General features: G+C 49.2%; 2 protein-coding genes, 1 long non-coding RNA gene and 1 pseudogene across 3 annotated transcripts; 3 read left to right on the forward strand and 1 right to left on the reverse strand.

Moving 5' to 3' along the window:
- Nucleotides 1-10,362: 10,362 nt before the first annotated feature.
- Nucleotides 10,363-11,066, reverse strand: LOC124090847 (chromobox protein homolog 3-like; annotated as a pseudogene).
- A 3,217-nt stretch (nt 11,067-14,283) lies between these two features.
- On the forward strand, nt 14,284-26,934 carry Allc (allantoicase). Its single transcript, XM_058578473.1, is given in 9 exon segments — nt 14,284-14,296; nt 15,436-15,440; nt 18,241-18,373; nt 21,508-21,663; nt 22,031-22,104; nt 23,057-23,165; nt 25,143-25,267; nt 26,076-26,223; nt 26,226-26,934. Coding segments are annotated over 9 exon segments (819 nt in total). The 3' UTR covers nt 26,282-26,934.
- A 260-nt stretch (nt 26,935-27,194) lies between these two features.
- Nucleotides 27,195-94,303, forward strand: Dcdc2c (doublecortin domain containing 2C). Its single transcript, XM_046441686.1, has 11 exons — nt 27,195-27,481; nt 29,413-29,464; nt 44,704-44,780; nt 58,530-58,658; nt 64,743-64,880; nt 65,691-65,733; nt 72,432-72,558; nt 74,401-74,498; nt 78,358-78,423; nt 83,136-83,177; nt 94,085-94,303. The coding sequence occupies exons 1-11, from the start codon at nt 27,195-27,197 to the stop codon at nt 94,301-94,303; spliced, it is 1,278 nt and encodes a 425-aa protein (XP_046297642.1).
- An 18,369-nt stretch (nt 94,304-112,672) lies between these two features.
- Nucleotides 112,673-117,545, forward strand: LOC131424067 (uncharacterized). Its single transcript, XR_009226512.1, has 2 exons — nt 112,673-113,016; nt 115,650-117,545. It is a non-coding gene; the product is annotated as an uncharacterized LOC131424067 (long non-coding RNA).
- The last annotated feature ends 24,744 nt before the right edge of the window (nt 117,546-142,289 follow it).

Consider the following 142,289-nt stretch of genomic DNA (forward strand, 5'->3'; position numbering starts at 1 on the left):
TGGAAATCAGAAAGACCAGTATGGGTTCCTCAGTGGCCCCTGACTAAAGAAAAGATACAAGCAGCCCATGACCTGGTCAAACAACAATTAGCAGAAGGACATATACAACCTTCTGTATCTCCCCATAATACTCCCATTTTTGTCATCAAAAAGAAATCTGGTAAATGGAGATTATTGCAAGATTTAAGAGCCATTAATAATGAGATGGTTATTATGGGACCTGCTCAATCAGGGATTCCTCAGTTGTCTGCTTTGCCAAAAACCTGGTATGTTTTAGTTATAGATATTAAAGATTGTTTTTTTTCAATTCCAATTCATCCTGAGGATAGTCCACGTTTTGCATTTACTATCCCTGCACTGAATCATGAAGGTCCTGATCAGAGATATGAATGGAAAGTACTCCCTCAAGGGATGGCTAACAGCCCAACTATGTGTCAAATTTATGTTAACAAAGTAATCCAGCCACTTAGAAATCAAAATCCTGAACTACAAATATTTCACTCTATGGATGATGTATTATTAGCACACAAAGATAAAAACACATTGCTAGAATGTTATGCCACACTTACAAACTTATTAAAAAATTATAATCTAGAGATAGCAATAGATAAAGTACAATTAAATTTTCCAATTAATTATTTAGGAGTTCTATTATCCTCAACCATGGTCCGTCCACCAAAAATTCAAATACGAGTAGATCAACTCAAATCACTTAATGACTTTCAAAAGTTATTAGGAGACATAAATTGGATAAGGCCTTATTTAGGTATACCAACAGGAGAGTTGGGACCTTTATTTGATATCCTAAAAGGTCCATCAGATCCAAATTCACCCCGAATGTTAACGCCTGAAGCAAGAAAGGCCTTAAAAATCATTGAAACATATATGGAAAATATGCATTTGGATAGAATTGATATAAGTTTGCCTTTATTATTTATTGTACTACCAACAAAAAATATTCCTACAGGAGTATTTTGGCAAGAAGGTCCATTATTATGGATACATTTATCTTATTCTCCTAACACTATTCTTACTAGGTATCCTGAGGCTGTAGGACAATTAATACTCAAAGGAATAAAAGCAGCAAAGGGAGTGTTTGGAATTTCTCCCAATAAAATTATTACTCCATATACTATGAATCAAATTGATGAGTTAGCTAATGAGTTAAATACTTGGGCAATAATCATGTGTAAATCTAATGTTTCATTTGATAACCACTTACCATCTAATCCTTTATTGTCTTTTTGGTCATTGCATCCTGTAATTTTTCCAAAAATGACAAGAAAAACACCTATCATGAATGCTCCAAATATATTCACTGATGGGTCAAATAATGGTACAGCAGCAGTAGTTACCCCTGATCAAACTTTTACATTTTTAGTACCCAAACAATCAGCTCAAAAGGTAGAGCTTAATGCAGTTTTACAAGCTTTTGTGATGTTTAAAGATTCTGTATTTAATTTATTTTCTGATAGTCAGTATGTAGTTAATGCTATAGTATCTCTTGAAGATGCTGGTAGGATTTCCCCTTCTTCTACTGTTTTCTCTTTGCTTTCCACTATACAAAGTCTAATCTGGGACAGAAAAGATCCATTCTTTATAGGACATATCAGGGCACATACAGGATTGCCTGGAGCCCTTAGTTTGGGCAATGATTTAGCAGATAAAACTACACATGACATACATATTTTCTCTACACTAGAAGAAGCTATAAATTTTCATAAAAAGTTCCATGTCAATGCTAATACTTTACAAAAGCGTTTTAAAATAACTAAGGAACAAGCTAGACAAATAATAAAACAATGTCAAAATTGTGTGACCTTTTTACCACAAGTTAATCTTGGAGTCAATCCTAGAGGATTGATACCTAACCATATTTGGCAGATGGACGTCACACACTTGCCAGAATTTGGAAAATTAAAATATTTGCATGTTACAGTTGATACTTCTTCTGGATTTTTGATGGGCTCCCTTCATGCCGGAGAAAAAACTAAAGATGTTATAGCTCATTGCTTACAAAATTTTGCCACTGTGGGTGTTCCAAAACAGTTAAAAACAGATAATGCCCCTGGTTATTCTTCTACCTCTTTTAAACAATTTTGCTCAACATTTGGCATTACTCATATAACAGGAATCCCATACAATCCACAGGGACAAGGCATAGTTGAAAGAGCTCATCAAACTATTAAAATGTACTTATTAAAGCAAAAAGAAGGAATTGGGAAGGGGTATATATTCCCCAAAGATAAACTTAAAATAACCCTTTTTACTCTAAACTTTTTAAATTTGGATTCATCAGGACTTAGTGCTGCGGAAAGGCATATGTGTCCAAAAAATGTACATAAGCCCAAGGTACTTTGGAAGGATATTCTAACAGGACAATGGAAAGGTCCTGACCCAGTAATTGTCTGGAGTCGGGGGTCTGTTTGTGTGTTTCCACAGGGAGAACAGCAGCCGATATGGATTCCAGAGAGATTAACCAAGGTCCTGACCCAGTGATTGTCTGGAGTCGGGGGTCTGTTTATGTGTTTCCACAGGGAGAACAGCAGCCGATTTGGATTCCAGAAAGATTAACTAAAGCGATTTCTACAGACCAAAAAGAAGATGATTTGACTCAAATCCATAACAACTGATATCCAAAACTCCAGTTTGGCTATTCTTCCATCTGCAACAGAACCAGGATGCTTTTTTCAATATCTATTTTATTATTGCCCTTTGCCATATCATGAAGTTCTATTTTGTTTTTTGAGCTCATACAGACCTAGGTTAATGTTTTGCTGATCAGTTCTATTTTTTGACTATAGAGTTTTTAAGCATTGCAATGGAGATTTCACCTGTAAAAAGTTATAAGGCCTTTACTATAATGTTATGTGTTGTATGTATTATATTATGTGTGCACACTTGTGTTTTGTGTTATATGTTTGAATGTACGTATGTCCATATATCATATATGATGAGCGCTCATGATAAAATGGATCCAAATATTTTTTTTTTCACGTGATTTATATGGTTTAATTTAAATTGGGTAAACAACTGTTGAGGATTGTTTTAATATGTAAACAAAAAAGAAGGTTAACAGATCTGTTTGTTTACTTTCACCTTTCCTTTTCATTATATTTAATAATTCTCTTAAAGATAATGTAAATTGTTAAGAAAATTGTTTTCTTTTAGTCTCTTCTGGAATGTTACATAATTTTTTCTTTAGCCATTATTGCCAGAATTCCTATCTTCATCCCAGTGCTGGTGAAGTCAAAGATAAAACCAATCTACAGCTTCTACAATAGCCATCACTGAACTGCTTGCAGAACTTGCCTGGACACATTGTGAGCTCACCTGTATGCATTGTGAACTATCTGTTGGTGCAGCGACTTGTGGTAGTGTTGGGGTATTTTTGCTGATGATGTCACTGGTGGTACAATTTTTCAAAGGAGCCCTCAATTGGCTTAATGTCATGGCATTTTGCATCCTCCTCTACTAGTGATGGTCTAAAATTTGGGGGCCAACAGAGGTGAGGCAAAGAACCTCACCCCCCCACAGGTGCAAAGGCCTATCCACAAGTATGGCTGTATGCTGGACCGGTAGTCAGTGACGGGTATGATCCAATTGCAGTGGTACCAACCTAAGACAGGAGGCTGACGCCTAGAGGTCAGTTCATCTGATGACGGGTAAGGACCATATGTTGAATTGGACTGCCTAACAGGCATGGTCCCTAAGCCACATGCTTGTTGTTTAAACAGAGAGGGGGAGATGTTGAGAGCCACAGCCAAAGGGGCCCCAGCAAACTTCCAGCTGCCAGCAAACTTCCAGCTGCCGGCTGATGATTGGCTCACAGCGGCCCCAGCAACATCTAGCTGATTGGCTCCTCGGCCCCAGCAACATCTAGCTGATTGGCTCCTCTGCGGTGATGCTCATTGGGCTGTTTCCCTGCCCTTTCAGACCACGGAGCTGCTCATTGGGGGACTTTTTTGGCTCCGCCCACGTGACCCAGCCAATCGGCCTCAAGAGCAGGAGGATTGTGGGAGGTGGAGAGAAGCTTGTGTGGGAGAGAGAGGCTTGGGGAAAGCCGGTGGTGGCAGTTGAGGCTCTGAGGGTTTTTCCTGAGAGACTATTTTGTTTGGCGTGTGTGGTTCTAAAAATAAAGTTAGTTTCTTTTGACAAGTGGCTCCTGATTGTGCCCAGCCAGACTGCGGCAGGGGCTCACAGCATGACATTCACGGAGCTGTGACCACTTTGTAGAACAGAGTAGCCGCAGGGTGATTTCAGGGATCTCCAGGGTGCTTCCTTGGCACCAGGGTGTGCACGAGGGCAGGGACTGTGTTCCTGGGGCTCTTCCCTGGGGTTCAGGCTCGGGGGCCCAGGACACTGGCTCCTGCAGGTGTAAAATGAGCGGGAAAGGTGCCGCCAGTCTGGAGGGAAGCTGACCGGCTTTGTCTCTCCAGCAGCCTGAAGCTTTTTGTCTCTCTCAGTGCTCTTGGGTTACGGTGGCTCTCCTGGCTTGCGTCTGGGTGGACAAGTATGGGTGTGTGTCTTCCGTTGCGTTGCCCAAGGCATCAGTGTCTTAACCAGATTAATAATCTTCCAGTCTTAGGTTGGGGATTCAGGAGGCTCCGCCGGGTTCTCTGCTTTGGGTTTCACAAGGCTGAGATCAAGGTCAGGCTGGCTGGGCTCTGACTAGGAGGTCCTGGGGTGTGGGCCTGAGGCTCTATCTCCTTGCTGACCATCAGCAGGGGCTGCCCTGGTCTCCCCAGGCCTCTCCTGGGCTCCTGCATGGAGCCCCACGCCTCACAGCCAGCCACCACCTGCCGGGTGCTTCTCTTTTCAGTGTGATTCCAGCTGGTTTTGATTCTTCTGTCTGCTGCTCTGGTACCGCAGCCAGGGGAAATCCTCTGCTGCCAAGGTCAGACTGCCCCTCTCCTGGGGTGACCCAGGTCCTGCCTACTCGTGGTCAGTGGCCTTAATTACATGTGCAGGTTCCCCTTGCCATGCGTGGGGACACAGGTGGCAGGGAGTCTGCCCAGCATATGTGCCGTGTGCGGTCAACCCAGGCCTCATCGTGCTATGCCATGAGGTCTTGGTGGTGTGCTCCTGGTTTCTCCTCCCTGGCTGTGAACTCCGAGGCAGGTAACTGAGTGTGTGGGTCCGATTCATTTAACATCACACCCACTCGAGTAGGAAACATACACACAGGAGAAGTGTGATGGACAGAGGCACAGCCTGTCTGTCTCTGGCTGTCCTGCCCCTGCCCCTGCCCCTGGTTCGGTCTCAGGAGCCAGGCAGCACTGTGCTTCTGCTGGGTCCTCGTGCAGTTCATTGTTGCACCTCCTCCCTGGGCCGAAGCCCCAGTGCACACAGGCCCCTCGGAGCCTCCCCAGTGCCCCCGCCACGCTTCCTCAATTCTCTGAAGGCAGGGTGAGTTTAATTTATTTTTGCATCCTCCTCAGTTTTCAGCATAGGCTCCTAGCAGACTCGGCCATCAGTGGATCTTGCCTTTAGGGCAGGGGCGCTTAGAGACTAACCCCCTGGCCTGTCTGCAGAAGCACTTGTGGTTGGCAGGAAGGACCGTGGAGAGAGTGGCCTGGAAAAAGTGCTGCTGTGTCTAAGGGTGGGCTCCTTGGCAGGCAGTGACTCTCTGCTCTAGTCTTGTGTCAATATGAGCTCTTTAAAAGGAAACCTTGGAACCATGGCTCCAAGGAGGCAGGGCTCTCTAGGATTGTGGCTCCGGTGCTTTGAGGTCCAGCCAGCTGGGTTGAATCGTGCTGCGGCCGGCTGCGCCCCCCTGGTGGCTGCTCGGGGAAGGCGGCTCCGTGGAGATGCTTTTCAGAACCGCCTTCACTTCTAGGGCTGCTGGGCCCTTTTCATCTGGCCCGACGCTCTGTTCTGTGGTGACACCAGGTGGGGAGAAGGCCACACCTGGTTCTGCCACCCGGAAGAGTGTGAAATGGGCACCTCACCAATTGGAGCCTCTGTTTTCTCATCTGGGCAAATTACAGATTCTCAGATTTTTCATTTTCTGGGGCTGCGGGGGCTGACATCAGGCCCGGGACCAACTGTGGGCGAACTTGCAGAAACCTCCCGCTCCGTTTTCCTGGCTCTTGGGAGGATGGTCTCTAAAGTGTGTGTGGAAGAGGATCCAGAGTGCAGCTAGACATCGACGGACCATGTGCTTTCATTTTGACTTAACAAATACCAGACACACTGCACATCCCGCTGAGCTGGTGGGATGTTGAGTTTTCCCCGTGCAGGTCAGGGCCCGGGACCTTGACTCTGGACACAGGTCCATTAGGCCCTTGTGTGAAGCTCCGGCAAAGCCAGTTTTCTTCTCACGGAACTGCCAACAGCATGGGGGCTGCACTTCCTGGTCCCCCACCTGGAAGGTGCACCGGGCATCCTGGGGCACTTCCTGGGGAGGAAGGGACAGTGATGCTCCCGTGTCTTGAGCTAGGCTTTTCCAGGACACCAGGTGGCTGCCATGGCCAGGGTGGGATGCTGACCATGCATTGGGCAGTGGAGCAGGGCCTGACTCTGCCTTGCTCCTTGCCCCTCTGGAGGCCATGGCCCAGGGTGCAGGCTGGGCTTTCAGGTGTTCAGGCCACAGCGGGGCAGCAGTGGAACCGCAGGGTGACCGGGCAGCGGCTGGAGAGAGGAAGCTAGAGCAAAGAGCTCAGCAACTCGAGTGGAGGGGTCACAGGGCAGAGAGGGCAGGGTGACAGGGGAGAGGGATGTCCCTTCTTGCTCAGGCCAGGAGCCTTCGGATGACAGCTGGCTAGTTGCCTCTTTTCCTCCTCCTGGCCTGGTGGTCACCTAGCCGTGAGCTGTGACTCGCTCACCCATGAGACACTACCCCCTGCAGCACCTGGAGCTGCACAATGGTCCAGGAGGTGACCCTGCTCTGACTGCATGTCCATCACCCCCCACCTTCTCCTCTTGGGCTGCTCCCCACTGTAGCTCTCACTGTGCTTGGAAGAGCCGGCAGAGGCTGCCCCGCTGCCTGTGATGCAGACCCTCCTCAGGGACATCGCGGGAAACCTGTTGTGTAACCCGGGAACCTCATGTGGTGGGACTGGACCGAGACCCAGGGCATCGGTTCCACTTTTTCTGCAGGAACGGCTTGAATGGCAGTTCTGGCAAAGCCCAGGATCAGGTCACATTCTCCTCCAAACTCTCCTTCCCCTGAGTGGTGGAGTGTCCCTCCCTCTCCTGGGGCGTGGCCACTCTGATGGTCTCTGGTTGATCTCAGGGTTGGCCTGGCCTTTCTATGCCCACCTTCTCTCAGGGCGACCTCACCGACTCCCGGCCTCAGTTGCTCCCTCAGGTAGGCCTCTGACTTCCAACTGTGCCTCCTGCCCAGACTCCAGTCTCTGCCATCCTTAGTGCCCAGAGTGCCTCTCCTCCTCCGTGTGCCCAGTGCACCACGAGGCACCAGCCCAAGGGCTGGACATCACCCAGCTCCTCCCTGTTTCCCCTCCGTCCTCCTCCTAGTGGCTTGGAGCGGCTCCTCCTCACCCTCCTCCTTATTTCTTGACTGGATCCCCACATCGTCTACCAAACTGCTCTCCTGCTCCTGATCTTGTCTCTGTCTGCTCCGCCCTGTCCTGGGTGGCCCGGTGGTCTGCAGGGAACACCTGGCAGTCCCTCCCTGACTGCAGTGTGTGCTGCCCCTCCTCTGGGGCCCACCTGGCTCCTACTGCCCCTTCTGTCTGGATAGCAGGCTCCCTCCCGCAGGGCAGCTGACCCCTCTCCAGCCTCCCAACGTGTCACCTTCTCCAGGAGTCCCAGGCCTCAGCGGGTGAACTGGTGTGGTGGTGCCCCCGTGGAGCTTGGTGGCCCTGCCCGGCCCTGTGCCTGCCGTCGGGCTCCCTGGGCACCCTTCCCCTGAGGCCGTGCCTGAATCTCACTGACCTTTGCTCCTTGCACCTGGCAGAGTTCTCTGCACACAGGAGACCACAGTAATGTTGGAAGATGGGCAGAAGTGGACGCCGAGGGGCATCTTGTGTGTCTTAAGGTTTGGTACAGAGTAGAGTGGTGTCTGGCCAACTGTGGTCTATGGATCAAATTCAGCCTGCTGACTTTTGGACAGGGCAGAAGCTGAAAATAGCTTTTTGCACAGTTTAAATGGTTGAGTGGCTAAAATTTGAATGTCGGTGTCCATAAGCCAAGGCCACCAGAATACACAGCACTCACAGCTGCCTGTGCTGCAGTGACAGTGGCCGTCAGAGCCGTGAGGTGGGTGTTAGCGGACTCTGAACAGCCCAGGGTGGCGACCCAGGGCCCAGGAAAGCACCAGTGCTGCACTCAGAGGGGCCCCTGAGTTCCCCTTCACGGGAGCGTAGGACAGTGACACAGACCGAGCACAGACCTGTGACAATTAGATACCTGTGCCTCAGGTGCCTAACAGGTCTCCAGTGCAGGAGGCGGTAGTGAAGTAGGCGATTTTGTAGTGTCGTTGAGGGCTTCCTACATCAGTGAGAGGATGTCGAAGTCTTCTGGGACCACTACTAAATTCTGGTACTATTTCAAGGTCATTAGTGAAATGGGTGTTAAAAGAATGGGTGCTGTCCTATAATGCAAAGAGAACTCGAGCGGCCGCCCGCACTGCCTAGGGGAGCTCTCTGCAGCCATGGAGTGCCCCCCTGGGCCGTTTAGCTTGGCAGCTACCAGCCACCAGGAGCTCTGGGCACACACCTAGGAGAATGGCCTGGATTTTGGAAGTCACTGGATTTAAATTTAAGTGGCACACGTGGAACTAGATGCCATGGCCAGCGCTGAGCCTGTCTGTGTGCCTGGTGGGTCCTGGCAGCAGAGGGACTCTTCTTTAGAGGCCTTCTTTCTTGCCTGAAGACCGCAGTGGAGAGGGAGAGGAGGCCAGGGAGGAGCAGACCCCGCTGTCTCTGTGAAGCTGGGCTGGGAGTGGGGCCCGCCTTGGGACTTCCTCCACTGGGGCTCCTCTGCGGCAGGTCACAGGGGCTGTTTATTTTTCTTTATCTCAGTGTAACACAGTTTAAACACACTCGAGCAGCAGAGTCTTCTCTGCAGGTGGAGCTTTGCCAAGAGAATGAGAAAGAGCATAAGGAAATAGTTCCTGGAAGTGGCCGTAAAGGGCCTCATGGCTCTGTGTCCCTGGAGAAGCTCGCAGGTCTGGTGAGGTGAGGGACAGGGACTCCAGAGAGGCGGAGGAGAGAGTGGATGGCGAGTTTTTCTCCCCAAATTAAATTCATTTCTTCCAATTAAAAGAGATGTTTCCAAGTGAATATCAGCCTTGAAAATGTGCCAATGGCTTTGAGGTTGTCTCTATAAATATCCACACACACACTGGAGAGCTTGCAGACAGGTGCATCCAGTTGGGAAACAGGCCACATGCAGTCGAGCTCTGGTGACCAGGGACGATGTCTGTGCCAAGTTTGGAAAGGTCTGTCTGCTTGGTGGCCTGGGCCAAGGGAGCCCCCGGCACTGGGCAGTGTGGGGCAGAGCTCGTCACGCATTTCCAGGGGAAGCCGTCCTCGCCCAGGGGACGTGTCCTCTCTTTCCCTCCCTCCCTCCCTTCTTCCCATCCTTCCTCTTCCGTCCTCCTTCCTTCCTTCCACCCTCTCTTCCCCGATCAGAAATGTTTCACTGAGTGAGGTTTTGGGTGGAGACCGAAGTGGGCAGCGTTGAGACGGCCTGTGGTGTGGACGTCTTCCACCTCCCTGTTTAGACTTGGCACTAGGTGTTTTATTTTATTGGAGGCTATTGTGAATGGAGTTGTTTTCTTAATTTGTTTTTCTCAGCAGATTCATTATTGGCATATAGGAAAGCTATTGATTAAAAAAAAATTCAGTTGTAGATGGACACAATACCTTTATTTATTTATTTATTTATTTTTATCTGGTGCTGAGGATTGAACCCAGTGCCTCCCGCATGCCTGGCGAGCGCTCTGCCACTGAGCCACGACCCCAGCCCCAAGCTTTGATTTTCGTATGTTGATTTGGTAACCTGCTAACTTTGCCCAATTTGTTTATGAGCTCTAGCAATCTTTTGGTGGAGTTTTATTTGATTGTCTGGATATAGCATCAGATCATCTGCAAACAGTGATAATTTGACTTCTTCCTTTCCTGTTCTTTTTTTTTTTGCTAAAGGAAGCAACTACAGAAAGCTTTTATTTGTTCAAAATAACTAGTGCTACTGATGCAAAACAAAGAAATAAAACCCAACAACTCCCCAATACTACTTTCAAAACCAACATATCAAACTTGATTTTCATTAGAATGTACTTATTTTTTCAAACTAGTAAATCAAAAACCAAGAGTCAGATTTTATATATATTATTTACACACACACACACACACACACACACGTATATATATATATATACATCAATGCAAATAGTTATTGAGCTTCATCTTCTGGACAAGAATGCCAAGGTAGCCTCTCTTCATCAAAAGCAATTATAGTCTGAGGACACTTCATATTTGCTTCTTTTGCCAGCACCCAGTCGACCTCCTCTGAGTCTTTTCATTTTTTTTTTAAATTTTTAATGTTTATTTTTTTTTAGTTTTCGGCGGACACAACATCTTTGTTTGTATGTGGTGCTGAGGATCGAACCCGGGCTGCACGCATGCCAGGCGAGCGCGCTACCGCTTGAGCCACATCCCCAGCCCTGAGTCTTTTCATTTTAAAAGAACATCAATTCTCCACTGCTGTCTGTGGCACCAATCACTCGTGCAGGAACAAGTCTCTGGCAGAGCCTCCTGGTTGGTCAGCAGCATCTCTTTTCTTCTTTGACTTGCTATCATCAGATTCACTGTCAGACAAAGATTTTCTTTTGGTTCCATCTTTTTCTTTACCAGCTTTTTGAGAATTAAGACATGTTTCAATCAACTCTGGACAATCTAGATCTTCTTCAGTTCCCAAGTATTGTCAGCACCTGTTAAGTCCCTTCCACTTCAGAACGTATTCCACCTTTCCATTTACTACACGCCAGTCTAGAGCTTTTTCTACCACAAATCCTTCAGGCTCTGCCTCTTCAGCTTTTTTACTCTTTCCATCCTGTTTCGTTCCCATTTTTGCAATGTAGTCTGATAGGAGGCCATTTTTTTAAGTTGCGGACTTGAGGAGCTGTGATCACCACCTCCGACGCTCCGGGTCACCATCTGCAGCGTCTGCAGCCCTGCGTGCCTCAAGCTCCCTCTCCTGTTCTTATTCCTCCCATTTCTTTCTCTTGTCCAGTTGTCCTTGCTAGCATTTCTACACTGTATTAGATAGGAGTGGCGAGAGTGGACATCCTCGTCCTGTCCCAGATTTTAAAGGAAATGTTTTTAGTTTTTCCTCATTTACTGTGAGGTTGGCCTTGGTTTTTCATACACAGTCTTCATGATGTTGAGGTGGATTCCTTCTATGCCTAGTTTTTCAGTGTTTTTGTTATGAGTGGGTGTTGAATTTTGTTGAAGGCCTTCTCTGCATCTATTGAGATGACTAAGTGGTTTTTGTCCTTAGTCCGGTTACTGTGATGGATTACATTAATTGATGTGTGTGTACTGAACCATCCGTGCATCTCTGGAATAAGACCAACTTGGTTGTGGTGTATAGTCTTAATATGTTGTTGAATACTATTTGCTAATGTTTTACTAAGTATCTTTTTTTTTGCATCTGAGTCATCAGGGATATTGGTCTGTAGTTCTCTTTCCTTGATGTACTTATCTGGTTTGGACATGAGTGTGATATGGGCTTCATAGGGTGAATTTGGAAGTGTTCCATTTGTTTCTATTTCATGGACTACTTTAAGGAGTATTGGCATAAGTTCTTCTTTAAAGATTTGGTAGCATTCAGCTTAGAATCCGTCTGGTCCTGGGCATTTCTTTGTTGGAATGCCTTTTATTATTGCTTGTATATCTCATGACAAGTTATTGGTCTACTTTGGTTTCCTGCATTCTCTTGATTCAGTTTTAGCAGATCATATTTGTCTAGAAAATATCCATTTCTTCTAGGTTTTCCAATTTATTGCAGTATAAGTTCTCAAAATTGCCCCTAATGATCTGCTGGATTTCTAAGATGTTCATGGTGTTTTTTCCTTTTTCATCTATAATTTCACTTTGTCTTTCTTTTTCTTTTGTCAGTTTGGCCAAGGGCTTATCAATCTTGTTGATCTTTTCAACAAACCAATTCTTTGTTTTTTTGAATTTTCAAGTTGATTGATTTCGCTCTGTCTGCTGTTGATTATTTCCTTCCTTCTACTGGTCTTGGAATTGGTTTGTTCTTCTTTTTCAAGGGGCTTGAAAAGCACCATTCGATGTTTATTTGGGATCTTTCTGATTTTCTTATGTAGGCGCTCATAGCTATAAACTTTCCTCTTAGAACTGCCTTCAGAGGTTCTGGTAGGTGTCACTATTTTTATTTGAGCCCAAGAATTTTAAATTTCTCCCTTGATTTCTTGTATCACTCATTGATCATTCAAAAGAGTATTGTTCAATTTCCATGTGTTTTTATAGTTTCTGTAGGGTTCTAATTTCATTCCATTATGATCTGATAAGATGCAAGGAATTATATCTTGTTTATTGTGTTTCTAAGAGTTGCCTTGTGGGCTAAAATATGGTGTATTTTGGAGAAGGCTCATTGAGCTGCTGAGAAGAAGGTATATTTAGCTATTATTGGATGAAATATCTATAGATGTCTGCTAGGTCCATTTGATTTATAATATTTTTTAGGTCCAAGGAGTCTTCACTGAGTTTATGTCTGATGACTTAAAATCTAATGGTGAGAGTTGTGTTGAAATCATCCAATATGGTTGTACTGGGCCTATCAGGGGCTTTAATTTGAGTTGTCTCTTTTATGTAATTTCTTGAGGCATTTGAGGCATAAATATTTCTTATTGTTGTATCTTTTTTACTGGATTGCTCCCTTTGCCAATATGAAGTGACCTTCTTTGTCTCTTCTGATTAAATCTGCTTTATCAGTATGAGTAGCTACTCCTGCTTGTTTTTGAACTCCATTCACATAGTATATAAATTTCCATCCTTTCACTTTCAGCCGGGGGCTGTCTTTGCCTGTAAGGTAAGCCTCTTGCAAACAATATATAGTTGAGTCTGGTTTTTAAATCCACTCTGCCAGCCTATGTATTTTAATTGGAGAGTTGAGATCATTTACATTTAATGTTCTTATAGACAGATGTTTATTAATTCCTGACATTTTGATTTACTTCCCATGTTTAATTTGGTCCTATTTCTCATTTGCTTAGCTATTTTTCAAATGACATTTGTTATTTTGTGAGCTCTGAGGTTTTTGATTTCTTTTGTATGCAGTGTTTCTTTAAGTAGTTCTGTAGTGCTAGTTTAGTAGTCATGAATTCTTTTAGTTTCTGCTTATCCTGGAAGATTTTTATTTCATTGTTGATTTTGAATGATAGCTTTGCTGGATATAGCAGTCTTGGTTGACAGTTATTTTCTTTCAGGACTTGAAAAGTTTGTGCTAAGACATCAGAAGTGATTCTGATTGGTTTATCTCTAAATGTGATCTTACAGTTTTCTCTTGAGGCTTCTAAAATTCTATCCTCATTCTAGATGCATCTTGTATCTGGATGTCCATCTCATTCTGAAGGTTTGGGAATTTTTCTGTTATTATTTCCTTGAAGAGTTTATCCATTCCATTAGCCCAGATCTCACAGTCCTCGTCAATTCCAATGATTCTTAAATTTGGTATCTTCATGTTGTCCTAGGGTTCTTGTATATTCTGATAATGGTTGCTTATTTTTTTTCTTTAATACTGTATATATGTTCAAGACTCACCACTTTGTCTTCCAGTTCTGAGAATCTGTCTTCAACATGTTCTACTCTATTAGAGATTCTTTCAACTGAACATTTTATTTGATGTATTGTGTCTTTAATCTAATCTATAAGATTTGTTTCTTTTAAAACTTTTCTATCTCCTTATTAAATTTCTCATTCATATTATACTGACTTTCTTAATTCATTCAGTTGTTTTTATGTGTTTTCTTGGAATTCATTGATCATTTTTATAATGATTCTTTTGAATTCCTTTTCTGATATTTCATCCCTTTAGTGTTTTGGGGGTCTTTTGATGATGATTTATGACATCTGTGAGGTATAGTGTTAGCTTGCTTTTTCATGTTTCTTGTATTCATTTGTTGGGTTTTATGCATTTCTTGGAAGGGATTTATTTTTCACTCATATGTGTGGGCCATTTTAGGGCACAGTCTTCACCTGCCAAAGTGTCCTAGAGTGATATGGAGTGAGACCCCCTTGTAGGGTGATGTCCACAGACTTTGTGTTATCTCTCTCTGTTTTTCCTATAGCAATGGGTGTCATAGGTGAGACCTGGTGTCCTACCCCTAGCTGTTTCTATTTGGGGCCTGATTAATAATTTTTTTCTCTTTTAATCTTTTAATTAAAGTATAGCACAAGGTAGAGTGTCCTTGATTTGTGTGGAGTAAGGTGTGGCTGTCTTTTGATTGAGTTTTGTTCAGTGGAAGAGTTTCTACCCTGTGAACTTGCAGTGTCTCGGCACCTCAAAGAACGGGGGAAACAAACAGTAGCAACAACTAATGCAAACAATATATAGCATTAAACTACATATCTGGTTCCTATTATGACATCTAGAATGTCAATTGCCTCAAATAACCAGAAATGGTAGTGTCAGCATTTGCCAACAGCAAAAACAGGAAGTAACCGTGAACTATGTCTGGCATTGAAACAAACAATAGGTGTCAGCTATGTCATCCACAGCAGTAATAATTGCAATAGCATCAATGGTGGTGGCAGGAGTTACATAAATGAATTAGCGCTAAAAGATGGTAAGAATACAGTTAATCAGGAGAAATTCAGAAAATGTGATAAGACAATAGAAAAGAGTTTACAAATTTCAAAAGTGAGCAGAGAGAATGCAGAAGAGTTGTTCCATGGGGAAGGATAAAAAATAGAAGTAATGAAGTGAAGGGAGAGTGGGTCAGGGGAGCCAATCCTTCACCCTCTCTGCTGCCGCAATCACAAGAGGCTTGGCTGTTGGCAGGAGAGAGACAAATGAGAAACAACACAAAGCAAAGCCAAATGCACTAATCAAAACCCTAACCCTCAAAAGACAAGGCAAGGAAAAGTCACTACAGTTCAAAAATGCTAAAAATGAGAAAAAAGAAACAAATATGTTTATGTATGTGTAAACTAGTCAGCACAACAAAGACACACACAAAAACAAACTAACCCCACCAAACGATTCTTAATGAAAAATGAAGGAATTATCTGCCCCGAGGTGGTCAAAATAGTCGATGAGAATAGATGGTCACTGCCCACGCCTGACTGTCATTCCATTTCTTCTTGAGCTCTGTACTGTGAGCAAGAGCAAGGGCTGGGGTCATTAACCCCTTTCTCTTTTTGTGTCACTCACCAAGCTTCCAGTTAGAGTGGCCTAAGATTGACGCTGTTTCATATAATTCTCAGCTTCTCTTCTCCCCAGATGAGGTAGGATGGGATGGGATGTGCTGGCAGGTGGAGTTCTGTCCACACAGACGAGGTCAGTGTGCACTCCCAGGGAGGGGCTGCTGCAGGGTCTATGAGCCGAGTCCCAGCAGCTGGGGCTTAGGCCTAATCAGCCTCACAGTCTTTGCTGGGTGGTTTCTGCTCTGGAGAGATTAGATCAACACACCTCCAGGGCCTGGAAGTTCTAGTCTCTGCTGGGAGTCTGGACCTCCGGAGTCTCCCTAGGATTCTGCTAGTGGGTCAGGAGAGCCAATCCTTCACCCTCTCTGCCACGGCAATCACAGCCTTGCCAGGCTTCCCAGGCTCAGCCCTCGAGTGTACTCACACCCACACCTGTCTGACCCTAGGTGTGGGTCTAGATCTGCCTTCCAGGTGTGGGTCTAGTGTGAGTCTAGGTATGACCCACAGGTGTGGGTCTGTTACTACCCAGGTGTGGATCTGTGTCTGCCTCCAGGTGTGTGTCTAGGTCTGCCCTCCAGGTATGGGTCTGTGTTTGCCCCGCAGGTGTGGATCTGTTTCTGCCCCAGGTGTGTGTCTAGGTCTGCCCCACAGGTGTGGGTCTGTGTCTGCCCCGCAGGTGTGGATCTGTGTCTGCCCTCCAAGTGTAGATCTGTGTCTGCCCCCAGGTGTGTGTCTAGGCCTGCCCCACAGGTGTGGGTCTGTGTCTGCCCCCAGGTGTGTGTCTAGGCCTGCCCCACAGGTGTGGGTCTGTATCTGCCCCCCAGGTGTGGATCTGTTTCTGCCCCCAGGTGTGTGTCTAGGTCTGCCCCACAGGTGTGGGTCTGTGTCTGCCCCGCAGGTGTGGATCTGTTTCTGCCCCAGGTGTGTGTCTAGGTCTGCCCCACAGGTGTTTGTCTGTTTCTGCCCCCAGGTGTGTTTCTAGGGCTGCCCCACAGGTGTGGGTCTGTGTCTGCCCTCCAGGTGTGGATCTGTGTCTGCCCCCAGGTGTGTGTCTAGGTCTGCCCCACAGGTGTGGGTCTGTATCTGCCCCCCAGGTGTGGATCTGTTTCTGCCCCCAGGTGTGTGTCTAGGTCTGCCCCACAGGTGTGGGTCTGTGTCTGCCTCCCAGGTGTGGATCTGTGTCTGCCCCCAGGTGTGTGTCTGTTTCTGCCCCCAGGTGTGTGTCTAGGTCTGCCCCACAGGTGTGGGTCTGTGTCTGCCCTCCAGGTGTGTATCTGTGTCTGCCCCCAGGTGTGTGTCTAGGTCTGCCCCACAGGTGTGGGTCTGTGTCTGCCCCCCAGGTATGGATCTGTGTCTGCCCTCCAGGTGTAGATCTGTGTCTGCCCCCAGGTGTGTGTCTAGGCCTGCCCCACAGGTGTGGGTCTGTATCTGCCCCCAGGTGTGGATCTGTTTCTGCCCCCAGGTGTGTGTCTAGGTCTGCCCCACAGGTGTGGGTCTGTTTCTGCCCCCAGGTGTGTGTCTAGGTCTGCCCCACAGGTGTGGGTCTGTGTCTGCCCTCCCGGTGTGGATCTTTCTCTGCCCCCAGGTGTGTGTCTATGTCTGCCCTCCAGGTGTGGATCTGTGTCTGCCCCCAGGTGTGTGTCTAGGTCTGCCCCACAGGTGTGGGTCTGTTTCTGCCCCCAGGTGTGTGTCTAGGTCTGCCCCACAGGTGTGGGTCTGTGTCTGCCCTCCACGTGTAGATCTCTGTCTGCCCCCAGGTGTGTGTCTAGGCCTGCCCCACAGGTGTGGGTCTGTGTCTGCCCTCCAGGTGTGGATCTGTGTCTGCCCCCAGGTGTGTGTCTAGGTCTTCCCCACAGGTGTGGGTCTGTGTCTGCCCCGCAGGTGTGGATCTGTGTCTGCCCTCCAGGTGTAGATCTGTGTCTGCCCCCAGGTGTGTGTCTAGGCCTGCCCCACAGGTGTGGGTCTGTATCTGCCCCCCAGGTGTGGATCTGTTTCTGCCCCCAGGTGTGTGTCTAGGTCTGCCCCACAGGTGTGGGTCTGTGTCTGCCCTCCAGGTGTAGGTCTGATATCAGGACTGCAGATCTGCCCTGCAGGTTCTTCAAAAGGCCATCATTGGGACATGCGACCCTGGGACCCTTTCCTTTCCCCTTCACCCTGTGGCCTTGCACATGCTTGGCTGCAGGTTCATTCCAGTCTGTATGAGGGAGCAGATGACCTGAAGAGCCTTGGGAATGGTCTAGCCCTGTCCACACACTTCTGCTGGCCTTGGCCAGATAAGGTAGAAAGTGGCAGGAAAAATTCTCCCTTTCCAGCAATTCAACATGGAAATTTTGTTAGTTGAACTTAAAAAAATAAACAATTGGGGCTTGTGGTTTAGCACATTCTGGTTTCTTGAAGTTTATTTGTCTAATAATTTGTATTGTGTTTTATGAAAGTGATGATCCTTAGCAGGGAAATTAGTAGTGGCAGAGACATCAAAGGGACCTCCAGCTGGAGGTCCCATCTAGGAGAGTCGTCACCAGGCTCCTGGACCTCCCCAGGTCAGGGGGGGCAGCCCTGACCCTTTATCTGAAGGGCCACACTAAAATCCTCTGGCGATCAAGACGAGGACGTTGGAGCAAGCAGAGAGCTTCATTCAGACTCCCTCCACTCAGAGCCGCTCTTCGGATCAGTGTGGGAAGGGAAGGTTCCCAGGCAGGCCCTGGTGTTCATGGTCACGCCCTGGGCTTGACCTTCTTGGTGATGATGTCAGAGTTCTCCTTCAGGCACCCATCACTACTCTATTCCAAAGCACCTCTGCCCCTGAAGAGCCCTGGGCACTTGGATGAGAAAATCTGCTCTTCCGAAAAGCCACTGCTAGCATTTATGTGTCTCTTGCCAGCTAAAATCTGACGACTGGAATTCCCTGGTTCCTATGACGGAGCTTAAGCCAGGAAGCACTGCTTCCAGCCACAACTACTTCCTGGTCAACTCCCAGCAGAGGTGGACTCACGTGAGACTCAACATCTTCCCAGGTAAGTGCTACGTGGCCCCTGCAGCCCTGCCCTTCTTTATTCTGCACCTCATGTTTGTAAAATGACACGGATCGGGAACGGAGCTGCCCAGCGTTTAGGTCGTCATTCGCCCTCTTGGTGCCCCAGGAAATTCTTACCTTACTCTAGGGATCAATAGGTAGCTAATGAGAAATCACCAAGTTGACCAGGGTGTGGCAGAATCCGTGGATCAGGTTACATGTCTCCTAGCAACATCCATGTCCCAGGTACATTTTCCTATTTATAAAGAAATCCTGTGCCCTTTATCTGACATCCTCCTCACCAGCCCTAAGCAACTAAAGTTACTGTCTATCTTGATAGGTTTGACTATTTTGAAACTTTCATGTAAAACAACCACATTTTTTGACATTTCGTCTCTTTTTTCACTTCATATAATGTTCCAAGATTCTGTAGCATATACGGGAACTCCATACCTCTTCTTGACCAAAAAATCTCCACCAGTACACGCACAGCATTCTAGTTACCCGTTCACCAGCTGATGGACATTTGTTTCCACCTGTTGGCTCCTAGGATCTATGTTGCTGTAAACACTCACTAACTTTTGTGTGGATATAGGTTTTCATTTGTGTTGAGTATATACCCAAGATTGGCATTTCTGGGTCATATGGTCGCTGTGTTTAACTGTGTTTGAGAAACTGCTGGACTTTCCCAAAATGGCTGCAACATTCACATTCCTACTGGGAATTTTGATTTCTTCGCTTCCTTCCCAGCACTTGTTATCTTTCTGATTGTAGCCATCTTAGTGCATGCAAAATAGCACCTCATTGTGGTTTTGGTTGATTGGCATTTCCTTGATGCCTAATGATGGTGAGAGCATATTTTCATGTGCTTATTTGCCATCTGTATATTTTCTTAGAAAAATTTCCTTCCAGAATTATTGCTTATTTAAAAATTGGGTTTTTATTTTTAATTATCGAGTCATATATAAGTTCTTTATATATTATAGATACAAATCCCTTATCAGATACAAGATGTGCAAACAATTTCTCCCACTCTGTGAGGTGCCTTTTCACTTTCTTTGCAGGGTCATTTGAAGCACAAGAGCTTTTAATGTTGATGAAATTCAGCATATCTGTTCTATTCTTGTGTGTGTGTGTGTGTGTGTGTGTGTGTGTGGTTCTGGGGATTGAACGGGGCCTTGTGCAGGCAAGACAAGCACTCTACCAACCGAGCTGTATCCCCAGCCCATTCTATTCTTTTGTTGCTTATACTTTCAGAGTTATATCTAGAAAATCAGCACCAAATCAGGGATATGAATGAATATTCCTGTGTTTTTGTGTGTTTTATAGATTACATGTTTGCTCAAAGAAATAGATCATTTTAATCTTTGAGTTACATCTTTGGTTAATTTTGAGTTAAATTTTGTAGGTGGTATGAGGAAATTATTCAGCTGCATTCTCTTGTATCATATGAGTTGTCTAAAGAGCATTTGTTGAAAACACTCTTCTTTCCCGATGGAATGACTTGGGAACTCTTGTTGAAAATTAGTTGACCATAAACACATGAGTTTATTTCTGGACTCTCAATTTTGTCTTTGATCTATTTTTCTGTTCTTACACCATTAATGAACTATCTTGATTAGTAAAGTAAGTTTTAAAATTACAAATTGAGTCCTTTGGACTTTTTTCAAGAATTATTTTGGTGGTTTAGAGTCTTTTGCAATTCCATATTTTAGAATCAACTTGTAAATTTCTACAGAGAAACCAGCTGGAATTTAAAAAATTATTTGTTTACTCTAATTTATTATATATGACACCAGTTGGGATTTTGACAGAGGTTGCATTAAATCTGTAGCTCAATTTGGGAATTATTGGCACCTTAATAATATAAAGTTTCCCACTCCATGAACATGGGATAGTCTCCCATTTGTTTAGGTGTCCTCTAATTTCTTTAAAAAATGATTTGTAGTTTTCAGATTATAATTTCTGCACTACTTTTGCTAATTTTTATCTTGTACCTGCAACACTACTGAACTCCTTTGTGAGTAGTAATGGGTTTTGAGTGGAATATTTACAATGTTCTGTATACAAGATCACACTGAGAATAGAAATAGTTTACTTCTTCCTTTCTAACTGGGATTCACCCTCTGTCTCTCCCTTTCCAATCAGAATCTCTCAGTCTGTTTCCCACCCCCTTCTAATTGCCCTGGCTAAAATCTCTAATGCAGAATTGAACAGAAGTGGCAAGGGATGAAGTCTGCATATGATTCTCAGCAAAGATTCAATTTTGCAAATATGATCTTTTGTAGTCTCAACCAAATCGCTGAGCAGTGCAGTGCTGTAAGAATAAACACATGAGAGTCTTTCATGAGTTGAGGGGTGGAGGCGATGCTCATTGCTGACACCAGTGCCCAGGTGTGTGGGGTCTGTAATTTACCTATGATGCACTCCCAAGTGACTTTCCACCTCCATGGAGTTGACTTGCTACAGGTAGACACAGTGCAGAAGTGGACAGCTTGGCAAGTGGCCTGGCCCCAGGGATGCTACCTTCTAAATCTGGAGACAGATAACAGAGGGGACTTAAAAAGTGGGAAAATAACAAAGGTAACTTCAGCTGGGCATGGTGGCACACAGCTATAATCCCAGCAGCTCGAGAGGCTGTGGCAGCAGGATCTCAAGTTCAAAGCCAGCCTCAGCAACTTAGCGAGGTCCTAAGCAACTTAGTGGGATCCTGTGTCAAAATAAAAAAATAAAAAGGGCTGGGGATGTGGCTCAACGGTAAAGCATCCCTGGGTTCCATCCCCAATACCAAAAAACAAAAAGTAAGGTAACTTCCTACTGCAATCAGAGCTATAGAGTAGCTGAGCAGGCAGACGGAATAAAACTCATCTGGGAAATCAGGCAGCGGCAGGTGGACCTCCAAAGAGAGAAAGAACCTTCCTGGGGCCAGACGTGTAAATTGAGACTCAAGAATGACCATTTCCTGGAGAGCTGGGGAGGTGTCATAATAAGGTACTGTCACGTGCCAGGGCCCTGGGGTGATGGGACTGAAGTGGACAGGTGTGGCAGAGCCTAGCAGGAGGTGAGCCTGGAGAAGACGCAAGGACCCTGCCGGTCATGCCACCCGCAGTTACCTCTCTGACCTTTCCTTTTCAGATGGGGGGATTGCACGCCTTAGAGTATATGGTACTGGACAGAAGGACTGGACTGCAACCGATCCCAAAGATCCGGTAGACCTGGTGGCCATTGCCTTTGAGGGTGTCTGTGTAGGATTCAGCAATGCACATTTTGGGCACCCAAACAATATGATAGGTGAGAGAACATTCTAGGAGCCGGCTTTATGGAGAAGTGTGGGCACTAGCATCAAATACCCCATAGGCCAGAGGACGGGCCCTTGAAGCATGGGGTGGAGGAGATTAGTGAGGGTGTGGGATTCAAAGCCTCCGTGCCATGGGGCAAGTCATCATTAGTCGTGGTCCCTCCTTGTTTGGGCCTACAGAGTTGCCATAAAAGGAAAACAGTTTACCAACTCTGTGAATGGACTGAAACGTCACTGCAATGAAAGTCATCTGGGTGGCCACGCTCAGGGACGTGGGATCTGAGATGTAATGGTGTGGGCATTCATTCTCCCATCTGAGATCAAACCACGGTGGCACCATTAACAGAATTTTTCTGGTAGGAGTTGGTGGGCCCAAGTCCATGGCAGATGGCTGGGAGACTGCGAGACGGCTGGACAGGCCCCCGGTGTTAGAAGTAAGAAGTTCTTTTCAAAAAGCTTTTCATTTTACATCAAAGAAAAACTGTTTTTTTTTAAGAATCCTCTTGAGCTTTTTTAAATGCTCGTCACTACTCTCCTTCTGTTCTGAGTTTCCAGTTCCACCTGGCTCTGTACAGCTCCACACTGTCCTCCACCAGGACAGACATGCTGGACATTGCCATGGCTCTGGTCCATCTTGCTATATTCCTCTGTTTCTTCAGTAAAGGAATCAAAGGATCTATGATCTAATGACCCAGAAGCCATGGGTGCATTTGTTCCTAGAACTGGAGGGAAAAACAAGAGTTTAGTATTTGTAGTCTCTGTGCTTCCTAGGATCAGACACCTATGCGAGCCTGTGGTGATAAGGAACTAGAGTCAGATTAGCTGCTCCATCTGGCCAGTAACTTAGCTGACGCAAAGAAACCAAATGCGGGCAAAGCCAAGCCAAGTGTTCAGCTTTGAATCCCACTGAAAACTCAGCCATGCCCCCGCCCCTGGATGGTCCTCCCATCACACCAGAACTTCCCGAGGTAGACGCATGAACTCGGCTTTCGGGGTATGAAGGGTTAGAGCCAATCAGGCATCCGAAGAGACAGTGGCAACCAGGAGAATATCCTCTTTGCAAGGGCAAAACAAATTATTGGCCCTGAGGGTTGGATTAATTAAGATACCTCTGTGTATGATGTTCTGTCTGAACCTACAGTTAGCACAGAAAACCATCAGGAATTAACAGAAATGAACTCTCAAGTCAGTAAGAGGTATTTAAGGAGTGACGGCAATTTATACACAACGTGGTTTGCACATTAGGTCATAGGAAACACCCCCCTTTTTTTTTTAGTGAGAAATAAAAGAAAGCACAAATATAAGATGTTAACATTTTCCACCTGCTGATTTTCAGGTTGGTTTAATGATGCCGACTGAGCTGACCTTTCTCTCCTTGGATTCCAGAATGACAAGAATGGCCTTCTCCAGGTTCAGGGTTGTGAGTGGGCAGTTTTCCGGCTGGCACATCCTGGAGTGATAACTCAAATTGAAATCGACACCAAGTATTTTAAAGGTAAATGTCACGTAAGGAAGGGCCTTGTAGTCGGTGGGCTGACTCTCCAGGTAACGTGTCCCCTGGAGGGCAGGGGAGCTGCTCTCCGCATGGCCTCCCCTCCCAGTGCTGTGTGGTCTTGGCTCCGCAGCCGCACCTCCCCCCACAGCTCAGAGTTGGCCTGGACGACTCTGTGGTCGCCCACGATGCCCCATGCTGTGGGGCTCTGAGCTGCATGTGCAGTGAGCCCGGGGGAGCAGCAGGGAGGACAGGCCTCTGGTTGAGGGGCAGTGGTCCCGGCAGATTCTGGGGGTGACCATGTCTCTCCAGGTGTGACATCTTACTGTTATTTTTGTGGTGCTGGGGATCGAGCCCAAGGCCCTGCACCTGCTGAGCGTGTGCTCTACCACCAAGCGCACCTGGCTGCAGGCAGATGTGGAGGAGTGACCCTCACAGATTTAAAACTGCGCAGTTCTGATACTAGGAGAAATTGGTAACAAGAGAAATCTTACATTTACTTTCTTATGAGATGTACACATGGGTCATTGTATCAAGAAAGTTCCAAAGAGGTTACTGAGCTTCTACAATTGCTAGGTGACGTCGTGTTAGTATGGACGGGGCGTCTTGGGATTGCTTAGTTCTTTATGACAAATGGTGGCAGCCTGTCTTCACATTTTGTAGGGCTGATTTTTAAATGTTTCGAATCATGATGACTTCTGCTGATTTTAGCTTTTCCAGGGAAGCACAATGTACACTGAGGACAGGTCTGTCACCAACAGCGGAGGGTGTGTATTAATTGAGAAGTCTTGGTGTCTGCTGCTTTTGGAAAACCACATTTCAGACCCCATTTCCTGGTTTTTGTTTCCACTTTCCAACGTGGCTGGCATCAGCCTGTGCTCTGGGCAGGGAGGGGCCAGCTCTGCGGTTTTCTTGTGGTTTGTGTTTGTGCTTTGAGTGTCTCTTTACTCCAGTTTTCTACATGAAGGGTTTGGGTAACTTGCTTCCTTTCATAAAGAAAACTCAGGCAATAAACAGCGAATCCACTCAACCAGTTGCCCCCCAAATGCAACAGGTCATGAATATACTGCTGTCATTCCCTTGGGACAGCCCTGGGACACCGTGAGGACAGCTGTGGATGAGGGAGCATGCTAGCATTCATTTACATTATACAAGCAATACAGCAAATGACAACCACATCAAGTACACCATGCTGAATACGCACACTCACACAGGTGTGAATATCAGGGAGCAGAAATAGCAGCTGCAGCCCGTGGGTTTGCACCGTACCCCAGGAGCATGCTCACCTGCCCAGGACCTGTCTCAGGAGATGAGCCACAAAGCGGGCATGTGGACAGTGAGTGTCCTCTTTGCCAAGGTTCTTGGCAAAGCTCCTCCTTGATTGACCTTCAAGTCTCGGAGAACCTCTATTGAGCTGCTTCTCACAAAGAGGGGGTGGGGACCTTTCCCTAAGATCCTGTGACCCTGCTGGGCACACAGTCCTATGAAACTCCAGAGACATAAGAGAGACTCGGGGACCAGGTACCATCACCTGGAGGCCACTGAGAAATCCTGTGTCTCATTGGTGCTCAGCACCAGCTGATGGAGCTCAGGGTTTCTTCTTTTGCTTGTCATGTTTCAAAAGGAAACTCTTTCCCAGCATCACCATAATTCGGATGTGCCTCATGCAGTCTGAACTCCACCCCTGGAGCACGTCCAGCTTTGGCAGTAGGAACCCTGCGGGTGCACTCAGGTGTGCCAGCGCTGATGTGGCAGGCTGCTTGGGGTTCCTGCAGAGCTCAGGCGTCAGTCTCGAGAGGCAGCAACGCCACATGAACTGGCTTGTTCCTTTCCTTCATACGTCACACCTCTGCGTTTGCTTAGAAGGAGCGGTGGCTTGTTCTTTGCCTGGTTTTGATCTGGTTACACGAGCCTGTGCCCTACAAGCTGAGCTGTGCTGAGGGAATGTGCAGGGAAGGGTGCCTCTGTTTGCTCCGATAGGCAATTCTCCCGACAGCTGCAAAGTGGACGGGTGCATCCTGACCACCCAGGAAGAAGAAGACATGGTCAAGAAAAAGTGGATTCTTCCAGCCCATAAATGGAAGCCCCTTCTCCCCATCACCAAGGCATGTGGGGGACAGCGTGGGGATCTGGTCTTCAATCAGAGCTATTTCCCCTAGACTTTTGTGTGCAGATTAGAATACAATTTCAGACCTCTTTTCAGTTCAGGAGTGAAATGAACTGACATGAATGGACTTTAAAAAACTGAATGGTATACTTACCTCAGAGAAAGGCAGAGGCTTGGGAGGCTGAGGTAGGAGGACTGCAACTTCAAGGCCAGCTTCAGAAACTTAGGGAGGCCCCAAGCAACTTAGTGAGACTTAGTGAGAGTCTATCTTAGACAACAAACAGACATGCTGGGGATGTGGCTCAGTGGCTCATTGGCCAATGGCTGTGGGCTCCATCCCCAGTACAAAAAAGGAAGGGAGGACAGACTCTCTTTCCCACTTTTGCATTTCTAACCATCAATTTTGTTAAAACAAAAGTTTGTTGTGTTAAGAAGACATAAATGGAAACACGTTTCTGTGATAGTTAACTTTTTAGAAGGGGTGGGGGTGGTGCACTGGAAGCTACCTGTGGGATAAATGCCCTGAGATGGGCACTGTGGAGGCCAGGGATGCTCCCTTGTGACCACGGAGACAGCAGAGACCTGCTCTTTCACCTTCTCAACAGCTTGTCCCCATCTCTTTAAAGGGACACATGTCGGGGACCTGCCCTCAGGTCAGTGCTCCTTGGCCCTCCCCCTGCTGGCAGGGCCCCTGGAAGCTGAATAACTTAAGCTTAAGCCCCACAAGTCCAGACTGACAGGCTGAGCTGGGTCCTTGGGCCACACAGTCCTGCTCCAACAAGGACCCCCTTCTGACTCTCTTCCAGTTGTCCCCCAACCAAAACCACCTGTTCGACAGCCTGACCCTGGAGCTCCAAGACGTCATCACTCACGCTAGGTTCACCATCTTCCCGGATGGAGGCGTGAGCCGCCTTCGACTCAAGGGCTTCCCCAGCTCCATCTGCCTGCTGTGGCCCCGGGGGATCCCAGGATGAGGTTCTCAGTTAAAACGGGTTTTAAGGCAAACCTTTAACCATGTGCAAAACACTCATTTCTACACAGCAATAACTGCCCACCTGAGGTCTTTCCGAGGTTGTCAACACTTGGTGGCTGAATAAAGAGGTCACCGCACCAAGTAGCCTCTGTGTTTCCTGTTGCCATGAACCGTTTGGTAGCTTAATTATTGATGTGGCTGTGAATATAGGTGGCCTCTTGAGGAATTGCTTTTTTTTTTTAAACCCCACAAGATATTGACATTTATAACATGACTGTGTACCTTCTGGGTGTATATCCAGCAGTGGATGTGTAGCCTACTGTCTTAGAGAATTTAAACCCACCATGACCACTGGGAACAAGTATTTCTGGAATTACTCATGGTTGCAGCTCAAAGGACTGACCACTCTTCACCAGAACACGGAGGGCCTTCCACTCCCACCCCCACCAGAGTGCAGGCATTCTGAACGTCACATTTCTGGGTACCAGGCACCAGCCGCGACGTCACCCAGTTCCTCACGTGCTGCGCAGGTTCCAGACCACTTGCCTACTCCGTGCCAGGGGCCTAGGAGCTTTTTAGGCTGTAAATCTCTTAAAGAAACTGAGGCTCAGAAGGGGGAGGCGTTCCAGCAACGTCCTCTTCTGATTGTCCCGATGGTCCGGATGCTACCCGCCTTGGCCCTTGAGGGCCGCCAGCACAGTGAGTGGGTCGCGGTGGGCGCGCCTGCAGGTCCAAACCCTCTCATTCCCGCCGCTTCTGCAGGCCACCCTCCTCCTCCTCTTTCCAGAGCTGCCCGCCGCCCTCACCTGTCCTGTCCCTGCGGGCCGCGGGTCACAATCGCCGGCGCGTCAGCACACGCAGCCCTCCTGCCCTCTGTGGTGACCCTCGGGCCAGCTCCGCGTGGCCCTGCTGGCGCGGTCCGGCTCTCGCGCGGAGGCGAGCGCGCAGCGCCATGGGCACGCGTGGGCCCTACACGCTGGTGGACACCACGCCGGCCAAGACCATCCTGGTGTACCGCAACGGGGACCAGTTCTACGTGGGCCGCAAGTTCGTGTTCTCGCCGCGCCACGTGGCCAACTTCGAGGTGCTGCTGGAGCAGCTGACGGCGCAGGTGGACGTGCCCTTCGGAGTGCGGCGCCTCTACACGCCCACGCGCGGCCACTTGGTGCACGAGCTGGACGCGCTGCAGACGGGCGGCAAGTACGTGGCGGCGGGCCGCGAGCGCTTCAAGAAGCTCGAGTAAGTGTGCGCCCCGCGGCGCCGCCACCTGCGGCCACCCCGCTGCCCGCTGCCCCGAGTCCCTGCGCCCTGAGCCGCGTCCCGGGAGGACGGGCCTCTGCGCTCCTCAGGGTGCCTGGGTTTAGAGGGTGCTGGGCCCAGGGGAGGGACCCTGGGGCGGGGCTCAGAGTCCACTGGCGGTCCTGCAGGAGCTGGCCTCCTGCCGACACCTCTGCCTGTGGGGTTTGGCCGGCCCGGCCCTGAAGCCTCCTCTGCCTAGTTGTTTGGGCTGGTTTCCCTCGTGGTCCTTATTTCCTTCCACGTTTGCTCATCCTGTCCTACTGCAGACCACGTCTTTTCTACAGTTTTTTTTTTTTTCTTTCTACGGTTTTATGTGTGGAAATTCTTCCAGAGCTGAGAATCCGTGTGATTCTCCAGAGAGAATTTCCATTTCTCCCAGATTCCAGAAACGCTCCCAGTCTGAGGATACTCTTTTTGTTTTTCATTTCATTATTTTAAAAATTTGTTCTAATTAGTCCTACATGACAGGAGAATGCACTTTGACACATCATACATAAACGGAGAATGATTTCTCTGTCTTCTAGGTTGTACCTGATGTAGACTCACACTGGTCCTGTAGTCATATATGAACACAGGGTAAAATGTCTGATTCACTCTACTCTCCCTCCTATCATCTGGCCCCTCCCCTCCCTTCACTTCCCTTTACCTAATCTACGGTGACTCCATTCTGACCTAGCCACCCTCCCTCATTGTGAATTAGCATCCGCATATTAGAGAAAACATTTGGCCTTTGGTTTTTTGGGATTGGCTTACTTCACTTAGCATGATCTTCTGTAGCTCCATCCATTTACCAGCAAATGCCATAATTGCATTTTTCTTTAAGGCTGAGTAATATTCCATTGTGTATATTATACTACATTTTCTTTATTCATTCATCTGTTGAAGGACACCTAGTTTGGTTCCATAGTTTAGCTGTTGTGAGTTGAGTGGCTATAAACATTGTGTGGCTACGTCACTGTAGCATGCTGATTTTAAGTCCTTTGGGTATAAACCGAGGAGTGGGATAGCTGGGTCAAACGGTGGTTCCATTCCAAGATTTCTGAGGAATCTCTATACTTCTATACTGCTTTCCATAGTGGTTGCACCAATGTGTAGTCCCAAATTGTATGAGTGAATCTTTTTCCCCATCCTCACCAATATTTATTGTTGTCTGTATTCTTGATGATCGCCATTCTGACTGGAGTGAGATGAAATCTTAGAGTAGTTTTGATTTGCATTTTTCTAATTGCTAGAGATATTGAATTTTTTCATATATTTGTTGATTGATTGATTATATATCCTTTTGTGAGAGGTGTCTGTTCAGTTTCTTTGCCCATTTAATGATTGGGTCATTTGCTTTTTTTGGTGTTAAAGTTTTTTGAGTTCTTTATATATCCTGGAGATTAGTGCTCTATCTGAGGTGTGTGTGGTAAAGATTTTCTCCCACTCTGTAGGCTCTCTCTTCATATTATTGTTTCCTTTGTGAGGAAGAAGCTTTTTAGTTTGAATCCAACTCATTTATTGATTCTTGATTTTACTTCTTGTGCTTTAGGTGTCTTATTAAGGATCAAAGATACTCCTAATTAAATTAGTGGTGTGAGATTTTAATTTTTTTGAAAAAAAAAAGAATAAAAAAAGGAGTTGGTTTTACTGACAAGTGGTGAGTATCCTAAATTCTTAATGATTTTTGCAAAGATACAAATTTAACATCCTGTTATTTCTAAAGAAAAAAATCATCCTTCTGCAGTCCCCTGGGCCCGCATGTCTGTGTCTGAGAGTGCCTCCGCCTGGTTGTGCATTGCTGTGGCATTGTCTTCTTCAAAGTTGAAGGGGCCACAGCTCTGAATCTGAATATTTACCTTCTAATCCTGTTTCTCCCTCTTCTCTTGCAGCTATATCCATATAGTTCCCAGAAAGCCCTCCAAGAAGAGGAAGTTGAAGGAAGTAAGTGTGCACGGCCGAGGGGAGGAGATGGGCCAGATCATTGGGTAACAATCTAAACTGATAGAGCTCCCGTCCTGACTTCCTGGGGCTAAACCGCAGGGTTTGGCAGGAAGTGCCCCTGGAGTGCGGGAAGGCCCTGGGTGAGCTTGTCAGGTTGTCAAAGCCTCAGTGCCCCAGTGACGGGAGTCATAAAAGTGCCCTGGGCCACACCAAGGGAGATGGGCATCTTTGAGGCACACTATGAAGTTACTGGTTAAAACCTCTCATTTTCCTTTTGTTTTGGGGATTTGGGAAGTGGATGTCAGGAAGAGCTATTTAAAGTCATGCAGGTTGATGCTAATGATAATGCTGGCTTTGCCCATGATAGGCTTCTGAGAGGCATGTGTGTGTGGGGGAGGGGTGCCTGTCATTCCATCCGTGACACTTGATTCCTAACAAAAACAGCACAGCCACTCAGTCACTAGAGACCCACCTTTTTCTGTAACAAAACCCAACAGTTTTGAGTAATGGAGCCTATTGATATTTAGGATTTATCAAGATTTTTACTTTTTTAAACAAACAGAGTCAGCTCTGTGGAGTGTCACCAGGTGGGTGCTGAGGTGCCTCCTCTTCTACAGCACCCTCTCTTTTGCTCTTCTGTGGAGGTGATGGTCTGTACCAGAGGACTGGGGCAGGACTCAGTGACACACTGTGTGGCGCTGTCAGCAGGAGGAGTTGTCAGCTGTCCTCCTCCACACCCTGAGCCTCACGACTGCCCGTCCTTGTGCACCTCCACATCCCAGGAACCTTCGGGTAGCTCCAGAGTGGCGCCCAGGCACCGCCGACAGACCCACAGCTCTCAGGGCAGTGAAAGGAAGTCAAATTCAGTGTGTCCCCAACTTCAATTGTGACCGTCCAGGAGGGCAGGTTTCCCCTGACAATCTGGCCGTCACTGTGGGTCAGGGCTGGGCTGATGGAGCAAGTGGCGCCTGTTCTTCTTGGCATCCAGCCGTTTGTTTACCCCTCTGTCGGGGCTGGGGAGGGATCAGCACATTTCTGAAGTTTAAGTCTGTGCTCATTCGTGCACATTTCAGTGGATTCAATAAAATACAACTTACCGGTAACATCTCAGGATGGGGAGGCTTGCAGACTGTCTTGTGGAACCTTATTTTCTAGCCGAGGGAGCCGTGACCTGCAGAGGTTGTGTGCCCAGTGTTGAAGGGCAGCCTGGGCACACTCAGGGGGAGCTTCCCAGGATGGGGTGGGGCAGCACCTGCCACTGCCCTCGCCCCTGAGGTTGAGGCTGTCCTTGTCAGAAGAGTCGGAAGGTTTTCTCTGGGGACTTCCACTCTGTTAACTTAAAACACACGACTGAAAAGTTCCCGCGAGCTGCTCAGGAAGGCACAAGGAGGACGGTTGAGAACTCACCAACAACCTTCCTTCCAAAGCGACCCCAGGGGCTGCATTCTGTCCTGCCTTCCTAGCTGGTTTCTGTGACCTGTAGCAGGCACACACACACACACACACACAGAGAAATAGAATCTACCCTAGTCAGCTTTGTGTCCCTGGGCCCGAGGGACTGAGGAGGACAAGAGGAGGAAAGGCTCATCTGGTCATGGTTCACAGGTTCAGTCCACAGCCAGCGACTCCACAGCTCTGGGCCCAGGCGAGGCAGAGAACATCGTGCTGCAGGGCACGAGAGGAAGGCAGCTCCAAAACAAAACCCCAAAGGCATGCCCAGGGGCCCACCTCCTCCAGCCACACTGGACCTGCCTACAGTTGCCACCCAGCTAACCCACATCAGTGGATTAACCCGCTGATTAAGTCACGCCTCTCACAGTCTAATCGATTCACCTCTGAACATCCTCGCATTGTGTCACACATGGGCTTTGGGGATACCTCATATCCGAACCACAACAGTATCCATCAACAAAGTCTTTTTTGGTGATACTTGAGGTTGGACCCAGGGCCTTGTGCATGTTAGGCAACTGCTGTGCCCTGGGGCTACATCTCCAACCCTTTTTATTTATTATTTAAACATTTGAGACAGGGTCTTACTAAGTTGTCAAGGCTGACCTTGGACTTGTAGCTGGGAGTATGGGTGTGCACACCACTATGTCCAGTTAATAAAGTCTTTTCGGATCTTTATTTACCATACGTCATGGTTATTTTCTTGTACTGTAAGTACTCTTCTGCAAACCTGATTTTTAATGCCTGAAAAACTCTTTCCTGTGAATTTATCTTTATTATTTAACTCATTCCTTGACAGCAGACTCTTTGATTCATCCTACCTTTTCACAATCTTAAACAGTGACACCGTGGGCCCCTTTCAGAGACACAGTTGCTACATCATGATGGTTTTCACAGAAGTGGAATCACGGCACCATCTTAATCCCTTTGGTGTTTCTCTGGATTGGGTTCCAGAGCTTCTAACCACTTCTGTTGCTCCAGCAGCATCTGAGATGCCCTTCGCTGCTCTTGGGTGTTGCAGGACTTGAACAACATGCCACGTAATGACCTAGAGGTGCTTGATGCTCATCGTCCCTACCCCTCGTTCCTTTTGTGGAGGATGTCATCTGCGGTGACCGGTTGTGATACTGTTGTTTGCTGGGTAGACCCTTGTCTTGGAGCGAGGGTAGTATTTTGCGGAACACACATCAGTGGTGTGGACATCACCAAGTGAGTTGGTCCTCCACTGAGAGCTTTGACCAGTGCACAGAATTTACTCCAAACAATCTGCTGGGTGCAGGAGGGAACCACAGGGGTGGCTTGGGGTGAAGACCAGTTTTGCCCCCCAGGAGGACATGTAAGGACATGAGCTGCCCAGCTGTCAGTCACCCTCACGGGTGCCGTTAGATACCTCTTATCTGAAACGCTCACAGAAGCCTGCACTTTGCCTGCACGGTGTTTTGTGGGGGGCACCCAGGACCCCAAGGAGACACAACGCTCCACGAACCAGAAGACTTGCCTCTGGCTGATCGTTTCCACTGTCCCCGTGTTAATTCGTAGGGTCAGGGTGCTCTGCTGTCAGGTGCTGTACTCTAAAGCCTGGAGGGTCTTTGTGAGTCCTCTGTGCCATTGATTTCATGGATGGCCACACTCCCTTAGCAGCAGGTGCTGTGTCCCCACGTCACATTAGCACTGGAGGGAGAGTCCTCAGTCCTTGGGGCACATCATAGCCATGTTCGATGCCCTCATCTCTCCTCTGTTCTAACGTGGAATGTGTACGGCTCACGTTCTTAGCACATTTTCACATCTACCATGTCAGCTGGGAAAATGGAAAATAGCAATAGTGAGGTAGGGGGTCTTAATATCTGCTGGTGAAAACATGAATAAAGAGTTCATAAAAGTTCAGTGCTGTGTCCAAGGTCAGGGAGCTAGAGGAATAGAGCTTGGACTGACAGCAAGAGCTTTAGAGATGATTCCGAGATTCTGCCCTCCCTTTCCCAGGGACAGACCCATCACTACCGCTGTAGAACCTATCAGTGAGAAATGAGTCTCCTGTGTTCCACGCGCGGGATAAAGTGATTGAATCATCTCTGGTAGCCATTAAACCTTTATAGAGAGAAGCCCTGTGAACCGTGGAGGGAACGCCGCATGGCGTCTTAGTCTGTCTGTCAAGCAGGTCAAGTGTGAAGAAGAGAAGTCCACCTGGTCGCGTTCTGGAGGTTGGGAAATCTGAGAGCGAGGCGCAGCACCTGGCTGGGCCTTCTTGCTGTCTTGAAACACTGTGGAGGGTGTCACGTGGCGAGGCCGTGTGCTAGCGTGGGTTTCTCTTCGCCTACTGATAAAGCCGAGGTCAGGGATGCCACCATAGGGGTCACCTCATGACTTTGTTCAATTCTGATCATCTTCTGAAGACCTCACCTCCAAGTACCATCAAGCTGTGCATTTGGGAATTGCATTTCCAACCCATGAACTTTGGAGGGACACATTCAAGCCACAGCGTGCAGTTTGGGCCACCGTGGAGCAGAGGGTCTGCAGGGGGATTTGTGGCTCTCCACGACCTGTGCTGAGCTGGGGAAGCTGGGCCTGGGGATGGACACCAAGAGGAAATCCTTGTCCTGCTGCCGCTGTGCCTCCTTCCAGGGCTGATGGAGCACAGCTTTGCAAGGGCCAGAAGCTGGGTGGCTTGGCACTAAAAGCTCCTGGAGGCCTTGATGGAAGTGAGGCCATGTGCAGCCCTTCCTGCTCCTGTCCCAGGTGGACAGCCCAGGGTGCACTCCAGGCTGGGTCCAAGGCTGTGCATAGCTGTATCTGTCTATCATCTATCTTTTCTCTATCTCTTTCTATTATCTATCTCTCTATAATTTCTCTATCTTTACACACACATATGTACATACATGTGTACATGTGTGTGTATGTGTGTAAAACATACTTTATGTGTTAACTACATATGTGTCCCTCTGTATATCTACTGATTATAAAACCCTGGGAGCAACATGGATACCACCCAGAGCAGGGTGGTTGAATGTCATGGGTATGTTGTATTATGGTTAAATCTGCAGATGGTTGTCAGGTTAAATGAAGTGATCCCCGTGCAGCGCCTAGCATGGTGGGGGCACTCAGCTGGAGCTCAGTAATTAGTAGACACTAGTCTTGTGCAAATGCCTTTCAGTGGTGTTAGCTCACCTGAGCCAAGTTTGAGATCTGCGAATGCCTGCTGATTTGAATGCCATGTGAACTGTTTCAAATTAAAGGTAGTGCAAGTTAAGTTTTTGCAGTGTCCCCAAGTCCAGGGTTTCCCTGAGGTACCTTGTCTCATTTTGTGACACAGTAATACAGAGTGGAAGTACCAAACTTCTGAAAATTATTCTTTCAAGAAATTTGCTTTGGTCAACTCTATTAATGGGAAACTTGAAGAAGCTTCCCTCCCAAGAGAACATGATTAGAATTAGGATGTCAGTTGGAATACTATAATATGTGCTTAATGCAACCACAGAAATGGCTCATTAATGTGTGTGAAATGACATTTCATTGCTCGGAGGGATGGGGCAGGGAGGCACAAGGCAGAGGCTGGGAGATCCCAGCTTTTGTGGCCTGTGGTGTGTGGGGGCTCTAGTGCAGGACGTGTCCTGGGCCCCCCGGCTGCAGGGCTCGTGGCAGTGACCCAGAGTTCTGGTCTGTAGCCTCAAGTCACATAGCCGTGGCCCCCAGTTCAGATGATGGCTCGGTTCTTTCCCAAGGGTCTCAGAACGGATGAGCCTGACCCAGTGTTCTCCCCAGCGAGGGCTGTGTTCTGGTTCTGCTTTCTCCACGGGCTGCTCCTGGCTGAAAGCAAGTGTCCATGAGATGAGACTACTGAACTCCATCTTGAAAGAGATGTGACAGGCCGAGGGGTTTTCCAGAGCACAGAGGCGACCAGTGACTCTAACAAGGAATGTTTAAAATGAACTTTTTAAATGCCAGTTTCCACGAAGCCCTTCTGGTTCCCTGCCTCACTGAGAAGCTCGGGGAAGGAAACCCATCCTCGTCCAGGAGGCACGAGCTCGGGCTGGGGACCTTGCCGTGCCCCTGTGCTCAGTCCATTTTTCCTGGCCTCTTTACTCTTTGTTGTTGGTCTGTCCTGGACACCTATCTTGGAAACTTGTGTTTCTGCTAAAAGAGTAACGTGTGATTCCTATTTATTATAGAAAATTGAGAAAATATTTGGTTCAAATGAAAACACCCATGATCCTACCATGAAAACACCCATAATCAACCACTGTACCTCCCTGGGTGGTTTTCCGTGTGGGGTCAACATATGAACACGTGCACATCCATGTGCACTCTGAGCTTTATAAATGTGCTTATTTAAACAAAAGGAGAGCATATTCTAATATATTTGCAGAACCCCTTTTACTTCATAATTTATCATGAAACTGCTACGTGTCGGTATATGCTCCCTTAGGATTCTTGGTGGACTTGGAGTTCTCGTTGGCTGGTGTATACCATATGTTTTTAAAACCAACCACCTTGGCTTGGCCCTTGGATATTTTTATTATTAGAATCATCAGGGCACTGAGCATTCTTTTGCATTTTACACCTTACTTGCCACACTACGTTTTCAGGGTTCTCGTAGGTACGGCCAGCTGCTGTCCTGAGAGACTGTCATGCGTGGACTCTGTCCGTCCTGAGAGAGCCCATCCCAACCTCTGGACCCAAGCATCGCGCTCCTTACTCTCCTGACAGATGCCCATGCTCGTGTCAGAGCCTTGTGGAAATGTCACGGGCTCTGTCGTTCGGATACCTTAACTTCTCCGACGCTCGGTTTTCTTATCTGTAAAGTGGGTCTGGTTGGATCTGGGGTAGGGGTTAAATCTAATTATGTATGCGCCCAGGCGCCACGCTCCGTCACCAGGAGGAGTCTGTGTCTCCCTGCCTCCTGCCCTCTTTCCAGCCTTCTCCCTTTCCCGTTTGACACCCGCCTTTGCTGCTGTCACCATGGAGTTTGAGGCCTGTTTCGATGGAGCCTCTGCTGCTTCAGCCTCACCCCTCGCCCCTCACCCGACTCCCTTCAGGTCTGGGATTCTGTCCACAGTGGATTTTGTTTCTCAGAGACGTGTATCCACATCCCCTTCCCCGAGCCAGGCTTGGGCCGTTGCTCCTGCCCCTCCAACTCAGCAGTGGACTCCTCCTCCGTATTCGATGCCCCTTCCTCCAGGAAGCCCCTGCTGCCCTGGGAAGGACTGGGAGAGCCTCCCTCGGGGCCCTGCAGTGCCCCTGCTTGCCTCTGTGAGGCGCTGCACACAGGTCCGTGCAGTTGCCCGGGAGCCAGTCTGTGTCCCCGAGGCCCCAGCTCTCTGGGGCCAGGTGTGCTGTTGGCTTTTCACCCTGGTCCTCTGTGGCAGTGCCTGGCTTCCTGCAGGAGATAGGGATGGGGTCTGAAAGGAAGCCTGGTGGCCGGGTAGGCCTCCAGGGACACACACGCTCTTCGCCTGGGACTTCGTTGGTCAGGGTGCGGCCTTGCTCCCAGGGGAGCTGGGAGGGGCTCCCCTGGACAGCCAGCTGGCGCCAGGCATCACCTGGCTGGCCTTGTCTCTGGCCAGTGCCTCCTCCTTGCCGAGCTAGCAGCTCTGGAGCAGCAGAGCCTCGTTCCCGTCTGTGAACCAGCGTTCAGGGGGAGGGAGTGCCTCTGTGGGAGCTCCATACGGAGTCAGCCAGTGGGCTGCCCCACCATGATGTCCAGGTGTCCGAGCCACAGTGGGCCCAGAGAGGGACCCTTGGCCAAGTCCAGTCTGGGAGGCTCCTGGCTCCCATGCTCCAAAGAGGTCCATGGACTCTGACGGCCCTGGCACCAGTGGGAGCTGTCAGTTGTCCTGGGAGGGGAGCGCTGGGGCAGCGTGGGAAAGAGGAGTAGGTGTTGACCTGGCTCCTGATCATGCTGGCAGCCAGCAGGCCCTGGTGTGGCCGAGGCTCAGCGTCCGGCACCTGTGTGTGTCCCTGATGCCCATGGCACCTGTTGCCCACGGTGGTGCACTGAGTTCTCTCCTCTTTCTGAGTCCAGGCCTCGGTTTCTGTCTCTCCTGCCTTGCCCGTGTGTGGAGGGGTCATAGGGAAGGCAGCCTGGATGCCCTCGAGGTCCTGACGTGGTAGGGGCGCTGTCAGACGTTGCCCTGCTTTGAAAACACATCATTATCTGAGCTGAACGGGCTCTGCTCGTGTTTGGCAGTGTCAGCTGCCATCCCCACATTCTCAAGGGCCACACACAAGGCTTTTCACCCTGTGCAAGGGTGTAGCAGATATTTAGATACCAGACTGGCTGTCCCTGTCCCCTGCGAACCTGACATAAGAAGGACTGGGAGTCAGTGCGTTAGCTAAATAAGGAAAACCGTTGGAGGAGAGAAAGGCTCCGAGTCTCCCCTCGCCTCCCTGTGGGGCTTCTTGCCCCCTCAAACGTGGCTCCAGGGAAACTCTCAAGAGCAGTGGGTGCAGAGCGGGGATGTGGCACAGTGGGATGCCCTGGCTGCATGCCAGTGGGGTCGCAGGAGAGCGTGGGGTGTGCACCTGCACCCTCCCTCACCTCTGAGCTGCCTGAGCCCAGCCTGGGAGAGGCTGCCTGAGGCTGCACCTGCGCCAGGTGGTGGTGGTGTGGAGAAGGGGCGAGTCTTGTCCCTGGGAGGCAGGTACAGTGGCCACTCTGGATCTGTTCAGGTGAGTGCCTGCTCAGGGAAGGTCTGTGGATGCAGCAAAGGAGCAGGGTCAGCCGAGGATGCGTCCTGTGTGAGGCAGTCCTGGAGGGACTCCCTGCGGAGCTGCCCAGGCGCCCACTGAAGCCTCCCCTTTGCCCTAAAGAGCCTCGCTTGAAATCTGTCCTGGGAGAGGTTTGGGAGCTCGGAGGCTGGCGGCTCTGCCCTGTTGCTCTTGTTCTCATGCCCTCCAGCCCCGCCTGAGAGAGCCAGCCTGAGCAGGAGGTGGAGGCAGAGCCAGGCTCGCACAACAGGACAGAACCAAAGCAAGACACACCACGGGCGCCCACTGCAGCTGTGACCCAAGGGGGACCCACAGTGGGAAGTGGGGTTAGGATTGAGATTTCAGTGCACCAGGCAGGACTCCCCTGAACCTGTGAGATGATCGTATCATTTTCAGGTTCAATCTGTGAATGTTTTACATGACGTTAATTGATTTTCAAACCTTAAGCCAATCACATTTGGTTGTGAAGTATCTTTTGTATTTGTTGGATTTTTTAAAATTAAATTATTTATCTGATTTGTTACAAATGGTGGCAGAATGCAATTCATTTCATGTCACACATACAGAGCACAATTTTTCAAGCCACTGATTGTACACAAAGTATTTCACACCATCCGTGTCTTCATATATGAAGATTTTGTTTAGGAGTTTGGCAGCTGTGTTGGTGGAGGGGGCTGGTGGTGGTTACCTTACAGTGTCTCTGGAGGTTCAGGAAGAGCTTGCCAGGGCTGAGTTACTTCTTCACTAGAGGCAGGATAGCATGTGCTGGTAGAGCTGTCTGGGCTTGGAGCCACCACAGAGTTTTAACTGTAACTCCAACCTGATCCCAGGACAGGGCCACCCAGCACATGTCCACCCAGCACAGGGCCACCCAGCACAGGGCCACCCAAGTCAGGGCCATCCAGCACAGGGCCACCCAGGACAGGGCCACCCAGGACAGGTCCACCCAGGACAGGGCCACCCAGGACAGGGCCACCCAGGACAGGGCCACCCAGCACAGGGTCACCCAGCACAGGGCCACCCAGGACAGGGCCACCCAGGACAGGGCCACCCAGCACAGGGCCACCCAGGACAGGGCCACCCAGGACAGGGCCACCCAGCACAGGGCCACCCAGGACAGGGCCACCCAGCACAGGGCCACCCAGCACAGGGCCACCCAGGACAGGGCCACCCAGCACAGGGTCACACAGCACAGGGCCACCCAGGACAGGGCCACCCAGGACAGGGCCACTCAGCACAGGGCCACCCAGGACAGGTCCACCCAGGACAGGGCCACCCAGCACAGGGCCACCCAGGACAGGGCCACCCAGGACAGGGCCACTCAGCACAGGGCCACCCAGGACAGGTCCACCCAGCACAGGGCCACCCAGGACAGGGCCACCCAGCACAGGTCCACCCAGGACAGGGCCACCCAGCACAGGGCCACCCAGGACAGGGCCACCCAGGACAGGGCCACCCAGCACAGGGCCACCCAGGACAGGGCCACCCAGGACAGGTCCACCCAGCACAGGGCCACCCAGGACAGGGCCACCCAGCACAGGGCCACCCAGGACAGGGCCACCCAGGACAGGGCCACCCAGGACAGGGGAGCGTGAAGGTGACCCTGCTTTCTTCCTGGCTGGTTGACACCATGTCAGCTTTGAGAATTGTGGTGGAACTTTACAAAGCACATGAAGTCAGCTCAGTCAATCTTAAAACCTGCTTCTTTCTACACTTTTTATCGGTGCAATACAGTTGTACATAATGGTGGGATTTGTGACTTATTTATACTTGTGCACAATATAACAACATAATTTGACCAATATCCCTCCTTTTTAAATGTAAATTAAATTTTAATTTGTAAAGGAATTGTCCATTTTCCAAAAGATGAAAGATAGAAACCTCTGTCTCCATGGCCTGTAAGCCTGGGAGCCCGCCTGGTTGACACCCAAGGTGTTCGACCACATGGGCCTGTCCTCCCGCTGCGGAGCCCTGTGCTGCTGAGGCCAGGGGAGGGCCCTCAGGGCACCGGCTGCCAGGCGGCCATGCTTCTCCAGGAGGTGGAGCAGGGCTGCTGCGGCGAGCTCTGGCCTCCCCTGCCTGATGTCCCTGCTTGGGCCTGGCTGCCCTGGCAAGACACCTCACCCCAGGAGAGGGTGCGGATGGTCCCCTTGCTCGCGGCATTGTGGACTGAGGGTCTGACCAGACCTTCCTCCTCTAGGAGATGAGCCTAGAGACCCTGCTCTTCCCACAGTGCTCCTGTGAAGGTGTCCTCCGGTCTCAGGCTGACCACCACTGTCCAGCGGCTCCTCCTGAGGGTCCCCCAGATGTGCCTACCACCTGCGGTCTTGGTGCCACAGTCTCCTGAGCCTTTTTTGCTTGATTTTTTTTTCTCTTTTCAGTTTATTTCATGGATGAGTTATGCTAATCCAAGTCAAAAGTGGTTACGTTATACAAGCTGTGAGGCTTTTAAATTTGTGACAAGGGCCAAAAGGGAAATTCTACTTATTGTAAGGAAATCCTCACTTAAGCTTCAGTGAGCCACAAGCACTTAAAACCCATGAACCTTCAGCTGATCGTCCCCAGCCAGTCCCGTCTCTACCAGCATCTGAATTACTAGTTTCTTTTCATCGTAATCATCAGCGATCCCCTGGACAGTGGTGAGGGTCTCTCTGCTGAATTCTCATGTGGATAGAATCCTGAGAGCAGCAGGCAGCAGGTCCTCATCCTTCTTGCATCAGCAGAGGGATGGAAGAGTGGAGGTTCTGGATGGCAGACGTATGATGTGATTCCTTTTCCTTGGGAAACGGCCCGTGGACGGTGGCTGCTGGAAAAGGCAGGCAGGGAGGGGACAGAGCATTGGGAGGCGAGGGGGCTCGAGGGGAAGGTTGCTGAGTCCTTGGTGGTGGCTCAGTGACCGGGGCCTTTGCTTGATATTTTGCATGGAGAGGGCTGAGGGTTTGGAACAGCATGAGGAGGTGACCGGGGACTTGGAGCCTGAGGAGGACAAAGAGCAGTTCTTGTCAGTTGAGCCCTTGGCTGGCGTCCACTTCTACTAAGCTCTGGACAGTGCACTCTCATGTTTGATTACTCGTGTGGAAAGCAGCGGCTGGGAGGTAGTGCTGCTGTTAACTGCACTGCTGCAGGAAGGATGGCTGAGAGGTTGAACAGCTCGGAGGGCGGCCAGTGCTGGGATCGCGGGAGTCAACACAGGCCCGAGCGCTCTGCTGTGTTGTACAATAGGACTCGTCCTAGGAACGGTAATAGAATGTGTTTTGAGGGCTCAGGGCAGCCTGGATGTCTTGGTGTTCTTCGCTGCTACCTGGAGATGTGCACATTTAATGTGGTGCTGGGGCTTGAACTGGGTCACACTGCAATCCTCCTGCCTCGGCCTCCTGGATATGGGGCCTTGCTGTTTTGATGATCAGGCATGAACGTGTGGAAGAGTCTTTTGCAGAGCCTGTTGGCATTCTGCAAGCTGGAGCTGCTACAGGCAGAAGCGTCCGTGGTGATCTCAGTGTCTTCTCTCGTTGCTTAAATTTTAGTGCCTTGGCCAATAGGCCTATAGCTCCTGGTCCTTCGGCCTCTCAGGACAGATGACTGACATGGGAGTGTGGCTCTGACACGTGTGAATGAAACTGTCACCACCATCAGAGAGTAGCAGAAAACCACCTTTACCTGACACTTGATGAGAAGTACAGGGAACAAAAAAATCAGAACGGCGTCCTCAACAGTTGGAGTTATTTAATTAGACAGGTGACATCAGGGTTGATGAATCATTAACACATGGAAAGAGCAATTAGCTCTTTGTTTCTCAATGTTATCAGGCAGAAAGCGGTTCTTAAGGTGGCTCTTCCTTAGTAGAATTTGCAGAGGATAATCCCTGTTGTGGTGCTTTCAAACAAGGTCTGTACAGTTAGGCTAGTTGTCGATACTCGTGGCCTTGATTTTTGATGAGTGTTTGGGCGCAGGTGAGTAGATCTTGTGTGGCACATGGCAGGTGAGAACAGGGGTGGGTGCACTTGCAGTCCCCAGGCTCCTCTCTTTCCCGGGGTCCTGTGCACGGTCTCAGGTGTCCTGCTCTTGTCCTGGCATCTTCCGCTCTTCCTTCCTCCATTTGTGCTTGTGAAAGCCTTGAAGTCCACGCCACTCCTCCTCAGGCGGCGGGCCCCCTGTGGATCTGACCGCTCTCAGGAGGGTCAGTCGGGCTCCACAAGGCGGGTGAGCAAGAAAACCCGAGGCAACGGAAGTGACGTGATGGAAGCAGGCCGAGTGTGTGAGTGGTCAGGGAAGACCCTCGAAGAGGACATGGAGTGGCTGCTCAGTGAGAGAGAAAGCAAGCCACACAGGCCCAGTACTGGGCAGAGACAGCTGTGGCATTTGCGTAGCTGAAAGGATGGGCCCAGGGCCAGAGCACGGGGTGCAGAGGTGGGGGGCGCGGGGAGGAGAGGCAGCAGGTGCCAGCTCGCATGGGCTGGTGGGCGTGGGCGCTGCAGAGAGCAACCTGCAAGGCTGCTCCTTGCTTGCTGCAAAGAAAGCACGGGGGCCGGGCAGCAAGAGCCGTGTTGGGCTGTGGGAGCCTGGAGCCTGGGGCCGCGGGAAGCCAGCAGTCCAAGGGGTGGTGCTGCCGTAGAGTTGCCAAGGGGCTGAGGGCTTAGCAGTGGGCACTAGGGATTTTGAAGTTGGACAAAAGGGTCTTGGTGGCACCATCTTCTGAGAGAGGGAGATCTGGGGACCATCTGTGGGTAAAGCTGGCAATTTTGCTTGGGCCAAAATAAGACTCAGATGCCTACGTGAGCTACGTGAGCTCTCGCCAGGCTGCCCTCCACGTGCGTGCACACGTGTGTGCCTGTGTGGGCTCGTGTTAGTTGCATGGAGTTCTTAGCACTGTGTGATGGGGGTCGCCTTTGCTTTGTGGAAACCCTTCTAATTCTCATGAGCACTTTATAAGGTCATCCTTGTTCTAAAAGCAAACGCGGCTGCCCAGAGAGGAGCACTAGCTCTCCTGGAAACAGGGCTGGGTTTTGACCTCGTCTTCCAGCTCCAGAGCCTGCCAGGCTCTGCCAGGCCTGGCTCTGCCCCCTCGAGGGCTGCAGGTCAGGGTTGCTCTGTCTAATGGTATCTCAGGCTGCAGCCAGGTGCTGGATCAGACTTCCCGGCAGTGGCTCTGTCCTCTTGGATCTCCTCACCCTTCTCCCAGGACCCATAAGACACGCCCAGAGCACCCTCCTTCTGGAACATGGTTCTCAGGAGGCGTGGGGCAGGTGTTGGTTCTTTCTTGTCCCTGCCAGTGTGTGTGGAACCCAGAGCACCTGGGCTGGGGCTTTTGGGGGTGATTTCTCAACCTACAGTGTTCAGGCGAGCTTCCCAAAGGAGTAGACCGTGTGCCCATCTTGCAGGTAAGCTGAGGACCGTCTGGCCAGTGAGGGGACAGGCCCTGGGAGGCCTCGAGGGAATGCTCAGGTGGTGTCTAACTCTGGCAGGCCTCAAAGTGGGCATCTGGGAGGTGGCAGGCTCAGTGGAGACCCGGGGCAGCAGGCAGGTGGCAAAGTCAAGCTGGGGAGTGTGCAGAGAGGTGTTTGGCCACTCAGCTGCAGGGCAGACTACCAGGTACAGAGCAACTGGGGGTCCTGTCTGGTGTTCTAGGTGAGGCCTGGGTTGGGAGCCTGCAAGGGGAGGGGGCTCAGCAGTGTGAGGTGTGGGTGGAGTCCATCTGATCTCCGGGGTGTGGAGAGAGGTGGCTGGGCATGGGGGGCATCTCTGCAGAGTGTGTGTGCAAGAGTAAAGCATGTGGTGTGAGGGGCACTGGGCTTGGTCCTACTCGTGCTACAAGGGAGGGCTGTTGCCATGTCACTTTAGCAATGGCAGTGAGCTTGGTAGGTGGAGGAGGAGACTGGAGCCTCTGGCTGAAGGCCTCAGTGTAGCAGAGGCCAGAGTGTCTGACCAGACCCTGACAGAGCAGTGTGGAGTGGCCAAGAGCAGAGGAAGGTGGCCAGGTGCATGGGACAGTGAGACAGGATGCAGGTGGTGGGGTCTGGGCTTACTTTGTGGATGGAGGGGAACAGCCATGTCCTGCTGGCCAGTGGTTAGGGTGATGTGACATCTCGGGAGGTGACAGTGGGACCCTGGCGGGAACGTCCCATCATCCAAGGAGGAGAGGGGAGGATTTGTATCATGCAGGGTGTGGGGGGGCGGGGTACATGGGTACATTGTCTGCAGAGACAGACAGGAGGGACCTGGGCAATTGGATCTGAAGGGTGGCATGGGAGGGAGAAGGGCCCTGCACCGTTCCACCTGGCAGGCTGGAACCGCAGAGAGCCACGTGGTTAGAGGCAGGGTTGGGGGGAGGCCACAGTGAAGTGGGGGCCTTTCCAGGCAGCCCAGCCTTGTGCAAAATGGGGTGGGGGTGGTGAGTGCTGCTCTTCAGGATTCCCTCTGCTTGCTTTCTGCACGCGCCTGACCACCGGGCAGGGAGAGCAGACTTTGCTCCTCTGTGCAGGACTCAGACATTCCTTCCCACTTGGGGGGTCTCGACCCTGTCTCTCAAGGCTGAAGCTATGACAGGCCAGAGTTGGCTCGGCCTTGTGTTCTCAGGAGAGTCGAGAAGGGTCGTGGAATATGGGGGAGCTGTTCCCACCTGCTGGCCAGGATGTCTGGCTCAAAGCTTGTGGCCTGAGAGTAGAAGCCACCCTGACCATCCTTAGGACCCAAGGGGTTGGCCAGCAGAGCCTCAGGGGTGGCACAGAGGTCATTGGCTCGTGCTTGTTGGGTGAACTGCAGGGTGTGTCTGGTGTGAGCTGCGCAGCCCCCTGGGGGCCCTCTGCCTGTCACCCTGGTCCTTGGCACTCTGCACTTTTATACCTGAGCTTCTCACCACGGGGGTAGGTGGCTTGCAGCCCCAACTACCCCACACTGTCCCTGGGATCCTGTCTGCCCCACATACAAGCACACAACCCCTCTCTGAGTCCTCCAGGGTCCTTCCTGGGGTGTTCTATCAACAAGAGATCCCACCTTCACTTAGGTTTGGGGTGGCACTGTGCATGCTGATGGTGCTTAGCAAGCGTTTGCTAATCTGAACGAACTCTAAGGCCTGCGTTTTCTGTCTCCAGATAAAGCCGGTGCAGCACTGTGACATGAACGTGCCTTCCAGGTGGCAGTCCTATCACCGCCTTTCCCGAAACATTAAGTGAGTACAGTGTCGTGGGTGAGGACTCAGCCCTTGCCGTCGCTCCTCGCTCCTCGGAGAGAAGCCTCCCACGCGGCTGACTCTCCTCTCTCTCCAGCAGGGACTCCCTCCCTGAGCGCCTTCTCTATGCTCCACATTCTTTCTTCTCTTGAACCCTGAATTAGGGAAGCGACCCAGTGGCTGAGCCAGTGTTGACAGCACAGTTTTCCTGGGGATGGAGAAGTAAGGGCTCTTGAGCTGTAGGTGGTGGGTTTGTTTCTTAATCCAGCAGTTCCAGCTGTTGGGTGTCGAGAGGAAACATTTCCACCACCGTGAGCTCTCACTCCCAGGGCCCTTTTGGAGCCAGCTGGTCCCACCAGGTGTCCCTGAGAGGGGACGTGTGAAGCTGCATGCTCGGGACACGTCATACTGAGCAGGAGCTGTGAGGCCCAGCGCCCTGGGTGGGGTCGTGGCTGAACACGCTGGACTGGACACAGGGCTGTCTCCTGCTCTTCCTCTTGGCTCTGGGACTTTCCGTGCTTTGACTCTGGGCTTGCTCCCTGGTTGGTAGAGCAGGACAGAGGCAGCTACCTCGAGGTGGGAGGACGGCCCGAGGTGACCTGTGCAGAACCCACCCGAGCTCATCAGGGATCAGACTTCTGTAGGTGGCCCTAAGCCACCTTAAATCCCTGAGGGGGAGTTCAGGTCGTTCCTCCCTTTTGCCATGTTTTGCCCCTAAAGAAAAAGTCGCGTGTGTCCTGGATCAGGAGCTCAGAGTTGCGGGACCTGGCAGTGGCCGGGCTGGCCCGACTTAGCCCCTGCTCCCTCTCACCTGGGACCAGGGACTGGGCAGGGGGCTGGGGACCATCTGCCTGACCAGCACACCGCAGCTGAGAAGCCAAGAGGAGACCTTGTCAGTCAGCCGCGCTCAGCTCCTCGGGGACCTTGGAGGTCCGGGGAGCGTGCCTGGAAGTACCTTACCCTGGGCTTCTGTGACGAGCCACTTAAACACATGAGGTCTCCCATGGTGCTTCAGGAGTATGAGAGCTGTTTCGAGACAATTAAAGGCCCAGGGTTTCTAAATTCCTGTTCTGTAGAATGGTAGGGTACCCAGTGACTGTGGGTCCTTCCTGATAAGACCTCGTCCCCAAGGCTGCACTCCATGGGCACGGCCCGACATGGCCGACTCTTGCTCGGCAGCTTTTCTCCATATGGACCCCGGCTCCTGTAGCATGTGCTCATCTCTGTATCGTGGACTCCGAGTTCCACTAGATGGAACTAAACAGCCATCGAAGTGAAGGAAAGACCTGAGCACGATTGCTTGGAGACCTCATAACTGCAGACAAATGGCTTAGGAGGGAGTCTTCCCTGTTTCAGAGGGAGAAGGCTCCGACCTGGCCGTGGTGGCCCAGGCCTCTGGACATGTGGCTTGTGGAGTCGGTGTTCTGAGGCTGCCCTGCAGTGGAGAGGCTCTGGGGTCCCTGGCCTGCTGGGTGGGAGTTAGCTGGTGATGCTGGGAAGCCACTGTTTGGAGGCTGAGGTCAGGGTCTGGTCCTGGTCTGGGCACTGGCTGTGTAGCCTGAGGTCCCCCCACCAGTGTTCTCCTCCACCTCCTCTTTCACAAAAGTGACAGGAACTCTGAGACCCTCTCCTGGCTCAACTTAGATTGCCATGAGACATGAAAAGGTCAGGTCAGGGAACCTCGGGAGGACAGGGTTGGGGACCTTTGTTTTGTTGTTCACTTAGAAATGCACTGGTGGAAGGTGACCAAGCCCTAAGGGTGGCCTGGGAGTGAGTCAGGAAGGCCTGTGGCAGGCTTTGCAGCCCATGCTTCCTGAGGCCAGCAGAGCTCTGTCTCTCGGGCCTGGAGAAACGACCAGAGGTTAGGTGATCCTGATGAAGCTCAGGACAGAGCGGAATGGAGAGGAAAGAGGATCACTGTGGAAAGGTTGGGTGTGTTTTAGGGCAAGGACAAGTGGTCTCTGGAATGGGGCATAAAGGAATAAAAGCAGGATTCTAGTCTGGTGGCAAGTACGAGGAGGCAGGCACAGGAAGCACCGTCCATGTCTCGTTCTCAGGCTGGGGGAAGCCCATGTGCAGGGACAGCTCCCTTCATTCCATGGCTGTTGGCTGAAATCTCTAGCTGGAGTGCTCCTCTCCTCTGAGTGGTCTTGGCGGCCACCCAGTGGCCACCTGAGTGGACCAGACACCTTGGCTTCCCATGTGAGTCCTTCCAAGTCCAAGGCTGCTCCTTGGCCATGAGGGTCTTCTCCCCAGCAGCTGTCCCTCTCAAATAATCTCCCCAGGGATGTGGGGCTCCAAGTGGGTCCCAGGGGTGTGGTCCGAGGCTTGGAAACCACTTAGGTTATTTGCATTTGCTAGTTGGGGGTATTTGCCAGATGCTCTGGCTCCCCCGGGTTTCTTGTGTCCATAAGTTTTAAACAGCATAGTGAAGTGCTCTGGAAGCTCTGCCACTTGGCCGTGTCCCCACTGGTGTCACGATTCTTTGTCACATACTGAAATTGTGTCACCCAGTGTGTGTTGACATTGGGAGGGAGAGCAGTGGAGTCTCATGGGAGGGGGCGAGGGGTGTAGGAATGCTGTGTCCCAGCAAGCAGTGGGGTTTGCACAGTGAGGGGCCCCTCTGTGCAGCCATTGGCCAGTACCACGCAGGAGGAGCAGAGTCAGGCAGCTGTGGCTCACAGGCAAGGGTTGTGACTTAGCTATCTGGCCCTATCGTGTCCCTGAGCTCTCTGTTCATTAGGTTTTAGATAACACTCCATGTGGTTCTTACTTCATGCAGAAACAAGGAAAAAGGCAGGGAGCACTTGGGAAGTCGAAGGGTGTGGGTGAAAGTCAAGATCCTTGAAGGTTCTGCAAAGCCTCCTTGGATGGGGGCTCCAGGTGGCAGGTTCTGGAGGTGACTCCCCACCATTGACTAATGAGGCACGTCAGAGAGAACTAGGTCTCCGCAGCCTACAACGTCCCACAGACACCCCAAGCGTTTCTGTAGTTCTCTGGTTCTAGAGGAAGGAAATGAAGAACAGCAGAGGCTGGTATGAGGTTGTCTTTCCTGGGCCCACATCTCCTGGCCCAGATGTTGGACACACAGAGTGCAGATGAGCTTCGTCTGTAGCCACCTGCGCCCCTTTTTGCTGGTTCCTGAAGAGGTATGAGGAATAAGGTCCACAGCCGTCAGAACACAGATCACCCCCATCAGGATTAGAGTGGTGCCGCAGTCTGACTGGGCACAATCAGGAGCCACTTGTCAAAAGAAACTAACTTTATTTTTAGAACCACACACGACAAACAAAATAGTCTCTCAGGAAAAACCCTCAGAGCCTCAACTGCCACCACCGGCTTTCCACAAGCCTCTCTCTCACACACAAGCTTCTCTCTACCTCCCACAATCCTCCTGCTCTTGAGGCCGATTGGCTGGGTCATGTGGGCGGAGCCAAAAAAGTCCCCCAATGAGCAGCTCCGTGGTCTGAAAGGGCAGGGAAACAGTCCAATGAGCATCACCGCAGAGGAGCCAATCAGCTAGATGTTGCTGGGGCCGAGGAGCCAATCATCAGCCGGCAGCTGGAAATTTGCTGGCAGCTGGAAGTTTGCTGGGGCCCCTTCGGCTGTGGCTCTCAACATCTCCCCCTCTCTGTTTAAACAACAAGCATGTGGCTTAGGGACCGTGCCTGTTAGGCAGTCCAATTCAACATATGGTCCTTACCCGTCATCGGATGAACTGACCTCTAGGCGTCAGCCTCCTGTCTTAGGTTGGTACCACTGCAATTGGATCATACCCGTCACTGACTACCGGTCCAGCATACAGCCATACTTGTGGATAGGCCTTTGCACCTGTGGGGGGGTGAGGTTCTTTGCCTCACCTCTGTTGGCCCCCAAATTTTAGACCATCACTAGTAGAGGAGGATGCAAAATGCCATGACATTAAGCCAATTGAGGGCTCCTTTGAAAAATTGTACCACCGGTGACATCATCAGCAAAAATACTCCAGCACTACCACAATTCGCTGTACCAACAGATAGTTCACAATGCATACAGGTGAGCTCACAATGTGTCCAGGCAAGTTCTGCAAGCAGTTCAGTGATGGCTATTGTAGAAGCTGTAGATTGGTTTTATCTTTGACTTCACCAGCACTGGGATGAAGATAGGAATTCTGGCAATAATGGCTAAAGAAAAAATTATGTAACATTACAGAAGGCACTAAAAGAAAACAATTTTCTTAACAATTTACATTGTCTTCACCGGCACTGGGATGAAGATAGGAATTCTGGCAATAATGGCTAAAGAAAAAATTATGTAACATTACAGAAGGCACTAAAAGAAAACAATTTTCTTAACAATTTACATTATCTTTAAGAGAATTATTAAATATAATGAAAAGGAAAGGTGAAAGTAAACAGATCTGTTAACCTTCTTTTTTGTTTACATATTAAAACAATCCTCAACAGTTGTTTACCCAATTTAAATTAAACCATATAAATCACGTGAAAAAAAAATATTTGGATCCATTTTATCATGAGCGCTCATCATATATGATATATGGACATACGTACATTCAAACATATAACACAAAACACAAGTGTGCACACATAATATAATACATACAACACATAACATTATAGTAAAGGCCTTATAACTTTTTACAGGTGAAATCTCCATTGCAATGCTTAAAAACTCTATAGTCAAAAAATAGAACTGATCAGCAAAACATTAACCTAGGTCTGTATGAGCTCAAAAAACAAAATAGAACTTCATGATATGGCAAAGGGCAATAATAAAATAGATATTGAAAAAAGCATCCTGGTTCTGTTGCAGATGTAAGAATAGCCAAACTGGAGTTTTGGATATCAGTTGTTATGGATTTGAGCCAAATCATCTTCTTTTTGGTCTGTAGAAATCGCTTTAGTTAATCTTTCTGGAATCCAAATCGGCTGCTGTTCTCCCTGTGGAAACACATAAACAGACCCCCGACTCCAGACAATCACTGGGTCAGGACCTTGGTTAATCTCTCTGGAATCCAAATCGGCTGCTGTTCTCCCTGTGGAAACACACAAACAGACCCCCGACTCCAGACAATTACTGGGTCAGGACCTTTCCATTGTCCTGTTAGAATATCCTTCCAAAGTACCTTGGGCTTATGTACATTTTTTGGACACATATGCCTTTCCGCAGCACTAAGTCCTGATGAATCCAAATTTAAAAAGTTTAGAGTAAAAAGGGTTATTTTAAGTTTATCTTTGGGGAATATATACCCCTTCCCAATTCCTTCTTTTTGCTTTAATAAGTACATTTTAATAGTTTGATGAGCTCTTTCAACTATGCCTTGTCCCTGTGGATTGTATGGGATTCCTGTTATATGAGTAATGCCAAATGTTGAGCAAAATTGTTTAAAAGAGGTAGAAGTATAACCAGGGGCATTATCTGTTTTTAACTGTTTTGGAACACCCACAGTGGCAAAATTTTGTAAGCAATGAGCTATAACATCTTTAGTTTTTTCTCCGGCATGAAGGGAGCCCATCAAAAATCCAGAAGAAGTATCAACTGTAACATGCAAATATTTTAATTTTCCAAATTCTGGCAAGTGTGTGACGTCCATCTGCCAAATATGGTTAGGTATCAATCCTCTAGGATTGACTCCAAGATTAACTTGTGGTAAAAAGGTCACACAATTTTGACATTGTTTTATTATTTGTCTAGCTTGTTCCTTAGTTATTTTAAAGTGCTTTTGTAAAGTATTAGCATTGACATGGAACTTTTTATGAAAATTTATAGCTTCTTCTAGTGTAGAGAAAATATGTATGTCATGTGTAGTTTTATCTGCTAAATCATTGCCCAAACTAAGGGCTCCAGGCAATCCTGTATGTGCCCTGATATGTCCTATAAAGAATGGATCTTTTCTGTCCCAGATTAGACTTTGTATAGTGGAAAGCAAAGAGAAAACAGTAGAAGAAGGGGAAATCCTACCAGCATCTTCAAGAGATACTATAGCATTAACTACATACTGACTATCAGAAAATAAATTAAATACAGAATCTTTAAACATCACAAAAGCTTGTAAAACTGCATTAAGCTCTACCTTTTGAGCTGATTGTTTGGGTACTAAAAATGTAAAAGTTTGATCAGGGGTAACTACTGCTGCTGTACCATTATTTGACCCATCAGTGAATATATTTGGAGCATTCATGATAGGTGTTTTTCTTGTCATTTTTGGAAAAATTACAGGATGCAATGACCAAAAAGACAATAAAGGATTAGATGGTAAGTGGTTATCAAATGAAACATTAGATTTGCACATGATTATTGCCCAAGTATTTAACTCATTAGCTAACTCATCAATTTGATTCATAGTATATGGAGTAATAATTTTATTGGGAGAAATTCCAAACACTCCCTTTGCTGCTTTTATTCCTTTGAGTATTAATTGTCCTACAGCCTCAGGATACCTAGTAAGAATAGTGTTAGGAGAATAAGATAAATGTATCCATAATAATGGACCTTCTTGCCAAAATACTCCTGTAGGAATATTTTTTGTTGGTAGTACAATAAATAATAAAGGCAAACTTATATCAATTCTATCCAAATGCATATTTTCCATATATGTTTCAATGATTTTTAATGCCTTTCTTGCTTCAGGCGTTAACATTCGGGGTGAATTTGGATCTGATGGACCTTTTAGGATATCAAATAAAGGTCCCAACTCTCCTGTTGGTATACCTAAATAAGGCCTTATCCAATTTATGTCTCCTAATAACTTTTGAAAGTCATTAAGTGATTTGAGTTGATCTACTCGTATTTGAATTTTTGGTGGACGGACCATGGTTGAGGATAATAGAACTCCTAAATAATTAATTGGAAAATTTAATTGTACTTTATCTATTGCTATCTCTAGATTATAATTTTTTAATAAGTTTGTAAGTGTGGCATAACATTCTAGCAATGTGTTTTTATCTTTGTGTGCTAATAATACATCATCCATATAGTGAAATATTTGTAGTTCAGGATTTTGATTTCTAAGTGGCTGGATTACTTTGTTAACATAAATTTGACACATAGTTGGGCTGTTAGCCATCCCTTGAGGGAGTACTTTCCATTCATATCTCTGATCAGGACCTTCATGATTCAGTGCAGGGATAGTAAATGCAAAACGTGGACTATCCTCAGGATGAATTGGAATTGAAAAAAAACAATCTTTAATATCTATAACTAAAACATACCAGGTTTTTGGCAAAGCAGACAACTGAGGAATCCCTGATTGAGCAGGTCCCATAATAACCATCTCATTATTAATGGCTCTTAAATCTTGCAATAATCTCCATTTACCAGATTTCTTTTTGATGACAAAAATGGGAGTATTATGGGGAGATACAGAAGGTTGTATATGTCCTTCTGCTAATTGTTGTTTGACCAGGTCATGGGCTGCTTGTATCTTTTCTTTAGTCAGGGGCCACTGAGGAACCCATACTGGTCTTTCTGATTTCCAAGTAATTTTTATTGTCTCAGTGGCCCTTTCTGAAAATCCAACCCATGTCTGTCTGTTCCTTGATCTATTTGTATTGGTGCTGCTATACCTTGTTCTTGTTTTTCTAATCTTTTTCCTTTCCTAAAACCTTGTCTAGTCATAATAGTGGGTGCATTTTGGTTGATGTTATTTGTTAATGTCAAACCTAATTGATCTAGGACATCTCGTCCCCATAAATTTACGGGAAGATGATCCAATACATATGGCTGTATAGTTCCTTCACATCCTTCAGGATCCTTCCAATCTAATACCATTGCACTTCTATGGGGATTAGTCGCCACTCCTAGGCCTCGAAGCGTTTGAGTGGCTTGTTGTAATGGCCAATGTTTTGGCCATTCTTGACGAGAGATGATGCTAAGGTCTGCACCTGTATCCAGTAGCCCATTAAATTCATGTCCTTGAATATTTAGTTTTAGCATGGGGCGAGAATCTAAATTTAAAGAAAGCATAGCCCAATCTACACCTGTGGAGCCTAATCCCTTGGAACCTCTTTCTACAGTACGACTGGAAAATTTATCATGTAGGCTGGGTATTATTAGTAACTGTGCTATTCTATCTCCTGGTGAAATTACTGATATACCCTTTGGAGAACTGGCTATAATTTTTATTTCACCTTCATAATCGGGATCAATTACCCCAGGACTTATCATAAGTCCTTTTAGAGTAGAAGAGCTGCGTCCCAATAATAAGCCTACTGTTCCTTTGGGAAGAGGTCCTTTCACCCCTGTGGGAATGATTTGAACTCCCATCTCTGGAGTTAGTACTGCTCTGGCGGAGGCGCAGATGTCCAACCCTGCGCTCCCTCTGGTTTGTCTGATGAGGGATCTGATGGACAATGTGTCCTGGGCACTACCCTGATGGGGTTGCTGGGTTCCTCCAGTGCTCCGTATATTTGTGGTTTTGGGCCCCGGAGCATTGGGCCCCCCTGTCCATTTTTTGGCAATGGAGCCCGATGCCTTTCTCCACGATATCGTGGATAAACACCTGGTCCTTGTTCGTTTTTTGATAATGGAGTACCCTCTATGGTGGTTTGAGAACGGCATTCATTAGCCCAATGTCTCCCTCTACGGCATCGTGGGCAAATACCTGGTATTCTACTCCTTTGATACCTAGTTTTGTTAAACCCTCCTCCAATGGGGCAATTCCTTTTAAAATGTCCTGTTTGTTCACAATTGTAGCATGTTCTTGGCCTGGCATCTAAAGCCTGTTTTACTGCAGCTGCCACAATTTGCCCTTGTTCATTAATGTCTCTGGCATCTAAAGCCTGTTTTACTGCAGCTGCCACGACTTGCTCTTGTTCATTAATGTCTCTACATAATTTAATATATGTGTTTAAATCTTCATGTTTCCATGGTCTAATGATATCTCTGCACCAACGATTCGCTTGCTCATAAGCCAGGTGTTTTAGTAATGGCATTGCTTGTTCTGTATTCCCAAAAACTCTGGTAGCTGTTTGAATAAGCCTATCTACAAATTCAGCATAAGGTTCATTAGCTCCTTGTATTACCTTAGATAATTGACCTTGTAAACCTCCATGTCCTTGTAAAGTCTTCCATGCCTTAATTGCATCTGCAGCAATTTGTGCGTATACGCCAGGATCATATGCAATTTGTTGCTGCTGATCCTCATAAGGTCCCTTTCCTAACAACATATCTAGATTTCTCTGAGGATAACCAGCTGCTGCATTTCGCCTAGCCGTCTCCTTGCAAAATTCCTCATTGGCAACCTTCCATAACAGGTATTGTCCTCCATTTAGCACAGCTTTACACATATTAGCCCAATCTGCTGGCGTCATGTTCAAGTTGTTAATGGATTCGACCATGCTTACAGTGAAGGGTGCTTGAGGACCATAGGTTGTTACAGCCTCTTTTAGCTGCTTCACTGTTTTGAAATTTAAAACTTGGTAAAATCGCTGCCCTCCTGCCTCAAATACAGGGCATGTTAATATTTGAGACCTTGTCTCAGGATCCCAACTATCAACTGCGGGGGTTGGGGGCCTCCCAGCATATGGAGGTGGCGCTGTTGGTTGGACACTTACGCCCTCTGGTGATAGAAAGGTGTTAGTAGCAGTCTCCTGTAGAGGTGGTGCTGTTGGTTGGACACTTACACCCTCTGGTGATAGAAAGGTGTTAGTAGCAGTCTCCTGTTGTAACTTTCCCCCTGATGGCTTTTTCTGTTTTACACTTTCTTTCTCTGTCTGACTAGCTTGAGAGGCCTTCTCTTTTACTTGAATCTTTTCCTCTGTCTGACTAACTTGAGAGACCTTCTCTTTTACTTGAATCATTATGTCTTCTCCTTCCTCTACCATTGTCTGAACTGAAGGCTTTGGACTAAGCAAACAAGATACGAATGTCCACAATGGCAATGTGCCAACTGGCAGAGTCCCTGGGCTTTTCTTTTCTATTCTTTTTAAATCTTCACCATGATGGTTCCATTGTGATATATTCAACAACTCCTCCTTAAAAAGCCATGGGCTACATTTTTGTATTGTATCAACGTATGCCCTGACTGCTCTTGATTTTACTGGGATGCCTCCTTCCTCTAACAATTTACTTAACACTCTTTCAGTTTGTTTTTTACTAATTTCTGATCCCATATTTCTACTATAATACAACCCAACAAGATGACGCCAAACAAAACCGAGACAGAATGAAATAAAAAGGGAACAACAAAAAGTCATTATAGCCTTTCTATCCTCCTGACATGTGCATCCGTCCTTTCTCCCTATCTGTTCCTCAGACGTAAATAGTTTTTCCTCAGATGTGAGCGGTTTTTCTTCCGTCTCACTCATCTCCAGGGACAGGCAACTTAAAACAAAAGTGAAGCAAAACAAAAGAGGAATCTTAAAATGGCTACCCATCCTCTCGCCCTGCCCTCAGGGGCGAGCAGTTTCACTTACCCTCAATCACTCCCCGTGCGAGCCACCAAATGCCGCAGTCTGGCTGGGCACAATCAGGAGCCACTTGTCAAAAGAAACTAACTTTATTTTTAGAACCACACACGCCAAACAAAATAGTCTCTCAGGAAAAACCCTCAGAGCCTCAACTGCCACCACCGGCTTTCCACAAGCCTCTCTCTCCCCCACAAGCTTCTCTCCACCTCCCACAATCCTCCTGCTCTTGAGGCCGATTGGCTGGGTCACGTGGGTGGAGCCAAAAAAGTCCCCCAATGAGCAGCTCCGTGGTCTGAAAGGGCAGGGAAACAGTCCAATGAGCATCACCGCAGAGGAGCCAATCAGCTAGATGTTGCTGGGGCTGCTGTGAGCCAATCGTCAGCCGGCAGCTGGAAATTTGCTGGCAGCTGGAAGTTTGCTGGGGCCCCTTCGGCTGTGGCTCTCAACAGAGTGGCGTTTCCTGGGAACTTTGCATCCCTTGAGTTTGACTTTGGTGTGTGAGAAGTGGGTAGGGGCCTCATCAGATCCCGGGAATGCTGTCGGCTTCCCCGGGGTGGTCAGCCAAGTGCTGGGGACTTTCACAAAGGGAGCAGAGAAGGCAGAACATGGATTCCTGGCCGTGAAGGGCGGGTGTTGGAAGGGCCTCACACAGGATGCGCTGGGGCTGGGCACCGTGGGAGGTTGGGTTTGGCCAATTTTTTATGGAACTCAGATCCTGCACTAGAGGGTGTCCCTTCATGGACTGGAAGGACAGGTGTAAAGTTTTCTGATAACCCTCGGGATGTTTGATGGAGCCTGAAAATCCCCCCAGTTTTAAATGCTATTAGGGAATCTTGGGGAGGATCATGAACTGAGTCCTATTTCTACCTTAAGGATAGACTGAGACATTGAGACCTTTCTATCCTTGTTGTTATAAGTGATTGTATGAGGAATATCTCTGCACCGTAAGTCATTGTCCCCATTTCTGTGGGATAAGGTGGCGGAGCTGGTGGCTCCTGGTTTCTTGTGTTGTGTTGGTCTGTATGGCTGGAGTGTCCTTCAGGAAGACCGACTGTGTCCGACTGTGTGAGTGCATCTGTTTCTCAGCACTCAGGATACAATGTATATTAAATGTCTTTGAAGTTTAGGCAAAAATATAATGTGGTCTTTTGTAAATATTTATTTTATTACTATCAGTATTCTATATTTAGACTTTCATTGTAAGCCAATTAGGAAAACATTGTAGCAGATTTTTATTGTGGTAGTAACATTAATAAATTGTGCATTCATGGACTGCATACAACATTTCTTTCTATAGTTTATTTTGGGCAGTTTTAAATATGGAAGAAGTTGCCACAAAGCTTTAGCAGAGAAAATGGATTTTCTTTGTTGTGACAACACATTAAAAATTATATATTCACTCTGAGAAAAAGACATATGTGCCTTAAATTCTAAGTTATTTGCATTTAAGGGAAAAATAGTAAAACCATGGTGATAGTAAATAATGATATGGAAAAATGAAAAGCCATTGTGTATTGCTGAAGGATATTAATTATTGTTGATAGATGTAGAAAAGTAAACCTTGTATTTAGCTGTGTTTTAGTTCCAGCTATGACAGTCTGACACTTGTCAAGGGGTGATTGATGTGGCATGGTGATTGACGTGGGGGTGCCAATCACTTTGCGATGGGTTTTGAGAGGCCACTAGGCCTCCCCTCCAGCCCAACACAGATAATGGAGCAGACCCCTGGGCTCACAGGGAAACCGCCTCAAGACTGCGAGAGGGAGTCAGTTCCTCTTTGACTGCACATGCCTTCTACAGGTCTCTCCTCCGGGAGGGAAGCGGCTGCGTAGTTCAGGCGTGCTTTTCTCCACATGACAGTTTTCCTCCATTTTATCCATCAGGGAGTTGAGGGCATATATGTGCTTTTTAAGGAACAGAGTTTTGTCCAGTTTTTTGGGCTCGTTAGATTATGTAAACAGGTGAAAGAACAAACAAGACTCGTGGTCAGAGAAAATGCCCATTTATTGAGGAACAGCTCTGCATATTTATAGAGCCGGGGGTGGTTTGACAGTTATGACATTTTAACAATTTAAAGGTTTGACAGTTGGCATGGGGTACTTTCTGATTGGTGGGTAAGGATCATGTGAGCCAGCAGGGCTAGTCTGATTGGTGGGTAAGGATCATGTGAGCCAGAAGGGCTAGTCTGATTGGTGGGTAAGGATCATATGAGCCAGCAGGGCTAGTCTGATTGGTGAGTAAGGATCATGTGAGCCAGCAGGGCTCACCATTGGACGGCTCTTCTCTGGGGATGGGGAAGTTAGTCATTGGAGCCGGGGCGACTCCCAACATTCCCCCATCTTTGTTATTAAATGAGAGTGGGCATCGAAGTAGGGAGCCCCCACAGGAGGGTGAGAGGACTGGTATAACTTCAGGAACCAGATCAACGAGGGCTCCTTGCCACCCCAGATCCATGGTGATGTCAGTCCATTCGGCATAGGTCTCGACTGGAGGTATCATCAGTAGCCAGGGGTTGGTAATTCCCGAGGAGAAGCTGGTTAAAAACTTGATTAGAAATGTTTTTACCCACCTGAGTCTGAATGAACTTTAAAGGGAAGGAACAGTCACAGGGAGTTTTTATAGCCCAAATCTAATGGGGTTTCTGGGTCTGCAAGCTGCCTTGTTGGCACAAGGTGGGTTGAGTGTTCAGCCTTGAGCGGGGGCTTGGGCGTTTGGGCTTGAAGCAAACAGGTGACATAGAACCACACAGAGGGTTTGAGAAGCCAGGTCATCCAGCAGCTAACCTTGTTTGGCATGCCCTGCAGACCAGCCTGTCCTGCACCTAACACCCTCAATTCCACTCTTCATTCCGAGTCCAATCTAGCTCCCTCCCCTCTCTATTAAGGCTGCTCTTCAAACTCTCTCCTACCCGGGTGTCTCTGAAACCAGCTTGTTTCTCTCTTTGCCTTTCTCGAAATATCCCAGTTTTCCAAACCTGCTTGCTTCTATCACTTATCACTGTTCCCAGCTTTCCCTAGTCTTGTCTGTCTTCATACCAAGAAAGCACGGGCTTCGTAATAAAGAAGGCAGCTTTTTTTTTAAGGAAGAGAGTTTTGTCCAGTTTTCTGGGCTAGTTAGACTAGGTAAACAGGTATTTTCCTAGCATCTGTGTTCTGCAGCAGGCGTGGAGACCTCTCCGCAGGTGCAGGTGGTGCTCTGCGGGGCATGGGATGTCACCAGGGGCTGCTCAGTCCCCGCGGTGCTTTCTCAGTTCTGTAATTATATACATGTATCTATGTTTCCTTTGATTTTCTTCAACTCAAATTTAAGGCCTTAATGAATGTTTTCCTCTTTATTACAGTGTTTTCACAAATGGAAGAATATTTATTCCACCCGTAAAAATTATTGTACCCAAATTCAGCCTGACAGACTGGAATAGCGTGCTGGCCACGATTGGAGAAAAAGTCTTCCCTTGGGGAGGAGTTCGAAAGTAAGGAGCCGTGCCTATGAGATGGGTGGCAGCGTCTGTTTTCCTACTGAGAGCACTTCCTGCCTGGACCAGCAGGTGTAGGGTGACTCATCTTGACTCCTATTTTGGTCCTCGGAAGCAGGCAGTGTCTCCTGTCTTTGTATCATCCTCATTTTAAACCAGTTTTGTGAATTTATTCTCTAAACAAACTGTTGAGCACTGACCATGAGGTAGTTAGGGTGCACACAGCCCAGAAGGATCAGCCGTGCCCACGTCCTGGGGGTGGCCTCCCCAGGTGGCCAGGAGCTACTGCTGGGCCAGATGCTACAGATGGGATCAGGCGGCAGCACAGCCCGTGGCTTCTGGGGGTCAGATGGCCAGATCTTCTCTGCCCCTCTACCGTTGTCACTCAGGTCATCCTTAACCTCTCCATGTCTTTCCCTCATCTGCAAATGGAAATGAAGCCGTGTCCATGTCCAGGAGTGGCAGCCTGTGTCAGTAAGACTTCGCTGGAGGCAGGGGCTTTATGAAGACAGGTGAAAAGCCTGAGCCACCGAGCTTCTGGGAAGCACTGCACCCTGTCACTGCATGCGACTCCGTATGCTGGACACAGTGGCCACTTGTGGGGAAAGACCAGGCCATGGTGGATTCTTGGGCTTCCTCCTGTCTCCTCGTGTCCTGAGGCTGTCCCCTGGGCTTCCTCCTGTCTCCTCCTGTCCTGAGGCTGTCTCCTGGGCTTCCTCCTGTCTCCTCCTGTCCTGAGGCTATCCCCTGGGCTTCCTCCTGCTCCTCCTGTCCTGATGCTGTCCCCTGGGCTTCCTCCTGTCTCCTCCTGTCCTGAGGCTATCCCCTGGGCTTCCTCCTGTCTCCTCCTGTCCTGATGGTGTCCCCTGGGCTTCCTCCTGTCTCCTCCTGTCCTGATGGTGTCCCCTGAGCTTCCTCCTGTCTCCTCCTGTCCTGAGGCTGCCCCCTGGGCTTCCTCCTGTCTCCTCCTGTCCTGATGCTGTCTCCTGGGCTTCCTCCTGTCTCCTCCTGTCCTGATGCTGTCTCATGGGCTTCCTCCTGTCTCCTCCTGTCCTGAGGCTGTCCCCTGGGCTTCCTCCTGTCTCCTCCTGTCCTGATGCTGTCTCCTGGGCTTCCCCCTGTCTCCTCCTGTCCTGATGCTGCCTCCTGGGCTTCCTCCTGTCTCCTCCTGTCCTGATGCTGTCTTATGGGCTTCCTCCTGTCTCCTCCTGTCCTGAGGCTGTCCCCTGGGCTTCCTCCTGTCTCCTCCTGTCCTGATGCTGTCCCCTGGGCTTCCTCCTGTCTCCTATCTTGATGCTGTCTCCTGGGCTTCCTCCTGTCTCCTCCTGTCCTGATGCTGTCTTATGGGCTTCCTCCTGTCTCCTCCTGTCCTGAGGCTGTCCCCTGGGCTTCCTCCTGTCTCCTCCTGTCCTGATGCTGTCTCCTGGGCTTCCTCCTGTCTCCTCCTGTCCTGATGCTGTTCCCTGGGCTTCCTCCTGTCTCCTCCTGTCCTGATGCTGTCCCCTGGGCTTCCTCCTGTCTCCTCCTGTCCTGGTGCTGTCTCCTGGGCTTCCTCCTGTCTCCTCCTGTCCTGATGCTGTCCCCTGGGCTTCCTCCTGTCTCCTCCTGTCCTGAGGCTGCCCTCTGGGCTTCCTCCTGTCTCCTCCTGTCCTGATGCTGTCCCCTGGGCTTCCTCCTGTCCTGATGCTGTCTTATGGGCTTCCTCCTGTCTCCTCCTGTCCTGATGCTGTCCCCTGGGCTTCCTCCTGTCTCCTCCTGTCCTGAGGCTGTCCCCTGGGCTTCCTCCTGTCTCCTCCTGTTCTGATGCTGTCTCCTGGGCTTCCTCCTGTCTCCTTCTGTCCTGATGCTGTCCCCTGGGCTTCCTCCTGTCTCCTCCTGTCCTGATGGTGTCCCCTGGGCTTCCTCCTGTCTCCTCTTGTCCTGATGCTGTCTCCTGGGCTTCCTCCTGTCTCCTCCTGTCCTGATGCTGTCTTATGGGCTTCCTCCTGTCTCCTCCTGTCCTGATGCTGTCCCCTGGGCTTCCTCCTGTCTCCTCCTGTCCTGATGGTGTCCCCTGGGCTTCCTCCTGTCTCCTCTTGTCCTGATGCTGTCTCCTGGGCTTCCTCCTGTCTCCTCCTGTCCTGATGCTGTCTTATGGGCTTCCTCCTGTCTCCTCCTGTCCTGATGCTGTCCCCTGGGCTTCCTCCTGTCTCCTCCTGTCCTGAGGCTGTCCCCTGGGCTTCCTCCTGTCTCCTCCTGTCCTGATGCTGTCTCCTGGGCTTCCCCCTGTCTCCTCCTGTCCTGATGCTGTCTCCTGGGCTTCCTCCTGTCTCCTCCTGTCCTGATGCTGTCCCCTGGGCTTCCTCCTGTCTCCTCCTGTCCTGATGCTGTCCCCTGGGCTTCCTCCTGTCTCCTCCTGTCCTGAGGCTGTCCCCTGGGCTTCCTCCTGTCTCCTATCTTGATGCTGTCTCCTGGGCTTCCTCCTGTCTCCTCCTGTCCTGAGGCTGTCCCCTGGGCTTCCTCCTGTCTCCTCCTGTCCTGATGCTGTCCCCTGGGCTTCCTCCTGTCTCCTCCTGTCCTGATGGTGTCCCCTGGGCTTCCTCCTGTCTCCTCTTGTCCTGATGCTGTCTCCTGGGCTTCCTCCTGTCTCCTCCTGTCCTGATGCTGTCTTATGGGCTTCCTCTTGTCTCCTCCTGTCCTGATGCTGTCCCCTGGGCTTCCTCCTGTCTCCTCCTGTCCTGATGGTGTCCCCTGGGCTTCCTCCTGTCTCCTCTTGTCCTGATGTTGTCTCCTGGGCTTCCTCCTGTCTCCTCCTGTCCTGATGCTGTTCCCTGGGCTTCCTCCTGTCTCCTCCTGTCCTGATGCTGTCCCCTGGGCTTCCTCCTGTCTCCTCCTGTCCTGATGCTGTCCCCTGGGCTTCCTCCTGTCTCCTCCTGTCCTGATGCTGTCTCCTGGGCTTCCTCCTGTCTCCTCCTGTCCTGAGGCTGTCCCCTGGGCTTCCTCCTGTCTCCTCCTGTCCTGATGCTGTCTCCTGGGCTTCCTCCTGTCTCCTCCTGTCCTGATGCTGTCTCATGGGCTTCCTCCTGTCTCCTCCTGTCCTGAGGCTGTCCCCTGGGCTTCCTCCTGTCTCCTCCTGTCCTGATGCTGTCTCCTGGGCTTCCTCCTGTCTCCTCCTGTCCTGATGCTGTCTTATGGGCTTCCTCCTGTCTCCTCCTGTCCTGAGGCTGTCCCCTGGGCTTCCTCCTGTCTCCTCCTGTCCTGATGCTGTCTTATGGGCTTCCTCCTGTCTCCTCCTGTCCTGATGCTGTCTCCTGGGCTTCCTCCTGTCTCCTCCTGTCCTGATGCTGTCCCCTGGGCTTCCTCCTGTCTCCTCTTGTCCTGATGTTGTCTCCTGGGCTTCCTCCTGTCTCCTCCTGTCCTGAGGCTGTCCCCTGGGCTTCCTCCTGTCTCCTCCTGTCCTGATGCTGTTCCCTGGGCTTCCTCCTGTCTCCTCCTGTCCTGAGGCTGTCCCCTGGGCTTCCTCCTGTCTCCTCCTGTCCTGATGCTGTCCCCTGGGCTTCCTCCTGTCTCCTCCTGTCCTGATGCTGTTCCCTGGGCTTCCTCCTGTCTCCTCCTGTCCTGAGGCTGTCCCCTGGGCTTCCTCCTGTCTCCTCCTGTCCTGATGCTGTCCCCTGGGCTTCCTCCTGTCTCCTCCTGTCCTGAGGCTGTCCCCTGGGCTTCCTCCTGTCTCCTCCTGTCCTGATGCTGTCTCCTGGGCTTCCTCCTGTCTCCTCCTGTCCTGATGCTGTTCCCTGGGCTTCCTCCTGTCTCCTCCTGTCCTGAGGCTGTCCCCTGGGCTTCCTCCTGTCTCCTCATGTCCTGATGCTGTCCCCTGGGCTTCCTCCTGTCTCCTCCTGTCCTGATGCTGTCTCCTGGGCTTCCCCCTGTCTCCTCCTATCTTGATGCTGTCTCCTGGGCTTCCTCCTGTCTCCTCCTGTCCTGATGCTGTCTTATGGGCTTCCTCCTGTCTCCTCCTGTCCTGATGCTGTCCCCTGGGCTTCCTCCTGTCTCCTCCTGTCCTGATGCTGTTCCCTGGGCTTCCTCCTGTCTCCTCCTGTCCTGAGGCTGTCCCCTGGGCTTCCTCCTGTCTCCTATCTTGATGCTGCCTCCTGGGCTTCCTCCTGTCTCCTCCTGTCCTGAGGCTGTCCCTCTGCGCTTCCCGTAGGCCTGATCTAACATTGCAGGTCTCAGAAGGGGCCCCAGAGCCACAGTCTGGGAGCTTGCTGGTCTCCTCCTAGACTCCCTGGTTCGTAGCACCTGTGGTGTTTGGCTCCTGTGCTTCACGGGCCCCTCAGTGATCTGGTGTGCGGTGGGGTGATGTTGAGCTCTGTGGCCTCCAGCTCTTCCTGTATCTAGTATCCTTCTCCTCCACTCGGGTGCAGCCCTGATTCAGAGCCCTGACTCACAGCCTCGCAGTGGGTGCCTCTCCTGTTTCTTGGAGGCCCTTCCTGTTGTCCCTGCTGCCCACGACGACAGCTTGCTGTGGCTGTGACATGGCTGCTACCCACTCTTCCACAGAAAGTGTTGCTCTCTGTCTAACTAACCATTGAGTCCTCTCCCTGGACATGGAGGCTCTTTACAACCTGCCCTTCACCCCGCGTCCCCTGGACGGCAGCCTCCTCTTGTCTGACTTTTCTGCACATTCCCTCCTTCTGGCCCAGATGGCTTCCATCCACTGTCACGTGATGAAATCCTGCCCACTTTTCAAATCTCACTGGGACTTCTTAGACCTTTGAAGGTTACACTGAGTCTGACCAGGCTCGTCTTGGACCCTCTGACCGCCAGCTTTCTATTACTGTAACAAAATAACCTGAGACAACCAGCTTAATAAGGGAAAAGGCTTATTTTGGCTGACAGTTTGGGAAGTTGCAGTTCACGCTTGGTTGACCCCTTGGTCCTGGCCTGTGTGGAGGCAGCTCAACATGGTGGCAGTTTGTGGCAGAGGAAGCTGCTCACATCATGGTGGTCAAGCAGAGAGGAAGGGCCAGATCCCAACATCCCCCTCCAGTTAGGCCCCAGGGTCCCTGCCCTAGGCCTTCCATTTAAAGGCTCCACCAGCTCTTCACAGGGCACAGGCTGGGACAGGCGGCCTTCAGCACATGGGTGTCAGGGGATGTTCCAGACCTGAGCTGTCGCAGCGGCCCAGCGTGTCGCCCCTCCAGTCTGTGTGCTGTGCAGCGTGTTTGCCATCCTGACTGTGGAGAAGCAATGACTTCTTCCTTTTGCCCTAATAATGACTACCTCATTGCCTATGCATATGGACGAGTTGACTCTTTCTTGAACAGACGAACTAGTGAGTGAGGACCAAACAAGAAGTAGGCTCAGAGAAGCCTTTTGGTGCCGATGAAAAGGCACATTATAAGGAGACCCTCAGGGTTATACAAAATTACATACAAGAGGAAGTGAGGGGAAAGGGAAAAATAATACAAGGGGGAGAAATGAATGACAGTAGAGGGGGTAGAGAGAGAAGAGGGGAGGGGAGGGGGGATAGTAGAGGATAGGAAAGGCAGCAGAATACAACAGACACTAGTATGGCAATATGTAAATCAATGGATGTGTAACTGATGTGATTCTGCAATCTGTATACGGGGTAAAAATGGGAGTTCATAACCCACTTGAATCAAAGTGTGAAATATGATATATCAAGAACTATGTGATGTTTTGAACAACCAACAATAAAAATTAAAAAAAAAAAAAAGAAAAGGCACATTATTTGCAGGAAATGCTGGTTTGTTTGCCAAGTATTGTTATAACAATTAGGCCAGTTTGTATTAACTTTAGCTGTTATTAGTTAAAATTAATTGAATACCAAACAAGAGCTTAGCGTGTTATTGAGAGCCTCTGAGCACTGGTGGATAATCACAAATGCAGTTAATTAGAAGTCTGGAGCAAGCTGCGTGCCTGTCCTGGAGGAGCAGAGCTCGGGGCTCACCGTCCACGGCGGGGCTTGCTTGTTGAGGGCTGGTTCTCGGTAGGGCCCAAGTTAGTCGTGTCACAGGGGAAAACACCACGCCCTGTGTGCTGGTCTTGCCATCTCTAGCCTGCTTCTTTCTGCATTTGCAGATTATTTACTTTGGATGGACGTCTTGTGGACAACTCACAGGACTTGCAAGACAGTCAGTTCTATGTTGCTGCGGGACTGGAGAATTTCAAAAGCTTTCCGTACTGGAGGTCCCCAAACGTTCCCATCGAGGTCCAAGAGTGAGTCCATTTTAAGTCTTTGCTTCCTGAGCTTTGGTAAGATCTCCCCTCTCCCCACTACTTCTTCTGAGTATGTCCACCTCAGCTGCTGGCTGTTTTTCCACAGTGAAATGTGCTGTTCTGGTGATACAGATTCTTCATGGGTCAGGTTGCCATCACCATTCTTCACAATCTCCAGCAGGGGCTTAAGTATCTTTCCCTCAACAAAGAGGTTGAGGCCCAGGAGAAACAGGGGCTGCCCAGTGGCCGAGGGACAGGGCCATTCCACAGGACAAGCAGGTGCAGGAACCGCTCTGTGAGCCTTTGAGGAGGCAACGGTTCCTGTGTGCACATCTACCACCCAGTGCAAGAGGTCGAGTGCAGAGTGAGGCAGAGGGGTCGTCGGGCCCTGCTGCAGGCAGCTGTGGACAGGGAGGGAGGCCTACTCCTCTCAGCCTGGCTCCTCCAAGAACAGGGAGGCTGTCGCTTCCCCCGGGAGTTGTGAGGGCTGCAAGAGGAGCCGCCTTTGTGGGAGTGCCACATGCCAGGCTCCCCACCACAAACCCGAGACAGAAGCCCCTGTGGGTGCCAGCCTTGGCCAAAGCCACCCTGATAAGAGCCATCTCACTTTCAGGGACCCCAAGGCAGCAGGCAAAGCAGGAGCAGGCCCGTTCTGCTCCCGTGCTGGGAAACCGTGGCTGCCTGAGCCCTTGTTCTGCATGGACCACAGGTCGTGCTCTTGCCCGGCTCCCCACCCAGGACCAGGCTGCAGCCTGCGGTCGGCGAGAATGGGTTGAGCATAGACATGACCAGCTGTCTTTTGTCTTTCAGAAAGTACTCAGACATGGAAAGACGCCTGCAGAAAAAGAAGAAGGTAAGTGATCTTTAAGAGGAGAGGTGACCACTGTTGCTGACTTGGTATCTTCTGGCACCGGCAAGGACAGGGCACATGCAGGCCCTGAACTGTAAACTGAGCCTTAGGTGCACAGTATTAGCACGAGACCCGAAAGAGGAGTCACACCCTCCTGTGATCGGGAAGGGGAAGTGAGGAACAGACATGTAGCTGGTCAGACTGGAGCCACCTGCAGGTATTTGTGATAAGACATGCAGTCTCATGGGACAGGTAGGAGAGAAACTGAGGCACCCTCGGACCCTGGAGGGTGTGGGGAGGACGTCATAGGCAGAGGTGACGCAGAGTGAGGTGCGGAGGGGTGTGTGAGTGTCTACACACACAAGCTGCTGCAGCTTAAAGCATGAGAAAGCGTGTCTGGGGAGGACGGAGGCCTCGCCATCCTCACGACCTGGCTCGATTGTGTGTCCCTGGCCACCGTGTGGAAACTGTGTTTTGCAGTTCTGTTGCTGGTACTGTTTATTTGACAGAGCTGTTGGGTCTCCATGTCCAGCACACTGGCTCCCAGGCCTCCCTACTGTAACGCACTGGCCTGGAGAACCCCCATGTGTCGGGCTCTTCTTGGCCAGTACCCAAGGGCGTGGGGGGCCTTGGCTTCCTCCGTCCTGGGCAATTCAGATCTCACAGGCACCACTTTAGCTGCTTTCTTGCAAATGCCATTGACCTCCTCACTGTCTGACCAGCACTGTGACTGCCACTGTGTCCATCCATCCGTGGATGAGCTTGACTGGCTGTCTCTGTCCTTGCCCTGAAGTAGCTCAGCTTGCTGCTGTGGCACCTGACTTCTCACGCTGAACTCGCCACCACATTCCAGACCCGATGCTCATCTGCGGACAGTGTTACCTCTGAAAATGTTTTCCTGACTGTGTTTTGCTAAATTTTGTTAGGGGATTTTGATCTTGGTTTATAAGTGAGATTAGCCTACATTTCTTTCTGGTGTTGTCCTTGACTAGTTTTTGGTGACAAAGGTTTTCTGTGAATTCACTGCTGTTATATGGCTCCTTGAGTTGAAGGGCCTCCTCTCTCTGAGGAATGCATTTTAGTAGTGTTTGTGGGATGGGTGGCTGAATGACGATCCGTGAGCCCAGAGCCATAGGCGTGCTCTGCGCTGGCATGCACTTTGCCCAGCTGGGTAGAGGAGCATGTGACGTAGCTCCTGGTGGAGCGTGTGCTAGGGAGCCTACGCACAGATCATGGTGTATGGGGGCATCGTTGAGATGTGTGGGGATGGGAGCTGAGCTCAGATCACAGAGCAAGAGGGCAGACGCTCCGTGGTGTTCTGGACTGTGCACACGCTGGGTCCTGGGCCTGTGGAGCTCTCCTCTACTGGCTTGACCATCATTTCCCCCTCTGGTGTGGACAGTGTTGGGTGCTCTTTTCTTAGTGCGATTTGATGAGTGCATTGCACGTGATGGTTGTGCATGAAGTACGACTGTGTGCATGGGCTCACTTTGACAGATCCATACGTGCCCTCCACGTCAGTCCTGGCGCCTCCTCTTTCCCTCCCCTTCTTCCTCCTCGTCTCTCTTTCCTCTACTCATCTTCCTTCTGTTTATTTACTGGCGTGATCTTATTTGGTGCCCTGTAGATATACGTAAAGGTGGATTCACTGGGTATATTACAGCAGCCCTCACGGTCCTGTCAGATTCTCTCTCACTCCCCTCCCTCCCTCCTGCTCTCCCTCACTTTCTTCTACTCCCAGACCTCCCTCCAACCTTCTGATACCCACTCCTCCCTTTTCTGCCTACTTAGCTGCAGCTTGACTCTCTGGGTCTGAGCCTAATAGTCTCCACTTCCTTCCACGTCACGGCAAATGCCACACTTCCACTCTTCTTCATGGCCAAGTAAAACTCCACTGTGGATATGTGCCCCATTCCTTGTCCATTCATCTATCGAGGGCACCTGGGCTGGTTCCACAGCCTGGCTGTTGTGACCTAGACTCCTGTGGGCTGATGTGTGGGCATCGCTACTGTGAGCCCACTCGAGTTCTCTGGGTAAACACCGAGGGGTGGGCAGCTGGGTCATCTGGGGTTCCCTTGCTAGTCTTGAGACTCTCCCCACAGTGGTCGCCCTGGTCTGCAGTCCCCACACAGCGCTCAAGCGTTCCTTTCCCAAAAGCCTCCCCAGCACTCATTGTCACCGTGTCTTGGTGGCTGCTGTTCCCAAGGGAGTGACATGAAGTCTCAGTGTACTTTTGATGAGCATCTCCCTGATTGCCAGGGAGGTTGACATTTTTTCATATACTTATTGGCCATTTGGGTTTCTTCTTTAGAGAAGTGTCTGTCTGTCTTTGGGGCCTGAGTCTTGAAGGACGGCTGCTGTTTAGCTTGGCTGGTGTGACCTTCAGAGTCCCACACTCGACCTTACGGCAGCCTCGAGCACCTTCCAACTCACCAGGCCGCTGAACCCCCGGCCAGTTCCGTGGCTTCTTGCTCCTCACATCCATGCTCATTTTGTGGTTCTGACTTTGGATTCTTCAGGTGGTGACATGATTTTGCTTCCCTTTTATTCAGTGCTTACTTGGTCTGAATTGAGACATGTTAGCTCTGGTGTTGCCTGTTTCTCTTTTCTCTCTCTTCTAGAAATCTGTGGCTAGAAACTGAACAGGTTTGGGTAATGATATTTAGCCTTTAGGAATCTTTACACAGAAAGACGTCAAAACACCGTATAAACTATGATGCAAGAATGTGTTATTTTATGAAAATCAAATCTATCATGGAAAACTCTTCATAAAATAAATTTAACAAGAATATATAGCAGTATGGCAAGGACCTTTTGTTCTGAGAATGAAAGGTTCTGGAAGAAAACCAAGGGCACTTGTCAGAGCTCTGCATTTATGGTAAGATGGCTGTCGGGGGACCTGACGTTCTTCACGTTGCTCGTACAAAAGCCCATGTGGCGTGGCCTCAGGACCATGCATGCACTCCTGTCTCACTTGAAGGGTGGGTGATCTCTGAGTGTGAGGCCTTTCCTTGCAGACTCCCTTGAGGCTGGCTTTCGGATGGGCCGCAGAGACTGTGTCACCACAAAGCAGTTTGTTTCTTTACTTGCTTTTGCCAGATTTTGTTTCTAACTTATTTAACATTTTTTTTAAATCTACTTTTTGTGTGAATCTACCCTTTGTGTGAATCACCTCAACATCTTTATGGAGAAGAAAAGGAATTAGTAAGTGCTAGAAGCCCAGGAGAGCCCTGTAACAAATACCCTCCGGGAGTGTGTGAAGACTGTGCAGGTCCTCAGGTGGTCACCAGGAGAGCCCTGTGACACAAATACCCTCTGTGGAGGTCCTCAGGTGGTCACCAGGACTGCCCTGTAACACAAATACCTTTTGGGAGCATGAGGACTGTGCAGGTCCTCAGGTGGTCACCCAGGAGAGCCCTGTAATACAGTGACCCTCCGTGGAGCGTGAGGGCTGTGCAGGTCCTGTGCCTATGCATTCTGAGGTCCTCAGGTGGTCACCAGGTGTGTCCTGTAATACAGTGACCCTCCGTGGAGCGTGAGGGCTGTGCAGGCCCACAGGTGGTCACCAGGAGTGCCCTGTAACATGGACAGCCTCTGTGGAGCATGAGGGCTGTGCAGGTCCTGTGCCTGTGCATTCTGAGGTCCTCAGGTGGTCACCAGGAGAGCCCTGTAATACAGTGACCCTCCGTGGAGCGTGAGGGCTGTGCAGGTCCTGTGCCTGTGCATTCTGAGGTCCTCAGGTGTCACTCAGGAGAGCCCTGTAATACAGTGACCCTCCGTGGAGCGTGAGGGCTGTGCAGGTCCACAGGTGGTCACCCAGGAGAGCCCTGTAACATGGACAGCCTCTGTGGAGCATGAGGGCTGTGCAGGTCCTGTGCCTGTGCATTCTGAGGTCCTCAGGTGGTCACCAGGAGAGCCCTGTAATACAGTGACCCTCTGTGGAGCATGAGGGCTGTGCAGGTCTGCAGGTGGTTAGCTGTGGTGCTCTGTTGAATTGGGCATGGAATTTATTTCAAATTTGCAAATTGTCCTTAAAGAAATGTATCTAGAGTACAAAGCAGAGGCTCTTTCTTGACTTTTCTGTGGCCACTTCACAAGCATAACACAGAGATTTGGACCAGTGACCACAGACTTGAATGGAGGCACTGCAGGGTCCCATTGCAGGGCCTTGCTTGTTGCTGGGGACCTCGGGATGAGTCCAGCATGAGTTCCTGCTGTTGGAGCAGCAGACATGTGGATGAGCGTGCCCATGATCCTGACGCTCCTCACCCCACCTCAGTCCATTGAAGCCTGTTCACTGAGCCCCAGCCCAGGGACACCCTGACCTGGCATCAACTCCGCCACCTCTGCAGTTCTGACAGGTCAGCAGCGTCTCTTTACTAATGGTTTAACCTCCAGAGCTGCCATCAGCCACCCCATCACCACTGCCCAATACAGTCAGGAAAACCAAGGTGCCTGGTGGGAGGTACCACGAGGGTGCCTGGTGAGGGCGGGGAGGTGGAGAGGCAGGCAGGGCCTGGGTCACAGGCTGTGTATACAGGTAATGCTCAATCCAAATTTGAATGAGGGCGTGAAAAGGAGGGTGCACTTGGTAATCGCTACCACTGATGACAGAATAAAATGTATGGACTGGAAACAGGAAAGCAGCTGGGAGGGGCGGGGCCTGGGCAGCTGCCGCCTTCCCAGCGAGCTGCCGGTGGAGCCGAGCCGCAGATCTGAGACTGCTGGACTGTTGGCAGCTCGGCATCTGAGACAGGGTTGCGTCTTATGCCGATGGCATCCTGGCAATCATGGGAAGTGTTGCTGCTGTCACTTGCCGTGGGTCAGCTGGTACAGCCGCTCCTTTTGCTGTGCCTCTAATCGAGGGAGGGGCCAGGGTGGCTCTGCGCAGGTTGAGTTTCACGATGAACTCCCACTGTGTTCTGCTTTTCCTTTTAGTTCCAGTGCAATCAGTGATGAGATCTATGCTGACTGGTTCTACAGGGCTTCTCCATCGTAGAAAACAGAGCGCGCAGGTGATGACAGGCGCTGTGACATGGCTAAATGGCAGCATTGTTTCTTTTTTAAAGGCTCATAAGTACCCATGAGCTCTGTGACTCATAGCATCTTGATCCAAAGAAACGAGAAGGGAAATCTTGGGGGCCAGGGGGAGACCTACGTGACCATGGTGTGTGAGGAAGCGGACGGGCGACAACAGCAAGACGAGTGCCTTTCCTTCATCACATCTAGACGCACTTCTCAACAGCCTCTAGTATCTGATGGTTTCAACCCTGTGCTTAATTCAGATGTTCACACCCTGGAGAGCAGCCCTTTACGGCTGGGCAATGTCAGTGAAGCCCAGTCAGCATGAGCCTCCCAGTCCAATGACAGGAGCTGATCGAAGTTCCCCTGTTCTGTTCTGTCAGCTTCAGCTTCATAGCAGCTGCATTTATTTGTGATTTTAGATCTATTACCTTTCAAGGGGGTAAGGCTAATTCAAGAAATGTTCCAAAGGGCATCCTTATATTAAAATGGGTATTCTGTGGTGCAAGCCTCTGTGCAGAAGTCAGTACATAGTTAATAAGCCTCGCATTCATATCACATCTACAATCAGGACAGGACTGTTAGACACTTCTTTGGGCATAGAGCAAAATGCTGAAAATGAAATGGAGATGAATCATAAAAATCAAGGGTGTGTGACAAGGTCAGAGACACTGAAGAAGAGACAGAGCCCACTCTGAAGCCCAGCCTAACCACGAGGGTCACTGTGCAATAGGTGCTTGGGCTTGGTGTTGCCGGCTGACAACAGCAAGGGATCTCTCCAGGGTCCAGGGAGCAGCTAGAAGCCGAGGGGCAGCCGTCTTCTGCTTCACAGTTGACTAAGCAGGGACTGGATGGTGGATGGAAGACCTTGACCCAGCTGGGAGGGACCCTGCCGGACCCTCCTGCTGGCCACCTGCTTCCGCTCTTACTGGAGTGGACTGACTGAGGAGGTTGTCCCTGTTCCTCTCCCTCCTGGTGGCTGAGTGAGGGGGTCGTCCCTGTTCTTCTTCCACCTGGGGGACTGACCCTGACTACACTACTTGTAGTGTCAAGATGCTGTGGGAGGTGCCTAGGAGTCGATTTCATCTCTCCTTTGATGTAGTTCTCCTTTGTTATTCTCAACAGATTTTTTTTTTTTTTTTAAATGATATCTTTATTTATTTATTTATTTTTATGTGGTGCTGAAGATTGAACCCAGTGCCTCACCTGTGCGAGGCAAGCGCTCTGCCACTGAGCCACAGCCCCAGTCCCTCTAAACTGATTTTTTAAAAAAAAACCTGAGCTCCCCTTTATTGTTGCCCAAAAGAAAGCCACACTGGGCATTTCCAGGCCCCACGGAGCCCATGGTCCAGCAGGAGCAGATGCGTAGTGGTCATTGCGTCATGGTTTTTACCAGGTTTCACAGTGTCCTTCAGCCTGTCATCCCCCTCCCCCCTCCCCCCATCTTCCAGGGGTTGGCAAGGCCACCTGAAGTGGAGAGGTCATTGACCTGTCCCCCAGAGACACGGCAGGGAGGGGGAAAATGAACTGGTTTCCGTTCTTTGTGGACTGGACAGGAAGGAGGAGAGTGGAAGGTGTGAGGAGGGGCTCCACGTCCTGGCCTCCTGCTGGGGCCTCCCTGCAGGGACCTGATGGCGCTTCTGCTCCTGAGACAGCTTTGTTTTTAATTTGCACTTTAGGTGACTTCTAAAGAAAAAGAGCCTCCTAAAGATGAGAGCGGACCACCTAAAACTCAGGATTCTGTTTACTATGCCAAACAAGGAAGGAAGAAACCGCTGGCAGACCCTCTAGTCCAAATGGGCACAGGTAACGGGCACCTCACTGTGCTGCAGCGGGTTGGGAGCTGCTGGCCTGGCAGAGTGTGTGCACATTGTGTGCTTGGGATGGATTGTATGTGGCAAAAATCTCTCTTGATGTGTGACCCTCTGATTAGACTAAATGTTCGCTGGAAGGACCCTGTTGGAGCAGAGTCACAGTCGCCAGGCTGCAGTGGGAGGACAAGTGTAGGTTTAAAGTCAGCCGTGTCAGGGGTCTGTCTGTCCTCCCTGAGAGGACCAGTGACAGAAAGGAGAGAGAAACAGGACACAAAAGCCACCTGTGGTGCACACACACCTTCTGAGGATGGGCGAAGGGTAGAGGATGACCCAGACGGGTTCTAGCCACGCCCTTGCTTTGCCAGCTCTCCTACCCTCCCTGAGCCCTTGCTGGGCTCCTGTGGGTGATGGGCAGGTCCTGCCCACACCGAGGGGACTGCGCAGGGAGAAGGCCCCGTGGCTGGTTATGGAGGAGACGGGCAGTAGGGGCATCTGCAGCATCTGGACCGTCTTGGAAGCTGACCGTCTTGGAAGCTGTCTTTCTGAAAGCCTTCTCCTCGGGCTCTGTCTCCGTCCAGCACAGCCAGGGGTCTTCTGCCCTGATCATTCCCCAGCTTCCTCTGTGTGGGCAGCTTGCATTTCCCTAGATTCCCTCACTCCCTTTTCCTTGCTGGCCTCCCTGTCCCACAGTGAAGGCCCACCATGTGGGCTGGTTGGGCACCCGTGTCGGTGGGATCTGTCTGTCCCCATGGAGAGTGCCAGGGAGGCAGATGGACCTGCTCCAACAAGACCCGAGAGCCTGGCTTGGCCTCGAATCCAGGGCACTGGACCTGCTCCCCTGACATCTCCTCACACATCGAGGACAATGAGGACTTGGTCACTGCATGTGAAGTCTGTTTTTTGCAACATGGATCCCATACAGGGGAAGCCCCGTGGCAGGATTGGCCTTTGGAGCTCAGATTCGAGCTGCGGCCCTTACTGCAGGTGTAACTGTGGGTAAACTGCTCGCCGGGGGTGGGCGTGTCCACTGCAGGGTTGCTGCAAGTGTTAATTACCAGACACGTGGAAGAGGACCCGAACCCTGGGTGTTTCTTCCCTGCCTTGTTCCCACGCCCCTCCCATGGGAGAGGGCCCTCCAGCTCAAGCCCTGGGGTAGTCACTCTGGGCCAAGGCTGGGAAGGGAGGAGAAGGACAAGAGCAGGCCAGGTGAGGGGGGCCGGGCCAGGGCTTTGACTGAAGGGAGCTTCCCTTCTGGATGCTGCACCCACCGGTGGCCGTGCTCACTTTGCGGGTGCTGAAGGCCAAGCCAGGACGTTCCACTTCTGTTCTCATCTGTTGCCTCTGATCAGGGTAAGGGTACATTTTTCAAGAACCTTGGAATTTTAAAAGTGTTTAAGACATCTAATCATAGTGATAATCAGAGCGACTTCTAGCAGTCCGTTAAAGGTGAGTAGCGCCTAGCCGTTCAAACCCAGATCATGAATACACTTTGGGCTGTATTTCCTGGAAGTATTTCTATGATTTCTTATTTATTTATTTCTAACGGAATCAACTGAACACAGGCTTGGCACATGTTCGTCTTAGCTGACCGTGAGCTGGACGGTCTGCCGTGGGGGGTGTGCAGTGTGCCCGAGCCTTCTCAGGCCCAGCACCTTCAGGAGTAGAGACATAGACAGACTCTGCAGAAACGGGGCCCCCTGAGCTGGGTGGCTGGGCTCCTGCCAGCTGGAAGCCCCGGTGCTGTGCTTCGTAGCTGGTCTGGGTTAGGAGATGTCCCATGGCCTCGGTTTCTGCCGGGTTCAGAAAGCCCATCTGTGTCGTCTTCCCTCACAAGGTGATGTGTATAGAGCCCAGAAGCCCACCAGGGACACCCAAGGGGCACCGGACATCAAGGAGGACCAGGATGTGCAGGTGGAGGTGCCGGTGGACCAGGTGGGTGGCGGGCCCAGGACGACTCTGTTGTCCACCCCTGGACTGTGCTCTCTGCCTCAGCTTCATCCCTGCCCCCTTTCCCTCAAGTTCTCTTGCTCTAGAATGTTCCATGGTCCCCCCAGTTAGCCACTGCCCAGCCTCAGATCCAGTTTCAGGCATTTTCCTGTCTGTCCCTCCCTAGCACCTGTGTAACTGTGTATTTAACTTGTCACTATTTTGTTATTGTCTCTGCCCCTGCTAAGCTGTGGACTCCTCAAGGGAGGGGACTGGTCTGCTTTGCTGTAGCCCTGTACCTAGCAGGGTCCTGGCCCTTGCAGCGATTTGTGGGATGACTGAACGAGGGAATAAAGGGCAGAATCAGACTGTGAGCATGAGCCCTGGGCTCATCCAGCCTGGGAGGACTCACTTAGGTGGCCCAGGAGGTAATGCACAGGCAGGGGCCTGTGGGGATGGGAGGGCGGCACAGCATGGGGTGAGGGGGCTGTGTTGGGGAGGAGGAGGCCAGGGCACCGGTGAGGGCTGGGCAGAGACTAGAGGCTGGGATCCAGCCCAGCTCACCCTGCGTGCCTGGGCCAGTCTCCCCAGCCCTCAGGCTCCATCCCTGCTCCTGTGAAGGAGATGGTGCCAGATGGGCCTCCAAGCCCAGGACTTTGTTTTCACTGTCCACCTGAAGGCACTGAAAATGCATTTCCAAATGTCAGCTTTGGAGAAAAGAATTTTATTCATCAAAGATCAATATTAGCATATGAATCCACTTTTCCCCTCTTAAAGAGCCCAGGGCCACCCCTGCCCTCAGGACCACACAGCATGGAAGTCCAGCAGCCAGGGTGCTCTATTCCTCTTCATGTGCCCGGGACTCTGACCGCTGCCCTCATTGTACCTCCTGGGAGGCGATCTGCTGCAGCCCGGGCACCAGTTCTGTGCTGTCCACTTCGTGGGCATTTGGAGGGTGTCCTACGAGTCCCTGCTATTGCCTCACTCACCAGTGATGTGATTCACTCTTTCCCTCGGCATCGCAGAAAATGACCCAAAGATGTGGTTTTCTTTTAAAACCCAACAGTTTAAGAATGTTTTGGCCCCTCGAGCCATCTCTGGTAATGTGGGACGAGGACGTCTTAGGCGGCTGCTTTTTGCCACGTTGCCCTCACTGCTGCCGCATGACTGTGCCCTCTGGGTGTCGGGTCACCGGGCGCGGCTGTGCTAGCCCTGTCAGTGGGTGTGTTCATGTTTGGGCTTTGGTGATCTTGGCGTCCTTTGAATTTGAGTTGGGGCAGTGGATTCGCTTACCCAGAGTAATGAGTGAGAGGAAGAAGCAGGTCCCTGGTGGGCGGGGATGCCCCTGAGGGCTGCTTGGAGCAGGAGCATCCTGTGGGCTCCGGGAGGCCAGGCGCCAGGCCGTCAGCCTGCAGTGGAGCAGGGGCTTCCAGAAAGAGCTTTCTGCCAGGGAGTGTCCAAGGCAGGCTTGGCCCCATGAACTGAGACTTCCTGGTGGTCAGCACAGGTTCCAGGCCTCAGGGACGTGGAGCACTTCCCACCAGGCGTGTGCCCAGCCTGAGGCCCCTGAGGTGAGGTGCTCGGCAGCCGTCTGTGTCTTTCCACGTGTGTGGCCAGCCTAGAGGAGGGGCGTGGGAGGAGCAGAGAGGGCCGTGTGTTGGAGGAACCTTCCTCAGAGCACACGGGGCCTTCTTACTCCCCTGTCTCCCTGCTCCGAGACCTGGTGCACGAGGGTGGTGCCCAGATGTCCATGAAGTCCGACAGAAGTGGACGCCAGAAGCCCTGGGTGATGAGACCAGTAGAAAGCTGCAGTCAGGTGGAGGGATGCTCAGGCCACCTGGCCCCACCCATGTGCCAGCTGCCTCAGTTTTGGACAAGCTGCTGCATATACGTCCACGCACTCCTGGGAGGTGCCTTTCGAATCCTTCTGGAGAGTTGCAGTGCACGATGGCCTCTTGGTGTTTCAGAGAGATCTCCTGGGAGGAGGAGCGTGGGCTGCTTCCTCTAGCCCTCCATGCTGTGTCCCAGGGACAGATGTGGAAGGAGAGCCCAGTGCTTCCTCCTGCTCCCCTGGCTCCTGTGTTTCCTTTTCCTATGCTAATGTCTGGCATCCAGGAGTTCAGAGGACAGCCCTGCCGGAGGCTCAGGGGCCCTTTGTGTCAGCGGCCGCCTGTCCTTTGCCCCACCCGCCTTCCCCGCCGCACCTGTCCTGCTGTGGCTCTTCTAGTTCCATGTGAGACTGTTACCTAGACTTGCCATCCCTGTGACCCTCGCTTCTCAAGGACCTTGCTTATTTGCACTTATGGCCGCTGCGTCTCCTGGCCTCATGGGATTCAGTGTGGCAGGATCCTCGAGGTGCCGTTAAGTGAGGGCATGAGTCTCTGGTTGGCACCACAGCAACTGTTCCTTGGATAATGCTCAATGCGCTCTGGGCTGGTGGGGTTGGTGGCATTGGACGCATACCTAGGGTCTGTGGCCGCAGAGCTCTGTCTGGCTCACACTGGTGACGGGCAGCAGCGGCGTCCCCTAGGGCTCCTCCAGGCAGCCCCTCTCTGGTTTTGTGGTGTGGGCTTCACCATTTCAACTCGGGTGTGGCTGTCTGACTTGCTTTCCCTGAGGACCGGCGAGTGGCGCCAGGCAGCACCTGAAAGCCAGCTTGTGCTTTGTCACACTGCTCAGCTCTGCCTCTGGGCTCTGGGGCCAGAGCGGGACCGCCCTTGGCATCTCCCAGGCAGTGAGTGAACAGACCGCTCCCACCTTCTGTGTACCTTGTTGAAGCCCGCTGTGGGCCTCTGTCCTGCCTACTGTGGGCCTCTGTCCTGCCTACTGTGGGCCTCTGTCCTGTCCACTGTGGGCCTCTGTCCTGCCTACTGTGGGCCTCTGTCCTGCCTACTGTGGGCCTCTGTCCTTCCTCTGTGGGCCTGTGTCTTGCCTGCTGTGGGCCTGTGTCTTGCCTGCTGTGGATCTCTGTCCTGCATTCTGTAGACCTCTGTCCTGTCCTCTGTGGACCTCTGTCCTGTCCTCTGTGGGCCTCTGTCCTGCCCTCTGTGGGCCTCTGTCCTGCCTACTGTGGGCCTCTGTCCTGTCCACTGTGGGCCTCTGTCCTGCCCTCTGTGGGCCTCTGTCCTGTCCGCTGTGGGCCTCTGTCCTGCCCTCTGTGGGCCTGTGTCTTGCCTGCTGTGGATCTCTGTCCTGCCCTCTGTGGGCCTCTGTCCTGCCCTCTGTGGACCTCTGTCCTGCCCTCTGTGGACCTCTGTTCTGCATTCTGTAGACCTCTGTTCTGTCCTCTGTGGACCTCTGTCCTGCCTGCTGTGGCCTGTAGTAGACACACTCATTTTACTGTAGCCTCATTAGTGGGTCTGGACTGAGAGCAGGGGTAGAAGTGCCCCTGTGCCAGTCTTCTCTGTGGCCACAGAATCGTGTGGCTCCCCTGAGTGGACAGAGGTTCCCAGACACTGAGGCAGCTCACTGCCTTCCCAGAAGCCACGGCTCTGGGAACAATTCCAGGCTGTGGGAGGAGCACTGCTACAAGGGTGACCTCTGCTAGGTGGAGAGGGTGTCTCCTGAGCAGCCTCCTGAGGGGTCCTCGGGGGCACACACGGATTAGGAAGGAACCCATGGTCTGCAGGCCAGAGGCGGCTGGAGGGACTCGACATTCCTTTACACAGAGAAAGGATTTCCCGTCTGTCTCCCTAAAGATTTCTCCAGAATTGTGTTAAGCATGTTGTGTTTTGCTGGTGGAGCCAAAGGTGGGAGCAGGCAGAGGCTCCCCTGCTGGCCTGGACCGCTACCCCAGGAGCTCTGTTTAGGAGCCTGGCAGGGGCCAGGCTTGGCCGAATGTGAAATGTGGTGCGTTTCCCCCCAGGCCCTTGCAGAGGTGATTAAAGAAGATGAGGAGTCAGAAAGCACCCGTGACTTTGAAGGCATCCAGGTGAGAGGTTCTACTTTGTTCTTAGGCTGGGCCTGAGTACCTCCTTGGCGTCCAGTACGCTGACATTCAGGGCCCGAGACCTCAGGCTGCGTCCCCAAGCCAGATGAGGGCCAGAGGCGAAGCGCTGGGTGCTCCCCAGCAGCCAGGCCGGGGTCAGGCCTCCTATGTGATGGAGGGATGCTTGGGGGGGACTTCACTGTCTTCTCTAGTCTCCGTCACCTGTCACTGTGGTCGCAGTCACACCTGGCCACTTCCCAGCTCGCTTCCAGGTATTTTTAGGGAGCACATCAGGAGGTGAGGAATCAGGGTCACGTGGGTGGCTCCGTATGGCTGATGGAGCCGACCCTTGGGGACAGGGGCTGTGCTGGTTGCAGGTGGCAGCAGGGCTCACCCACGCCTGCCGTGCTTTCCTGTCCAGCGGTTTGGAAACACAGTCCACACAAGCAGCAGGTTTCCGAGGCGGAGAACAAGACGTGCTGATGGTCTACGTAAAACGTGGGGGGAGGACACGATCCACCGGATGTGCGATGGACAGCCGAGAAGGGGCTGTTTAGTCTCTAGATGCTTTCAGGGTATTTTCCTCTTTTGGGCGTTGGGCTCAGACAGAGGCCCCTGTGTCTGTTCTGATGCTGAGCCCACAGAGCTGAAGACCTGATGGCCTTTGAGCCACATCTCCTGCTCTTAAGCTGGCCCACAGCTCCAGGTGGCTTCCAGGTGGTGAGAGGGCACAGGAGCCACCTGGGGTGCCTGGGACTTCACCCCAGCTGGCAAGGGGGTTTGTGGGGAAGACAGCGGGTCCTCAGGAAGTTGTTCAGGTTTTAAAGAACACCAAAGAAGTGTGGGGTCTGAGCCAGTCAGAGGACACCCCTCCAGCCTTCGGGCCGTCCCGTCTCACGTGATTCTGACATGCAGGCAGTTTTCAGTGGACGGTGGTCCACCTGCCTCTAGGAGGGTGGGGAGCTCCTTCAAATGAGGAGCAAAGGTCACATTTCGTTTCTTTGGTGGCAGGGAGTAGGAACATTCTGAGAGCAGGAACAGCAATAAAGAGATTCCCCCAGAGCCTCAGGAAAGGGGCAGCAAGCCCACCTGCTGGTGCTGGGCAGACAGGAGCGGGCACTGCGGGCCTGTGGACAGCTTGAGTGCGTGTTTGCACAGAATCTTTGGGGCATCTCTGTGGCATAGTCTGCAGTCTCCTGAGTGCCAGGTGTGGCCTTCTGTCTTTCTGATCTGCCGTGGAACCCGGCTAGGGCTCCGGGCATGGCATACACGGTAGGAGCTTGATAGCAGCCGTAGCAGATTCAGTTTCTTAGAGTGAATCAAATGTCTTCCTTGGTGTGAGCAACGCAGCTGGAATAACAGCAGACCCAGTCGGGGAGGTGAGAGGGGTCAGCCCTGTGGGATGTGAGTAGGGCGTGACGGGCTGGAGGGGCTCGCTGGTTCCTGCTCCACACATCACCCTCAAGGGAGGCACCAAGGGATGAAAAGCAGCCAGACCCAGTTAGCAAGGGACCAGTCTGGAGAACCTCGACTGAACCAGCCTGGAAGCTCTTTCTTCTCCCTCTGAGCCACGTTGGCTCCCTGTGATTCCCCAGAAGAGATTCTTGCGGTGGGTTCAGCTGTCGGCTCCTTGCTCCCAGGTGACAGGCTCACTTCGAGGGTGCTGTGGCTCCAGCGTGTGATGCACCTGGGAGCCTTTTGGTTCCACCAGGCCCACACAGCTGCATCTTAGCCTCTGGCCTGACCTCAGCAAAACACTGTTGGTGTGGCATTTCCTGGCATGAAACACCTCGTGCGGTTGACAATCTTTGGCCGAAATCCTAGTTTGTGATTTTGAGGGCTTGCCCCCCATGGCCGGGGAAGAGAGCCCCTCAGGTGACCTGGCCGGTGGCCTCAGTGGCCCCTGCCATTCTCAATGATTGTGGGTTCACTTGGCATTTCATCTGCACGTCCACCTGGCAGGTCACTCAGGACTATTTGGTGCTGACCACCGTACCTTTTTAGGTGTGTGATTGCAGCCTGGACCACCCCTGAAGTTGGCTGTGAAATCCTTGTGCTGCAGAGACTGTGCCTTGTCATCTGAGGTCCCACAGTATCTTCAACTCAGCAGATGTTTAAGGAAGTCTGTGGATTTGAGTTACCTAAGATTAAGTTGCTTAACTTAAGTAAGCATGCAGGCATACAGCACTAATGACCCAGTAGAGTGGTAAGAGAACAGGTCATCCTGAACATGACTTAAATATATATACAGACACATAACCTAGGATTTGCTCTCTGGCCATTTTAAACGTGCGATTCAGTGACATTAGTTACATTTATGGTGGTGCACAGTCATGGCCATGATCTGCTTTCAGGGCAATTTTGTCCCACCAGACGGACACTCTGTGCCTGCTGAGCACAGGTGCCCTCTCCCTGCTTCTTTGCCCTGTCCTTGTCTGTAAGTGCTGGCAGCCTTGGGGCTTGGGGCTGAAAGTGTGTGCAGTGGAAGTGTCAGAAGCGGGGCCAGCCGGGGAGGTGACATGTGCGCTTATTGGGCCATTATGTAAGTCAGTGGTGAGAAGTGGGTAAAGCAGAATACAAACAGGGCTCTGCTCTGCATGGCACTTCTTCATCCTCAGAATGCTTAACCTCTAATTGCACAGTCTGGATGACCCTGATGACATTTGGCCTGTTAACCACACTTTTCATCTTACAATGGAATTATCGTTAATTAACTAATTTGAAGGCTCTTCTGTGAAATGATAAAGATGAGATGTGTACTTCGTCCTTTTACTGATATCAAATCGTGTTCTCTGCATTCAATTTTAATTACCCTGTACTGTTTGAACCAGGGTGGACTGGAAGTTTCTCAGTTCTTATTGCTTGATTTATTTGGACCCAGTGATTGTACAATGATTTATGTGCAAACAGCACTTTTTCTTACCTATGCTGCTTGCTAAGTTTGTAAAAGAAGGTATCAAAAATTTGAAAGCGTCCTTTCTAAAGGACTGTGGATGAGGCGAATGGTGATGCTGAGCAGGTACCCAGGTGTGCGTCTGGGGCTCTCTTGCCCTGGAGATCCCCAGTGTGGCCTGGGGACCAGCTCTGTAGGGAGGCCACAGAGGAGCCTCCAGGCAGGAGTGTCAGGGCCGCGGTGGCTCTGAGTGCCGTCTTGACTCCGAGTTATCAGCTTTCGACAGGCGTGATAGGAACTGCATGGCCAATCTTGTGTGCTCAGTAAGGAGCTTGGGCCCCTTGAGCTCTTGGGGCCCATGAGGTGGCACCCTTCCACACTGACCCCCAGATCATTTTCCTCTCCTCTGTGCAGTTTATTTCTCAGCAATTTACCAGGGTGCCTGGCTCAACAATCTCTCTACACAGTAGGTTACAAACTCAGTCCTTGACTTCCTTTGCCCCTGATTCCTGTGTCATCGGGCTACCCTGGCTTTTGTCAGAGTGACCTGTGTACCCGCTGTGTCACCTCTGATAGATGCAAGGGTCTGGACTTAATTCGTGTTGTTGCCAACTTTAACACAGTTTATGTTCCCTGGCTGATCTTGAACTTGACGGAGAACTGGGAAGACACTAGGTGACCCTCGTCCAGCTCCGGAGGCAGTGAGGGCCCTTTAAAGGCCTCTGGTGCAGAGGCTGGGTGTGGCCAACTGGGCAGAGAGATTCTCGCAGAGGGTTATAAGAGAAGGTGGATATTCCAGTGAGTCTCATCAGGCTGCATTGTACCTAAGAAGTGATCATCCCAAGGTCATATTTCTCTAGATGAAAACTAAACTTTTCTTTTCGGAAAATATCATAAAGTTAAAAGTTAACCAAGGTGGTTGAGAGTGTAGCTCAGTGGAAGAGCACTCATCTAGCATGTGTGAAGTCCTGGGTTTCTATTCCCCATACCAAAAAGAAAGTTAATCAAAATAAGGAAGAAAATATTTGCAATGCAAATAAAGTTTTCTTAATTTATAAAAAGCTCACAAATAACTAATATAAAGACAGCCCAATGAACAGAAAGGCAAATGAAGCCAAAATTTACTGGGAAGAATACAAATCTACTAATTCAGATATAACCATCTCATTACTAAATAAAAATGCAAATAATAAACGAAGAGATTCCCCCTTAGAATTAGCTTTACAATGTCCAGTATTAGCAAATGCAGGTTGAGGATGTGCACATGGCGGCAGGAGACAGCGGTGCCTATTAGGGTGACATGAACTGATGCAGACTTAGAAACGGCTTTTTGCTCTTTCTATTAAATTAATGTGTGTTTGTCATTTTTCATTATCATCTTAGAATCTGAAAAATCCAAGTAGATCAATCAGCAGCACAGGCAGTGCTCCTCCGTAGGGTAGCTCTATTACCCTATGCTTCCCTGGAGGATGGAACGGAAGACTGTGGAGACAGCAGCAGGTAGACTGAGGAGCCCAAGGCTGGCTGCTCCCAGGTGTTTGTTGAGTGGAATCAAACCAGGATGCAGGGGAGCGGAAGGTACAGCTCAGGCTGAGCAGTAAGGCCACGCATGGAGATCAGGAAGGGTGGTCTCAGGGCACAGGGCAGAGACCAGGGCCAGGGCCAGGGGCCAGGGGCCAGGCTTGAGATGCCACTTCTGCTGCTCTTAGCAGAGACGGAAGTGTTCTGACCCAGAGCCTAGGGGAGAAGGGAGGCCCAGGGCTTGCTTTACAGTATCCTTTTTGCAGATACTTGATCATGATATATATTTTTTTAATAATAGGAAAAAGAAGATGAAAAGATTTTTGAAGATATTAAAAATAAGGTTTGTATCAGTAAATGGTAGTTTTGTGTTTCCCATTCTGAAGGCAGGATAACAGTGGACCCTCAAGGCTTCAGATGCTTTTTAAAAGTACAACTTCCATGCCTGTCACTAGGGTTAAAAAACAAACTCAGGAAAGGAAGCCTCGTGGAGGCATTGCCAATGGTGGATAATCCACTGCAGAGCGAAGAAACCGCAGAGGGTAGCTGCTGGGGCAGCAACCTGGGACCCTCCCTGGCCTGAGCAGTCAGCACCCGGGGTGCTGGCTCGGGCTCCCAGCAGCAGGAACAGCTGCACCTTCAGACTCACCACACTGAGGGATGCAGGTGCCACCTGCTCAGGGTGTGGGCAGAAGTCAGACTCCCAGCCCCCAAGGCTGCAGGCCAGCAGGGTCCCCACCTGGCAGCTGTAGGTCCTCACCTCCAGCTCTGTGTTAGCTCTGTCCTAAGTAAAACAGGCTCCCCTCATCATTGGTTAGGTGACCAAGTGTCATGGTGAATTTTGTCTGGGTGTGGACAATTTCACTGACTTGGACCACAATTCCCTGGGACTCCATGAGGATAGTGGGCCAGGCCCAGGTGCGTGGGAAGGAAGGCATGGGCTCTGGCATTCCCGCCACTAGTGGAAGGGGTCAGCCACCACACACCCGTTGTGTGGCTTTGGGAACACACCTTGAAAGCTCAGAGTCTTTGTTTCCTCCTGTGTAAAGTTCATTTGTTTATTTATCCCACCTCCAGGATTAGAGAGAAAAATCTGCTCAGTGCTTTTATTTTTATTAGCAGAAGAATCCTGACAGTGCTCCGCCGAGGGCCAGGCACAGCGTGTGGTTCCCTGTGTAGGTGCTAATGTGCCAAGAGCGCGTGGAGGAGCCTGGACTCCAGCTTTAGGGCTTCTGTTAGCTGGCCAGGTGTCCTTGTCAAGTGTAACCCTCCACCTTGGCTGAGTCAATCAACAATTATTTTACAAATTTACAAAATAAGTGAGACAATGGCTTTGAGAGTTCCTGAAAAGCATATCTAGGCTTAAAATGGGGATTGTCTTATTTGAACTTCAGCTATCCTTAAGTTAGGTAATGAGAGCTCATATTCCTCAGCTTGAAATTGGGCACTCGGTCGTTCAGCCCCATGTTAAAATTAGTGTGACCCGTTTTATCCCTGGCATCCTGTCCTCGGAACTCTCAGCCACCACCTACCATGGGCTGGTGAGACGATGACCTCGGTTCACAGGTGTCCCCGTGAGCATAAACAACATCTGGTTTTAACGTCAAATGATGCTTTGGAGAATTTATCACTTGTTTGGCACCCGTGGCTTGTGATCTTTTAAGCAGAAAGTTTTGCCAAACACTTTCCAGAACTCTAGTGAAAGGGGTGCAGCTGGGGACCAGTGCAAAGGGTCTGCAGACAGCTTTCCTGAGCCTCAGTTTCCTCTCTGAAAACCTGGGCTGACGTCCAACTTGTGAGGCTGGTGTGAAAATTAGAAATATTAGTGCAGTGCCTTCTTGGTGGACTGGGTCTGGTATTATCTGTTATTTCCAGTCTAATCCCAATTCCAGCCGAGGTTAAAGTCCTTGAGAGCAGGGGTTAGATTTTACTTTTATTTGTTTCTCTCTTCATCAGATGCACCCAATAGCTTACTTGCAGGTTTAGAGTTTTCTTCTATATCTCACGTTAGTTTAAAAGTGAGAAAACTTTGTTAAATGGTAGTAGATGTTTATTGTAGAATTGTTAGCAAAAGCATACAGGAAGAAAGGAGAAAGAAAGAAAGCACTGACTTCCTCTTTGAGACTGTTTTCACTTTTGGGTATGAATTGTTTTCCATTTCTCATGTATTTTTATGTGGTGCATTAAAAAGTTGCTGAAATCTATTTTTAAAAATGCTGTGAATCAATATTGAGGAAATCTCCCACATTTAAAACTTTTTTATCAACTTCATTTAAAATGTTGATTTTATTTATTTGGAATCGATGTGAATGGTTTTAGTGGAGCTGCCGCTGAACCAGGCACCCAGGTCGCCAAGAGATTATGGCCATGGGTGTGCCGTCTTTCAGGGCCACCCTGCGCCAGCTGCCTGTGGCACGCCGTTCTCTTTGATCCCAGACCAGGTTCCCTCCCCCCTACCTCCCCCCCCCTCTCTCTTTCTTTTAAACTAAACAAATACTCAATTTGATTTCTCGTGGGTTGTTTTGTGATTATAATGAAAATTAAGAGAGACTTAAGAATAGCAAACAGATGGAATGATTCATCCCATAATAGATTTGAAAGTTTTAAATTGTGGCTCTAGGTGTGGAGTTGTTCTGTTTCTGTCCTGTATGTAATAACAACTCTCTACAATGTCACACTATCAAAGAACACCAGGGACCCTGGGCGCGCAGTGCTTTTGCATTATGAGGTATGATATAACTCTGTGGACCATGTCTGACACACAGACATCAAGCCAGGTTGCCATGGTGACAAATTTCCAGCTGCAAAGTGTGTAAGAAGATGAAAAGAGAACTGTGAAACCTCTAAAAAGTCTTCAAAATCATGTATCATTTTAGGTGTGCTATTAGTAACAAAGTAGCCAACGTAAGATGCTTATATTGATGCTCATTGTTGGGGGAGCGGTGGTCCTTTCAGAAGTGTTTTGTAAGTTCACGATGATGCTAACGTGGCATATCGTGGCAAAGTCCTTCACATGCATGTTGGAGGCAGCACAAAGCCTGTGGCGCTTCCACTGTGTGAGACTTTTCTGGAAAATAGCAAGCTTTGTCTGCCTCTGAGGCGTTTGCATTTTTAGTGCTTTGTAGAAACGAGTAAAAAATTAACCAAACAGCATATGGGTGGAATTTATTTTTGTTTAAATTCATTCCTTGAGATACTTGTAAAAATTGTATGTGATTGGGTGTCACTGTGCTGATGAGCTCACAATGTCTGTAAATTGAAATGTTTAGGATGCGAGCACAAGTCAGGATCCGCTCTCTGGTCGGATTTGGTGGTAGAGTGTTGAGAACCATTTTGCAGGTTATTTGCCCCAAGCTAGAGTTAACGGGAGATGTGCTCTGTGTGGCAGGGTCTGTGTGGTCTCCACAATGAGGTGTCGATGTATTTTGGCAAGTTTACGATTTAATTTTCTTGCCAAGGAAGCACGGTTGATAAATAGTACTGGGCCATTGAGCCGGAGCGGGCAGTGCCCAGGTGAGGAGAGGAGGCAGGTGCATCCTCAGAGGAGGCTGGCCCACTGTGCCAGGTGGGACATTCCACCTGTGACACCACGGGCTCTTTTCTGGCCCGAGTTCCTGATTTCTTTGTGTGTGGGGATGGCCCCCAGGTTTCTCTTGAAGAAACGCCCGTTCCCATGGATGTTTAGGATTGTCTCTGGCCTGGTCCTTCCCTCTCCTTCCAAGGCCGCGTCTCTGCTGCGCATCTCCTCCCAAGGAGAGATCCTGCAGGGAGTCCTTTTTGCATGCCCTTCCTTCAGCGCCAGTGTGCTGTTCCAACCACGCCGTTTTCCAGATCACCCCAGACTCCCTGTTTCCCAGCATCTGCCAAGTGCTTTAGCTTTTTTGCCAGGGTCCCATCTCTGTGTCTGGAGTGTCTTCTGCTTGGCGTTCTGACGGCTCAACTATTTCCTAACAAACCCAAGCACACAGGATTAGGATTTAGGGTAAGAGGGATTCATTCTTCACATAGTATTCCATGCTGTTGGAACCTAGGAAATGTCAAGACACAGTTGGACTTTGGATGGAGACGTAATGACAAGATTAAGAAAGGAAAGGAACACTGTGGTAGTTTGGGTACAGTCAGTGTGGAACAGCAGTCTGTCACTGGTTAATGTATCTTTAATGTGCTTATTTCTTAAAAAGAGTCATCTTGCTCTGCTTTTTAATTCTTGTTATTATGACTCCACCTGAAACCATAGTATGCTTAGAAACTCATTGGGAATTGAAATCTCATCAGATTAATGGAGGGGTTGAAGGAGACAAGGGCTTCCCAGTGACACATCTCAGTCCAGGAGGCTCCCCCGAAGCCGAGCACCGGTGCACCTCGTGCCAGCATCAGACAGCTCAAGACAAGACCCCGTGAAAACAAGTGAGTAGCTGATACACTACGAGCCTTAAGCGAGTGACAAAACAGTGCAACTTTGCTTATATGGTCAAAGAAGAGCATTAGACCGACTAACGGGAATGATGGTTAAGTGACGTAACTCACCTAACAAGTGCTAAGCTTTCCTTCGCCTGCAGCTGTTGATGGAAACACCCTGTACGCATCTCACTGAAATAAAGGCGAATGTGAGTCCGTAACAGTGACCTAGTCCTGTGGCTTGCTTTATCAGTCAATCAGCACAGGGCTTCGTTAATTACCCCCGCTAGAGATGCCAATAAAGCCAGGGTGCTTTTGATCTAGCTTTGTCTCTGACTCAGGATTTTTGTGACAAAATGAAAACAGCATTGATTCTTTAATTGATTTTTAAAATTCATTGCCTGCCCACTCTCTTTACAATTTTTTCCTCTTTATTATCTTGATACTACCCTGTCACCACAGTTAAGTATTTTATTGTTTTCCTAAGAGAGAGGGTCGATATTGTTCAACACTGGAGTCTCAAAAGCTAAGCGTTAGTCATCAATAATGCTAAGTGGGATCATGGTGGATTGAAAATTAAGTAGTGCAATGTTTAGGGAATTACAGGGTTCCAGGAAAATGAAAGTTGTATTTCTCTATACATAGACGATCCATTTAGATTCAAGTAAAGGAGAGAGCTTCACCTTCCAGTGGAAAAAGTGCCCCCTCCAGCACATCTGCAGTGCCTTCCACGTCAGGCTCACTTTTAATAGGACGCGAGGTACTGAGTGGATGGCTCCGAGCAGCCGGGTGGGAAGGAGGGGTGACCGGCTCCAGCCTAGTCTAGAGGCAAGCCAGAGGAAGAGGACTGGAGGGCCAGTTGGCACCGCCTCACCAGGGTGTTCCCACACCTGCTGACTGGGCTGGGACGCGGATTCTCAGTCTCCTTCCTGTCCCAAAGTGCACCCAGGTCCCCCTCCCAGCATCAGGGGTGCCTGATGATCTTGGTGCTCTCCCAGCCCTGCACCTGTTTGAGGCCTGGGGCGAGGCCAGGGGCTCTGCCACCCTCCACCCAGAAGACCCTCTTCCCCTAAGCTGTTGGCTCTGGCAGAGGCAGAAGAGGCGGCAGCCCCGATACCTTGCTGCTGGTCTCTCAGCCATGTTTCCGTTTGTCCATCCACCCCGAGTCTGTGAGAGGGACAGGAGGTGAGATGAAGCAGATGCTCTAGTGGGTGTCCAGCTCTTCAGTAGCCTTTATTTGGACATTCATGTTCCATTGGGCAGTCATCCAGGATAGTATCTGTTACAGAAAAGTGATTTTTTAAAAGCAGAATAAAAGTCTTATCTTCAGGCCATTTTCTGGGATGTAAAACATCAGTGGGATTTTGCCATGGAAAAACTCTCAATTAGAAGTGTCAGCCTAGGTCCCTCCCATGGGGTGAGAGGAGATCAAGGCAGTTGGTACAGCTCATGCCTGAGCAGCAGGAGTGGGTCCCAGAGAAAAGCAGAAGTGGCTCACCTGAGCTCAGCTTGCTGGTCCCCTCTGAGCCCAGAGCCCGCCCTTGCCCTTGGCTGTCACTGTCCATTCCTGTGATGAGTGGTCATTTTATCACACTTCTCCTGACCTCAGAGTGAAGGGTTTTTGTGAAAATATGACCATGGGATGCACAACCATTGTAGTCACAAAAGGAAAGCATGTTATTTGTATTTATTTGGTTTCCCACGTGTGTTGCAGAGATGCCATCTGTAATTTTAGAATGTATGACTTGGGTTTCATCGGAGAATATGCTTGGCATGTGTGTTGTTTCTGTAAGGCACCAGACAACCTTGAGTTCACCTTGTGTAACTATGAGATGGTCATAGATAGTTTTGGACACCAAAAGTAATACTTCCTCTTTGCATTTCTGGGAAGGCTTAGTGAGAACTCTTTATTGGCTGCCTGCACTGCTCTCTGCATAGGGACTCTTAGGGAAATTCATTCCTTTGATGCATAAAATGGACAGTGGTATTTTGAAGGAAAAGAGTGCTTTCTTCCATGAGTGTTTTAGAGGCAAGAAAATCAGAAGCATGGGGAGGGAAGGTGCTGGAAGGTCCAGGGGATGGAAGGTGCTGGAAGGTCCAGGGTGGGGAAGGTGCTGGAAGGTCCAGGGGAGGGAAGGTGCTGGAAGGTCCAGGGGAGGGAAGGTGCTGGAAGGTCCAGGGGAGGGAAGGTGCTGGAAGGTCCAGGGGATGGAAGGTGCTGGAAGGTCCAGGGGATGGAAGGTGCTGGAAGGTCCAGGTGGGAGGTGCTGGAAGGTCCAGGGGAGGGAAGGTGCTGGAAGGTCCAGGGGAGGGAAGGTGCTGGAAGGTCCAGGGGAGGGAAGGTGCTGGAAGGTCCAGGGTGGGGAAGGTGCTGGAAGGTCCAGGGTGGGGAAAGTGCTGGAAGGTCCAGGGGAGGGAAGGTGCTGGAAGGTCCAGGGTGGGGAAAGTGCTGGAAGGTCCAGGGGAGGGAAGGTGCTGGAAGGTCCAGGGGATGGAAGGTGCTGGAAGGTTCAGGTGCTTGGCCTTGACAGGTGGTGCTCCGTGAGCCAGCAGCTCCTCCCTGAGAGAGATGGGAGGAGAGGCAGTGGGGAGCAGGGCATGCCCAGAGCATCCATCTGCCAGGTGTTGCTTCTCACTGGCTCATCTTCAGGGCTGTCTGCACCCGTGTTTGAAGGCAAGGGATCCTTGGCCCTGCAGAGAAGAGCTGTATAAAGAAAGTTTACATTTTTGCTTGTAAATAGAAATCAGTTTTAAAAGACAGGCTTTTAAAAAAGTTATAATAGATTCTTGATTCAAGAATACATCTGACAAATTGGTAAATATTGCAGGCAGGGATTACATATGAGCTTCCCCAACAGTAGGTACATTTGGGGCCAGTGAAAAATGTTCCTAAACGTCCCTTATTTCCTTGTGTTCTTGAAGCCTGGTAATTTTCTCTCAACATGATTGTCTTTGTGGGCCACTCAGATGCCCCATGTTCCATGTCACTGGCCACATACCTATCACATACTCTGTGTCACTGCTGGCCACATACCTGTCACACGCTCAGTGTCACTGCTGGCCACGCAATGCCACACACTCCATGCACCTGCAGCTTATGGATGAGCTGGACACATAGGTGGCCGCTTCCTTGCCTGCAGGGCAGTGGACATGTGGGGTCTCTGGGGTCTTACATTTAGAAGCACCCTGGAAAGGGTACCTTCAGTTCTCTCATATAACTAACAGGAAGTGGAGCCATCTCCTGGTTGAGCTCAATGCTGTAATTTTAAAACCTTAGTCACTTTTCTATTATAATAGAAACATTTGTAAGCCAATTCCAGGTCTCCAGGGAGAGTGTCCTCTGTTCTCAGTGCATGCTCAGGTGGAACAGGTCTGGTGCCAGGTTCAGATGCAGTAAGATGCAGCCAGATGTGGAACCCACAGTCTGGACTACCTGTTGCTCTTCCTCAACCAGAGGCTGCGCAGACCGGCAGTGGGTGTGGGGAGGGGGCTGGGCTGTGTAAAAGGGGTTCAGAGCATATTTTAAATGCAGTGCTTTTGTTCTTTTTGGGATGTATGGGAATATGCAATTAAAAATCAAAATAAAAAAAAAAAATAAAATCACGCATTTACAGGTTAATAGATGGAGAAGATGATGCTAAGTGAAGTTAACCAATCCCCCCAAAACAAATGCCAAATGTTTTCTTTGATATAAGGAGGCTGATTCATAGTGGGAAAGGGAGAGGGAACATGGGAGGAACAGATGAACTCTAGATAGGGCAGAGGGGTTGGAGGGGAAAGGAGGAGGCATGGGGTTATTAATGATGGTGGAATGTGAGGATCATTGTTATCCAAAGTACAGGTATGAATAAAAAAAAATCAAAATCATATTTTAACAATTAAAACAATAAAAAGATCATCTAAGTAGGCAAAGCTGATGATTTTCTTTTCCCCAAAGAAAGGACATAACCCAGTTTAGAGATTTTTCCTGCAAATGGTGAGCTTGGACATTGTAGCTGCATTGCATTTAGGTCTTGGAGGTTTGATGTGCAATCAGAAGACAAGAGCCAGCGCCTGACCCCTCCCCTGACCCCTTTTGGGAACTATGTGCAGGGCCATTGACCCCTCCTTGAAACGCATTACTATGTCATTGACATTGGCAGCCTGTGAGATGAATGCCATTGTTCTCTATGTCACATTTTGGTGATTAAACCCTTCAGAGCAATGGTCCTCAGATCCCTATCAGGACTCCTTTATGCTTATGTACACCACTGGGGACCCCAGAGAGATTGTGTTTATGTGATCACATCAGTAGTTACCATATTAGGGATTAAAATTAGGAAATTTAACAAGATTTACTTATTGATTCACTTAAAAATAACTACAATAAGTCAGTTACATGATACTATGAATAACATAGTTTTTGTGAAGAAGGATTCTGTTTTCCAGACAGTAGTATTTTCCCTTTGGTGCAATCTTTGGCCTAACTGAAGGCAGCTGGCTCTCATGTCTCCTCTGCACCAGGTTTTTGCTGTGTGCTACTTTGGTTACAATAGCTGAGGGAATCCAGCCTCCCATGAATCTGTACTTGGAAAAGAGAAGTGTATTTAAATGGCTTCTTCAGACATAACTGTTTATATTCTTTGGTACTACACCAAAACTTGACAAGTGATAGTTTCTTAAAGGTTAGTTGCCATGTGAATCAGAAATCATGTCTGTGAACTTCAATTCTTTGTTAAGTTGAAACCCATTGTTACAGCTTGTACTTGGAGCACATTTTTACCATGTGTGATTTTGCACCATGGTGCACCATCAATCATTTGGAAAAAATTGGTTCATGAGTTCTGCAAATGTTAACATATTTAACTATACAACTCTTACAAAGTCACATACATTGCTATTTCTACCAGTACCTTTAGAAAAGGCTCTTAGCTTTGGGAAGCTGTCAAATCATGTGCATGTTTTGTAAATTCTAATTTGTTTTGAATGCTCAAATTTTATTACTGGGTCCAAATGTAGTCAGTTGCTTTCAGTGACATTATAGCTTCATTTTGTTCAAGAAAGGGTCAGTGCAATGGCCAATTGTGAATAATCTAGGTTGTTACTTTGCTGTCAGTAGAATGCTGTTCATGAACCCAGGGTCTGCTGTCTGTGCTATTGAGTGATCGCACGCCTGCATTGTGCTGCTCTGAAGTGTAGCAGAAGTACCTCCTGTGCTTCCTGTTTCCTTACACAGAACAGGAAGCGGGCATGGACTAGACGTTGATGCGTAATAAGAGTATTAATTTTTATTTCTCCGTCAAGTCATCAAATGGCCTTTTAAGTGACACTGACATTTTCCTAAAATTGTGAGTACCTTGGAGTGAGGAATCCAGTGGTGGCCAGAGCAGCCTGGCCCTCCTTTGTCCTCAGCTCCAGCAGGACTTCCCAGTGAGTTTGCTGCATCAGTGCAGATGCCACATTGGGAAAGTGGCCAGCAAGTCACAGATTTATTAAGGACACAGGTGACCTTGCTGACCCCCTGGATGGTCTGCAGACTCCCAGGGATTCCCCCACCCACCTTTGGAGGGGCGGTGGGTTAGCTGAGGTTGGTGGTGATAGTAATGCCTTCATAGCCTGAGACGGTTCATTTTTAGCAAGAGTCTCAGGTAATTTCTGGGTTAAGTAGGAGTTCCTTGGCACCTGTCCACATGCTGGAGCAACAGGTCCTGATCAGAGTTACTGCAGAGAGAGGCAAAGGGCTGGGCTGTGTGCCCTGTCCCAAACCTTGGATTTCTCTCATGTCCACTGTGTGGGTGATAGGATCCCACGGGGCTGTTGTGGAGAGTGAAGGAGATGATTCATGAATAGAGCTTGGCATCAGGCAGAACTTGATGATCATCAGCTATTATTATTTGATGGAAATTAAAATATTAGATGTTTAAGAATTAGAAAATATGAAGAAAAGATCTCTAAAACTGTACTATGGCAGTGGCAGTGGAAAGCCAGCAGCTGTGTTTGTGTGCTTAGGGTGTAAAGGGTAGAGTCCCTGGAAAGCTGCAGGCTGCTTCTCCTCAGTCTTGGCCTGGGTGGCTCCTGGTCCAGTGGGAGCTGGTTGGAGCTTACAGGCTCCCTGTTCCTTTGTCACTTGGCTGCTGCTGGGGGCTCTCTCCCTCCTCCTGAGGCTGTGCTGCATCCCTCCCTCTTTTGTGTGTCTGCCTCCTTCAGAGCTTCCGGGTCACCAGGACCCTGGAGGTACTGCTGCAGGGTCCACTGCTCCCTGTCACCCTCTGGGCTCCTAGGACACTGGCCTAGCCTTCAGTCAGGATGTAGCACTCACAGACCTCCCTGGAAGGGCCTGCATGAGGGACTGGGTTTTCCTATCTGCATCCCTGAACATCTTGCTCTTCATGTCTTGGTGTGTATAGTCTTTGCAGTCAAGTCCAAAGGAAGATTGTTTCTCCTTCAGCATCAGGTTCTGCACATGGAGGCAGTGTGGTCCTGCACATGGAGGCAGTGTTCCTGCAGACGGAGGTAGTGTGGTCGTGCAGACGGAGGCAGTGCAGATGGAGGCAGTGTGGTCCTGCAGACGGAGGTAGTGTGGTCCTGCAGACGGGAGGCAGTGTTCGTGCAGATGGAGGCAGTTTGGTCGTGCAGATGGGAGGCAGTGTGGTACTGCAGACGGAGGCGGTGTGGTCCTGCGTCATGAAGTCACGCTTGGTCTTCCTCAAGCCCTTGACTTGCTCAGGTGCTTCTTTGCATCTTTAGAGGGATGCGGCTGTACCTAGCTCTGAGTCTTACATGCCAGGACAGGCACTTCCTGCCTGTGCCCAGGCCGACTGCAATCTCCCACCCCCTTCACCTCTCTTTAGCCAACCCCCATGTCTCTGGAAGCCGATGAAGGTGGTGTTCACTGGCTGCTCCAGGATGAAAACCAGGCACTGCACCTGTAAATGCACCACTCCAGACGTGGAGTGCAACCCGGGCTCCGAGTGCCAGTCAGGCTGCGTCTTCATGCCCCAGAGGAAGAGGCCTCCCTGTCTGTGCCTGCTCAGGCTGTTGCAGCAGAACACCGCGGATGGGGTAGCTCCTCAGCAGCAGGCCTGCTCCTAGGTCTGAAGGCCGGGAAGTCTGCAGTCAAGGCTCTGGCAGAGGTGGTGTCTGGTGAGGGTGTCCTGGCAGATAAACGGCACCTTCACACTGGCACGAAGGAGGGGCCTGGGAGCTCTTGGGGTCCCCTTTGGTCCCAACACAGAGATCTACCCTTGTGACCTAGTCACCTCCTAAAATCATCATCTTGAGGGAGAGGCTCCAACATGACTTTTGGGGACACGACATTCAGACGAGAGCACTGATTACCTTCCCCGTCCTTCTCTACCGCGTCTCTGCTCCTCTGCCTGCCTGCACCGCTGCTGTCACTGTTAATCCTCTCCTGGAGCTGTCCTCCTCTCCAGTGAGTGGAAAGGAACTGAAAGGTCCTTCCCCCACCTCTGACCTCACTTCCACTCTTAGCAACCTAGAGTAGTCACTGCTCCATGGAAGGTTCGCTGCGGCCGCTGTTCACGTCAGGCTGAGTGCTGGCCATCATGTCCAGCATCTGGCCTCCTCTCTGTTGGCCATCATGCCCTTGGGATGGCTCTGCCCAGTGCTCTGGGGCTGCCCTCTCTCCGCCCTCTGCCCTCAGTGGTCAAGCTCAGTGAGCATGTCTTCATCTACCCTGGAATTCTCTGGATATTTTTTTGACACCAGCTATCAGTCTCTCGTCACCAACCTGCTGCACTCCGTGGGAGGCACTCTTGGCTCCCATCCCAGCCTGTTGGTGCTGTGCCCTGGCCCCACTTCCAGCAGCCACCGGGGCTCTGTCTTCCCTACTGGCCTCTCTCCTGCAGACTCCAGAGGCGGTCCAGCTGTCCTGACCACCCTCTCTCATCCCACTTGTGCTTCCAAATGCCATTTTACCCCATCTGGGATGAAACCTCTGGTGATTCTGATTCCTGGGGACCCTTGGTGGCATGTAGCGTCTACAGTCTGAGCTCATGACTGTTAGGAGCCCTGCAGTCCCGGCTCCATGTGCTGAACCACCACACACTCTCCCCTCTGTGGTGGCAACGGGGCCATGCGGGCTCCTCCCTGCAGCACCCCTTCTTCCAGCTGCTCATCCCCTATGTCCCTCTCCCCCAGGCTGCTTGCTCCAAGCCCCGCCCTTCTCAGGGCTCTGTCCTGACCAGCTCCTGCTGCACACGGTTCTGACTACACTTGCGTCCGGCTAGTGGAGGTGCGTCCTTCACTGTTGACCTGTTAACTGCCCCACTTTTGTTTCCAAATGCCACTTCAGCCTCTCCATTAATTGTGACATTGCTCTGTTCAAACCCTTTATTGTCCCGCCCGAGCCTGATTTCTGAGAAGCCACGTCTGCCACTCCCTGTTTGGTAGTGCCTCAAATCCTGCCAGACCGTCCACGTTGACATGATTGAGCGGGAGGACTACCATCTTGTTTGGTATGCATTTAAAACCCGTTGATTAGTCTCTCCACATGACTGTAAATTCCTGGGGACAAAGACCACACTGTGCAGTTCCTGGGTGGCCCACAACATTGCCTGGCAGAGCCCTGGGAAGAGAGCAGGTGGTGAAAAGACCACTAGTGTTTGGTTGCTGTTTGACGATTCCAGGAAACAGGTGTTTAAAGGCCGGATCAAGATCGGAGTGTCACCGAAATGTCTCTATTTCCAGAAGGAGCTCCATTTTCCATATTCTTCCTCTGTGCCTAACGTTGATGAAACGTTTCTTATTCCACTCCATGTAGGCCCATTATCTTGCTTCCTGATTTTTGTTTTCTTGGCTTTGATCCTTTTTTAAAATATTTTTTTTCATTAAAGCATCACAATTATACATAGTAATTGCATTCATTTTGACAAAATCATACATGTTATTTGTTTTTTGGAATTTGGTTTTGTGAGTTCTCTCTGTATTCTGGATGTTAATCCCGTTAGAGGAGCAACTGCAAAGATTTTCTCTTGTTCCACAGGCTGTCTCTTCATGCTCTTAAGCCTATCCTTTTCTGTACAGATTTTTAATTTGATGGCATCCCACTTACTGATTCTTGGTTTTATTTCTTGAGTTTTAGGGGTCTTGTTGAGCAACTCAGGGCCGGCACCTCTATGATGGGGTGTTACCCTATGTTTACTTCTAGCAATTGCAAGGTTTCTGATCTAATTCCTAAGTCCCTGATCCATTTTTATTTGACTTTTTTTTATACCAAGGCTCATTATTTGACTTTTGTGCAGGTGATAGGGATCTAAATTCACTCTTCTACATATGGACATAAAATTTCCCAGAACAATTTATTTAAAAGATTGTCTTTCTCCAACATATATTTTTGTCAAGTATCACAAGGCTGTAACTATGTGGGTTTGTCTCCATGACTTCTATTCCGTTGGTCTGCATGTCTGTTTTGATGCCAATACCATGCTGTTTTTGCTACTCCACCTCGTAGCATAATTTGAGATAGGTATTATGATGCTTCCTACATCCCTCTTCTTGCTCAGGATTGCTTTGGGTATTCTGGGTCTCTTATTTTTCCAAATGAATTTTAGGACTTTCTTTTTCTAGTTCTGAGAAGAATTTTATTGGTATTTTGATGGGGATTGCATTGAATATTGAGATCACTTTTGATAAGATGGCCATTTTAACATTATTAATTCTGCCTATTCAGTAACAAGGGAGGCCTTTCCATCTTCCAAGGTCTTCTTTAATTTCTTTCTTCAGTGTTCCATAGTTTTCATAGCAGTGAACTTTCACCTCCTTGGTTAGATTAATTTCCAGTTATTTTATTTTTTTGAGGCTATTGTAAAGGAGGTACTTTTCTCAATTTCTTTCTCAGCTGTTTTTTTTTTGTTGTTGTTGGAACATAGACAAGCTATTGATTATAAAAAACAGTCATGAAATTCATCTGGAAAAATAAGAGACCCAGAATAGCCAAAGCAATCCTTAGCAAGAAGAATGAAGCTGGCGGCATTACTATTCCAGACTTTAAACTATAGAGCAATAGTAACAAAAATAGCATGGTATTGGCACCAAAATAGACCTGTAGACCAGTGACACAGAATAGAGGACACAGAGGCAAACCCACATAATTACAGTTATCTCATATTAGACAAAGTGGCCAAAACTATATATTGGAGAAAAGATAGCTTCTTCAACAAATGGTGCTGGAAAAACTGGAAATCCTTATGTAACAAAATGAAATTGAACTTCTATCTCTCATCATGCACAAAACTCAACTCAAAGCGGATCAAGGACCTAGGAATTAAAACAGAGACCTGGCGCCTAATGGAAAAAAAAGTATGCCCTAATCTTCATCATGTAGGGTTAGGCCCCGACTTCCTTAATAAGACTCCTATAGCATAAGAATTAAAACCAAGAGTCAATAAATGGGATGGATTCCAACTAAAAAGCTTCTTCTCAGCAAAAGAAACTATCAGGTGAATAGAGAGCCCACAGAATGGGAATACATCTTTATCACAAACACATCAGATAGAGCACTAATCTCTAGGATACATAAAGCACTCAAAAACCTTAACACCAGAAAACAAACAAACAAACAAACAAATAACCCAATCAATAAATGGGCCAAGGAACTGAACAGACACTTCTCAGAAGAGGATATACAATCAATCAACAAATATATGAAAAAATGTTCAACATCTTTAGCAGTTAGAGAAATGCAAATCAGAACTACTCTAAGATACCATCTCATTCCAGTCAGAATGGCAGCTATCAAGAATACAAATAACAATAAGTGTTGATGAGGTTGTGGGAAAAAAGGCACACTCATACCTTGCTGGTGGGACTGCAAATTGGTGTAGCCAGTATGGAATGCAGTATGGAGATTCCTTGGAAAACTGGGAATGGAACCACCATTTATTTGACCCAGCTATTCCACTCCTCGGTTTATACCCAAAGGACTGTATACTACAGGGACACAGCCATATCAATGTTTATAGCAGCACAATTCACCATAACTACACTGTGGAGCCAACCTAGATGCCCTTTAGTAGATGAATGGACAAAGAAACTGTGGCATATATACACAATGGAATAGTACTCAGCATTAAAAGAGAATAAAATCATGGCATTTGCATGTAAATGGAAGGAGTTGGAGAATATAATGCTAAGTGAAGTAAGCCTATCCCCCAAAACCAAAGGCGGAATGTTTTTTGATATGAGGATGGTGACTCATAATGGTCATGGGGTGGGAGCATGGGAGGAATGGAGGAGCTTTAGATAGGGTAAAGGGGAGGGAACAGAAGGGAGGGGGAATGGGCGTAGGAAAGGTGGAGGAATGAGTTAGACATCATTACCGTCAGCACGTGTGTGAAGACACGAATGGTGGGAAAATACTTTGTGTATAACCAGAGACTTGAAAATTTGTGCTCTATATGTGTAATATGAAATAAATTATATTCCGCTATCATATATAACACATTCAAAAATAAATCTTTTAATGAATAAAAAGAAAAGCTATTGATTTATGAGTGGTAATCATGTATCCTGCTACTTTAGTAAATTTATATATCAGCTCTAGAAGTCGTCTAGTGAAATTTTTTGGGTCTTCTAGATATAAGATCATGTCATCAGCAAACAGTTTGACTTCTTCTTTTCCAATATCTACCCTTTAATTTCCTTCTCTTGCCTGATTACAGTGGTTAGAGTTTGAGAACTGTATTGAATAGAAATGGTGAGAGTGAACATCCTTGTCTTGTTCCTGATTTTAGGGGAAAAGCTTTCAGTTTTTCTTCATTCAGTATTATGTCATCTATGGGTCTGTCATTTATAGCCTTTATAATGTGGAGGTGAGTTCCTTCTATCCCTAGTTCCTCCAGTATTTTTTTTACCCTTTTAATTTGTTTTAATTAGTTATACATGACAGTAGGATGCATTTATGCACTTTGATATATCATATGTAGACGGGATATAATTTCTCAGTTTTCTGAGTGTACATGTTGTAGAATCATATGGGTCATGCAGTCACATATATACATACAGTAATAATGTATGTTTTGTTCTACTATTTTTTAACATGAATGGGTGCTATGTTTTATCAAAGGCCTTTTCTGCATCCATTGAGTTGATATAAGATTTTTGTTCTTAGTTCTTTTTAGGTGGTGAACTATATTTATTGATTTGCATGTTGAACAAGCCTTGGTGTCCCTGGGAGGGAGCCCCCTTGATCATGGTTATTATCTTCTTAATGTTTTTGAATGTGGCTTACTAATATCTAATTAAGGATTTTTGCATCTATGTTCATCAGTGATATTGGTCTGTAGTTTTCTTTCCTATATGGGTCTTCTCTAGTTTTGGTATCAGGGTTGTATTGGCTTCATAGAATGTGTTTGGATGGAGTGCTCCTTCCCTTTTAATTTCAGGCAATATTTGAGGAAGACTGGGCTTAGTTCTTTAATTTTTAAAGTTTTGATAGAACTCTGCTGAGAATCCATCTGGTCCTGGGCTTTCCTTTGTTGGTAGGCTTTTAATTGCTGTTTCAATTTCATTACTGATTTAGGTTTCCTGTATCTTCTAGTTCAGTTTGGGCAAGTCATATGTGTCCGGAAATCTGTCAGAGTCTTATAGATTTTGCAGATTATTGGAGTATAAATTTTCAAAATAGTTTGTAATGACACTTTGGATTTCAGAAGTGTCTGTGGTAATATGTTCTTTTCTCATTTGGATAGTTTGGAAGGGCTTATTAATCTTATTTATCTTTTCAAAGAATTACTTTTTGTTGTGTTGGATTGATCCTGTGTGTAGTTTTTTAAATTATCAATTTCATAAAGTTTAGTTCTGATTATTGTTATTTCTTGTCTTCTACTGACTTTGGAGTATTTTTTTTTTAAATTTTTTCCCTAAGGCTTTGAGGGTAGAGCATAAACTTATTTATTTGGGATCTCTCTATTTTTTTTTTTTTTTTAATGTAGGCGCTCAAAGCAAGGAATTTTCCTCCTAGTTTTCATACTCTTCCAAAGATTTTGATTTGTTGTTATCTTTGTTTTCATTTGTTTCTAAGAATTTCTTTATTTCTTCTCTCATTTCTTCTTTGATCTATTCTTATTTAAAATTCATTTGATTTCCATGTGTTTATGTGGTTCCTATTATTTTTCTTACTGTTGATTTCTAGTTTTATTCCATTATGGCCTGATAGAATGCATGGGATTATATTGATCTTTTTGTTTTGCTAAGACTTGTATTGACACCTAGAATATGACCTATTTTGGAAAAGTTCATGAGCTGTTGAGAAGATGAATTCAGCAGTTTTGGGATGAAATATTCTATAAGTGTCTAGTAGGTCCATTTGATTTGTAGTATTATTCAGGTTAAAATAACTTTATTGATTGTATGCTTTGGTGATCTGTCTATTGGTGACAATGGTGTGTTGAAATCATCCAGTATTATTGTATGGAATCTATCTGGGATTTAATATCAAAGAATATTGTTTTAATGTAACTGTGTGCATTAATATTTGAGGTGTATATATTTACTATTATTATATCTTCTCAATGGATTATTCCCTTTACCACGATATAATGCCCTTATTTGTCTCTTCTTATTAATTTTTGACTGAAATCAGCTTTGTCAGATATGAAGATAGCTACTCCAGTTTGTTTTCAAAATCCACTTGTATGGAATACTTTTTTTCCATCCATTCGTCTTCTGGCTGTGAGATCTTTGCCCATGAGATGAGTCTCTTGCCAATAGTATGTAGTTGGCTATGATTTTTTGGTCCATTCTGTTAGTTTATGTCTTCTAATTACAGAGCTGAGATCATTTATATTCTATGTTATTAGGGACATGTGTTTGTGGCTTGCTGCCATTTTGGTTTTCTGATATATTTAATTCTGTCTTGATTCTCATTTAACTGATTAGTCTTCTATTGATCTTCACTTATTTGAAAGTTTTGAATTTTGTTTTTGGGTTCTTCTATGTGCAATTTATCTTTGAGGATTCTTTGTAGAGCTTTTAGTTTATCTTTATCATGAAAGTTTTTATTTCCCCATCAAATATGAAAGAGCTTTGCTGGCCATAGCAATGTTGGCTGGCCATTGTTTTCTTTTAGTTCTTGGACTATCTGGTTCCAGGCCCTCCTTGGTTTTAGTGTCTGCGTGAGACCAGAAGTGAGTCTTATTGGTGTGCCTCTGAATGTGACCTGGTGTTCCTCTCTGGCAGATTTTAATATTCCTTTTCATTTTCTGTTAGGCATTTTGATTATGATATATCTTGGATAACTTCTCTCTTGGTCAGATCTCTTTGGGGCTATGTATGGATCTTATACGTGGAGGTTTATATCATATTTCTGAGATGGGAAAAGTTTTCTGGGACAATCAAATTGAAAATATTCTCAATGCCTTTAGTTTGTATCTTCATGTTTTCTTCTTTCCCAGTGATTTGGTCTCTTCATGTTGTTCCAGATTTCTTGTACATTCCAATCATATTCTATTTTTTTCTTGTATCGAATTCTGTGTACTCAAATCTATGTATCTTGTCTCGAAGGTCTGAGTTTCTGTCTTTGAGGGCTGAAGTTCTATTTTGGCAATGCTTTCAAGTGAGTTTTAAATTTGACATTGTGCCTTTCACTTCCAAGGGTTCTGCTTGGTTTCTTTTCACTGTTTCTATCTCTTTATTGAAGTGGTCTTTCATTCCTGCATTTGTTCTCTTAATTCCTTCCTTAGATGTTGTTTTAGTTCATTGAACATTTAATAATCAATTTTTTACGATTTTCCCCTGGATTCTCGTCCACTTCTGTATCTGAGTTTTGATGGGAGAGTTGTTTGCCTGTTTCCTCATGTTTTCAGAGGTCCTGGACTTGTGCATCAATTGAAGTGCATTCTCTTCCCTCTTTTATATGCATGTCCTTATGTGTGTAGTTTTTTTTTTTTTTTTAATTATGGGATTTCTTTATTTTTGATGTATGTGTAGATGTCAAGGTAGGGGCTGGGGGGAAGGATGAAGTTTCCCTCTGGTTGTTCCTCCTTGGGGTCTGGTTTTTGTTTGGGGGATTTTGTCTCTCACTTCTATGGGCTGAAATTATGTTTAGGCTCAGGCATCAGGGGATCTACTCTGTAGTCTTGAAGGGTCTCAGTCACTTTCCAGCCCCTCTTACAAGGAGGGGTAAGCTAGGAGTAGCACCACAGTTAGTAACTGATGGGTAAAGTCAAGTGTCTGAAGTCGGCTTTGGTGTTTGTAACGTTCATTGCCACCTGAGGGGAATCTTTGCTCTTGCTAGAGTTAGCGCGAGAGTCCAGACGTTCAGTGTTGGAGGTTCACAGTCTCCATCAGGAGGGCTGTTCCTTGGTGGGGAGTGTGCACATGGCTTCAGATTCTTACAGCTTCGCCTTCAGGATGGCAGTAAATCCATGAAGGAAGGACTCCTAGGAGCAGGTAGATTTTTTTTTTTTTTAGAAAAGCCTATTTTTGTGTTGTGCTTACACTGTTTTTTTCCAATTAATGATAGTTTTTGCATTATCATTAATATTTATTGGACTCTTATAATTCTCATAGTAAATAATTTTGATAAAAATGTAAGGATTTTGATTTAAAAGATCTCATTTCTTTTATCCTATAGACGAGGAAAAGAGTTTTCTTTTGAATGCAAACATATGCATAAAAAGAGTAATTTATTGTCTTAATAGACACTTAAAATAGTCTTGACATAATTTCAAAGTACTTGTAACTGAAGAAGAATTCATAGGGAGTGCTTTATTGATGCCACCTTTCACCCTGGTTCTGGCCTCTTGTACTGTAGATTAGGGAAAAGTCTACCTTCTAGTGAACTATCAGTGACATTTCCTTTTGGCATCTGTTTTGCAGGATCAGATTGTCATTTACAACTTGGAATTTGAACCGAAGTAGTGACCCCTAAAAAAGTGGCAGGAATGAATGTGTCATCTTGTGCCTGAGTTTCTGGTCTGGTGCTTCTGTGAAATGTTTCAGAAAGAATTTCAGGAAATTTAAAAGGAAGTAAGGATTTTGCAAAAAGGTTTTGGTGCTTAATTTTGGAGGTGGGGATTAGGACTCAAGCTGTTGACCACACATGTCCAGTTGCTGCATTCCAAACTGAGTGGTTCTAGGAGGATGGTTTGATAAGATGCAATTACAGCAAAGGCTAATGTATCTCTCATCTTTAAGTGCTGGCTTTCATAAAAGTGAATATTCCAGGTATATGAGGTCTCTGTGGTCAATCCCAATTTCTTCTTTTTAAAAGCTTGCTTGTGGTCAGTCTGTTGCCGGGTGGCCCTAAGGATTCTCTGTTGTGTTGCTGTGATGTTTCCGCGGGGTTGAGGCTGCTGGTGGTGGCTCTCTGCAGAGTGGCTCTAGCTGCTGTGCGGTGTGCACCTTGCTGTTCCCCTGGACTGTCTTCTCTGGGGCTCTTGCTGCAGGTGTGCTCCCAGCAGCGACCCTCACTTTCCAGCATGTGGCTCCTGATCTTGGCAGGGAGCAGAGCTGAGCTTGCTTGGGCTTTCCTGTCCCCCAGGCTCGGATGCCTCAGCGTTGTCAGGGCAAGTGCTGTCCCTGGCATCGAGGTTTTCAGATAATGGAGCTTCTCTAGAGCCCCAGGAGCTGTGGGCTCCCAGAGATGGCCAAGGTTGGCACTTCACACAGGCCCCTTGCTAACACCACAAGCAGCCCACGGGTCCCCTCCAGAGTGATGATCTGGCACTGTTTTCTTCAGCACCACTACTGAGGTATGATTTGCGGACCCTGCAACTTGAGGAGTTAGGCAAATGTTGGGTGCTGAGGGAGGGGGCTGGTCAGGCTTCCTCATCAGATTTTGGGAGTCAGCCTTTCTGTAGCTCTGTCGCCAATGTCCCCTTTACAATTTTAGGCGCTCAGTGGCTCCTGGTAGTCACCTGCTGCCCAGAGCAGGAGGCTGTGCCCTCAAGCTGCCAGGGCTGGGCTGGGGAGGTGCCCTCAGTCTGTCCACAGTGGACTGTTCTTGTGCTGCTGCTGCCCACCTTTGGTGGTCATTGAGGACCCTTGCGGCAGCTTTCAGTCATTGTCATCATTCTGTTCAGTTCCCAGCTGTGGGAGGCCTCATCCCACGCACACTTCGTGCTGTTAGTCTCCTCTTGGGTCACTTATCTCTTTCTTAAAATTAGGCTGTGAATTAGGACAGTGAAGTGCACCCCTTCCAGAGGCTCTGGGAATAGTCATGTCACTGCCTGCACAGTCAGGGTAGGGGACATCCACAGCTGCCCACTAACGGCCTTCTGTGGTCACCCCCCCCATCTGATGGCTGATGTCTGTCTTCTGTCCTGCAGAGCTTTTCTACCTCCAGGAAGCCCCACAGCTGGGGTTCTGCAGTGCGTGCCACCTGAGGCCACCTCCCTTCACTCCCCACGACACACGTGCCACTCAGCCGTCCTGCCGTGGCACTGGTGGCCCATTCCTTCACGCTGTTGAGGACGGTTGCGATCTTGAGGTCCCACAGCTTGCTTATTCAGCCTCCAGTGGAAGGACTTCTGGGTCCAGCTTTGGGCAAGTTTGAAAAGATTCTTGCTGAGGCTGGGTCGGTACCTGGGGGCCCGCTGGTCACCGGGCATGCGTGTGTTTTCCTTGGTAAGGAAGCGGCAGGCTTTTCCTGAGCAGCTGTAACTCCTGCTCCCACCCGTGGTGGGCGAAGGTCTCAGTAGCACCAGTCTTGCCCCAGTTTGTGTGGCCAGGGAAGAAATTTAGTGATTGTTTTGCTTCCGTAGCCCAGAGTTCTGTTTGCATGTCCCTCGTGACCAGCACTGGGAGACCTTTCCTGGCTCCTTTGTCCTCCGAGGACAGGTCTGTTCATACCTTTTACCTTTGCTCTTATTCTTGTGTGGTTACTTTTGACTGACTTTTGAGAACTCTGTGTGAATTCTAGGTACAAATGCTTTGTTAGATATGTCTTTCACAATTTTTTTCTCCCAAAAGCATGGCTTATCATTCTCTTAACATTGTATTTTGAAGAACAGAAGTTTAAATTCGGAAGTCTAATTCATCGATTTTGTCTTTCATAGTTCATTCTTTCCATACCATATCTGAATTCCACACTTAATGCAAAGTCTCAGAGAGCTCTCTTGATTTATTCTAGAAAAATGATTGTTTTGTGTTTTACATTTGTGTCCAGGACCTATTTTGAGTTAATTTTTACTTGTGGTCCAGTGTCGGAATTATTTGTTTTTCACAGGGATGTCTCATTACTCCTGTACCATTTGTGGAAGACTCTCCTTTCTGCCTAAAACATTGTGCATGTTTTCACCATCGTTAGCCATATTTGAGTAGCTGGTATCCTCTCCTCTGTTCTGTCCCACCGATCGGTGGGTCTTTCCTTTCCCCAACAGCAAGCTTATTGATGACTGTAGTCATGGTGTGAGGCACCTGGTTCTTCTTTTTCAACATTGTTTTGAGATTTTCTAGGTCTTTTGCCTTTCCAAATAAGTATTAGACTTTCCTTTCAATTTCAGTAGGAACCTGCTGGGATTGGTTGGCACTGCAACAATCCAGAGATCAATTTGCATAGAATCTACATGTTAATGATATTGCATATGATTTATTACAAATAAGGTTTATTTATTTAAATATTTGATTTTTAAATCAATGTTTTATAGTATTTAGCATACTGATCTTGCATGTTTTTGTCAGACTTATGTGTAAATATTTTGTTTTAGGAGCTATTATTCTTGGTATCTCAAAATTTCTAAGTGTGAATTGCTAATGTATATTTGCCTGAACTCTGAAACCTGGTATTTCCGAGGTTTTGGTGAGGTTGTCAAGGTTCATGCATGCTCAGCATGCAACAATACTTTACTGGTTTTTTGGCTGTAGAGTAGCTCATTGCATGTTAAGATTAACATGTGTTAATTTATGTGTTAATTTATGTGTTGGTAGAGTTCACCTGTGAACACATTTAGGCTTAGATTTTTATCTTTTGGGGAATTTTGATTTCTCAAGTCACTTGTTACAGTCTTAATATTTCAAAAATTTTTTTTTGTGAAACACTTTCAATTATTTGTGTCTTTTTAGGAATTTCTTTATTTTATGTAGTTTAATTTGTTGGCAAAATGTTTGCTATATTATTGTATAACCCACTTTATTCCTGTGAGGTCTGTAGTTATATCCCCTGTACATTTTTGTTTTTATTAATTTGACTTTTTTCTTGATCAGTGTTGCTAAAGGTTTGTGACTTTCCTGATAATTTCAAATAGTTAATTTTAAGTTTTGCTGATTTTTCTCCAATTTTTAAATTTTTCATTTTATTTTTCTACTGTTTATTTTTTCTCCTGTTTTATTTGGGTTTGCTTTGCTCTTTTTTTTTTTTTTTTGGTAGTTTCTCAAGATAGAAATTTGGTTACTAATTTGCGATCTTTCTTTCTTTTTAGTATAGCTTTGAAAGCTATGAAATCCCTTCACGGTCTGCTGTAGCCGCACCTGAGACATGTTGTTTTCATTCATCTAAAGTGTGAAAGTCAGAGAATGTGCGCTGTGTGACTTCAGTCCTTCTCGGTTTGTTGAGAGGAGCTTTGCAGCCTAATCTTCTGTCTGTCTGAATGAGGCTCTGGGTGCACGCGGAAGGAGTAGGAACCTCCTGTCCCCCCCCCCGCCCCCGAGTGTTCCGTGGGCGCCTTTGCCTGGTGGTGTGCTGAATTCTTTCCCCTGTCTGTTGACTGCCTGGTTGTCATATCTTTTATGAAAAGGGGTATCAAGTCTCCCACTGCTATTGTGGAATTGTCTGTTTTCCTCTCGATTCTGTCCATTTTCACTTCGCATATTTTGGGGCTGTGTTGCTGAGTTCTTCACTTATGAGATATCTTTGCAGGATCCGGAATTCCTTGTTGATGGATTTTTTTTTTCCTCTCAGATATGTAAAGATCTTTCCACTGACTTCTGATTTTTGTTGTTTCAAGTGAGAACCCTTCTATAATTCTTGTTTGTTTCTCTGTAAGTTATTTTTCGTTTTTTTCTCTCTGGCTCCCTTTAGGCTTTTCTGTTTGGTTTTCAACAATTCAAATATTCTGTGTCTAGGTCTCCTCAGATTTTTCTCTTTCTCTTCTTTATTCTCATCATTTCCTTTCTCGTGTTTCTATTTATCCTTCTTGGTGTTGTTGGAGACTCTTGGATTGGAGGTTTGACACTTTCATAGTTTCTCAGCCATTATCTCTGACCCTCATTCCATCGTCCATCAGGGGCTCCGCCTGCAGGTGCGTTCAGCCATCTGAGCTGTTCCACGGCTCCCTGGCGTTCTGCCTGCTCTCTTTCCTCTGTCCTTCCAGTTGGGTAAAACTCTGTTGGCCTACCTGCAGGTTCATTAATTTTTTTCTCCTCGATTCTGTTGATTTTAATGATAAACCTAATTCTCTGTTGCCATTTTTAAAGTTTCTAGCTTTTCTGCTTGATTTTTCTTCTAGCTTATTCTATTTTTCTTCTATTTATTCGTTTATTCTCTCTAGTGCAATTTCTCACTTGTTAAGGCAAAATGTTCACCTCTCACCAGAGCAGGCCTGGAAAACTTTCCCTAAAGGGTTGATAGTGAGTATCTGTTCTGCAGTTCACAGGGTCTGGTTTCACTGCCGACTCTGCTGCTGTAGGAAGAACGTGCCACGCGTGGGGGGTAACAGGAGCCCGGCATGTTCCAGCAAAGCCAGCGCAGAGTCAGGAGAGGAGGCCACGTTCGACCCCTGGGCTGCAGTTTGCTGGCTCCTCTGTGGAGGCATTTGTCAGAGTTGTTCAGTTCCCTGTTGGATGGTTCCAACCCATGGCCGAGTCTGCATCTGGTCCCACTGATTGCTTAAGACCCACTTAAGGTGGGTGATTTTCCCTGTTTTTTCTTTAAATTGTCTGAGAAAGTTTGGTTAAAAGCGTAACCCCCGGCTTATCAACCTTTTTCTGTAACGTGCCAGGAGGTGAACACTTTGAGTTTTGGCCACACTGGTGCTCTTGCCCTCTCAGTCCTGTGGTATTGAAAAGTGGACAAAGGCGTCCATGGTGGGAGGGCTTGTGGTCCAGAACACTGTGTTCAGAAGTGGACGGCAGGCTGGATTTGAGCCCTCACCATAGGGAATGGGCAGCTGCATGTACGCCCTGACACATGGCGCCTCCTCTGCGAGGTCTTTAAGGGGTTGAAATCTCTCTGGACTGGAGTCTAGTTGAGTACTGATGTTGCCATGGTTACCCTCCATGTGCCACCAGCTGGGATCTGTTATCTGGTTGTGAGCGGGGGCTGCTCCTGGGAGAGGTGCTCACATCCTCTTCCACCTCTGCCGTAGTCTGTCTCCTGCCCACCCACCACCATCTCTTCCCCTGCCCTACGGGGACCTGGCTCCACTCCCTTCTCCGCCCACAGGGGGTCTTCTCCAGGTTTTGCTGTCCTCCTTTTAGCAGCTTTGAGCTTTGTTGCCAGAGGGAGAGCTGGCGGGGGCTCAGAGTTCCTGTCCTCAGGCTTGCGTCCTGGGGGCTTTCTCTGACCTCCTGTCCTGGCCAGCCTCTCCTGTGAGCATGTGTGGTGGGGGTGATGCAGACCCCCTCGCGTCTGCAGCTCCCACAGCCCTGGCTTTCCCTCGTACCCATGCCCCAGGCTCTCAGCAGGAGCCTTCTGCTCTTCTTGGTAGTGTTGCTGTCCTCCCAGGCCTGGCCTTGGGGAGCAGGCTCCAATCCTGCCTCTCCTGGGAGGACTCCGTCTGTAGGCTACCTGCTTCTCTGCGACCTCAGCTCTTCGATGGGTTCAGAGTTATAATTTTTTAGATTTTCTGGCATTTTAATTGTTAGGGTGGGAGTGATTCTCTCTAGTTTTTTACATTCCAAGTTGGAGAAGGTGATTTTGATATGGAACATGTTTGAGAGAGCAGCTTGTTGGTGGAGAATGTGGAGTGACCCAAGGGAATCAGTGTGAGCGGGGTGCCCAGGTCCTGGTCTCTGGCTGGGGTGTTGAGCGCCAGGATGATTCCAACAGACTTGGGTCAGCTGCCCACTGCTGCCAGACTGCTGGAGCTTGCCTAGAGAGCAGTGCCCAGGGCTTCCTGTGTCTTGGGTGGGATGCCCAGGCCAGGTCAGAAGAGGGCTGGACTTGCTGTGGGCAGGGATTGGGTGACCTCCCAGCACTGGCTGCCATCTTGTGGCAAGTCATCCTTGAGTGACTAACCCTCACTGCACATCTTATGTCGCAGGTCCCAGTTGTAGCCAAACGGCCTGATCCTGAGGTCTCTTGTTTATGGTCTGGAGAGAAAGTACCTGCTGCTAACACTGCTGGTTTCTGTTTCAGGGAGACAGTTCCAGAGTGTCTTTTAAGAAAAGATGTTGAAGGAATGGAAATGCATGCATTCTGTCGTGATTCAGCTGCAGATGAGGGTACATGCAAAATATTGCCATTAACAGCTAGTATGTGACAGGTTAAATTTATCTCTTGAATTACAGTTAAATATGCAGAGAAAGCTCCATAGAGAAAATATTTTACTTCCTGCCCAACCACCCCTCTGTCCTCCGTAAAAACCATAACAATATCACCAAATTTTAATTGCTTTTCCTAGATTTTTTGCATTTATGGAAATCATGATTTTTTTTCATTTGTAGTTTAAAAATCAGTTTACAGAGAGTTTTCATGTGTGAGACTTTCTGGTGCATTGTCAGCCACAAAGAGCAGGAAGATGACCTGTTACAGTATCGGATAATGTCCTGCTTTGGAAAGTGCTTTGCGGAGTGTAAAGACCCTTTGGAGGCATCCACTGTTTGTGATTTTATTATGTAAGTTGGACATTTTACGGATGAGAAGAGAGAGGCATAGAGAGGGAAGGCCACCTGCCTGGTCACATGGCTGTTTCCTGCACGGCTGAATTAAGATGCAGTGGAACTTACAGGCAGGCCTCTGAGGTCCGAAGGTAGCGTCCACAGGTAAGGAAGGGAAGCCTAGCAGCTCACGCCATACCTGAGACCCTCACCCACATCTCTGTGCTCTTTGGATGTATTTAGTCCCCCAATAAAGCAACTGGAGGCCCCTCTGCTTTTTTTTTAATATGGTAGTTATGCTCCTATGGGATGGTGGTGTCCTGTGCCATCACCTGCCACCACTTGTGCTCCACCCTGGCCGGCCTTTCTCCCCAGGGGGGACCCTGGTATGAGACCTGAATAGCCTTCCTCTGAGGAGACACATGAGAGGGTTGTCCATCACAGGGTGCATGGGGGGGCTCTGCATGCCCACACTCCCATCCTGTGGGCCACTGTCACCCAGCACAGCACACTGGCTGGCTTCTGTTGGCATCTGCACATGGTCAAATCTAGAAGGAAAGAGCCCCAAGAGGATCTTGGAAGGAAAGAGCTGTCAAGAGCTGCTGGGGTCCTGGCGGAAGTGGAGAGCTCTTGGTCTCCCTGGGCCCCAGGAGGCAAGGCTGCCAGGGACAGAGGGACCCCGGCTAGGTGGCTTTCAGGGTCCTTGGTGGCAGTGAGAGCACTCGGCGGGGAGTGGCCTTTCACTGTTCTGCTCTGCTGTGGCCTGGGGGAGGCAGGTTAGACGCCCAGGCTGACAGGACGTCCGCTCTCTGGTGTGCTCTTGTGGGCTTTGATTCCAAGATTTCACAGCCCTGTTGGTGTTTCGCTGTCTTTCAGCAACACTTCTCACTGGATGCTGGGGAAAGTCGGCCTTTGGTTTCCACTCTCCCTGGTAACCATCCTGGTATCATTCCACATGATAAATGCAAAATGACTGGAGAAGCTTTTTGTTGTTGTTGTTTTCAAGAGAAGAGGTTTATAAATACGCCCCTCCAGGTATTTGCACCACATTTAAGTATTTGGGCCCCCAATGGTCCCCTTGTGACCAGGAAAGAGCCCACTGGGCGTCACGAGGGAGGCTGAGGAAGTGGATTCATTCTAGACATGAGTCCACCCCTCTGCCTTTTGTTTCTTGCCGTTATTTGGTTTTTAATTGAGGATATTCTGTAGGCGACTCTTTACCTTAGAGAAACACACAGGCAAAACCTAACCCGTCTTCACCTTCCTGTGCTTCCTCCGCCTTTTCCTGCCACGTCTTGGCTACTTTTAAAATCCCATGAACTTCCACATAATTGTTGTTGTTGTTGTTCTTTGAGCTCCACTATTTATTTGTAGAGTGACTGTTCCATTCCATCACCTTGGCAGGAGATTATTCTGATGGCCACTTGTATAGACATCAGAAAATTCATCAGTTTACCTTTTCTACTTCAACCTTTCGTTTATTTTCTCATCCATTCATTCTTTTATTTGTTTCTTTTAGATATGCATGCCTGTAGAGTGTATTTTACACATCATACATACATGGAGTGCAGCTTCCCGTTCTTGTGGTCGTACATGATGTGGAGTCACCCTGGTCTTGTTTTTATATGAACATAGGAAAGTTTTGTCCTTCTAAACACTTTTATTGAGCTTTAACTTTATAAAACATATGTTGAGCCATCTGTCGTAATAACACTTCACACATGTCTAGGTCATAAAATACCTTTATGGACATTTCCTTTGATCTTTATTTTCATGAGTACAACCTTGCAGAGATCATTCTCATTTTTCAGAGGAGAGTAATTACCAGCCTTGTCTTGGTGATAGAGGTGACAAAGCACCACAGAATCAAGAACCTCTGCTTCTTATCCCCCTGGCATCCAAAAGATGTGGCAGCACTCTGGTCCCGCTATGGAGGGACAGTGCCAACTCAGGCCAGGCCCAGGAGCCCGAGCTGGGCAGAGGAGGCTGAGGAGCTAGACACCCCTTCTGGTCCCAATGCTCAGGGCTCCTGTGTGACCCACATGGGTTGACTCCTCTCATCTTCCCTGCCCACTCTCTGTGCTGTGGCCACACAGAAGCTGCCCGGGGAGGACCACAGCCACCGGCCAAGAGCTCAGTGTCATCTGGACTGTGCAGTGGGACTGGCCTTGGCCTGCTGGGTTTGCTTGAATTTGAAACCAGAGTCTTTGAATTAGAAAGAATAAGACAATTCTAGAAAACATGTTCAGGACACCTCTTTTCTCTTTCCTTTCCTTACTGCTGAGCATATGTCTTTCCTAGAATCTTGAGTCTCTCTTTCCTCCTTTCAGATCTGAGATATTTGATATGTACTCTCTCTGGTCTCTGGGGGTAAATAAACTCAAGTGACCTTTGGGTTTATAAAAACTGTTTTTTTCGCAAAGACCTCAGAGGATGGGCTTCTGGGGCAACTTTCCTTATCTCAGTGATTGTTTTTTGTGGTTGGATATGAGGACAGGAGGCGTCTCCCTGAAGTTCCCGTGACCATGCAGGAATATTCAGAGGTGGGATGATTGGGTTGTGAGAGCTGACCTAACTGGCCTATCCTAGTTTGAACAGACTGAGTGGGTGGTGGCTGCAGGGGTCACTGGGGGGTGGCTAGAGGGGTCACTGGAGACGGCCCTGGAACAGGCAGGCTGTCACAGGTCTGTTTACCTTGCAAGCGCGAAGGGCGGCTCTGCCCTGCCCCTCCTACCACGCCCATGTACTACTGGGTCGTGGGTCTGCCCAGCTGGCGGGTGTGGGTGGCGGCTCCGCTCCGCCCCCTCTCCAATTGGGGTCACGCGGTCACCACGCTGGCGAGCCGCTGGGCCTGCTCCGGGGGCTGGTGGCGGCCCGGCTCCTCCCCTCTGGCTCAAGGACAAATTGAGGAGACTCGGGTGACTGAGCCTCACCCCCCTTACCAGGAGACCAACTGCTTATGTCACCGCTGGTATTGATGAAGATCTCTCCTCCACTGCTTTCTGCTGACATCAGATCTCTGCCATGTTGGTATCCTATGCGAATGGCAGCATTTCGTTCCCCTTGCCGGGCAACCAGAGCAACGGGTGAGTCCTGACCGGCCCTCAGCAGGACCCGGACCGAGACGCAGTTTCTGCGGGCTCCTAGCCCTGGTCCAGGGAAGTTCCGGGAGCCGGAACTCGGCCGCTCCGTGCTCGGTGTAAGCTCCTATAAGTGTAAGCTCCAAGAAGCAGTCCCCGCGGGCTCAGTTCCAGGAGCCGGAATTCGGCTGCTTAGTGCTTGGTGTTTGCTCTGATAGTAGCAGGGTCCAAGAAGCAGCCTCCGCAGGCTCCGCAGCCCTGAGCCAGGGCGGTTCCGAGACGGTTCTGAGAGCTGGAACTCGGCCGCTCCGTGCTCGGTGTAAGCTCCTATAAGTGTAAGCTCCAAGAAGCAGTCCCCGTGGGCTCAGTTATAGATATTAAAGATTGTTTTTTTTCAATTCCAATTCATTCCAATTCATCCTGAGGATAGTCCATGTTTTGCATTTACTATCCCTGCACTGAATCATGAAGGTCCTGATCAGAGATATGAATGGAAAGTACTCCCTCAAGGGATGGCTAACAGCCCAACTATGTGTCAAATTTATATTAACAAAGTAATCCAGCCACTCAGAAATCAAAATCCTGAACTACAAATATTTCACTATATGGATGATGTATTATTAGCACACAAAGATAAAAACACATTGCTAGAATGTTATGCCACACTTACAAACTTATTAAAAAATTATAATCTAGAGATAGCAATAGATAAAGTACAATTAAATTTTCCAATTAATTATTTAGGAGTTCTATTATCCTCAACCATGGTCCGTCCACCAAAAATTCAAATACGAGTAGATCAACTCAAATCACTTAACGACTTTCAAAAGTTATTAGGAGACATAAATTGGATAAGGCCTTATTTAGGTATACCAACAGGAGAGTTGGGACCTTTATTTGATATCCTAAAAGGTCCATCAGATCCAAATTCACCCCGAATGTTAACGCCTGAAGCAAGAAAGGCATTAAAAATCATTGAAACATATATGGAAAATATGCATTTGGATAGAATTGATATAAGTTTGCCTTTATTATTTATTGTACTACCAACAAAAAATTTTCCTACAGGAGTATTTTGGCAAGAAGGTCCATTATTATGGATACATTTATCTTATTCTCCTAACACTATTCTTACTAGGTATCCTGAGGCTGTAGGACAATTAATACTCAAAGGAATAAAAGCAGCAAAGGGAGTGTTTGGAATTTCTCCCCATAAAATTATTACTCCATATACTATGAATCAAATTGATGAGTTAGCTAATGAGTTAAATACTTGGGCAATACTCATGTGCAAATCTAATGTTTCATTTGATAACCACTTACCATCTAATCCTTTATTGTCTTTTTGGTCATTGCATCCTGTAATTTTTCCAAAAATGACAAGAAAAACACCTATCATGAATGCTCCAAATATATTCACTGATGGGTCAAATAATGGTACAGCAGCAGTAGTTACCCCTGATCAAACTTTTACATTTTTAGTACCCAAACAATCAGCTCAAAAGGTAGAGCTTAATGCAGTTTTACAAGCTTTTGTGATGTTTAAAGATTCTGTATTTAATTTATTTTCTGATAGTCAGTATGTAGTTAATGCTATAGTATCTCTTGAAGATGCTGGTAGGATTTCCCCTTCTTCTACTGTTTTCTCTTTGCTTTCCACTATACAAAGTCTAATCTGGGACAGAAAAGATCCATTCTTTATAGGACATATCAGGGCACATACAGGATTGCCTGGAGCCCTTAGTTTGGGCAATGATTTAGCAGATAAAACTACGCATGACATACATATTTTCTCTACACTAGAAGAAGCTATAAATTTTCATAAAAAGTTCCATGTCAATGCTAATACTTTACAAAAGCGCTTTTAAAATAACTAAGGAACAAGCTAGACAAATAATAAAACAATGTCAAAATTGTGTGACCTTTTTACCACAAGTTAATCTTGGAGTCAATCCTAGAGGATTGATACCTAACCATATTTGGCAGGTGGACGTCACACACTTGCCAGAATTTGGAAAATTAAAATATTTGCATGTTACAGTTGATACTTCTTCTGGATTTTTGATGGGCTCCCTTCATGCCGGAGAAAAAACTAAAGATGTTATAGCTCATTGCTTACAAAATTTTGCCACTGTGGGTGTTCCAAAACAGTTAAAAACAGATAATGCCCCTGGTTATTCTTCTACCTCTTTTAAACAATTTTGCTCAACATTTGGCATTACTCATATAACAGGAATCCCATACAATCCACAGGGACAAGGCATAGTTGAAAGAGCTCATCAAACTATTAAAATGTACTTATTAAAGCAAAAAGAAGGAATTGGGAAGGGGTATATATTCCCCAAAGATAAACTTAAAATAACCCTTTTTACTCTAAACTTTTTAAATTTGGATTCATCAGGACTTAGTGCTGCGGAAAGGCATATGTGTCCAAAAAATGTACATAAGCCCAAGGTACTTTGGAAGGATATTCTAACAGGACAATGGAAAGGTCCTGACCCAGTAATTGTCTGGAGTCGGGGGTCTGTTTGTGTGTTTCCACAGGGAGAACAGCAGCCGATTTGGATTCCAGAGAGATTAACCAAGGTCCTGACCCAGTGATTGTCTGGAGTCAGGGGTCTGTTTATGTGTTTCCACAGGGAGAACAGCAGCCGATTTGGACTCCAGAAAGATTAACTAAAGCGATTTCTACAGACCAAAAAGAAGATGATTTGGCTCAAATCCATAACAACTGATATCCAAAACTCCAGTTTGGCTATTCTTCCATCTGCAACAGAACCAGGATGCTTTTTTCAATATCTATTTTATTATTGCCCTTTGCCATATCATGAAGTTCTATTTTGTTTTTTGAGCTCATACAGACCTAGGTTAATGTTTTGCTGATCAGTTCTATTTTTTGACTATAGAGTTTTTAAACATTGCAATGGAGAAATGGAGATTTCACCTGTAAAAAGTTATAAGGCCTTTACTATAATGTTATGTGTTGTATGTATTATGTGTGCACACTTGTGTTTTGTGTTATATGTTTGAATGTATGTATGTCCATATATCATATATGATGAGCGCTCATGATAAAATGGATCCAAATATTTTTTTTCACGTGATTTATATGGTTTAATTTAAATTGGGTAAACAACTGTTGAGGATTGTTTTAATATGTAAACAAAAAAGAAGGTTAACAGATCTGTTTGTTTACTTTCACCTTTCCTTTTCATTATATTTAATAATTCTCTTAAAGATAATGTAAATTGTTAAGAAAATTGTTTTCTTTTAGTGCCTTCTGTAATGTTACATCATTTTTTCTTTCTCGAGTATTGCCAGAATTCCTATCTTCATCCCAGTGCCAGTGAAGACAATGTAAAATTGTTTTCTTTTAGTGCCTTTTGTAATGTTACATAATTTTTTTCTTTAGCCATTATTGCCAGAATTCCTATCTTCATCCCAGTGCCAGTGAAGACAATGTAAATTGTTAAGAAAATTGTTTTCTTTTAGTGCCTTCTGTAATGTTACATAATTTTTTCTTTAGCCATTATTGCCAGAATTCCTATCTTCATCCCAGTGCCGGTGAAGCAATGTAAATTGTTAAGAAAATTGTTTTCTTTTAGTGCCTTCTGTAATATTACATAATTTTTTCTTTAGCCATTATTGCCAGAATTCCTATCTTCATCCCAGTGCTAGTGAAGTCAAAGATAAAACCAATCTACAGCTTCTACAATAGCCATCACTGAACTGCTTGCAGAACTTGCCTGGACACATTGTGAGCTCACCTGTATGCATTGTGAACTATCTGTTGGTGCAGCGACTTGTGGTAGTGTTGGGGTATTTTTGCTGATGATGTCATTGGTGGTACAATTTTTCCAAAAGGAGCCGTCAATTGGCTTGGTGTATCTTCCTCCCTTGTGCTTGTCATGATCGTCCAGCTAAAATTTGGGGGCCAACAGAGGTGAGGCAAAGAACCTCACCCCCCCGCTGGTACAAAGACCTCTCCACAGGTGTGGCTGTATACTGGACCTGTAGTCAGTGACGGGTAAGATCCAATTGCAATGGTACCAACCTAAGGACCATATGTACTATTGGACAACCTAAGGCAGGCACGGTCCCTAAGCCACATGCTAGTTGTTTAAACAGAGAGGGAGAGATGTTGAGAGCCACAGCCGAAGGGGCCCCAGCAAACTTCCAGCTGCCAGCAAACTTCCAGCTGCCAGCAAACTTCCAGCTGCCTGCTGATGATTGGCTCACAGCGGCCCCAGCAACATCTAGCTGATTGGCTCCTCTGCGGTGATGCTCATTGGGCTGTTTCCCTGCCCTTTCAGACCACGGAGCTGCTCATTGGGGGACTTTTTTGGCTCCGCCCACGTGACCAAGCCAATCCGCCTCAAGAGCAGGAGGATTGTGGGAGGTGGAGAGAAGCTTGTGTGGGAGAGAGAGGCTTGTGGAAAGCCGGTGGTGGCAGTTGAGGCTCTGAGGGTTTTTCCTGAGAGGCTGTTTTGTAAGGCGTGTGTGGTTCTAAAAATAAAGTTAGTTTCTTTTGACAAGTGGCTCCTGATTGTGCCCAGCCAGACTGCAGCACGACCTCACAGCTGGATGGGCCTTACCTGAGAGTGCCCAACTCACAGCTGGATGGGCCTTACCTGAGAGTGTCCACCTCACAGCTAGATGGGCCTTTCATGAGAGCCCACCTCACAGCTGGATGGGCCTTACCAGAGAGTGTCCACCTCACAGCTGGATGGGCCTTACCTGAGAGTGTCCACGTCACAACTGGATGGGCCTTACATGAGAGTGTCCACCACACAGCTGGATGAGCCTTGCCTGAGCGCCCACCTCACAGTTGGATGGGCCTTACCTGAGAGCCCACCTCACAGCTGGATGGGGCTTACCTGAGGGTGTCCAACTCACAGCTGCTTGGGCCTTCCCTGAGAGTGTCCACCTCACAGCTGAATGGGCCTTGCCTGAGAGCCCACCTCACAGCTGGATGGGCCTTAACTGAGTGCCCAACTCACAGCTGGATGGGCATTGCTTGAGAGTGTACACCTCACAGCTGGATGGGCCTTGCCTGAGAGCCCACCTCACAGCTGGATGGGCCTTGGCTTAGAGCCCACCTCACATCTGGATGGGCCTTGCCTGAGAGGGTCCACCTCACAGCTGGATGGGCTTTGCCGGAGAGCCCACCTCACAGCTGGATGGGCCTTACCTGAGAGTGTCCACCTCACAATTGGATGGGCCTTGGCTGAGATCCCAACTCACATCTGGATGGGCCGTGCCTGAGAGAGTCCAACTCACAGCTGGATCGGCCTTACCTGAGAGCCCACCTCACAGCTGGATGGCGAACCTCAGAGTGTCCACCTCACAGCTGGATGGGCCTTACATGAGAGTGTCCAACTCACAGCTTGATGGGCCTTACCTGAGAGCCCACCTCACAGCTGGATGGCCTTAACTGAGAGAGTCCACCTCACAGCTGGATGGGCCTTACCTGAGAGTGTCCACCTCACAGCTCGATGGGCCTTGCCTGAGAGCCCACCTCACAGCTGGATGGGCCTTACCTGAGACCCAACTCACAGCTGGATGGGCATTGCTTGAGAGCGTCCATCTCACAGATGGATGGGCCTTAGCAGAGAGCCCACCTAACAGCTGGGTGGGCCTTACCTGAGAGTGTCCACCTCACAGTTGGATGGGCCTTGCCTGAGAGTGTCCACCTCACAGCTGGATGGGCCTTACCTGATAATGTCCAGCTAAAAGCTGGATGGGCCTGATCTGAGAGTGTCCACATCAAAGCTGGATGGGGCTTAACTGAGAGTGTCCACCTCACAGCTGGATGGGGCTTAACCGAGAGTGTCCACCTCACAGCTGGATGGGCCTTACCTGAGAGCCCACCTCACAGCTGGATGAGCCTTACCTGAGATTGTCCACCTCACAGCTGGATGGGCCTTTCCTGAGAGCCCACCTCACAGCTGTATTGGCCTTACCTGAGTGTCCACCTCACAGCTGGATGGGCCTTACCTGAGAGTGTCCACCTCACAGCCTGATGGGCCTTACCTGAGAGTGTCCACCTCACAGCTGGATGGGCCTTACCTGAGAGCCCACCTCACAGCTGGATGGGCCTTGCCTGAGAGCCCACCTCACAGCTGGATGGGCCTTACCTGAGAGCCCAACTCACAGCTAGGTGGGCCTTGCTTGAGACAGGAGGCTGACGCCTAGAAGTCAGTTCATCCGATGACGGGTAAGGACCATAAGTTGAATTGGACTGCCTAACAGGCATGGTCCCTAAGCCACATGCTTGTTGTTTAAACAGAGAGGGGGAGATGTTGAGAGCCACAGCCAAAGGGGCCCCACCAAACTTCCAGCTGCCAGCAAACTTCCAGCTGCTGGCTGATGATTGTCTCACAGCGGCCCCAGCAACATCTAGCTGATTGGCTCCTCGGCCCCAGCAACATCTAGCTGATTGGCTCCTCTGCGGTGATGCTCATTGGGCTGTTTCCCTGCCCTTTCAGACCACGGAGCTGCTCATTGGGGGACTTTTTTGGCTCCGCCCAAGTAACCCAGCCAATCGGCCTCAAGAGCAGGAGGATTGTGGGAGGTGGAGAGAAGCTGTGGGGGGGAGAGAGAGGCTTGTGGAAAGCCGGTGGTGGCAGTTGAGGCTCTGAGGGTTTTTCCTGAGAGGCTGTTTTGTTTGGCGTGTGTGGTTCTAAAAATAAAGTTAGTTTCTTTTGACAAGTGGCTCCTGATTGTGCCCAGCCAGACTGCGGCATTTCCTGGTGAGGGGATTGAGGAAGAGCACTGCAAGTTTCATTTCTTTGTGTGTTTAAAAGATTACCCATGAATGATTCCATCTGACTCCTTAAACTGCTGAATACTTGCATACGTGTGTGACTTTTGATATAAGAAGATGATTTGTCCTCTGTGGCTGCTTTACTCATTTGCATTCTTTTGGTAAGGAAAGTGGACTTCTCCTTTCTTCCTCTCAAGGTTACTTAGCTTCATGCCAGGGTATCTGGGCAAGCTATTGGGAGCGAAAGCCAGCTGCAGGTTTAGAAAGTGCCCCTCCAGACAGCACACCTGTTCTGAGCCCAGTACTGTGCCAGGAAGTTCGCCCATTATTCCATCCCTCAGCCCACCTTGCTGGGCTGACCTGGGAGGGGCTGCAGAACCGCCACAGACACTGCGCAGTGACTGATAGGACCTGGACTGGGCTCCACAGACACCCAGCTTGCTGCCTCCAGGGCCGTGTGACACAAGGCCAAGGCACAAGCTTGTTGTTGTTGTTTTTTCAATTGGGCTAAAACTATTTCTTTTCATTTTGGGGGTTAAAGCTGTTTCTTGATAAGATAACCGTCTTCTTTAAACATCGCACACTGGAAGGCATTCTACTGCGTCACCCTCATGGGCATTGTTTTTGGTGGTTTTTTTGTTCTTACATGGTCTAGATCCCAAAGGCAGTGTGATTATTAGATAAAGCTCCACATCAGGATCTGCTTAATAATAAGGTGTTTAGCTTTTTTGCTGCTGTGACTAAAAGACTGACCAGGTTGATGTTAGGGGAAGAAGAGTTCATTGGGGGCTCACGGTTTCAGAGGTCTCAGCCAGGCACATCTACTCCCTCGTGGCAGAGAAGTGTGGCAGAGGGAAGCAGCTCACAGGAAGATCAGAAGCAGAGAGAGGAGGCTCTACTCACCAGATAAAAATAGACACCCCAAAGTCGCCCCCCGATGTCCACCTCCTCCAGGTACCACTCCATTAAAGCCATCAGGGATTAATTCTCTGATTAGGTTAAAGCTATATCCCAATCATTTCTTCTCCAAACCTTGCACTGTCTCACATGTGAGTTTTGGGGGACACCACAAAAAACATAACATTCCCCTCCTGACCCCCCAAAGCTCACACTCATCTGACAATGCAAAATATATGTAGTCCATTCCCAAGAGTCCCACAGTCCAACAGTTCTGAGATTGCTCGAAGTTCAAGACCAAAGTCTTCTCTGAGGCTCAAGGAGATCCTGCACTGTGAGCTCCTGTACAATAGAAGCCATTTACAAGTATCTAATATATAATGGTAGAGTAGACATTTCCATTCACAGGATCAGGGGCATAGAGAGAAGGGACAGGACCAAAGCAGGACCAAAATCCATTTGGGCAAACAAGTCCTGTGGCCCCATGTCCTGCGTCTGGGCACACGGCACCATGAAGGTCTCTCCCAAGGCTTGTGTGGCTCTGCCCCTTGGCCTTCTTGGTGGCATCCCAAGTGGCCTTCCTGTTGGCTTGCCTCTGCTCAATTCCCGGGCTTTCCCAGGACAATGTCCCACGTTACTGGCATTTCTTAATCTTGGGGGTCTCCACTGCAGCTTCTGTTTCCTTCTCGAAGCTCCACACCTGCCTTTTGGGGGGTGACCGCTGGACTCCACCCTGCTGCCCTGTGCCTGGCCTCCAGACCTTCCTTTGAGATCTTGGTGGAAGCCTCCGTGACCCTCTAACTCCAGCCTCCTGCATTCCTGCAGCACCCGCACCACTGGTTGATGCCAGGGTCTGCTGTCATCTTGAGCAGTGTCCAAGCCTCCACGGACCCTGGCTGCAGCGGCCCTGAGTGCCTGGGTAGTGAGCATGTTGAGAAAATCTCCTTGGCCCTCTTGTGCACAAGGGTGCCCCCTGGTCTCTTCTTAAGAGAATTTTCATCTTGACTCCCTTGAGCTTGAGAGGGGTTGGCCTTGCCAGCTCCTGAGATGCTCCAACTTCCTTAGGCCCGGTTTTCCTCAGGTCTTTCAAGTTCATTGTTTCCAAATCTTTTTGCTTTGCTTTCTGCTCCTGATTATCGCAATGAATTTGGCTAAAAGCTGTGACAATATCCATGCCACCATGGAAAATAAAAGTGTGTCCTAGATTTCTACCTCTAGAAAACCTGTCTAGGCACAAAGTACCAAGAGCTCTTTATTGTTGCCATAATAAATGCCAAATGAATGAATTAAAGTAAGCAAAAAGGGCTTCTGCCTTTCTTATCCACCAGCACACGGGCTGCAGGGACCACGGGATCTGGCTGCAGCCTACACGCACCTGAGATATCGTTCACACCAGAACTCAGACTTGGCCCCGAGGCCTCCCTTCCCAGGAGGCGCAGCCAGGTCCGCCAGGGTCTGCGTCTGCCTTCGGCTGCCCCTTGCTCTCTCTCCTGCCTCTCAGAGCCGGGAGGACTAGTCGGACTTCTGGGTCTACTAAGGACTCAGAGGCAGGTTTCTTCGTCCTGAGCCCTGGCACATCAATGCAGGCGTTAGCCCTTGGGCACTGTCCTATCCTGCAGGTGCAGGCCCTGTGGCCACAGACCACATGGTGGCAGGAGAAGAGAGCAATGCCACCAGCGCTGGGGCAGGGGCCTGGGGCGACCTGCTCGAAGGATCCCAAGGGACCCCCTGACTTCTCGGAAGCATGCACCATTCAGGAAGCCAGTAGTACATCTGCAGGATTAATAGGCCCATTCATAATTAAAAAGACGAGTCACTCTGCTTAATGAAGTTCCTGAAAGGGGAGGCTGGAGAGTCATCCGTCTGTCCCACCTTTACTCATTTTCTTTGCTATTTTTTTTAAAATGTTAAATTCATACTATTTTCTTAAATTGAGGTCATTCCAGCTCATTTCCCTTCATTTCCTTGGGCACCTTTTGGTGGTTTTTACCTAAAAATACAGGTGCATTCTCCCACTGGCTGGAGATGAATTTGGTTGCACTTTTGGCAACAGCGGGGAGTGGAGGAGACTCTGTCCTCCTCTGCACACATCCCAGGCGATGGCCGCAGCACTGTTACGTGGTTGTGCTGGGCTACAAAGGACACTGAGCGTGGTGCTCAGTCCTGCGTCCCCGGCCCTGTCTGGCTGAGGTCATCTACCCAGCACTGTGGAGGGCTGCAGCTCCCAGTGGTGGTGGGGGCTTGGAACGCAGGCACTGGGTGCTTTTGATTAAATATGGAGAAGCCGGCGGAGGCCTCGCAGCAGGGCATCTGAAAGTGGAGTGTCTCTTCAGTGCTGTGATGTCTCCCGCAGGTTGAATTTAATGCAAAAGCTGAAATGAAGAGAGGCGTGTGTGCTGGGATTCCAAGGAAGCCCCGGGAAGGCACAGAGGAAGCTGACCACAGCCCTCCTCAGGGCAGGCGCTCATGTGCCCTTCACCTGCTCCAGGGCCCGGGTGTGGGCACGTGGTCATTCTCGTTCCTGGAGCCCTTCTGACCAGGCTGCCAGGGCTCTCTAGTTCCCCTCTGTGGTTCTCCTGTACAACTAGGAGCTTCAAAGTGTCCTGAGTCAACCCTTGCACCACGTACCTGCCCATGCCCTGCCCCGTGTCCTGCATCACATGGACACCAGCCTCCTGGGCCCTCACCTGCTTTGACTGCCATCAAGACCGTTCTCTTTGTCTCCTTTCTGGTTTTCCCCCACTTTCTTGTCTTCCAGGCTCTGGACTCCAGCACATGAATGAGATCCCCCTGATTGCTTCCTTGCGCTGAGTCACCCCGACAAGCTAGGAGGACACTCACCTGGCTTGGCTGAGCCATCAGACCCAGGGAAGGCCAGGGCTTTCACTCCTGTAGCTCTTAGCACAGGTCTTCCACTTTAAATGTGAGGTGGATCAAGTACCTGATGACTACGGTGCATGGTCCCCCTTACACACCGTTTCACTCTCCACGGTTTCAGTTACTTATGGTCAATTGTGATTAAATGGAGAATTCTAGAAATAAACAACTCATGAGTTTTAATTGTGCCCTGTTCTGAATAGTGTGGTGAAGTATCATACCACCCAGCTCCATCCTTCTGAGTGTCCTCCTGTGTTTTCCATCACAAACTTAGCACAGTGTCCCTCGGGTCCGTTCATGTCACCATCAACGACAGGATCACATGCTTTTGGGGATGAGTGGTATCCCACTATGTGTACATGTGCATTTTCCTGTCCGTCCACCCACTGGCGGACATGTGGTCTGAGTCCCTGGCCTGCGACCAGCGCTGCTGTGGACATGGGAGTGCAGCGTGCTTTGACATGCTGACTTCATTCCTTTAGGGTGAGCTCCCAGCAGGGCCATCACTGGATCGGGCTTCTAAGCACACCTGGTTTTCAGTTAAAGGGCTAAACTGAGAAGAGAATCTTTAAACACTTTTACTGGACCTTGCTTGATTTTCCTATTGTGATAAACATAACTCAGAATATGAATCTTAGTACCTCAATTGAGACAAAGAATTGCTTTATTCCAAAATATTAACTGCTTCTCCAGCAGCAAGCTGCTGGCCTGGCTACGAGATGTGGTTGAAGTCCAAGAGTCATGGGTTTTGAACTCCGAGCACTTCTTATCTTTCTTAAGTAGCAACTTTTAATAACTCACAAATGCCTTTATTCATGTAGCTAGTAGTGAGGTCATATTAAAATTAAATGTCACACACACTAAATCCTCCTCTGCCTTGAAGTTGCTCCTCTATGGCGCGAAGTGTGGCCTCAGCCATCCCGGAGCTTGAGACCAGCGGGTTGTCATTCCGTCAGACCACCTGGTCTTTGGGGCATTCTGTGTTTACTTGTGGCTAAGGACCAGGGAAGGTGCCAGGCCCTCTTGCCATGCCCATTCCCAGGGTGAGTTTAGGTGAGCCCTGCAACCCTGCACCAGAAAAAGATGATTGTTTTGGGACCTGTGACACATCGCTGTTTTGAATTGGTGCTGGTGCAACTGAAGTGGTTATGGAACCCGGTTTTGGAATAGCTGTCCCTACCACCGTTTTGAACCAGGCACCATTAAATTTGGAGAATTTGATTTTAAATGAAATAGTAAGGTTGGTGCAAGACCCACTCACGGAGTTCAGCAACCACGCCCAGTAACCACAGCGCCCTATGATTCAATGTCCTGGCAAGGTGACTCCCTCTGTGTGTTTGAGACCAAGCTTTCTATTTAGATGGTGAATATGGGGAGGGACTCTGGGCTCCTGCCTGTGACCTTGATAGAAGTGGCGGGACAGAGCTGCTGGGTTGGAGGAAGTCCACAGGGCACCCTCACTTCCTACGGTGGAGGGATGGGAGCTGAGGAAGGAGGAGACGCCATGATTGGCGACACCTGGGCACACACCTGAAGGTGGGCCCTGCTCATAGAGGTTACTCCAAAGATTAGAAGGTAAAGAGGTTGACGTAGTCCTCCCGGCAGGCCTGAGAGTGAGAAAAGGGACAGACAGGCCCCTCCTCCTCAGTGGAGCTGACCTCTTCCTGGATCCCGTGGTGGGCAGCCTGTTCTTTCCTCCTTCTCCTGGGGTCTATTTCCCCAGAGGGAATTAAGAAGGTGGTGGTCACTCGTCATGACAGTGGAAGATACCGTGGCCCCACCAAGGCACGGAGGACGGTCAGAGGAGATCAGAGCAGACCACTTTCTGGTGTGTGAGCAATGTCTGAAATTTGCCAACAGCCGTGATTTGAACAACATGGGGTCCCCATGATGGGGCAGCGAGAGAAACTTGTCACTGAGACCCACACTCGGCCTTCATGTCCCTTGATTTACTGACCCTTCTGGCTAGGTCACCTCAGTCTTAGAAAAGGAAGTTATTTCTTTAGGGTTGGTTTTGGGAGGGATTTGGAGAGTCTGGAATAACAGCCAACTGCTCTGCTACTCAGTGAGGATCTGTTGGAGAGCAAGATTCTGGGGAGGACAGTTTTGCTGGGAGAACACGCGGCGGGTTATCTCATCGGCCACTAGATGGCACTGTTCACCCACCCACCGAGCTTCAGGTTTTTTTTCTTTCCCCTCCCCCCTCCCATCCCCCCACCTGGTTGGGACAAAGGCCTCTGGAAACTGGTCCAGGTGCAGACAGTCTGTGCTTGTTTCTCATCCCTAAACTGTTTCTCCTGGGAAAAGAGCGACTCTAAATTACACAACTCAATAGTTTCTCCATTTGGTAATTTAGATCCAGAGCCGATGCATTTTCTTTCTTTTAAAAAACATGTCCTTTTATTCTTTGGATGTTTTCATTCATCAACACCAACAGGAGTTTTATTTTGCAGCTTATTTTAGGAGCAGAAGCACTGGTCCAGATAGGACATGGGGTTCCAGGCAGAACTCCCCAGGAGAGGGTGCAGGGCTTGGAATGAGCTCCCTCCTGGCAGCTCATGAGCCCGTTGCAGTGAGGGTCCCTGGAAGTTGGGGGTCATTGCCTCTCGGAGGCAGTGACAGATAGGAATTCCAATGTGACCTCCACCATTCATTCTCTGTGTGGCCTCTGAGATGATGTGGGACATCTCTGATGCTCAGAGTCCCTTGCCCCGGTGGGGTCCTAACCCCACTCATAGGTTCCGAGTGACAGTCTCTTAAATGTCACTCCTGGCCAGGGCCCTGGGGTGAAGTCTGGGTACGTCACCTCCCCTGGCCCTTCCCCGTGAACAGTAGGGCAGGCGTGATGGCCGTGTCCTCAGGACTCCATCTGACACGGGCTGGGACACACCGCAGTCTGCAGGGCTGTGCCTGCCTTGGGCTTTCACGCTGTAGCTGGGACCTGGACAGGGCAATCTTGGCAGAAGACGCCCAGCCCAGCTGTTCTCAGTGTTCCACGGAGCCTCGCGACCTGGCAGTGGGAGGCTCTCCTCCAAGGTGCCCTGCCCAGAAGACCAGTGAAGCCACCGGAAGGACTGGCAGAAAGAGGAGCCCGTGTGGCAGCTCCGCGGCTGCTCCTGGCTTTGCCATCCACACGCCTGCCGTCCTGTCCTCTACTCTAAACGGGTGAGAAAAAGAGAGCCGCTGATGTGGCAGGATCAGACGCTCCCAGGCGGGAGTACGATCCGTACCTTTGGCTGGAGCCTCTCTGGGCAAGGCCTCATCTGCTTTCATTCTCCTGATCTCATTTAATGCTCACTGACTTCCCCAGGACTCGCTGAGTTGTCCCTAATTTACAGGTGAGAAAACGGGCGCAGAGAGGTTAAGTCGCCTGCACAAAATCACTCAGCTACCCACACAGCAAAGCCCGGCCGACCTCCTGCGGCTCCCGTTCCCTTGCTCTTCATCCCGATTGCTCACCATCCCTTGGTTCAGAGTTCCAGTCGTTAGTGGGCTCTCGGGCAGGCCCTGGCTCCCGTCCACCATGCAGGGATCTGGAGCCGCACAGGATAGGAGGATAGGCCTGGTGTCGCAGCAGAGCTGGAGGCTGCCCTCTCCTCGTGTCCTCCTGGAGCCCTTCCTAGCCCCTGGCGTGCTGCGGCCATGGCACCTGGTGAGCAGTCAGCCTCTCCCTCGCCTTGGGTTCATAGGACCACAGTGTCCCTATCTCCCGCCTCACGGAGCTGGGACGAGATTTACCAGAACTGCCAGATCAGTAGAACTTGCACACACACACACACACACAGACACACACACACACAGACACACAGACACACACAGTCACAGACACAGACACACACTCACACACACACAGAGACACACAGAGACACAGACAGACAGACACACACACAGACACACACACAGACACACACACACACAGACACACAGACACACACACAGACACACACACACTCACACACACACAGAGACACACAGAGACACAGACAGACAGACAGACACACAGAGACACACAGAGACACAGACAGACAGACACACAGAGACACACAGTCACAGACACAGACACACACACACTCACACACACACAGAGACACACAGAGACACAGACAGACACACACACAGACACACACAGACACACACACAGACACACACACTCACACAGACACTCACACACACACAGACACACACACACTCACACACAGACAGACACACACACACACACACAGAGACACAGACAGACACACACAGACACACACACACACACTCACACACACAGACACACACACAGACACACACTCACACACACACAGACACACACACAGAGACACAGACACACACACAGATACACAGACACACACACACACACACTTACACAGACAGACACACACAGACACACACACACACTCACACACACAGACACACACAGAGACACACAGACACACACACTCACACAGACACTCACACACACACAGACACACACACACTCACACACAGACAGACAGACAGACACACACACACAGACACACAGAGACACAGACAGACACACACACACATACTCACACACACAGACACACACACAGACACACACACTCACACACACAGACACACACACACAGACAGAGACACACACACAGATACACAGACACACACACAGACACACACACACTTACACAGACAGACACACACAGACACACACACACACTCACACACACAGACACACACAGAGACACACAGACAGACACACACAGAGACACACACTCACACACACAGACACACGCACAGACACACACAGACACAACAGCCTGCTCTGTTTATGATTCTTTAAACAAGTCCCTGATGAGGGTCAGGGGTTGAAGTGGCGACTCTGTGACCCGACAGGTGAGGGTCAGCCTCTCCCTCTAACAGGCCTGTAAGGGGTAACCCCACTCCGGCTCCTGGAAGGCCTCGTGTGTGTCCAGCAGGCTGTGTCTCTGGGTTCATCAGAGCTGGGAGGGGGCTGCTGCCGTGTGTAGCAGGAGCTGCGTCCGGGGAGTTCGCCTGCACATCGATTGCCTGAGGGTTTCCATTAATGTTGATTTAGGAAATGCCAACGGGGTCAGGTGGCGGAGTATTCATTCCATCCTGTGACTGGAAACGTGCCAGCCCCTGGAGGGAGGCGGCACCGGGATTTCCTCAACTTTCTCCCGGCTCTTAGCTGCCTCTTGGAGGCCACCGGACGTCCGGGTGACCTCCTCTTTCCACGACTGTTGGCATTCTCTCGACTCCGCTGTCTTACGAAAGAGGCAGGAGGAAGGTTATTTCCTGAGGCTTAAGACCTGGGCCCACTGGCCGGAAGCAGTGAAACTGCATCTGTGGGCTGCGCCTGCTTTTCGGCTTGTCCCCAGGACTCACCAAACCTCCTTGGTGTGACACTGGACTAAGCCCAGGGGGGAGGGCATGAAGTCGTGCGGTGCTCCAGGTGGGCAGCTGCAGGTGGGTGCCGCAGTCTGGCTGGGCACACAATCACGAGCCACCACACAGCTTGTAGATTCAAACAGCAACTCTTTATTCCCGAACTCACACCAGCCGTCTACAATCACGTTCTGGGGAAATCCACGTTCTCTGCCCAAATTCACCTTCTCTCCCAAATTCACCTCCACTGGGCTTCTACCTCCAAAATATACTGTCTGAATCCCGTGAGAACTCAAGGGGAACTCAGGCAGCAGGATACGCCCTATTCCCAGCAGGAATAATCTTAAACCTTAAACCTGGAACCTAAACTGGGAACGCCCTAAACAAGATTATCTTAAAACCGGGAACACCCTAATCCAGCCACTTAGAAATCAAAATCCTGAACTACAAATATTTCACTATATGGATGATGTATTATTGGCACATAAAGATAAAAACATATTGCTGGAATGTTATGCCACACTTACAAACTTATTAAAAAATTATAATCTAGAGATAGCAATAGATAAAGTACAATTAAATTTTCCAATTAATTATTTAGGAGTTCTACTATCCTCAACCATGGTCCGTCCACCAAAAATTCAAATACGAGTAGATCAACTCAAATCACTTAACGACTTTCAAAAGTTATTGGGAGACATAAATTGGATAAGGCCTTATACCAACAGGAGAGTTGGGACCTTTATTTGATATTCTAAAAGGTCCATCAGATCCAAATTCACCCCGCATGTTAACTCCTAAAGCAAGAAAGGCATTAAAAATTATTGAAACATATATGGAAAACATACATTTGGATAGAATTGATATAAGTTTGCCTTTATTATTTATTGTACTACCAACAAAAAATATTCCTACAGGAGTATTTTGGCAAGAAGGTCCATTATTGTGGATACATTTACCTTATTCTCCTAACACTATTCTTACTAGGTATCCTGAGGCTGTAGGACAATTAATACTCAAAGGAATAAAAGCAGCGAAGGCAGTGTTTGGAATTTCTCCCAATAAAATTATTACTCCATATACTATGGATCAAATTGATGAGTTAGCTAATGAGTTAAATACTTGGGCAATAATCATGTGTAAATCTAATGTTTCATTTGATAATCATTTACCATCTAATCCTTTGTTGTCTTTTTGGTCTAAGCATCCTGTAGTTTTTCCTAAAATGACAAGAAAAACACCTATCATGAATGCTCCAAATATATTCACTGATGGGTCTAATAATGGTACAGCAGCAGTAGTTACCCCAGATCGAACTTTTACATTTTTAGTACCAAAACAATCAGCTCAAAAGGTAGAGCTTAATGCAGTTTTACAAGCTTTTTTGATGTTTAAAGATTCTGTATTTAATTTATTTTCTGATAGTCAGTATGTAGTTAATGCTATAGTATCTCTTGAAGATGCTGGTAGGATTTCCCCTTCTTCTACTGTTTTCTCTTTGTTTTCCACTATACAAAGTCTAATCTGGGACAGAAAAGATCCATTCTTTATAGGACATATTAGGGCACATACAGGATTGCCTGGAGCCCTTAGTTTAGGCAATGATTTAGCAGATAAAACTACACATGACATACATATTTTCTCTACATTTGAAGAAGCTACAAATTTTCATAAAAGGTTTCATGTTAATGCTAATACTTTACAAAAGCGTTTTAAAATAACTAAGGAACAAGCCAGACATATAATAAAACAATGTCAAAATTGTGTGACATTTTTACCACAAGTTAATCTTGGAGTCAATCCTAGAGGACTGATACCTAACCATATTTGGCAGATGGACGTCACACACTTGCCAGAATTTGGAAAATTAAAATATTTACACGTTACAGTCGATACTTCTTCTGGATTTTTGATGGGCTCCCTTCATGCCGGAGAAAAAACTAAAGATGTTATAGCTCATTGCTTACAAAATTTTGCCACTGTGGGCGTTCCTAAACAGTTAAAAACCGATAATGGTCCTGGCTATACCTCTACCTCTTTTAAACAATTTTGCTCATCATTTGGTGTTACTCATATAACAGGAATCCCATACAATCCACAGGGACAAGGCATAGTTGAAAGAGCTCATCAAACTATTAAAACATACTTATTAAAGCAAAAAGAGGGAATTGGAAGGGGGTATATATCCCCCAAAGATAAACTTAAAATAACGCTTTTTACTCTAAACTTTTTAAATTTGGATTCATCAGGACTTAGTGCTGCGGAAAGGCATATGTATCCAAAAAATGTACATAAGCCTAAAGTACTTTGGAAAGATATTCTAACAGGACAATGGAAAGGTCCTGACCCAGTGATTGTTTGGAGTCGGGGGTCTGTTTGTGTTTTTCCACAGGGAGAACAGCAGCCCATTTGGATTCCAGAGAGATTAACTAAAACAGTTTCTACAGATCGAAAAGAAGATGATTTGACTCAAATCCATAACAGCTGATATCCAGAACTCCAGCTTGGCCATTCTTACATCTGCGACAGTGATTAACCAGGATGCTTTTTTCAATAGCTATTTTATTATTGCATTTTTCCACATCATAAGGTTCTATTTTTATTTTTTGAGCTCATACAAACCTAGGTTAATGTTTTTCTGATCAGCTTTATTTTTTGACTGTGGAGTTTTTAAACATTGCAATGGAGATTTCACCTAGGTAAAGCTACAAGGCCTTTACTATTTTCTTATGTGTTGTACGTTTGTGTACACTCTTGTGTTTTGTGTTGTATGTCTGTATGTGCGTATGTCCATATTTCTTATATGAGGAGCGCTCATGAAAAAATGGATCCGAATTATTATTATTTTTTTATTCACGTGATTTAAATCGTTTAATTTAAATTATGTAAACAGCTGTTAAGGATTGTTTTTAAAGGTGGTTAACAGATCTGTTTGTTTACTAGTTTAAATTAGGTAAAAAGCTGTTAAGGATTGTTTTTAAAGTAGGTTAACAGATCTGTTTGTTTACTTTCACCTTTCCTTTTCATTATATTTAATAATTCTTTTCAGGATAATGTCTCTTTAGCATCATTGTCAGAATTCCTATCTCCATCCCAGTGCTGGTGAAGAACTCAACAAGTAATGCTCAATCAAAGAGTCAACTTACTTTGGGAGGAAACGGATTTTGGGAGGAAATGGACATATTGATAGATTCCTCTGCTTTGAACTGCTTGCAGAACTTGCCTGGACTATGTAACTATCGTTTGGTGCAGCGAATTGTGGTAATGCTGGCATATCTTTGCTGATGGTGTCACCAGTGATGCAATTTTTCCCAAGGAGCCGTCAATTGGCTTGGTGTCGTGGCATTTCTGTATCCTCCTCCCTTCTGCTAGTGATGGTCTAAAATTTGGGGGCCAATGGCTTATGCTGGACCGGTAGTCAGTGACGGGTATGATCCAATTGCAGTGGTATCAACCTAAGACAGGAGGCTGACGCCTAAAGGTCAGTTTTCCGATGACGGGTAAGAACCATATGTTGAATTGGACAACCTACCAGGCACGGTCCTTAAGCCACATTGCTTGTTGTTTAATTAATCAGAAGGGGGGAGATGCTGGGAGCCATTAGCCAAGTAAGTATGACAATTTCCTTGCCAGCGTACCCCATGTTGCAGTGACATTGAATGTACTTAACCTTGCTCAAGGACCAAGGCAGATTAGGGTGTTCCCGGTTTTAAGATAATCTTGTTTAGGGCGTTCCCAGTTTAGGTTCCAGGTTTAAGGTTTAAGATTATTCCTGCTGGGAATAGGGCGTATCCTGCTGCCTGAGTTCCCCTTGAGTTCTCACGGGATTCAGACAGTATATTTTGGAGGTAGAAGCCCAGTGGAGGTGAATTTGGGAGAGAAGGTGAATTTGGGCAGAGAACGTGGATTTCCCCAGAACGTGATTGTAGACGGCTGGTGTGAGTTCGGGAATAAAGAGTTGCTGTTTGAATCTACAAGCTGTGTGGTGGCTCGTGATTGTGTGCCCAGCCAGACTGCGGCAGGTGGGCACTGAGGGCACCCTCTCCTGGGGCGGGCAGGGGTGTGGCCTGCAGGCGCAGGGTCCTGCTTCTGACAGGACAGCCACAGGGAAGCTGAGCCTAGAGCGAGCTCCGCCCGGAGATCTCAGAGGAGAGCGGGGACCCGCGCAGCGCGTGACCTCTGGGCTCCAGCTCTTCACCTTCAAAGGCAGATCCCGCTTCTGACTACCGTTCCAGGGCAGTGGGAGAAGGGGATCTTGTAGTGAGGGTGAAGCACACAGAGCCTCCCGAGGGAGGGCGAGGTTCTCAGTGGAAGGGGCACCTCCTGGGGTGGAGGTCAGTGACCTCCCTCAGCGTCGTGATGCTGGGCAGACTGCTTGTTTCTGTGCTGCAGGAAAACGAGCCTCATCTATAGAAGGAGACTCCTGGCACCTGTCCCACAGGACGACCAAAGGTGGGACAAGGTACGTCAAACCCGGGAGCCAGGGTACCACCCTAAGGTGGTTTCCTTCCCCCCTTCTTCTCTTGCTTATTAAAAGTCCCTTGAAGAGGTGACTGGAGTACCTCAAGGTGCCCGGGAATGTGGTTCCTGTTCCCAGGGGTCTTTGGGACAGCCATGAGTGCTGTTTGGCAAACTGTTTTCTTCTACTGCACCCCAAGTTTCAATCCCACCCCCAGGCCGGCCATGTGTGTTAGCCCATGTCTCTTGGCAGGACATGAAGGGACTTGGGGGCTATCACAGCATCTGGATGCACAACAGACTTTGCTTTTCTTGCTTAGTAGTTTTAATGTAGCTCAGATATTTGTCCTCTCTTGATTATTTACTATTTGTTGCCTTCCTAATCTCAAAAATAACTTGAAGCTGTTTTCAAAGAATGCCAGTAGGGACTATGGGGGTGGGGGAGTCAAGTAGAAGAGATGGGGCAAAACCCCCCAAGGACCGGAGCGCGGCATAGCCTGCCGCTCCCGAGGGTTGTGCTTTGCTTTAGGCTCCTAGCAGTGTGGACCAAGTGGGGGTAAAATCGATGGACAGGGTGTGTGTTTTCCATTGCCAGATAAAGACACACAGTGGACTTTTATGAAAGCCGACTTTTCCCAGCATAGCTCCTAAAACAATTCTTTGGAGAGACTGACCGTGATCCTGGGCCTCAGCAGCTTTTTGAAGATTGTGAAGCCATCGTCCCTGGGCTTCACCTCGGCAGAGAGCTTTCCATGTAAAGAGGCTTCAGTGAGGGCTGGGGAGAGGGAGGGTCTCAGGGCCCAGGGGCACTTTCTCTCCAGCAGAGATGGCCTTGGACCCCTGCCCGGGTCACAGAGGGCACCGCGCTTATTTAGTTCTCAGGTTATTCCAGCCCTGGGCACCTCCTAATCCCAATCTGGCTTCCATGTGGGCCCGAGGCACTTCGTCTGGACACCTGCCGACAGAAGTGGAGGACATTTAGATGTGTCCACTTGGAGTCTGAGTGGAGACCCATGGACATCCCAGTGCCCTGGGCAGGTCAGTGCTGCTCCACTCAATTCCTGCAGCTCAGTTCGTGTCATGCAATCTGCACCCATGCACCTGACCTGAGCAGGTTGCTGCTGGGGAAGGGTCACCATGCTGGACAGCAGGAGGGACGCGGGTGGCCAAGCTGGCTCTCACCGTCATTCTGGATCACTGTGGTGCCGGCATTAGAAACTGAGTTCCAGGACTGTGCCTTTTAGTTTCCACTTCAGGACGCTCAGGGCCAGTGCTGACCGCTGCTTCCCGTACGCACCATGTTGTGGCAGCGCTTGACCAGAGGCTGGGAAATTCCCGCTGTGGTGGCCCTAGGAGTGGCAGGGGCCTGGCGCTCACGCTGCGGGCTCCTGGCTGCTGGGAAGGCCTGTCTGCTGGCTGCGTGCTCCTCTGGGTCCTCCTCTGTGTGCTGACCCACGCCGTGGCCCAGGCTCAGGAGTGAGGCTGGAAAGGCCGGAAAGCCTGCCTGAACCCCCAGGAGTGTGGCTTGGATGGCCCCAGCGGCCAGTTCCTGTCACACAAATGTGTGCTAGGACCTGTGTGTCCTGACGCCAGATCCCCCAGAGAAATACCCGAGGAGCGCAAGCAGTGTGGCCTGTCCCCTTCCCTCGCTGTGTCACTGCAGTCCTGTGGCCGACAGAGCTGGCTGTGCAAGTGAGTTCATGCACACCACTTTCCCTCTGTGGGCTGTGCGGTGGCGTTGAGTGGGCACACTCCTCCTGTCCCAGTTCTTCACTGCGGGTGGCCTGTCTTCTCAGGGTCTCCTTGGACAAACCCAACTGGCGGCTCTCCCTATGGGCCTTGCTTTCTGACACCAGTGGCCCCAGCAGCTGCTTTGTTAATGGCTCTATCTCCTGACTATGCCGGGCTCTTGGGAGTGCCCTGTGTGCCATCAGGATAGTCACACGGTGCCGCAGTAACAAACAGCCCTCAACTCTTGAGATGCTCTTCCTATTTATTCATATGCCCCTTTCTGGTGGGCAGGGGCTCGGGTGCTGCCGCAGTCCAGCTGCAGCAAAATAACCGGGGGGTGACGAGCAACTTGTGTACATTGATACAGCAGGAGTGGGAGCCCTTTATTGCAGGACCGGAGGGGTATATATACATTCCACACAGCTTATCGAATTAACATAAACTAGATACAGCAGTCAACCAATAAGGACTCTCCACACTTAATGGCTCGCTGGCACCACCTCACAAACCACTCCCCTTGGCAAAATGCCAGGCGCCATCCTGACTTGTTTACAGACTCTAACAGGGTGCCTCACCTGTCACCAGGGTGAGGGAAAGAGGAAGTGGAGAATCATTTATTCATTCCTTTTTTATACCCTTACTTAATTAATCAGTTAAGTATTTTAATGTGGTGAGGATCCAACCCATGCCTCACACACGGTAGGCGAGTGCTCTACCACTGAGCCACAGCCCCAGCCCCTTATTCATTCATTCTCCAGGGCCTCTGTCTAAGAGAGGTGCAGTCACGTCTGCCTTATTAATTGATCAGAACAAGCCAGCTGGCCACACCTGACCTCAGGGAGGTGGGGAGCACAGTCCTGCTTTCCCAGAGGGGAAACTGGGCATGTTAGTGAGGAGCACTGATTTCCACACTCAGTGGCTGTGCTGACCTTCCTCTCTCATGGGAAGAATTAGATTTTGGGAGGTGAAGTTCTCTCGCTGAAGACCTGGAGCTTACAGAAACCCTGCGGCTGTCTGGCCCTGTTTCACTGGGCCACGAGACCCTGTCTCTCCAGGCCCCTCAGCTGGTTAATGCCGCTCCTCCCAGATGGGGGTTCCCTGGTCCCTAGGGGGAAATGACCCAGGCCTCTCTGGCAAGACCCTTCCCAAGGCGGTCTTAGCCTCCCTAGAGCGCCCAGGCAGTCAGTGGCGTCCACTGGAGTGCTGCCTGAAGCCTCACCTTCAGCATCTGGGCCATGACAATTAAGGAACCCACATCAAGTGTGTTGGGTGGGCCTGGGGCACAGCCCACAGCACCTGCTCATAGATTGTTGTTCTGCGATTGCAGTGATGACTGTCACAGAGTCTTGTGTGCAGGGTCCTTCTGGCCTGGCAGAGAGTGACCGAGGGTCGAGTCCACATTATCTCCAGGCAGAGCTCCAGGCTCAGGTTTCAGCTACCAGAGGTCACTGATCATCTTTGCATGCTTGGATGGTGGCGGCCCAGGTCTCTAACAGTGACACTCTTGAGCAGAGAAGAGAAAAACACGAGAGAGCAAGGTGCTGGCACCTGGAGGGGTGGGAGTGGCACAGGAGGTTGCACGGGGTCTGGGGCCAAGGACCAGCAGCCCATCACCAGGCGCGGAGGGAAAGGCATGGGGCAGGGGGGAGAAGCACAAAGGTGTGACGGTGTCACTGAAGACATGGCCCTGTGCTCGGCGTGCTCAGACTGCTTTCAGACACGCAAAGCTGAGATGGAGGCGCCAGAGGCAGCCCTGGAGGAAGGTGGGCCTTTCCCACAGGGGCTGTCCAGCTGCCTGCACTGCTGGCCAGGAGGCTGGCCTCCTCTCCCCAGGCTGCACCTCCTGAGAGGAGGGTGCTGGGACAGAGGAATGACGTGGCATCATGGTGGCAGTGCTGGCTGAGGCGACGGGGAGCTCCGGGGGTCTCCAACACCTCCAGTGGCGGTGGCTGATGTTCAGGGAGCCATCCCGGGGCTGGGCTCAGTGTGCATTCCTTCTGTCCTTCAGCCCCTGATGTGAGGCTTTTATCAGCATCACAACATCATCCTGGTAACAAAGCCTCCAATGCAAACGGCAGGAACAACAGCGAGCTCCTCTTACTGGGTACTTGATGTCCAATAGTGATGTCCACAGCAGTGGCATCTGGCGGGGGATCCCTAGGGAGCTGAGGCTCAGGAAAGTGAAGCCGGTTGCCCAAGCTTGCACGTCTGGTGAAGGACACAGATGTTACTCAAACCATGTCTCTGCCTTCAGAGCCCAGGAACAGGTTCAAAAATCTTCAGATACATTAATGATTCAGGTTATCCATACCTTCATGTAAAATAGGAAGTCGGAACTCAGGGAGGTCGATCGTTTGCAGAGCATCTAGGGCTCCTTGGAAGGGAGGTGCACTTGGACGTGGGTCAGTGGCCAACCACTTGCGTCTCCCCAAGCCCAGCTGTTGAGCAGCCCCTTCTGTGGTGGAAGGGAACCCAGGGTGGGTGCCTAGTGTGGTCCTTCCCGTTCATAGCCAAGCTCATCTCACAGAGGCAAGAGCAGCTGGGCACAGGGACGTCTCAGAAGGGCAGCCTCCGAGTTGCATGGAGGGGAGGGCTGACATGGCTTCTCATCAGTGATGCTGGAGAGCAGTGTTTACACGTGTCTGAATGCTGCTCTGCAGCCTGGCCCACTCAGGTGTGGGTGGAATAAAGCCAAGCCCGTCGTGGGGAGTGTCCCTGTGCCCACCGACACCCACCTGGCAGGAGGGTTGTTATTCTTCCCCCAGAGGAAGTGGCTGAGCCGGGGACTTCACTGCCAGCTCAGAAGCTCAGCAGAACTCCCAGAGGTCCATGAGCCCCTAACAGGAGAGTTGCTCCATTAGGGCTGCTACAGATGTGCTCCTCCAGAGAAAGGAAAAGTAAAGGTATTTAGGCAGTTTTAGAAAGATGCTAGTGTTCCTCTCTTCTTCAGTCTCCCTCCCGCCTCAAGCTATGTCTGGAAAAGGTAGCTGTAAGGAAAGTTGAGAAGAGTAACCTGCAATCTTCAAATGGGACCTGGGACCTTTGTGGTTTTGCTCATCTGTGTTTATCTTTCTGTTAATGCAAATCCTCAGAAGTGGGCTTTGTCTTTCTGACTCTTGGTTGATGTCTCTCAATGCTTATCTTTCTGTGGAAAGGGTCGGAGTTCATGGAACTGGGCTGAGGTTTCTGTCAGCCAGACAGGCCTTACAGGTTGCATGGTGAGAGCCTTTGCGGGGTCACCAGGCGCCTGGGGACATTTCCCGTCCTACCTCTCCGATATTCAATGACTTCAAGTTAAAACACAAAGCAGGGCGAGACAAGAAGGAGTTGGATGTGCTTATTTTGAGTTCCACTAAGATGTGAGAGCTGGGAGTGGGTGCTGAGGAGTGGAACTCCGAGTCGGGGCGCCTCCCTGGTGACCCCTGGGTGCAGGATCGGGTCCATGGTTCTGCTGAACTGGGCACCTCACTGACGTGCCATCTGCAGAGCTCTGGCTGAAGTGCTGCTGCCCGAGCTTCCCTCAGAGGCTGTGGACGAGCAATGCCTGCCGGCCCGGCCTGCGGACTGGGGACCCTGGGCCAGACACAGCTGTGGTGAGCTCTTCTCTCCCGACCCCCGTTTAATGTGTGTCCGAAAAAGAGAGTAGCCTGGGATTCACTCTGGGTGGCCAGAGGACACCAGTTCCTTTTCTAGACGGTCCTCTTGGAGTCACGTTTTCTTGAAATCCTGGGGTCTGGACTCTGGCCTTAGACAGTGCCTCCAACCAAGCTGTGGGGGCAAGAGGGAGAACACCCTCGAGCCTCTGGAAGGAGACACATGGGAAAGCAAAAGAAAAGGACGTCAAGTGTTAAGGTGGAGGGTGCATTCCCCTTCTGTCTTAGCTGGCCGCATGTTCCTGATCTAAAGGAATGTCAGCTTCAGCGTCCCCATGAAGTCCCACTGCTGGGGATCCAACGGTGCCTGGGACGTGGGGCCGATATTCCCTCACCACACATTCTCTCCAGAGCTGTGAGAGATGGCTTCTGTTGCTGAGAAGCTGCCCGGGGCCTGGTGTCTTGTTACAGCAGCCCTGCTGGACTGAGGCCTCCCTGCTGGACTGAGGCCTCCCTGCTGGACTGAGGCCTCCCTGCTGGACTGAGGCCGCCCTGTTGGACTGAGGTCTCCCTGCCGGACTGAGGCCGCCCTGCGGGACTGAGGCCGCCCTGCTGGACTGAGGCCGCCCTGCACTAATGGATGACCCCAGGCCAACTTGAGGAGATGGGCCTTGGCCAGTTATACCCACCGAGGTGCTGGGGCAGAGTTAATGCCAAGTCCTGGGTCTGGACAGAGGCTCAGGGTCGAGGTGACCATGGCTGTGCTGGAGGACTAAGCATCAGGAGGGCAGTCCCTGGTGTCCACCCGGCAGGTGGAATCTGTTGTTGCCACTGTGGCAACTCAGACTGGCCGCTGCCCACGACAGCGGCGTGTGACTTCAGACAGCCTGCCTTCTGCTTTGGCCAGTGTTTTCTCCACTGTGACCCAAATGCCTGGCAAGAACAATTTTAAAGGAGAAAAAGTTTATGTGGGGCTCAGGGTTTCAGAGGTCTCTGTCCATTGATGGCCAGCTGCATCGCTCTGGGCCCGAGGTGAGGCTGACATCACAGCAGAAGAGAAAAGCAGCTCAGGACGTTGACGATCAGGAAGAGGAGAGGGACTTGGGTCACCAGGTATTTAATATAACCCCCAAGGGCAGACCCCCAGCCACAGCCCCTCTGCCCACAGCCACCACCCAGCTAATCCATTCAAGTGGATTAATGCGCTGACTCGGTTAAGGCACCCATGAGCCAACCATTCAACTCCAGTGTTCCTTGCATTGTCTCACGTGAGCTGTTGGGGGGCACCTCACCTCTGACCACGGGGTCTTCGAGGGTCTCCTCAGTGATTGCCACAGCAGCATCGTGAGCTGTTGAGGATGGGCTTCCATCACCTGCATTATGAGGTCTTCTTCCTGGTTCCCTCTTCCTCTCCCTTCCTCCATGAGCATCTTCAGGGCTCAGCTGTGGTCCTAGGTAGTGAGGACAGGACCAAAGAGTGAGGTCTCCAACCGAGAAGAAGAGGGAAGTGGCTGTTGTTGTCTGCCCGTGGTTGGAAACTGTCCACTGACACAGTGAGGAAGGTGTTTCTGGGATTTGCGAGCCAGGAACCGACTTGGGCTGACTCTACAGACGCTGCCCAGCTCTGTGTAGTGGCTTCTCTGAGGTTTTCCTGGTAGCAGAAGTGAGGTCTGGACCGTGGAGACCTCTGCTGGATGGCGGGAGGCAGGGAGGGTCCACCCAATGGGAATAGCCCGCGGGCCCACACGGGGCGCCTGTGGCAGGAGCTCTCCATGCCCCAGCTCTCCACGCAATGTGCTGTGTAATGGCCCCTCTCAGGGGGAATCACGACGTCACCCTCTGACTCCGCCTGTTCAATCTGGGCAGGAAATGCCTGCTTTACATTTGCTGTTATGTTTAACGATTTGTAAAACCAGCGACACAAATTGCCAGTCTGCAAGACCCGTGGGTTGCAGAACTCTCTTCTGTGTGTGCTGTCCAGCCTGGTTACCTTCCCTGGCCAGCTTATGCTCCCCAGGTGTGTGATTTCTGATGTGTGAAAAGCCCAGGAAAGCACCGGTTGGCATTTCTGGCAACTGCTACAGTGCTTTCCACGTGTGCACCCAGAAGCGCTCGCTGTACCTGTATGCAGAGGGAATCCCTGAGCTTTGACAGAGGCCCTGTGGGGAGCCAGCGCAGGGCTTCATCTTCCACCCTTTATGGATGAGCACACTGAGTCCAGAAAAACTTTTAACTGCTGTGCTTGGCCACGTTGGAGCCAGGACGTGAGGCCCAAGTTTCAGTCCACAGTGGCCTTGTTGACGGAGATGGACGGAAGAGGCCTGGAGCTCAGCCAGGTGGACTCCAGCCTATGGAGATCTGGATTTGCACCCTAGCTCCTCCATTGAACAGGACTTGCAGGCTGCCGGCCCCTTGATGGGACTGATGCACTCACCTGCAGGTGGGCTGCGTGGTCAGGTCAGTGTCAAAGGCAGAGCACAGGGGGCAGTTGGCCCAGGCAGTGTAGCCAATGCTGCCTCCCTGATTCACCTTCAGACTCTCATTTCTAGAAGTGGACTTTCATGTTAGAATATTGAACCCGTTTGCTCTTATTTACCCATAAGGAGAACAATTTTTAGAAAGAGAGCGATGATCTTGAATTTGTTCTGGAAGTTCTCCAAATTCTGGAAGAATTTGGGAGTGTTCAGGAGCAGTGGTGGGTGTGCCTCTGCTAGCAGGCACTCAGGCACTTCCAGCCTGGGCACGCTCAGGGTTGTCCCCTCCTGGGACCTTGGGCTGCAAGTTGGTGGTGGCACACGTCTACTGCTTTTACCTCTGCTGGGCCCTGTTCATGTCCCACCAGGTGCTCCTGCACCCACTTAGAGTGTCATAGCTGACTGGCAGCACACCCGTGAGCCACGGCCAGGGACTGGCTCCTCGGGAGCCCGCGTTAGCCTCCCCCATCTTCATTTGTCGGCTCACCCTCCTCCCGTCGTCTCTCAGTGCAGTGAGTTCCACCACAGCAACTCGGGCAGCCGGTGAGGGTCAGGGGAGAGGGAAAGTGACAGAAGGAAGGTGGTCAGCAGTAGAGGGAGGGCGTTCAGCTGCCACTAGTCACGAGCCCTGTGCGTGCAGGTGTGTGGCAAGTGGTTGTGGAGAGAGCTGCGAAACAACCACTCCAGACACAAATTTAAAGGGCGCCCATTGCTTTCAAAAGCGCTGCTTCTCGGCATGGTCAGTCCTGCTGCCCGTGGGAGGGACCTGCATCACAGTGGCACTGTTCTTGCCTGGCATGCGCTAGTGGCCACGGCTGACCCAGGCCGGCTCCTGCAGCCGTGTGGGTCTTTCTGGGATGGGGCTTAGGGTACTGACTGCTGCCTGGGCGTGGGTGCAACTCAGGGAAGAGCCACAGCATCGGGCGGGGGCCTGCCCTCCCTGAATGAAGCCTCATCAAAGGATGAGCTAAACTAAGTCCTCCCTCCTGCATTAGGAGGGGAGGTGAAAACCAGGTCCCAGCCGAGCGCTCTGGGGGGACCTCTATGGAATCGCTCTGGGGGAAATGGATCAGAGCTCAAACTACAAAAGACCCT

The sequence above is a fragment of the Marmota monax genome, unplaced genomic scaffold, assembly GCF_021218885.2.
Source record: "Marmota monax isolate L192 unplaced genomic scaffold, Marmota_monax_Labrador192_F-V1.1 WCK01_AAM20220418_F8-fsc00010, whole genome shotgun sequence".
Lineage (NCBI taxonomy): Eukaryota > Metazoa > Chordata > Mammalia > Rodentia > Sciuridae > Marmota > Marmota monax.

Coding starts and splice junctions, on each gene's coding strand:
- Dcdc2c (XM_046441686.1), top strand. CDS start 27,195: ATGGGCACGCGTGGGCCCTACACGCTGGTGGACACCACGCCGGCCAAG. Junction 29,465..44,703: donor AGAAGAGGAAGTTGAAGGAA/GTAAGTGTGCAC, acceptor TTCTGTCTCCAG/ATAAAGCCGGTGCAGCACTG. Junction 44,781..58,529: donor CGCCTTTCCCGAAACATTAA/GTGAGTACAGTG, acceptor TCTTTATTACAG/TGTTTTCACAAATGGAAGAA.